At 43.6% G+C, this 125,728-nt stretch overlaps 6 protein-coding genes, 1 long non-coding RNA gene and 1 other non-coding gene across 10 annotated transcripts; 4 read left to right on the top strand and 4 right to left on the bottom strand.

Annotated features, from left to right (window-relative positions):
- Positions 1-36,775: 36,775 nt before the first annotated feature.
- TRNAR-ACG (transfer RNA arginine (anticodon ACG)) lies at positions 36,776-36,848 on the top strand. Its single transcript has one exon. It is a non-coding gene; the product is annotated as a tRNA-Arg (tRNA).
- Positions 36,849-37,297: 449 nt separating this feature from the next.
- On the bottom strand, positions 37,298-42,455 carry LOC127343882 (GDSL esterase/lipase At4g10955). Its single transcript, XM_051370078.2, has 2 exons — positions 41,408-42,455; positions 37,298-38,527 (listed from the first exon to the last, which is right to left on the bottom strand). The coding sequence occupies exons 1-2, from the start codon at positions 41,905-41,907 to the stop codon at positions 37,516-37,518; spliced, it is 1,512 nt and encodes a 503-aa protein (XP_051226038.1). The 5' UTR covers positions 41,908-42,455; the 3' UTR covers positions 37,298-37,515.
- Positions 42,456-62,281: 19,826 nt separating this feature from the next.
- Positions 62,282-65,271, top strand: LOC127343883 (uncharacterized). The gene is made up of 3 exons (XM_051370079.2): positions 62,282-63,258; positions 64,595-64,753; positions 64,822-65,271. The coding sequence occupies exons 1-3, from the start codon at positions 62,371-62,373 to the stop codon at positions 65,143-65,145; spliced, it is 1,371 nt and encodes a 456-aa protein (XP_051226039.1). The 5' UTR covers positions 62,282-62,370; the 3' UTR covers positions 65,146-65,271.
- Positions 65,272-65,653: 382 nt separating this feature from the next.
- Positions 65,654-69,265, top strand: LOC127343885 (uncharacterized). 3 transcript variants are annotated; one of them, XR_007877570.2, is made up of 3 exons: positions 65,655-66,031; positions 66,131-66,532; positions 67,136-69,265. It is a non-coding gene; the product is annotated as an uncharacterized lncRNA (long non-coding RNA). The 3 variants fall into 3 exon arrangements; XR_007877569.2 differs by having other exon boundaries at positions 65,656-66,024; XR_007877568.2 differs by having other exon boundaries at positions 65,654-66,532.
- Positions 69,266-69,430: 165 nt separating this feature from the next.
- LOC127343884 (3-hydroxyisobutyryl-CoA hydrolase-like protein 5) lies at positions 69,431-73,559 on the bottom strand. The gene is made up of 15 exons (XM_051370080.1): positions 73,377-73,559; positions 73,198-73,281; positions 73,001-73,069; positions 72,430-72,490; positions 72,204-72,277; positions 72,033-72,116; positions 71,672-71,756; positions 71,378-71,463; positions 71,108-71,229; positions 70,893-70,953; positions 70,418-70,516; positions 70,046-70,147; positions 69,915-69,956; positions 69,719-69,825; positions 69,431-69,634 (listed from the first exon to the last, which is right to left on the bottom strand). Exons 1-15 carry the CDS (start codon positions 73,404-73,406, stop codon positions 69,586-69,588), a joined length of 1,155 nt encoding a protein of 384 aa, XP_051226040.1. The 5' UTR covers positions 73,407-73,559; the 3' UTR covers positions 69,431-69,585.
- A 4,261-nt stretch (positions 73,560-77,820) lies between these two features.
- On the top strand, positions 77,821-81,998 carry LOC127343886 (probable metal-nicotianamine transporter YSL6). Its single transcript, XM_051370081.1, has 7 exons — positions 77,821-78,298; positions 78,593-78,765; positions 78,907-79,004; positions 79,629-79,766; positions 80,076-80,265; positions 80,705-80,837; positions 80,920-81,998. The coding sequence occupies exons 1-7, from the start codon at positions 77,944-77,946 to the stop codon at positions 81,855-81,857; spliced, it is 2,025 nt and encodes a 674-aa protein (XP_051226041.1). The 5' UTR covers positions 77,821-77,943; the 3' UTR covers positions 81,858-81,998.
- Positions 81,999-89,001: 7,003 nt separating this feature from the next.
- LOC127343887 (large ribosomal subunit protein eL20) lies at positions 89,002-90,507 on the bottom strand. The gene is made up of 4 exons (XM_051370082.2): positions 90,349-90,507; positions 90,133-90,248; positions 89,938-90,001; positions 89,002-89,545 (listed from the first exon to the last, which is right to left on the bottom strand). The coding sequence occupies exons 1-4, from the start codon at positions 90,361-90,363 to the stop codon at positions 89,204-89,206; spliced, it is 537 nt and encodes a 178-aa protein (XP_051226042.1). The 5' UTR covers positions 90,364-90,507; the 3' UTR covers positions 89,002-89,203.
- A 1,949-nt stretch (positions 90,508-92,456) lies between these two features.
- On the bottom strand, positions 92,457-96,143 carry LOC127343888 (glucosidase 2 subunit beta). The gene is made up of 6 exons (XM_051370083.2): positions 95,899-96,143; positions 95,710-95,823; positions 94,520-94,615; positions 94,199-94,384; positions 94,001-94,108; positions 92,457-93,049 (listed from the first exon to the last, which is right to left on the bottom strand). The coding sequence occupies exons 1-6, from the start codon at positions 96,014-96,016 to the stop codon at positions 93,045-93,047; spliced, it is 627 nt and encodes a 208-aa protein (XP_051226043.1). The 5' UTR covers positions 96,017-96,143; the 3' UTR covers positions 92,457-93,044.
- Positions 96,144-125,728: the final 29,585 nt, after the last annotated feature.

The following is a 125,728-nucleotide window of genomic DNA, read 5'->3' as shown; positions in this document are numbered from 1 at the left end:
GGCCGGTGATAAGGTTGATCGGAAGTCTACCTCCGGGGCTTGCCAATTTATTGGCCGGTCATTGGTGAGTTGGTCATCCAAGAAACAAAACTCCACCGCCCTATCCACCGCCGAAGCCGAATACATATCCGCGGCATCTTGTTGCACTCAATTGTTATGGATGAAGCAAACCTTGAAAGACTATGGTGTGTCTCTTGGTACGGTGCCTCTTCTTTGTGACAATGAAAGTGCAATAAAGATCGCTAACAACCCGGTTCAACATTGTCGCACCAAACATATTGACATTCGCCATCACTTCCTACGTGATCATGTTGCCAATAAGGATATTGATCTCACTCATGTGGGAACAACCTACCAATTGGCGGATATTTTCACTAAGCCTTTGGATGAAGCCCGCTTTGTTAACTTGAGAGGAGAACTTGGTATTCTTGATCCTAAAAACTTGGATTGATTAACTTCTTGCACTATATTCTTGCATTTATCTTGCTATCTAGCTTAGAGGCATAGCACATATGGGGATAGTCATTCTACCATATCTTGGTATGATGCATACCTATGTGTGCAACATAAATAGACCCAATGTCATTATATGGACCCAAGCATGTCTCTTCGAGGTCTCATGACATTTGCGCTTTCACATAGGGGGAGTAATCCCCCGCCCCTCATTTAGCCTTCATTACAACTTGATTTGACTATATAAGGCCAAATGATCTTATTGCCAAAACTATTTCAAAATGCTCTTATGATTCTTGATATACTTCGAATCATGCCCATTGTAGCTATTTGTATCTTGTTTGCATTTTCACTCCAATGGGTATGCCTAGAGAACTTTGTGTTTTCCAACCCCATGTCTATGCTCATCTCATCATCATCTATCTATCTATATGTACATGTCATCATATGAGCACTCACACACATTTACACAAAGAATAGGGGCAAAACGAGGCAAAATGACACATTTTTGGGAAAATTGACTCTGGCCGGTCACTGGCCCGGTCGGACCGGCCTGTGCGCCGGATCGTCCGGTCACTGGCCCGGTCGACCGGGCGCCCGACCGGCCGTGCGGGCTGTTATGTTTTGGAGAGGATACCCCTTGGGGATCTTCTTCCTCATTATCCCCCACCTCTCAAACCTCCATGGCCGCCGCCTCCACCATCTCCACCACGCCCTAGGCACTTCCCACCACTAGATTCTCCCCAAACTTCACACAACCATAGATCGGGATCTCGCAAGCATCTTCACCAAAGCATTTGGTCCCTCTCAAGCTAGTTTGGGAGATCGTGGGGATTTGGTCCTCAAGCCTTCTTCACGAGTTCTTCTTGCTCACTTGGGCAAAGAGGACGATGTCTTCGGGTAAATCTTTCTCCCTATCCCCCTCCCTCTTGCTTTCCCTCTCCCATTGCCCATTATTGAGGAAAGTTGAGAAAAGTTAGGGTTAGGGTTAGGGTGAGTAAGTCCTCATGCCACCTAGAGTGTCACACCCCACCTATGCACATTGTTCACTCTCCTGGTATAATCTATGTTCAAGTTTGTGAGTTTTTGCATGATTTTGTGTCGAATTTCTGGGCAAACATCACAACTCAGCATGACCCGGTCTACAGCCCGGTCGACCGGCCTCTCGACCGGCTGGTCCGGCGCAGCGCCCGGTCAACCGGATGGCCAACCGGCTCGTCCGGTCTGTCGTCCGGTCGGACCGGCCCCTGCGCCGGCTCGCCCAGCTTTTTCGCATGATCTCGTCGAAACACTTGAATATAGGCTATGCTTTTGGCTTCCTCACATATGCTGATGACATGTACACTTACCTCTTTGCTATCCTCGCCCTATTTTGCTGATTCACAGGTGATGAATGGACTGATGCGGACCGTGGCACTGTTGCCAAGCGAGGGAGGCGCTCCGGGGTTCCACCACGGCGCTCTACTGGTCGTGCTCCTCAGACTACGGGTGGCAGCTCAACTGGAGGCCGAACCAAGACATCTGCCAATAAGAGGAAAGATAAACATGCAGCACAGGATGGTGATGAGGTACTGCCAGATTTCCATGTTGGTGATGTACATATTGGGGCATGGAGAAGACTCAGAGAGTCCAACCCCTACCGCTTTGAGGAACCCACTTACACAGGGGGAGATCAATTTTTCTGGACCAACACACAGCAAGTCATGTGGGATGACTTCTATAACTCCCGCGAGCACATGAAGAAAGGCACCATTGTTATGCCCAAGGCCATCAAGGATGTCATTGGAATGTATGAAGCCACCAAGTTTCGCTTTGTGGTTTCGACCTTGAGGCGGATGGGGTTGTATGATCTTATGTGCTTGACACCTACTGATGGGTGCTATTGTCCAACCTTGGTGAGACAGTTTCATTGCACAGTCTTTTTCCATGATGATGCAGCTCGGACTATGACTTGGATGACTGGCAAACAGAAATACACTTGCAACTATCTTGATTTCTGTGAAGCTTTGGGGTTTGGTGGAGGGCGTGCTTCTGGTTTCAAGATATATTCTCAGCAGAAGTTCAACCGTGGGGACATTGCCGTTTGCTATCCGCCGGAACCCACACCTGGACCTCCCACCATCTCTGGGATGTACTACTCCTACCTCTTACTTGCCAAGCTATTCCGTGAGACTCTCATCAGCAAGTCCGGCGACACAAGTGAATGCCGTGCATATCATCTGAACTTGATGTACTACTGTCACCCTGAGCACCGGCAACTTATTGATGGCTGTGATCTCATCTACTGTGAGTTACGGCGCTGTGTTCGCGAGAGGTTGACTCCTAATCTTGCCCAGTACGTTCAGCTGCTCATCAACAAGGTTGTGCCCGCACCTTTCAATACTCAAGGTGAGCGGGTCAGGATGGAAGCTTTCAAAGTACCTGCCCAAGGTGATAGCCCGGATGTTCCTGAAATGATGCCTTCTGAGCGCCGGTCCAAGGCACGCCATGACCATGCTAGCTCCAGCTCCTCTAGTCGCCCACAGCATGGTGTCGCACGGTTCTTCTCTTGCTTATGGCAGATGTGCAAAAATACAAATGATGTTGCACATCAAAGTCTCTCTTTGAACCAAGAGACAAGGAGGCGCCAAAATGAGTTCATGGCTGCTAGGAATGTGCCTATCCCTCCTCCTGGCCCTGAGTTGGAGCCTGTCCACGCACCAAACTGGGAGATGCCTCTTCTTTCTGATGAGATGTTCCGTAACTTTGATCCTTCTCTGTACTTTGGTGGTCCTACTCCTAGATTTGCTCGTGCACCTCCTGCTGATGATGATGATGAAGAGGATGAAGGTAATGAGGATGATGATGAAGAGGATGACGATGAAGAGGATGACGATGGGGATGGTGATGGCAACTCTCCATCTGCGGGGCCCCACTTCTATTGATGGGACGCTAGCATCTCTCCTCTTTTCTTCGCCTTTTTGGTGTTCTGATGCCAAAGGGGGAGAAGAGAGTAGAGTCTAGAATCACGGGGTTCTTTCGTTGTCACAAGTCATGGGAGTTGCTTTATTTGGATTTTATATGGCTTGTGCGTATTTGCTTTGATTTCTCAAGAATCATTTGCTACTTTGAATAATTCATGTATGGATATGTATGGACGACTATTATGTGTGCTACTCTATGTTAGGATAATCATGCTTTATGGATAATCATGCTTTATGCTTATATATGTTGATATACTTGTCCATACCATGCTTGTTTCCTAAAGATATTGGGGGAGCTTCTCATATTCCACAAATGGTGCACTTTGCATTCAAACGCAAATTCTCCAAGTGCACACATTATGGGGGAGCTGTCGTAATATCTTATATGGAATCAAGGTTTAGAGCTTATCATAATATCTATGTGTTACTCTAGCTCGGTTTGTCATCGTATACCAAAAAGGGGGAGATTGTAAGGGTATTTTACCCTTATCCATTATTTTGGTATCTATGACACCGTGCTAGAGTATTTGGACTAATACATGCCTACAAGATGACTTTCAGGTATTAGCCAAAGAGGTATGATGGTGTAGCAATGGAACAAAAGGCAACGGGAGACCCCCCCCAATTCGACGAAAAATCAGCTAGTTTTTCAGAGCCTGGCCGGTCACAGATCCGGTCGGACCGGCCCTGGCACCGGACAGCCCGGTCACCAACCGGACCCAGAACCGGTGCCATCCGGGCAAGTTCCAGTAAAGAAGGCGAGCCCTCCAGTCTGCGTCCGGTCACCAGCCCGGTCACGGACCGGCTGCTCCGGTCCATGGCCCGGTCTGACCGGGCACCAGACCGAGCGGCCCGGTCAGCAACCGGACTCTGCGCCTGTGACATCCGGGCGCCATCCAGTAAGCTCAGAAGCCTGCCCGGTCAAGACCCGGTCCCAGCTCCGGTTGGAAACCGGCCGGCCCGGTCTGTGGCCCGGTCTGACCGGGCTGTGGACCGGCCTGTCCGGCGCCAAATCTGGTTGACCGGGTTTCTCGAAGAATCTGCTGATGTGGCAAGTGACCAACGGCCGTATTTCGAAGAACACTATAAATAGGTCTTCTCCTACCTCTGAACAGTTAGGCACTACACTACAAGCTGTTCTTGAGCTCTCTCTCTCTTACTCCATTGCTAGAAACACCAAAAGCCTCAGATCTCCCTCCTCCTCCACCCAAACTCAAATCCCTCCGGGGAATCATTAGAAGAGGACCCGATCTACCGTTCTACCAAGCCAAATCTCATTCCCCCTTGTATTCATTGAGAAGCTTGCTTCCTAGGGTTCCTTGGAAACCCTAGGTAGGCAAGAGGAGTCCGGAAGCATCCGGGCTGTGGATTTGCTCCGGGCAAGATTGTGAAGGTTTGGAGGCTACCTCAAAGTCTACCACAAGTGAGTGAGCTATTCCTTCGTGGGATAGGCTCCGGAGAATAGGGTGAGCCTTCGTGGCGCGGGGAATCCTTCGTGGGACCTCCACTCCTCCAAACGTGACGTACCTTGTTGCAAAGCAAGGGAACACGGGAATACATCCTCGTGTCCGCGTGCTATCGGTTATCTCTAACCGAACTCCTTACTTGTGATTTAACTGCCTGTGAGAGCCTTCGTGCTCGAGTTAGTTGTATCCTCATATAGGTTGCTTCACCTAGTTTGCATTAGGCTCATCTTTATATTCCGCAAAGCCTAATATTGCAAAGAAAGAATTAAAATTTGTAGAAACCTATTCACCCCCCTCTAGGTTTACCATCTCTATACTTTCAGATAGTCAAGTCTAGAATAAAAAGATGCCAAACTAGAAACTAGGCGAAATACATATCGAAACGATGAAACGTAAAACGCCTAAGATGGGGGTGGGGCTTCAATCCGTAGACTATGCTGCCACCCATGTAGGGAAAAAGTATCCCTCGCCGTAGCCTCCAATCGTGTACAGACCTCCGTAAATAGGTCTCGGTTCTCCATACGCTGAAGAGGTAACCATGAACGAAGAATCCCCGTACATCTGTAGATAACCTGCAACGAAGAGGAGTTAATGTCATTAAAAATCTTGTCATTTCTACTCAGCCAAAGCGGCCAGATAACTGCTAGCGCCCCCACCCTAAGAAGCAACTTGAACCTTGAATCTATACCATGAAGCCAATTACCAAAGACATTGGCCACACTAGTGGGAGGATACAAGGTAGACGCTACTTGGATGACAGACCAAATAGATCTCGCAAACTGGCACTAGAAGAAGAGGTGTTTAATAGTTTCATCATGATGACAAAAAACACATCTAGAGCTTCCTTGCCAATTCCGCTTAACAAGATTATCTTTGGTGAGGATGACTCCTCGACGAAGGTACCATCCAAAAAATTTGATTTTTAGTGGCATCTTCATCTTCCAAATTTTCTTATTATTATCAACTGGTAAATCAGAATGGATTATGGCAGTGTATAAGGATTTCACCGAGAAAGAGCCATCTACATGTAAATTCCACCTAAATTCATCTGGTTCAGGCGATAGATTAACATTCCCCAACCTATGAATTAAAGCATTCCATGCCTCTAGCCTTTGCCCAAGCAAAACGCGTCGAAACGTCACATTCGGTGGAGAGGTAGCCATCACTGTGGCAATGGTATCTCCCTTGCGACGAACGATACTATACAACGCAGGATACTGTTCACTTAGGGGTGTATTGTCTAACCAAGCATCCTCCCAGAACCGTATCTGTGCTCCATTCTTAATTGAGAAAGTACCATGACGAAAAAAGTCATTTTTTGACGCCATTAGACCAGCCCAGAAGTGTGAATCTCCAGGTTTCCAAACCACCTAAGATAACGTCTTGGAGCCTATATACTTTCTTCGGAGTATAGTTTGCCAAATCCCGTCCTCGGTAAGGAGCTTGAAAAGCCATTTACCTAGCAGAGCTGTGTTTTTGACTTCTAGGTCATGAACACCAAGCCCGCCTTGATCTTTAGGACTACAAACTACACTCCATTTAACCAGTCGATATTTCTTTTTCTCACTATCTCCTTTCCAAAAGAATCTGGATCGATAATAATCGAGTTTGTGCAGAACTCCTTTTGGCAAAAGGAAGAATGATAACATATACAGTACCATATTTGTCAGTACCGAATTAATGAGTACCAATCTTCCTCCCAGAGATAGCAATTTGCCTTTCCAACTACTAAGGCGCTTATGTAGTCTTTCCTCTACTATTTTCCATTCAGCGATCGTGAGTCTCCGGTAATGAATCGGAATACCCAAATAGCGAATGGGAAATTGGCCTTGCCCGCAACCGAACAATTCTGTATAAAGAGTTGTATCATTTTGGGCATCACCGAAACAGAACAATTCACTTTTATGGAAGTTAATTTTCAATCCCGACAACTGCTCAAAAGCTACCAAAATTAATTTCAGGTTCTGAGCTTTTTCGAGATCATGATCCATAAACAGAATTGTATCATCGGCATATTGAAGGATAGATAAACCACCATCAACCAGATGTGGAATCACCCCTTCAATTTGACCAACAGACTTGGCCCGCTCTATGAGTATAGCCAACATATCCGCCACAATGTTAAATAACATCGGTGAGAGCGGATCCCCTTGGCGTAACCCTTTTCGTGTTTGGAAATAATGGCCGGTGTCATCATTAACCCGGATTGCCACACTACCTCCGTACACAAAATCATTAATTAGAGCGCGCCATTCAGGAGAAAAAACTTTCATCCCGAGTGTCTGTTGTAAGAAAGACCACTTGACCTTGTCATAAGCTTTTTCAAAATCTAATTTTAAAATAACCCCATTTAATTTCTTAGTATGCATCTCATGTACCGTCTCATGTAAAACCGCCACTACATCAAGGATATTTCTTCCTTGCATGAAAGCGGTTTGAGATGGCCGAACTACATGATCCGCGACCGTATTAAGTCTAATGGTGGCCACTTTCGTGAAAATCTTGAAACTTACGTTTAAGAGGCAAATAGGTCTATATTGTTGAATCCTTTCTGCCTCATTAACTTTTGGTAACAAGATTACTTCACCAAAATTTAGACGAAATAATTCTAGTTGTCCAATATGCAAAGCACTGAACAAATCTAGAAGATCTCCTTTAATAGTATCCCAGAAGGTTTGGTAAAACTCCGCTGGAAAACCATCAGGACCCGGTGCTTTGTTGCATTCCATCTGGAAAACAGCCTTGTGCACCTCCTCCTCTGAATAAGGTGCAGTAAGTAAACCGTTTTCCTCAACAGAAACTTGGGGTATGTCGGCTGTTAAGTCCTCATGGGAAGGAAACAATCCAGTTTGGCCTCTTTTTTTACATTACTTTGCGAGTGTTGAGTAACATATTGTATAGGTATAGGTTCCCGTGTTTTCTCAGGGTTGTACCTGTAATTGTACATGTGTCCGCCTATATAAAATTATAAACATGAGCAGCCGGCCCTATTGGTGTTGTGCAATCTGCAATAACTCTTCTACATGGTGTCAGAGACCCTTCGGGTCCTGCCCTAGCCGCCGCCCTCCTCTCTCCTTGGGGCGCCGCCGGCCACCTCCTCCATAGGGCGCCACCGGCCACCAACCCTAGCCGCCGCCCCTCCTCCCTAGCCGCCACCCCCTCCTCCCTAGGGCGCCGCCGGCCACCAACCCTAGCCGCTGCCTCCTCTCCCCCGGGCACCGCCGGCTCCCCATCTCCCACCGCCGCCTCTCCCCACTCCAACCCTAACCCTAGCCGCTTCTGCCCCTACCACCACTTCCGCCATGGAGCGCTTCGACTCCTCCGGCTCCGGTTTCAACTCCTCCGGCTCCGGCAGTAGCAACCCCTTCGCCGGCCCCTCCGTCGCCGTCATCCGGGACATCCCCATCGCCGAGCGCGTGCCGCTGAAGCTCTCCACCACCGCTGCCAACTTCTTCCCGTGGAAGACGTACTTCGGGCTGCTCTTCCGCGAGTATGATCTCCTCGATCACGTTGACGGCACCATCGACCTCCTCGCCATGCCGCACGAACCCGAGTGGCTCGCCATCGACGCCACCATCATCCGCTGGTTCTACCAGACCGTCTCCAACGACATCTTTCGCACTGTCGTCCGCGACGGCGACTCCGCCCACACGGTCTGAGCTAAGATCACCGGCCTCTTCACCGACAACAAAATCCAGCGGGTCACTTCCTCCAGCAGGAGTTCTTCGGCACCCACCAGAACGACTTGTCTCTCGACGACTACGCCCTCAAGCTGAAGAGTCTCTCCGATGAGCTCCGTGACTTGGAGTTCCCGATCGATGACAAGATCATGCTCTCCACCCTGTCGGCGGGTCTCGGCGAGGATCTCAGCAACGCCGCCTTGATGTGTAGTTGTGTACGCACGCTTCTATTCCTGTAGACAGTGTTGGGCCTCCAAGAGCAGAGGTTTGTAGAACAGCAGCAAGTTTTCCCTTAAGTGGATCACCCAAGGTTTATCGAACTCAGGGAGGAAGAGGTCAAAGATATCCCTCTCAAGCAACCCTACAATTACGATACAAGAAGTCTCTTGTGTCCCCAACACACCTAATACACTTGTCAGATGTATAGGTGCACTAGTTCGGCGAAGAGATAGTAAAATGCAAGTAATATGGATGTATATGAGTGGTAATAGCAATCTGAATAAAATATGGCAGCGAGTAAACATGCAGTGGAACAGTAAACAAACAGTGACCTCCCCCGCAATGGCACCAGAAAATACTTGCTGGCGTGCAGTTGATGTGGGAGATAGGAATCTTTGTGGTGTAGCTTTTCTATTCGGAAACAAGGCCTAGGGATCATACTTTCACTAGTGGACACTCTCAACATTGATCACATAATAAAACCACTCTACACTCTATTGTTGGATGATGAACACCATTAATTATGTAGGGCTACAAGAGCACCTCAATGCCAGAGTTAACAAGCTCCACAACATTCGATATTCATATTTAAGTAACCTTAGAGTGCATGATAGACCAACGCAATTATACCAAGTACTAACATAGCATGCACACTGTCACCATCATACTATGAAAGGAGGAATAGATCACATCAATACCATCATAGTAATAGTTAACTTCATAATCTACAAGAGATCACAATCATAAACTACGCCAAGTACTACATGATGCACACACTGTCACCATTACATCATGGAGGAGGAATAGAGTACTTTAATAACATCACTAGAGTAGCACATAGATGAATAGTGATACAAAGCTCATATGAATCTCAATCATGTAAGGCAGCTCATGAGATCATTGTATTGAAGTACATGGAGAGAGATTAACCACATAGCTACCGGTACAGCCCTTAGCCTCGAGGGAGAACTACTCCCTCCTCATGGGAGACAGCAGCGGTGATGAAGATGGCGGTGGTGTCGATGGAGATGCCTTCCGGGGGCACTTCCCCGTCCCGGCGGCGTGCCGGAACAGAGACTTCTGTCCCCCAAATCTTGGCTTCGCGATGGCGGCGGCTCTGGAAGGTTTCTCGTACCGTGGCTTATTTGTATCGAAGATTTAGGTCAGGGGGCTTCTTATAGGCGAAGAGGCGGAGTCGGAAGGCTGACGGGGGCGCCACACAATAGGGGGGCGCGCCCCCCCTTGGGCCGCGCCGCCACCCTGTGTGGTGGCCCTGTGGCCCTCCTCTGGTCCCTCTCGGGTGTTCTGGAAGCTTCGTGGAATTATAAGATGCTGGGCGTTGATTTCGTCCAATTCCGAGAATATTTCCTTACTAGGATTTCTGAAACCAAAAATAGCAGAAAACAGGAACTGGCACTTTGGCATCTCGTCAATAGGTTAGTTCCGGAAAACGCATAAATATGACATAAAGTGTGAACAAAACATGTAGGTATTGTCATAAAACAAGCATGGAACATAAGAAAGTATAGATACGTTTGAGACGTATCAGCATCCCCAAGCTTAGTTCCTACTCGTCCTCGAGTAGGTAAACGATAAAAAGATAATTTCTGAAGTGACATGCTACCAACATGATCTTAATCATACTATTGTAAAGCATATGAGATGAATGCAGCGATTCAAAGCAATGGTAAAGATAATGAGTAAACAAATGAACCATATAGCAAAGACTTTTCATGAATAGTACTTTCAAGACAAGCATCAATAAGTCTTGCATAAGAGTTAACTCATAAAGCAATAGATTCAAAGTAAAGGCATTGGAACAACACAAAGGAAGATATAAGTTTCAGCGGTTGCTTTCAACTTCAACATGCATATCTCATGGATAATTGTCAACATAAAGTAAAATAATAAGTGCAATAAGCAAGCATGTAAGAATCAATGCACAGTTGACACAAGTGTTTGCTTCTAAGATAGAAGGAAGTAGGTAAACGGACTCAACATAAAAGTAGAAGAAAGGCCCTTTGAAGAGGGAAGCATTGATTGATATATTTGTGCTAGAGCTTTTATTTTGAAAACAAGAAACAATTTTGTCAACGGTAGTAATAAAGCATATGCATTATATAAATTATATCCTACAAGTTGCAAGCCTCATGCATAGATTACCAATAGTGCCCGCACCTTGTCCTAATTAGCTCGGATTTACATGGATTATCATCTCAATACATATGTTTTAACCAAGTATCACAAAGGGGTACCTCTATGCCGCCTGTACAAAGGTCTAAGGAGAAAGCTCGCATTGGATTTCTCGCTTTTGATTATTCTCAACTTAGATATCCATACCGGGACAACATAGAGAACTGATAATGGACTCCTCTTTAATGCATAAGCATTCAACAAAAAATAATATTCACATAAGAGATTGAGGATGGTTGTCCAAAACTGAAACTTCCACCATGGATCATGGCTTTAGTTAGCGGCCCAATGCTCTTCTCTAACAATATGCATACTCAAACCATTCAACTCATGATAAATCACCCTTACTTCAGACAAGACGAACATGCATAGCAACTCACATGATATTCAACAAAGGGTAGTTGATGGCGTCCCCAGGAACATGGTTATCGCACAACAAGCAACTTAATAAGAAATAAGATACATAAGTACATATTCAATACCACAATAGTTTTTAGGCTATTTGTACCATGAGCTATATATTGCAAAGACAAAGAATGGAAATTTAAAGGTAGCACTCAAGCAATTTACTTTGGAATGGCAGAGAAATACCATGTAGTAGGTAGGTATGGTGGACACAAATGGCATAGTTTTTGGCTCAAGGATTTGGATGCACGAGAAGTATCCCCTCTCAATACAAGGCTTAGGCTAGCAAGGTTGTTTGAAGCAAACACAAGTATGAACCGGTACAGCAAAACTCACATAAAAACATATTGCAAGCATTATAAGACTCTACACTATCTTCCTTGTTGTTCAAACCCCTTTACCAGAAAATATCTAGACCTTAGAGAGACCAATCATGCAAACCAAATTTTAACCAGCTCTATGTATTTCTTCACTAATAGGTGCAAAGTATATGATGCAAGAGCTTAAACATGATCTATATGAGCACAACAATTGTCTAGTATCAAGTTATTCAAGACATCATACCAATTACCACATGTAGCACTTTCTGTTTCCAACCATATAACAATTAACGAAGCAGTTTCAACCTTCGCCATGAAAATTAAAAGCTAAGAACACATGTGTTCATATGAACCAGTGGAGCGTGTCTCTCTCTGTAATATCCCAGGTAATGGGGTTACAAAAATAGAGGAAACAGATGTGTGCATTGCATTCATGCATAGAAAATCCGGGGAATTTTCGCGCTTTAAAGTAAAACAGTCACAGTAACTGAAGTTTCACTTGACCTTGGTGGAATTGAAGTAGCTCATCAAGTCAAGTGCTATAAACCTCAATGTGACTTTGTTAAAACCTTGTTTTGGAAAAATATGATTTGATCTAAGGGGTTAGATCAAATGGAATTAAAACTAACACAATAACACTTTAATCAATGATCAATTGCTTGATCTCAAAACAGATCATAACATGGTAAATCTTACCATAGCATATGAACATCTATTAAATTACAAACCAAGTAACAATAAAATGGAGAAACCATTCTTGACTATCTTCTCCATGTCTTAAAACTATCCATGATCCTACCATGAAACCTCATGGTATTCAGTCCACTTCAACATTGGAATTATAACAAGGAGATCCACTCAAGAAGTATATAATCTTCTACATTCCAAATTATTATACACCAAACCTAGAGAAGTGAGAGTTCTATATTACTTATTAGAGGATCAATGATAAACCTTGAACTGAACCTTGGATATACATCCAAGTATTCAAATCATCATCTTCCGGAGGAAACCTAGAATATTATTCAAGACAACCCCTAGAGAGAGAAACCATTTGTATTTAACATAGACATTGATGATCACATCAATCTCTATAGAGCCTAACCTCAGGTTAATATTAAAGTCCTTTCCCAAATGAGAGAGAGACCACTCATACCAATCTTAGCCTTACCTATTTAAGAATAAAGGACAACCTTTGAACTAAAGTATTAGGAGATTAACCCTTTCATCTTGGAGTGGTGAGACAACCTAATATCACATGGAATAAGATTATATCCAAGGATTGATAAGGAAAGGAGGAGATTAATTCAACCAAGATAGCCAAGTGGAGTTTTAGACTAAATACCTATTGAGATGTTGTGAATACACCATAAACCCCAGAATAACTATACCTATATAAGAGAGATCAAGCTATAGAGTTGCACTCAAGATAGTTGAGGCAACACCTGGATTTGAGGGAGAGAACTATTCTTATAACCAGATGATCATATCATCATTGTTGAGTAGAACCCTAACATGATATCTCAGGCATTTTCCTAGGATATAAACTTTAGAGGCAATCATAGTAGTCCCATTCAAGAAGGTAAATTAGAAGTACTATACCCTAGTTGATCAAGACAATGCTTGATCATGGAACTGAGAAACCTAATTAATGAGAGATACCTTAGGAAGCCAAACCTTGATCATTATAAATTGAGTGATGATCATAAACCCTAAGAACTTGAGGTAGCGAGATTAAGAACAAGTTGATTATGCCTAATCCATGATCATGCCCTTGAGCTATGTGAGGATAAGTTAAAACCTAATACGATAAGTAGATATCATTCACCACATGAAATCATAGGGAGGTAACTAGTATGAAAACCTAAGCTTATATCCCAACCTTAACTTGTGATTCACTTGGTGATCATAAGTAGAATTCTACCACATCCACACTCCACCTATTCTTCACTGAAGAACCACAAGAAAACCTTTAGAGTCAAACTCTATACTTTATATGGTAAGAAACCATACATCCATATGACCAAAGTTAACTATAAAAAGAACTATAACCAATTTAGTCACTTCAATGATGAATTAAGGATTCTAATAGAAGTCCAATGGAATAAGATAGAGCCCATTCTCAAATCCTTAGTAATTAGAGAAGCACATGAAATATTAAGCAAGTAACCACCTTATCATGGTTAGGGGAGATTAAACCCTAGCACATACAATATGGTGTCATCTCATCTCTACAACCTAGAATTAAATCTCAACCCTAGTTGAGTATCACTTGGGTGATCACAAATAAACCCTAAACCACAATTAAGATTCAACCCATGTGTAATTAGGTAAATAGCATTTGAACCCTAGATTTGCACATCAAATAAATCTTATGCTTCAATTCTAGAACATAAGAAAAACCTTGTGCTACATAATATGGTTAAAACCATATGTGGAGTAATCAACAATTTCTCTTGGTAACCAAGATCAACCATGATGGAACAATTCCTACCTTAGGTCCTTTCAAAGATAATAAAAGTGTTAACTTTACAAGGGGGGTTGTAATAGAAATCATAAAACCCTAATAGATTTAATACTCACATAAAATCATATGTGAACAACCAACTTCTCAAATAGAAACCAAATCCTAGTAACTAACTCTGAAATACCTTGAGTTGAGATTATCAACTCTATTAATTCCAAATAGATTTGATTCATATAGAAAAAGAAATTAAAATGAGAATATAAACTCATGTTTAATAAGCCCACATATGTGAAATTTAATCAACTATAAAATACTTTCCTCAATTGGGAGAGTGGTGTAATAGTCATTGCACTAAATACTCAGTAAACTCCAATTGTTAAACACCTGCAAAATAAGAAGATTCAAATTTGAATTATAAAACCAGAATTGAAAATAGAAAATTGAAAACAGAAAATAAAAGAGAGAGTGGGGTGCTTACCTGGGCAGGCCACGGCAGCCCAGCACCAACCCACCCGAGCAGCCCAGCAGCAGCCTGCCAAGCAGCCCAACACCACGGCCTGGCCCAGTGATACGTCTCCGACGTATCGATAATTTCTTATGTTCCATGCCACATTATTGATGTTATCTACATGTTTTATGCACACTTTATGTCATATTCGTGCATTTTCTGGAACTAACCTATTAACAAGATGCCGAAGTGCCGATTCTTTGTTTTTCTGCTGTTTTTGGTTTCAGAAATCCTAGTAAGGAAATATTCTCGGAATTGGACGAAATCAAAGCCCAGGGGCCTATTTTCTCATGAAGCTTCCAGAAGTCCGAAGGAGAGACGAAGAGGGGCCACGGAGGGGCCACACCATAGGGCGGCGCGGCCCCCCCCCTTGGCCGCGCCGGCCTGTAGTGTGGGGCCCCCGTGCCGCCTCTTGACCTGCCCTTCCGCCTATAAAAAGTCTCCGTGACGAAACCCCCAGTACCGAGAACCACGATACGGAAAACCTTCCAGAGACGCCGCCGCCGCCGATCCCATCTCGGGGGATCCAGGAGATCGCCTCCGGCACCCTGCCGGAGAGGGGAATCATCTCCCGGAGGACTCTACGCCGCCATGGTCGCCTCCGGTGTGATGTGTGAGTAGTCTACCCCTGGACTATGGGTCCATAGCAGTAGCTAGATGGTTGTCTTCTCCCCATTGTGCTATCATTGTCGGATCTTGTGAGCTGCCTAACATGATCAAGATCATCTATCTGTAATTCTATATGTTGCGTTTGTTGGGATCCGATGAATAGAGAATACTTGTTATGTTGATTATCAAAGTTATGTCTATGTGTTGTTTATGATCTTGCATGCTCTCCGTTATTAGTAGATGCTCTGGCCAAGTTGATGCTAGTAACTCCAAGAGGGAGTATTTATGCTCGATAGTGGGTTCATGTCTCTGTGAATCTGGAGGAGTGACAAGAACCACTAAGGTTACGGATGTGCTGTTGCCACTAGGGATAAAACATTGGTGCTATGTTCAAGGATGTAGTCACTGATTACATTACGCGCAATACTTAATGCAATTGTCTGTTGTTAGCAACTTAATACTGGAGGGGGTTCGGATGATAACCTGAAGGTGGACTTTTTAGGCATAGATGCAGTTGGATGACGGTCTATGTACTTTGTCGTAATGCCCAATTAAATCTCACTATACTCATCATGATATGTATGTGCATGGTCATGCTCTCTTTATTTGTCAATTGCCCAACTGTAATTTGTTCACCCAACATGCTGTTCGTCTTATGGGAGAGACACCTCTAGTGAACTGTGGACCCCGGTCCAATTCTCTTTACTGAAATACAATCTACTGCAATACTGTTCTACTGTTTTCTGCAAACAATCATCTTCCACACAATACGGTTAACTCTTTGTTACAGCAAGCCGGTGAGATTGACAACCTCACTGTTTCGTTGGGGCAAAGTACTTTGGTTGTGTTGTGCAGGTTCCACGTTGGCGCCGGAATCCCTGGTGTTGCGCCGCACTACATCCCGCCGCCATCAACCTTCAACGTGCTTCTTGGCTCCTACTGGTTCGATAAACCTTGGTTTCTTACTGAGGGAAACTTGCTGCTGTGCGCATCATACCTTCCTCTTGGGGTTGCCCAACGAACGTGTGAAATACACGCCATCAAGCTAAATTTCTGGCGCCGTTGCCGGGGAGATCAAGACACGCTGCAAGGGGAGTCTCCACTTCTCAATCTCTTTACTTTGTTTTTGTCTTGCTTAGTTTTATTTACTACTTTGTTTGCTGCACTAAATCAAAATACAAAAAAATTAGTTGCTAGTTTTACTTTATTTGCTATCTTGTCTGCTATATCAAAAACACAAAAAAATTAGTTACTTGTTTTACTTTACTTAATATCATGCATGTTTTTATTTCACTAGTTAAGCATAATGGAAAACAACAAAAATATGAGAGATCTTTATGAACTTTATCTTGAATTAGGACATGATGTGTTTGAAGAGAGAATTAAAAAACCCATGGAACTTTATATGCATGCTAATGGGAATGTTATTACTATGGATGCTTTGAACACCATTGTTGCTAATGCTATGGAAAATTCTAAGCTTGGGGAAGCTGGCTTTGATGAGTATGATCTTTTTAGTCCCCCAAGCATTGAGGAGAAAATTTTCTTTTATGATTACAATATGCCTCCTATATATGATGATAGCCACTTTGTTGAATTTGCTCCCACTACAACTAATAAAATTGATTATGCTTATGTGGAGAGTAATAATTTTATGCATGAGACTCATGATAAGAATGCTTTATGTGATAGTTATATTGTTGAGTTTGCTCATGATGCTACTGAAAATTATTATGAGAGAGGAAAATATGGTTGTAGAAATTTTCATGTTACTAAAATACCTCTCTATATGCTGAAATTTTTGAAGTTACACTTGTTTTGTCTTCCTATGCTATTCACTTTGTTCTTCATTGACTTGTTTATTTACAAGATTCCTTTTCATAGGAAGCATGTTAGGTTTAAATTTGTTTTGAATTTGCCTCTTGATGCTCTCTTTTGCTTCAAATACTATTTCTTGCGAGTGCATCATTAAAACTGCTGAGCCCATCTTAATGGCTATAAAGAAAGAACTTCTTGGGAGACAACCCATGTTTTTACCTACAGTACTTTGTTTTTATTTTGTGTCTTGGAAGTTGTTTACTACTGTAGCAACCTCTCCTTATCTTAGTTTTGTGTTTTGTTGTGCCAAGTTAAGCCGTTGATAGAAAAGTAAGTACTAGATTTGGATTACTGCACAGTTCCAGATTTCTTTGCTGTCACGAATCTGGGTCTACCTCCCTGTAGGTAGCTCAGAAAATTAAGCCAATTTACGTGCATGATCCTCAGATATGTACGCAACTTTCATTCAATTTGAGCATTTTCATTTGAGCAAGTCTGGTGCCATTTTAAAATTCGTCAATACGAACTGTTCTGTTTTGACAGATTCTGCCTTTTATTTCGCATTGCCTCTTTCGCTATGTTGGATGAATTTCTTTGATCCATTAATGTCCAGTAGCATTATGCAATGTCCAGAAGTGTTAAGAATGATTGTGTCACCTCTGAATATGTCAATTTATATTGTGCACTAACCCTCTAATGAGTTGTTTCGAGTTTGGTGTGGAGGAAGTTTTCAAGGATCAAGAGAGGAGTATGATGCAACATGATCAAGGAGAGTGAAAGCTCTAAGCTTGGGGATGCACCCGGTGGTTCACCCCTGCATATATCAAGAAGACTCAAGCATCTAAGCTTGGGGATGCCCAAGGCATCCCCTTCTTCATCGACAACATTATCAGGTTCCTCCCCTGAAACTATATTTTTATTCCATCACATCTTATGTGCTTTTTCTTGGAGCGTCGGTTTGTTTTTGTTTTTTGTTTTGTTTGAATAAAATGGATCCTAGCATTCACTTTATGGGAGAGAGACACGCTCCGCTGTAGCATATGGACAAGTATGTCCTTGGTTTCTACTCATAGTATTCATGGCGAAGTTTCTCCTTCGTTAAATTGTTATATGGTTGGAATTGGAAAATGATACATGTAGTAATTGCTATAAATGTCTTGGGTAATGTGATACTTGGCAATTGTTGTGCTCATGTTTAAGCTCTTGCATCATATGCTTTGCACCCATTAATGAAGAAATACATAGAGCATGCTAAAATTTGGTTTGCATATTTGGTTTCTCTAAGGTCTAGATAATTTCTAGTTTTGAGTTTGAACAACAAGGAAGACGGTGTAGAGTCTTATAATGTTTTCAATATGTCTTTTATGTGAGTTTTGCTGCACCGGTTCATCCTTGTGTTTGTTTCAAATAAGCCTTGCTAGCCTAAACCTTGTATCGAGAGGGAATACTTCTCATGCATCCAAAATACTTGAGCCAACCACTATGCCATTTGTGTCCACCATACCTACCTATACTACATGGTATTTTCCGCCATTCCAAAGTAAATTGCTTGAGTGCTACCTTTAAAATTCCATCATTCACCTTTGCAATATATAGCTCATGGGACAAATAGCTTAAAAACTATTGTGGTATTGAATATGTAATTATGCACTTTATCTCTTATTAAGTTGCTTGTTGTGCGATAACCATGTTCACTGGGGACGCCATCAACTTTTCATTGTTGAATTTCATGTGAGTTGCTATGCATGTTCGTCTTGTCTGAAGTAAGAGAGATCTACCACCATATGGTTAAGCATGCATATGTTAGAGAAGAACATCGGGCCGCTAACTAAAGCCATGCTCCATGGTGGAAGTTTCAGTTTTGGACATATATCCTCAATCTCAAATGAGAAAATTATTAATTGTTGCTACATGCTTATGCATAAAAGAGGAGTCCATTATCTGTTGTCTATGTTGTCCCGGTATGGATGTCTAAGTTGAAGAATAATCAATAGCGAGAAATCCAATGCGAGCTTTCTCCTTAGACCTTTGTACAGGCGGCATAGAGGTACCCCTTTGTGACACTTGGTAAAAACATGTGCATTGTGATGATCCGGTAGTCCAAGCTAATTAGGACAAGGTGCGGGCACTATTAGTACACTATGCATGAGGCTTGCAACTTATAAGATATAATTTACATGATGCATATGCTTTATTACTACCGTTGACAAAATTGTTTCATGTTTTCAAAATCAAAGCTCTAGCACAAATATAGCAATCGATGCTTTTCCTCTATGGAGGACCATTCTTTTACTTTCAATGTTGAGTCAGTTCACCTATTTCTCTCCACCTCAAGAAGCAAACACTTGTGTGAACTGTGCATTGACTCCTACATACTTGCTTATTGCACTTATTATATTACTCTATGTTGACAATATCCATGAGATATACATGTTATAAGTTGAAAGCAACCGCTGAAACTTAATCTTCTTTTGTGTTGCTTCAATGCCTTTACTTTGAATTATTGCTTTATGAGTTAACTCTTATGCAAGACTTATTGATGCTTGTCTTGAAGTGCTATTCATGAAAAGTCTTTGCTATATGATTCACTTGTTTACTCATGTCATATACATTGTTTCGATCGCTGCATTCACTACATATGCTTTACAAATAGTATGATCAAGATTATGATGGCATGTCACTCCAGAAATTATCTGTGTTATCGTTTTACCTGCTCGGGACGAGCAGAACTAAGCTTGGGGATGCTGATACGTCTCCGACGTATCGATAATTTCTTATGTTCCATGCCACATTATTGATGTTATCTACATGTTTTATGCACACTTTATGTCATATTCGTGCATTTTCTGAACTAACCTATTAACAAGATGCCGAAGTGCCGATTGCTGTTTCTGCTGTTTTTGGTTTCAGAAATCCTAGTAAGGAAATATTCTCGGAATTGGACGAAATCAAAGCCCAGGGGCCTATTTTCTCATGAAGCTTCCAGAAGTCCGAAGGAGAGATGAAGAGGGGCCACGGAGGGGCCACACCATAGGGCGGCGCGGCCCCCCCCCCTTGGCCGCGCCGGCCTGTAGTGTGGGGCCCCCGTGCCGCCTCTTGACCTGCCCTTCCGCCTATAAAAAGTCTCCGTGACGAAACCCCCGCATCGAGAACCACGATACGGAAAACCTTCCAGAGACGCCGCCGCCGCCGATCCCATCTCGGGGGATCCAGGAGATCGCCTCCGGCACCCTGCCGGAGAGGGGAGTCATCTCCCGGAGGACTCTACGCCGCCATGGTCGCCTCCGGTGTGATGTGTGAGTAGTCTACCCCTGGACTATGGGTCCATAGCAGTAGCTAGATGGTTGTCTTCTCCCCATTGTGCTATCATTGTCGGATCTTGTGAGCTGCCTAACATGATCAAGATCATCTATCTGTAATTCTATATGTTGCGTTTGTTGGGATCCGATGAATAGAGAATACTTGTTATGTTGATTATCAAAGTTATGTCTATGTGTTGTTTATGATCTTGCATGCTCTCCGTTATTAGTAGATGCTCTGGCCAAGTTGATGCTAGTAACTCCAAGAGGGAGTATTTATGCTCGATAGTGGGTTCATGTCTCTGTGAATCTGGAGGAGTGACAAGAACCACTAAGGTTACGGATGTGCTGTTGCCACTAGGGATAAAACATTGGTGCTATGTTCAAGGATGTAGTCACTGATTACATTACGCGCAATATTTAATGCAATTGTCTGTTGTTAGCAACTTAATACTGGAGGGGGTTCGGATGATAACCTGAAGGTGGACTTTTTAGGCATAGATGCAGTTGGATGACGGTCTATGTACTTTGTCGTAATGCCCAATTAAATCTCACTATACTCATCATGATATGTATGTGCATGGTCATGCTCTCTTTATTTGTCAATTGCCCAACTGTAATTTGTTCACCCAACATGCTGTTCGTCTTATGGGAGAGACACCTCTAGTGAACTGTGGACCCCGGTCCAATTCTCTTTACTGAAATACAATCTCTTGCAATCTTGTTCTCTTGTTTTCTCGCAAACAATCATCTTCCACACAATACGGTTAACTCTTTGTTACAGCAAGCCGGTGAGATTGACAACCTCACTGTTTCGTTGGGGCAAAGTACTTTGGTTGTGTTGTGCAGGTTCCACGTTGGCGCCGGAATCCCTGGTGTTGCGCCGCACTACATCCCGCCGCCATCAACCTTCAACGTGCTTCTTGGCTCCTACTGGTTCGATAAACCTTGGTTTCTTACTGAGGGAAACTTGCTGCTGTGCGCATCATACCTTCCTCTTGGGGTTGCCCAACGAACGTGTGAAATACACGCCATCACCCAGCCCAAAATAACCCTTCGCCAAAATATCAGAGGAGAGGCGTCGTCCTCATCCTCTTCCTCGCATGGAGGACAGCACAGAGACGTGCCTCTCTTCTCCCTCGCGCTGGCAGCCTCCCCTGGCTCGGCGTCGTGACGAGGCGTGTACCTGCGTCGTATAAAAGCTTCCGGTCGAACCCTAGCTTCGGATTTCTTCCTCCTCTGCTCATTTTCCCCAATTCCGAAACCCTAGCTCAACCCGGCCACCACCACCGCCGTCGACTGGAGCATTCCTGAGACAAGCCAAGGACGCCATCGTCATCGCCATCCTCTCCTTGCTCCTCGTGCACGAGGAATTGAGTCGAGGAGCCCCGGACCGTCTCCGTCGAGCTCGTCTCTCCAACGGCCGGCGACATGAAATCCGGCGATGCAAGCTTCCATCGGCCTCGCCGACACGTCCTACGTGCTCACGGTGAGTCGGAGACCCTCTCGAGCATCCTCGCTCCTCCTCTAGCATCCCCTAGCATGCCCAACATCGTAGGCCCGTGGGCACCGCCGCAGCACCTCGCCGTCGGACTAGTTCCGGCGATGATTTAGGGGCGGCGTTGGTACACGTGTGTTCACCTAGGCGAGCTGAATCGATTAGCATGAGTAGTTGGTTCGCTCGAGCCTTGGAACGGCGGCGCCGTCACCGGCAAACCGCCGGCAGTGAGCCTCTCTGGCCACGTCATCGCCACGTAGTTGGCCAGTGTCTGTGGGTAGCCCTGGCCGGGTAACTTTAGTAATTTTTTATTTAAATTCAATTCCAGAAATTTGCTACAACTATGAAAAATTATAGAAAATCCATTATAGCTCAGAAAAATAAATCTAAGATATCAAAATTCTTATAAAGATAAACCCTATCCAATAAAAATATAAAATGAAATTTTTATTAATAAAAATTCAATTATTCAATACTTGTTATTTAAGCCTTTAATTTTAATTCTAAATTCAATTAAAATTCAATAATTAGTAAAAATAAATAAAATAAATAAAAACCAGTAAGTAAATAAGGAAAACATTAAAATTAATTTTCCTTTACTATTAACTTATTAAATCCTTATTAGGAGGATTTAAAACCCTAAATAATAATTACCTTAATTATTAATTGTTTAAAAATAATAAAATGCCAAATTCAATATTATTTTTATTTCCAAGTTATTAATAACTTCAACTTTAAAATGAAGTTATTAATCATAGAACTATATGGTAAATAGCAAACCCTAATTCCATATGGAATGATATTACAACCCTATCATTTCATGTGAAACCCAAAACCCTAATTCAATTAGGAACCCTAGATCCATTACTTCATATGAACCCTAAATTGTTCCCAAACCTAAACCCTAAGTAACATGTGATCATGTTACTTCACCAGTAATCATAGATTCCTAACTAGCAACTATGGGAAACCCTATCACTACTAATTAGCATCCCATGTGTTCTTCCTCATCAAACCTAAATTATCAAATAGGGTCAACCAAGTGTAAACCCTAGATCCTATTACCAAAGCCATCATCATTATTTATCCCTAATTAGCATCACACCATTGTGATGAACCCTAATAGCAACCATACCTACTATTTTACATTACAGAACCCTGTTCCATTAAACCCTACTAGTGTGGGATACTTGTCAACCATCCTATTTAAGAGCCAATTACTCCTTACTTAATAGAACCAACAGTAAAACCTAGACAACCTCAACCCTAATTGCAATACTTCTTATTACTTAAGAAGTATGTTCTTCAAAAGTTATTCTTTTGAAGAAAATGAGGAATTATCATCAATCCTGCCTAATAGGACCTATAGCCAATAACCAGCTATCACCAGCAAGGTATACGAACCATGATAGCAACCATGGATAATTAATCGCTTAAGTTTCTTATGCTTAAGTAAAACCAATCAAGCCTAGTTGCTGATGAATCCAACTATGTTGTGATCCATCTTATACTTACTTCAGAAACTACTTGGAACCAGAATAAATTATAGCAACCCACAAACCCAATTGTCATACTTGTTCTTTATTAAAGAACATATTCTTCAAAAGTTATTCTTTTGAAGAATATAACAAGTAATCATCAACCATGCCAAATAATATTAAAATTGACAACTGCTCTTTACTTATTATTCAACTACTATTCCTGGGTGTGTATGATTGTTACTATTCATTTTACCACCTGCTTATGATTCTAAAACAACACAACCTTGAATAATAACCTTGTTTGTGAATCACTCTAAAATTGCAACACACCCTGAACTAATCATTACAATTCAATGATCCTAAATCATCGGGGTTAGGTCACGCTTAGAGCGATTGCATCTCATTCTTATGCATTATTGCATCCTTGCCAATCTTTTAAACATTGTCCTTACCGGACGATGATGCTATTTCAGAATTTGGAGTTATTACGTATCGAAGACCTTGCCTGCATAATCTTGCAGTCAAGAAAGGCAAGTTCATCACTTGCTCATACAATTTGAGTATTTTTATCAAATTACTTGCAAAGTACTATGTTTATCACTATTGCATAAAAACCAAAACCACTATTTTCATAACTATGAATATGACTATGTGGTGGGCAATGGAACCATGGATTGTGTTGATACGGTGGAGGTTCCATTGCAAGGGTTTATATCCATCTAGGATTAAACAACAAATGTCGCCAGTGATTCTTGTGCCGTAATACCCGTGTTAACCATAAGATCTGGAGTGGGACGGAATAGTCAATCGTATTTCCACCTCTTGTACATCAACGGATGCGCTTACCGTAGCGGTTGTATCTTGCGGAGCAATTGGTGGGTGGGGAGCCCCTTCTAATTCCCCACGGTATAGTTGTTGCTTGCCGTAGCGGTTGCTGCTTGCGGAACAATTGGTGGGTGGGGATCCCCTTCTAATTCCCCACGGTAATGTGGTCTATGATGGGTTGCAGCTACCGGCGAAGGAGTTTGGTTAACGAGTCCCAGACTGTCGTCGTGGTCGGGGTCCACCCTGAAATTACGGGAATAATGGGACCGGCGAGGACCCAGGGTCGGGGTTTGCAACAAAGGGTGGGTGTGCGAGGTAGCGAAGGAATATGATTGGCTATGACCTTATACCGGGCCTCACACCAAAGGAAGTGTGAACGGGCATGCAACCCGGTTGGCACCAAGGTTAAGATCTCTTATGGGTAAAGCAACACACCTCTGCAGAGTGTAAAGAACCGTGACCTGTCACTCCCTGTTCCGGGATATGGAACTGCGAACGCGGCCGGAAAGGAGCTCCATGAAGTTCTAGTAAACCGGTGAAGGCTGACGGACATAGTTCTTCTGAATAAAAGCAACCTTTTGAAGAAATGGTTATGAAAACTTGCATTGGTATTAGACTTTCTGGTCTAATGTTGTAGCTAGTGCATTAAACACCTCTTTCCTATAATGAACTTGTTGAGTACGCTCGTACTCATCCCACTCTTAAATCCCCTGCTTAGATATGGAGGCATCGAAGGAGTATCTACAGTGCAACTCGAAGGCCGAGGAGTCAACAACTACTTCAAGAGACAAGACCCTGTCAGAGGAGTCAGATACCACATACATCAAGGAGAAAACCTAGTTTAGCCATAGAAGGGAACTAGTTTCCTAAACCTAGCTCCTACTTAGCTAGAATCTATTCTTAGCCTCTTTAGCTAGTTAAATACTCTACAAATAGAGTTCGTGATAAGACTAGTCTATGAGTCATTCTTCTGGAGTTTATTTGCCGATTTACCTCATTGTATAGTAGGAGGCTGTGCTGATCTTATGTAACAGAGTCTGTATGTAATTCTATAGACATGCCTTGGACCCGCATATGTTTCTGTTGTACCACTCTGAGCGATATAATACTAGTGGAACGGTGTTTCATTGGTGTTATATCAGACTTGCATAGTACACCATGCAGTGGTATGCCGGGTCACCACACTCTCCCACACAAGCATGAATTTATTCAGAGAATTAAAATAACAAAAACAAAAACAAAAGCACACAGACGCTCTAAGTAAAGTACATAAGATGTGACCGAATAAAAATATAGTTTCAAGAGAAGAAACCTGATAAATTGTTGATGAAGAAGGGGATGCCTTGGGCATCCCCAAGCTTAGATGCTTGAGTCTTCTTGAAATATGCAGGGATTAACCACGGGGGCATCCCCAAGCTTAGACTTTTCACTCTTCTTAATCATATATCATCCTCCTCTCTTGACCCTTGAAAACTTCCTCCACACCAAACTCAAAACAAACTCATTAGAGGGTTAGTGCATAACCAAAAATTCACATGTTCAGAGGTGACACAATCATTCTTAACACTTCTGGACATTGCACAAAGCTACTGAAAGTTAATGGAACAAAGAAATCCATCCAACATAGCAAAAGAAGCAATGCGAAATAAAAGGCAGAATCTGTCAAAACAGAACAGTCCGTAAAGACGATTTTTTTAGAGGCACCAGACTTGCTCAGATGAAAATTCTCAAATTGAATGAAAGTTGCGTACATATCTGAGGATCACGCACGTAAATTGTAAGATTTTTCTGAGTTACCTACAGAGAACCCTGCCCAAATTCGTGACAGACAGAAATCTGTTTCTGCGCAGTAATCCAAATCTAGTATCAACCTTACTATCAAAGACTTTACTTGGAACAACAAATGCAATAAAACAAAGATAAGGAGAGGTTGCTACAGTAGTAACAACTTTCAAGACTCAAATATAAAACAAAAGTACTGTAGTAAAATAAAAACATGGGTTATCTCCCAAGAAGTGCTTTCTTTATAGCCATTAAGATGGACTCAGTGATTTTAATGATGCACTCCCTAGAAATAATAGTTGAAGCAAAAGAGAGCATCAAGAAGCAAATTCAAAACACTTTTAAGTCTAACCCACTTCCTATGAAAAGGAATCTTGTAAATAAACAAGTTATTTAAGCATAATGCAACAAGCATAGGAAAACTAGACAAGCTCAACTTCAAGATTTTAAGCATGTAGAGAGGTGTTTTAGTAACATGAAAATTTCTACAACCATAAATTCCTCTCTCATAATAATATCCAGTAGCATCATGAGCAAACTCAACAATATAACTATCACATAAAGCATTCTTATCATGAGTCGCATGCATAAAATTATTACTACTCCCAACATAAGCATAGTCATTCTTATTAATTGTAATGGGAGCAAATTCAACAAAGTAGCTATCATTATTATTCTCATCAAGTGTAGGAGGCATAGTATAATCATAATAAAATTTACTCTCCATAGTAGGTGGCACCAAAAGACTACTATCATTATAATCATCATAAATAGGAGGCAAAGTATCATCAAAGAAAATTTTCTCCTCAATGCTTGGGGGACTAAAAATATCATGCTCATCAAAACCAGCTTCCCCAAGCTTAGAATTTTCCATAGTATTAGCAACAATGGTGTTCAAAGCGTTCATACTAATATGTTCCCTAGGTTTTTTAATTTTCGCAGCAAACAATCCATGTCTTAACTCAGGAAATAGATTAAAAAGCTCATAGTTGCTTTCCATTATGCCTAACTAGTGAAATAAACACAAGAAACAAAAAGATGCAATTGCAGGATCTAAAGGAAATAGCTTCGAGCACTTACAACGGCACCAGAAAATAACTTAATTACCTGGGACCAGCGTGTGAGTGCCTTTTACCTTTCCTCCCCGGCAACGGCGCCAGAAAATAGCTTGATGTCTACGCACGCTTCTATTCCTGTAGACAGTGTTGGGCCTCCAAGAGCAGAGGTTTGTAGAACAGCAGCAAGTTTTCCCTTAAGTGGATCACCCAAGGTTTATCGAACTCAGGGAGGAAGAGGTCAAAGATATCCCTCTCAAGCAACCCTGCAATTACGATACAAGAAGTCTCTTGTGTCCCCAACACACCTAATACACTTGTCAGATGTATATGTGCACTAGTTCGGCGAAGAGATAGTAAAATGCAAGTAATATGGATGTATATGAGTGGTAATAGCAATCTGAATAAAATATGGCAGCGAGTAAACATGCAGTGGAACAGTAAAAAAACAGTGACCTCCCCCGCAATGGCACCAGAAAATACTTGCTGGCGTGCAGTTGACGTGGGAGATAGGAATCTTTGTGGTGTAGCTTTTCTATTCGGAAACAAGGCCTAGGGATCATACTTTCACTAGTGGACACTCTCAACATTGATCACATAATAAAACCACTCTACACTCTATTGTTGGATGACGAACACCATTAATTGTGTAGGGCTACAAGAGCACCTCAATGCCGGAGTTAACAAACTCCACAACATTCGATATTCATATTTAAGTAACCTTAGAGTGCATGATAGACCAACGCAATTATACCAAGTACTAACATAGCATGCACACTGTCACCATCATACTATGAAAGGAGGAATAGATCACATCAATACCATCATAGTAATAGTTAACTTCATAATCTACAAGAGATCACAATCATAAACTACGCCAAGTACTACATGATGCACACACTGTCACCATTACATCATGGAGGAGGAATAGAGTACTTTAATAACATCACTAGAGTGGCACATAGATGAATAGTGATACAAAGCTCATATGAATCTCAATCATGTAAGGCAGCTCATGAGATCATTGTATTGAAGTACATGGAGAGAGATTAACCACATAGCTACCGGTACAGCCCTTAGCCTCGAGGGAGAACTACTCCCTCCTCATGGGAGACAGCAGCGGTGATGAAGATGGCGGTGGCGTCGATGAAGATGCCTTCCGGGGGCACTTCCCCATCCCGGCGGCGTGCCGGAACAGAGACTTCTGTCCCCCAAATCTTGGCTTCGCAATGGCGGCGGCTCTGGAAGGTTTCTCGTACCGTGGCTTATTCGTATCGAAGATTTAGGTCAGGGGGCTTCTTATAGGCGAAGAGGCGGAGTCGGAAGGCTGACGGGGGCGCCACACAATAGGGGGCGCCCCCCCTTGGGCTGCGCCGCCACCCTGTGTGGTGGCCCTGTGGCCCTCCTATGGTCCCTCTCGGGTGTTCTGGAAGCTTCGTGGAATTATAAGATGCTGGGCGTGGATTTCTGAAACCAAAACAGCAGAAAACAGGAACTGGCACTTCGGCATCTCGTCAATAGGTTATTTCCGGAAAACGCATAAATATGACATAAAGTGTGAACAAAACATGTAGGAATTGTCATAAAACAAGCATGGAACATAAGAAATTATAGATACGTTGGAGACGTATCACGCCTCCAACCTCACGCTCCTCACCACGCCCACCTTCGAGCAGGTCGTGGCCTACCTGCCCCTCGAGGAGCGCCGCCTCAAGCATCTCCGGGCTCGGGCAGCCCACACGGCCTTCGCCGCTGGCTTCTCCCGTGGTGCCCAGACTCCCGCGCCCCTGCGCCTCATCCCATGGGTCCGCCGCCGGGTTTCCCCACCGCTGGCCTGCCGCCCGGTCAGACCGGACCGTGGACCGGCCAGTCCGGTCAACAGGCCGGCCAGTCCGGCCCCTGGACTGGCCACGCCGGCGCCCAGGCCGGCCAGACCGGCCCCTGGACCGGGCAGCCGGCTCCTTCTGGTGGTAGCCACCGCGGTCGTCGTCGCCGTGGCGGTGGCAATGGCGGTGGCAACGGTGGCACCAATGCCACCGCCCCCGCGCCTCGTCCCCCGCAGTACACCGCCCCTCCGCCATGGACTGCCGGTCACAACCCGTGGATCGGGGTCGTTCACGCCTACTCCATGCCCGTGCCGCGCGCCCCCTACCCCGGCATTATGGGGCTGCGTCCAGCCTCCCACTAGGCGTTCTACGCGGCGCCCCAGCCTGCCCCGGCCGACGCCGCCTCCCCGGGTGCGACCCCGTGGGATCCCGCGCTCCTGACCGCCCTCCAGAGCGCCCCCTCCGCTGGGGCGTATGGTGGCGGTGGCGACTGGTTCATGGACACCGGCGCTTCCGCGCATATGGCTGCGCACCCCGGTAACCTCTCATTTTCTACACCCGCTTCCACTTCCTCTCGCATCATCGTTGGCAACGGTCATGCTCTTCCTATTACTCACACTGGTTCTGTCTCTTTTCCTTCCACTTCCACTCCTCTCTCTCTCTCCATAATATTCTTATTTCTCCTGACTTGATCAAAACTCTTGTTTCTGTTAAGTCTTTCTGTCGTGATAACCCTGTGACTGTGGAATTTGACGCTTTTGGTTTCTCTGTCAAGGATGGTCGTACCCGGATGCTCCTCCACCGATGTGACAGCCCCGTCGATCTCTACCCCGTTGGCGCGGCCTCCACCTCCACCGTCCGCCCCCTCGCCCTCTCCGCCGGTGTCGACCTTTGGCACGCCCGTCTTGGCCATTCTAGCTCCGCCACTCTGCGTCAAATAATGCAAGGCTTCTCCTTTAATTGTAATAAAACAGATGCCCACTCTTGTGAAGCATGTCGTCTAGGCAAACATGCTCGCCTTCCATTTAGTTCATCCTCCACAGTCGCGTCTTTTCCTTTTCAACTTATTCATAGTGATGTTTGGACCTCGCCGGTTCCGAGTAACTCTGGTTATAACTATTATCTTGTGATTCTTGATGATTACTCGCATTTTGTATGGACATTTCCACTTCGCCGTAAGTCAGATGTTGCCACCACCCTCACCGCCTTCTTCGCCTTCGTCTCCACTCAGTTTGGCCGCCCCATTCACGCCTTACAAACCGACAACGGCAAGGAGTTCGACAACATCACCATTCGCTCACTTCTCGCCACCCACGGCGCCATCTTCCGCCTCACGTGTCCATACACTTCTTCACAGAACGGCCGTGCCGAACGGATGCTTCGTACCCTCAACGACTGCGTCCGCACCCTTCCGTTCCACGCCTCCATGCCCCCGCGATTCTGGCCGGATGCCCTTGCCACGGCGACTCTCCTCGTCAACATACGCCCGTGTCGTGTGCGTTGGTCCTACACGCCGCATCATCTTCTCTACGGTGCGCCGCCCGCCTATGATGACCTTCGCATCTTCGGCTACTGGTGTTATCCTAACACTGCTGCCACCGCCGCGCATAAGCTTGCGCCGCGCTCTTTGCCTTGTGTGTTTCTCGGCTACCCTGCCAACACCAAGGCCTACCGCTGTTACGACCCGGTCTCCCATCGTGTCCTCACTTCCCGGCACGTGTACTTTGACGAGTTGTTTTTTCCGTTTCAGTAGGGACTCATGGCGACACCTCCGACGACGCCCCTGGCGCCCGCTGGCCCTCTTGCGGCCGCGCGCCGACGACTGACCGCGGCGGCCCCCTCTGCGCCGGCCCCGCCTGGTCCCTCGGCGTCCCCGTCGCCCGCGGCGCCCACGGCGCCCCGGCGCCCGCACCCGCGACGCCCGAGGCGCCCGCGTCGCCCGCGTCGCCCGAGGCGCCATCGCCCGCGCCGCCCGAGGCGCCATCGCCCGCGGCGTCCCCTTCGGCCGCCTCTTCGTCGTCTGCCTCGTCGCCCGCCTCGCCACCCGTCGGCTGCGGCTCCTGCGCCCATGCTCACTCGCGCCCGCGCAGGCGTGCGGCGGCCGTCTACACGCTACCCCGCCGACCGCACGTGCGCGCGGCGTCTACGTCTACCGCGTATGCCTTCTGGGCCAGCGGCAACAGCATCTTGCCCCACGACGGCGGCGTCCCTTTCACCAGCCGACCCGGCCAGCACCCGGTCAGACCGCCCCCCGGCCGGCCTACCCGGCCGGCCGCCCGGCGCGCCGCCCGGTTCTCCGCCCGGACCTCCACCTGGCCCGCCGCCCGGTCGGACAAGCCCCCTGGACAGCCGGCCCGGCTCGCCGCCCGGCGTGCCGCCCGGTTCTACGCCCGGCCAGACCGGACCCCCGGCCGTCCGACCGGCTCCGCGACCGGCCCGGAGACCGCTCCTTCGCTGGTGCCCACCTCGGCTCGCGCTGCCTTGCGCGACCCGCATTGGCGCGCCGCCATGCAGGAGGAGTACGACGCGCTGCAGCGTAATAGGACCTGGCAGCTCGTTCCCCGGCCCCCTCGCGCCAACGTCATCACCGGCAAATGGGTCTTCAAGCACAAGCTCGGCTCCGACGGTACTCTCGAGCGCTACAAGGCGCTCTGGGTTGTGCGCGGTTTTCGGCAGCGCGCTGGCGTCGACTTCACGGATACGTTTGCCCCGGTTGTCAAACCGGGCACGATCCGCACAGTGTTGCACCTTGCCGCGTCTCGTGCGTGGCCGGTGCATCAGATGGACGTCTCCAACGCCTTCCTTCATGGCCATCTGCAGGAACCGGTGTACTGTCAGCAACCCATCGGCTTCATCGACACCGAGCGCCCCGATGACGTGTGCTTGCTCTCTCGGTCCCTGTATGGACTGAAGCAGGCGCCCCGCGCCTGGTACCAGCGCATCGCCGGCTTCCTGCATCAGCTTGGCTTCCATTCCACGCGCTCCGATGCGTCACTGTTCGTCTACCGGACCGGCAACGACATGGCATACCTGCTGCTGTACGTCGACGACATCATCGTGACAGCCTCCACCGCTGATCTTCTTCGACAGTTCACCGACCGTCTTCGCGCTGAGTTCGCGTTGAAGGATCTTGGCCCGCTCCACTACTTCCTCGGCATCGAGGTTGTCCGGCGTGCGGACGGGTTCTTCCTCCATCATCGGAAGTATGCCCACAAGCTTCTCGAGCGTGCAGGGATGCTTAACTGCAACCCTGCGCCTACTTCTGTCGACACGAAGGCCAAGCTCTCCGCCAGTGATGGGTCGCTGGCGTCCGACGCGCCGTTCTACCGCTCCATCGTCGGTGCTCTTCAGTACTTGACGCTGACGCGACCGGAGCTCCAGTACGCCGTGCAGCAGGTGTGCTTGCACATGCATGCTCCTCAGGATGCTCATTGGGCTGCGGTGAAGCGGATTCTTCGCTACGTATGTGGTACCATGGGCCACGGCTTGTCGTTGCATGCTTCGCCCTCGACGTCGACTGACCTTATCGCCTACTCGGACGCGGACTGGGCGGGTTGCCCGGATACGCGCCGCTCCACCAGCGGCTACTGCATCTACCTCGGCTCGTCGCTCGTCTCTTGGTCCTCCAAGAGGCAGCCCACCGTGTCTCGCTCCAGTGCTGAGGCCGAGTACCGCGCCGTGGCTAACGCTGTGGCTGAGTGCAAATGGCTTCGCCAGCTTCTGTCAGAGCTCTCTTGTCCTGTTGACAAGGCTATGGTGGTCTTCTGCGACAACGTGTCGGCTGTCTACATCTCCGCCAATCCCGTTCATCATCGGCGCACCAAGCACATCGAGTTGGACATCCACTTTGTTCGTGAGCAAGTTGCCCTCGATCGCGTTCGAGTTCTTCACGTACCGATGTCACAGCAGTTTGCCGATATCATGACGAAGGGATTGCCATCCACGACTTTTCCTGAGTTTCGCTCCAGTCTATGTGTCGGTGCCGACCCTTCGACTGCGGGGGGGTGTTGAGTAACATACTGTATAGGCAACGGCGAGTCCAGGAATTATTTACAGGGGAGGCTGAAAGTTGAAGACGACTAACTAAACGACTACTTCTGGTAGAAAATAAGCTAATATATAAGACATAAAATTAATTAAGACAAAATACCACAAATTTTCAGGTTAAAAGCATACAAATCACACACTAATACATCCAGACTATCCAGTACTAGAGAAGCAACAACAAAAAGACAAAGTGAACTCTAATGAAACTAGTAAACAGACATGTACCTCTAAGAAATCACATTATACTCGCGCGGTAGATGTCCTCTACGATCCCTCAATTTCTGAAACTGTATAATGATCTGATCATCATGAATGCTTCTGAATATCTCTTTCTCACAGTAGCACACCATTAAATCATTTAGCCATTCATCGGACACCTTATTGCGCAAATCTGTTTTAATAATCTTCATTGCTGAAAATATGCGTTCAACTGATGCAGTTGCCACAGGAAGAATGAGAGCCAACTCAATGAGACGATACACCAATGAGAAATATGTGTGTTTTGTTGTTTGAACCATCAACTGAGCAAGTGTGGACAGATTTTGACATCCATTAAATTCTTCACTTCTCCCAATGTTCATAAGAAATCTTGGGAGGTCAATTCTTAGCAACAACCTGTCCGCTTCTGTGAAGTCCTCAGCATAAATTTCAGCAAGCCGAATAAGTTTGTCAACATTAAACTTTGAGAAGTTGTTTGCTGGACTAAGACAGGCCATACAATCAAGTAACTCGGTGGAAACTTCATTGAATCGATGATTCATTTCAGCGAGAGTTGCATCAATGGCAACATTGAATATGCTAACCTTGTAATAGTGGAGTCGAGTCGTCGTGTTCTTGGTGGTGCGAACAGTTTGACCCAAAGATCCAACATGATCATCCATATTTGGCACTTCAATCTCATGTGTCTCACAAAAGCTCTTGGCTTGGCTGAATAAAGAATCCAACCCATTGTCCCTCATCCCTTGCAAACTTTCTTTCACATCCAAGACCAAACGCATGGCTTCAACAATATTTTGATTCTTCCTTTGCAAAGCTAGTGAGAGCTGATTTGTGGTGTTTAACATGTTTATTAAGAGCAACATGATGAACACAAATTCAAAGCATTGCATCTTAATAAGCAAACCAAAAGCCCCACCTTGACATGTATGTTCCCGAGCATCAATCACTATAATTCCTAGAACACCAACCACGGCCTTCCACATTGTGAATATGCGAAGCAAGGTTCTCAAGTGTGAGCCCCACCGAGTGTCTCCTGGTCTTGTTATGCTAGACTCTTGATGCAGCCCGGTTCCAACTGAAATCATCCCATTCTCCAACAACTCTAACAATTCATCCTGGTGTTTTGCAAGTAATGCATCTTTTCTCTTGCAAGATGAACCAACTTGAGTCACTATCAAGGGAATAATGTTGAAGAAATTAGCAATAGCAGGACTACATTGAGCAACAGTGACAACCACCAACTGCAACTGGTGAGCAAAGCAATGAACATAAAATGCATATGGAGCTTCATCTCTAACCAATTTTTGCAAACCATTGAATTCTCCTCTCATATTAGAAGCTCCATCATAGCCCTGTCCACGTAGCCTACAGATTGGCAAATCATGATAATCCAACACAGCAAGGAAAGCTTCTTTAATTCCAGCAGATGTACAATCTGTGATGTGCTTAATCATAAGAAATCTCTCTTGTAGCAACCCATGATCATCTACAAATCTACACGCATCAAGAAATTAACTAGATTAGTAAACAATGTTAGTAAAGCACTATAAAACAAGACAAAACATGGTATTTGCATTACCTCACAATCACTGCCATTTGCTCCTTTATTGAGCAATCTCTAGCCTCATCAATAAGAATTGAGAACTTTTTATCTCCAATGGCATCCTTAATAACCTTGGTCACCTCCATTGCGCAACATGCAGCAAGGTCCTTTTGGATGTCCGAACAAATCATTTGTGCATTTCCTTGCCCCTTGTCAAATGCCTCCTTCACATCATCCTTCTTGTTCTTGTACCAGTCCAATAACTCCAAGAAATTGCCCTTGTTGATGGAAGTGGAGGATTCATCATGCCCACGAAAAGCCTCCCCTTGTGCTATGAGATACCTTGCACAATCTAATGATGCAGTTAGACGGATTTTATATAATATCTCGGACTCCTTGCTGTACACACGAAATTTGGTAGCCACACTTGCTCGTTGATTGTTGAAATCATCACAATCATCCCTAGCAATGTTGTGGCGACTAGATAGACCACCAACATGCTTTTTAAAATTATCCAGACCTGTTTTCCAACGAGTGTAACCATCTTTTGTGAAAACATCATTTCCAAATCTGCAAGCATGTGATGGTTTCTTGAAAAGATAGCAATAGAAGCAAAAAGCAGCCTCCTTTGCCACACTGTATTCCAACCAATCAAATTTATCCAACCAATGTGCCTGAAATGATCTCCAAATAATACCATCTTGTGTCTTCTTGAATTTATGCCCTACAGCCTTGTTTCGCCCATTTAACAAATAAGCTCTTCTCACATCACTTCTAATTTCGGGGGCATAATCATCTATTGGTATTCTAAGTCCTGGATCATGAATAATTTGACTTGGATGAAATTCTTGAATAAGCTGACTTGGTTGGTTTGTACTCTCATCAAATGTGGTGGCATTGCTCTCAACAATTTGGAGATCAGGTTCATGTTCATATTCAGGTTCATCTTGAGGTTCAACATGCTCAGTTTCAGCTTGAGGTTCAACATGCTCAGGTTCAGATTGAGTTTCATCTTGAGGTTCAACATGCTCAGGTTTAGATTGAGTGCTACCAACAGAACTAGATGTATAATAGCTAAGGATGCTCACATGCTTTCTCTTCATTTTAACAAATCTGAAAATATATTGCACATAGATAAATTAACTGGAGCTAGAGAGATAGCAAATAATATGAGGATTGGAGAACAAATACCACCGAAGAACGACGCTGTCACGCTGGTGATCCCAAATTTCCGATGCTCACTGGCAGGTGGCAGCCTGGCAGGCCGGTGCTCCTCTCTCCGGTGCACAGAGGCCGGCGCGCTGCTCAGCCCTGCCCAAACTTCGCCGGACTCCCGCTAGGGTTTGGGCCGTCCGCGCGTCCACGCGTGTCGTGGCCGCCGGCCCCAGCTTCTGGCTTCTGGGTGCGGGCGTCGGGGCGTGCGGCGCTCAGGACCCCAGCCCCTCCTCTGCCGCCGCTCGCCGGTCGTGGCCGCCGCTCGCCGGTCCGTCGCCTCGCCTCCCTGGCTCCCTCCGTCTCTGCCTCTCCGTCGCGTGCTACGGTGCCTGGAAGATACGAAGCGTCGATACGAAGCTGCGTGCGTCTGGGAGAGTTGGGCTGAAGCCTGGAGTACCCAACTGCTAATGGGCTTGGAGATTACTAGTAGTAATTTTTTTTTTACATTTTTGGAGGGCAGGCTTCAGCCTGTTTAAGCCTGCTTGCTAGCCTCGCCTTTGTGTATAGGTATAGGTCCCCGTTTTTTCTCAGGGTTGTACCTGTAATTGTACATGTGTCCGCCTCTGAAGCATGGCCACCTGACGCCACTCAACATTGTTGCCCTTGCTTATTATTTGTGTTAATCAAGTTGCTTAAGAAAGCATGTTAAATTTCTTTACTTTTCCTTCGTTATAGCGACCATTAAAAGAAACATTCTTGTATTTTTTTAAAGAAACATTCATGTAATCTCTTATCTTAGTTTTCCACTTGCATTTGTATCCAAATTCTATTCTTATTCCTGCATTTGGAGATCTACGAATCAAAGAAGACCTATTCAATAAAAGTAGGCTGTGTTTGCAGCAGTAGTCCATCCAAAGAGTGACAACGTTGTTAAAGTCAACAACGACTCCGTGGCCCAATGGATAAGGCGCTGGTCTACGAAACCAGAGATTCTGGGTTCGATCCCCAGCGGAGTCGTTTTGTAATTTTTGTTCGTGTTTTTACCAAATCCCACCTTACAAGTACAACCCAGGTGAGTTCTACTTGTCTCCTTAACAGAACAGAATACAGTAAAAAAGCAGGGGTTCATACTGATTGCACAAGTTCTTTGTCAGAAAGAAATCAACCGATATCTTTTTGCATTTTGCGACATTGGCTCTCCACTTATCATGCTACAGACCAACAAGGTCACAACAATTCAGTTCCGTAGAGGACCGTGAGATCATGGATGTTACCCAATTGCTCAGATTTCAGTAAAAAAGCAGGGGTTCATACTGATTGCACAAGTTCTTTGTCAGAAATCAACCGATATTTTTTTGCATTTTGCGACATTGGCTCTCCACTTATCATGCTACAGACCAACAAGGTCACAACAATTCAGTTCCGTAGAGGACCGTGAGATCATGGATGTTACCCAATTGCTCAGATTTCAGCTCTGCAAGCTTCACTTGCACATTGGAGTATATTCTAGCCTTTGACTATAAAAGATATAGTACTTGAATGTGTTTATTAGCCATATCATTATTACAAATTGGTCTGATCACTACTAGACTATGAATAATTCGACCATGCCATAACGAAGGTGGTGTAAACCAATTAGAAAGAGCATTTCTAACGACCATTGAAACAGCCACTTCGGCCGTCTCTACGACTTGGCTGGTGGTGGTACTGCTGCTGTAGAAGAGTATAGAGACTTCAGCTGCCTGTGTATAAGCTTGCTGTCAGACACGGCTAGCAGCTCCATCCCATCTGACCACCATTGCTCCAGCCCATGCGCTTCCGTAAACTTCTGTGGGCCTTTCGAAGACGTGACGAAGAGCTTCGCAACCACATCGCCAGCAATCTCACTCGCCTTGCGTTGCTGCTGCTGCTCGTCTGGTGCACCGTCCGGTCCGGTGGAAGAGGGAGCGGTGGAAGAAGGAGCGTTGTAGTGACAGCAGATGTAGTCACTGTTGTTCACATACAAGTGTGGCACCCATTTCTTCTCTGCGCGTAGTCTCTTCTTGATGCTACCTTCCTCTTTTGCACTTTCAAGCGATGCTTCTTCCTTTGATGGCATACTTGCCTTTACTTTCTGCCACAGATAGCTGGCCTTCTCGCTCATGCTTCTTAGGCTCATGGCAAGTGAAACAGAAGGTGGATTGAACAGATGACAGTCGACGACGATTCCTTGCTTGGCAAGATCTTTGCATACCTGAAGGGCAAAACCAGCTCCCAACGAGTGTCCAGCAACAAAAACGTTTGTGCTCCCAAATCTATCAACTGCAGCCTTCAGTGCTTCTAAAGCGCCAGTGTATCTCACGGAACCTTTTAAGCTCTCCCAAACCAGGAAACGAAGATCGTCTTGCAGGTCTCTCTTGATTGTAGGTTTCTGCAGCAATGTTCCTCGGAGAGCTAACACTGCCCTTGGTGCGCCACTTGGTCTTAATAGAATAAATTCAGACAAAGCAGAAGCCCGATCCCACTCAAGAATGGCACCATATATTGAACCATCTCTCTCATCCACCAGTGTCTGTGTGACCTTGTACTTGAAGGACTTGCACCACTTTGGAGCAAGGCCATCCTCTTCTCCTTTCTGATCTTGCCTGTCTATTTCAAGAAGGTAGACTGCCTGAATGAAGCATGCCATCGCCGTCCTTTTGTAATTTGGATCCTTCCTGCACATGAGGCATTAGAAGAGTAAGGTCACATATACATCACATGGGTGTGTGTGTGTCAAAGTAAAGTTGGCGTTTCAGAGTTCAGAGACACATTTATTGAAGCAAAGTTACGAGAAAGGGAACATAAATCCTGTTTGAAATGGGTAATTCAACACTGGTATCAGACATTCAGGCTTCACATGAGTTACAGTTTTATGTGTTTCCCAATCCCCACAAATTTCACTTGCTAACTTCTAATATTATTTACACAAAGCTCTGCAAGCTGGTGTCCGTTTGATGCTAACATACTTGGCAGGAATAACCGATGTAGATTTCCGTAGTTTGCAATGATTATGTGTTTCCCAATTCCCACAAACTTCAGACTTGCTAATTCTAATATAATTTCCCCCAAAGCTCTGCAGAGGTGGTATCGGCTTCATGCCAACATATAAGCGATGCATATTTCCGTAGTTACATGATTATGACACCCCATGTCCACCAACTAAGTTTATGATCAAGAATATGGTGATTTTCCGATTAAGTTCTGCAAGCTGGTGTCCCCTACATGCTAACATACTCTTGGCAGGCGTATGCTATGTATATTTCCCTTGCTTACTATTTTACATGATTATGGTACCTCTTTTCCACCGATTAGGTTGATAATACAATCTAAAATAGTTCATTTTTCTAACCTTGTTTATCTGGAAACTATGACCGACAGAGACACATGATTAGACTTTTCCCACGTCGCTGAGCTATTTTACATTGCATTAGCATACTAGAATCATGCTCCTCAAATACTCAGAATTCACCAACAAACTTGGCCTGCACAACAGATAGCTTAATCTCGAAGCAAAACCAAGCAGGAAACCCAGAGCCATACTGCTAAACAAACAACGCGCGTTAACATAGCAGCAAAGTTCAGAACCAGGAAGGTACTCCGAGAATGCTATAAAATGGGAAGGTACTCCTATATGCCTACCAAGGGAGGACGAGCTGGTTCAAGGAAACTTAACTAGCTGGGTTCAAAGTTTGTCTCTAAGAGCAAGACGCTGGCCCTAAGAAAAGGTGGGGAGCATGTGCAGGTCCATCGCCCACGAAACAGGAAACAGAATGGAGGGCAATCCTTTGTTTCTAGTCTTCTAACCTTTACTTGAAGGCATAGTACAACTAGAGAAACCTTACAAAAAAAAGTAGAGAAACGTAATGACCTTCATCTAAAGTTACGAGAAAAAGGAACATAAATCCTGTTTGAAATGGGTACTACAACATGGTATCAGATATTCAGGCTTCACATGAGTTACAGTTTGCAATGATTATGTGTTTCCCAATCCCCACAAACTTCAGACTTGCTAATTTCTAGTAGTATTTCCCCAAAGCTCTGCAAGCTGGTGTCTACTTGATGCTATAACATACTTGGCAGGAATAACCGATGTATATTTCTGTAGTTTGCAGTTATTATGTGTTTCCTAATCCCCACAGACTTCAGACTTGCTAATTCTAATACTCCCTCCATCCCAAAAAAAAAAAGCAGCTCAACATTTTCTAGATATCTAGAAAAAGTTGAGCAGCTTTTTTAGGTACGCCCAAAGCTCCGCAAAGCTCGTGTCTGCTTCATGCCAACATATAAGCGATGCATACTTCTGTAGTTTACATGATTATGACACCTCATGTCCACCGATTAAGATTACAATCTAGAATATGTAGATTTCCCGACTAAGTTCTGCAAGCTGGTGTGCCCCTTTCATGCCGACATATTCTTGGCAGGAATATGCTATGTATATTTCCATTGCTTACTATTTTACATGATTATGGTACCTCTTTTCCACCGATTAGGTTTATAAAATCTAGAATAGTTCATTTTTCTACCCTTTTTTATCTGGAAACTATGACCGACAGGGAACACATGATCAAACTTTTCCCACGTCGCTGAGCTATTTTACATTGCATTAGCATACTAGAAACATGCTCCTCAAATACTCAGAATTAACCAACAAACTTGGCCTGCACAACGCATAGCTTAATCTCGAAGCAAAACCAAGCATGAAACAACGCGCCTTAACATAGCAGGAAAGTTCAGAACCAGAAAGGTACTCCGAGAATGCTATAAAATTGGAAGACACTCCTATATTCCTACCAAGGGAGGACCCGTTGATTCAAGGAACCTTAACTACTCCCTCCGTTCCCTTTTAATTGACTCAGATTTAGTATAACTGGCTTCAAAGTTTCCATCTAAGAGCAAGACGTTGTCCCTAAGAAAAGGTGGGAGCATGTGCAGGTCCATTGCCCACGAAAGAGGAAACATAATGGAGGGCAATCCTTTGTTTCTTGCCATGAAACCTTTACTCGGAGGCATAGTAGAGCTAGAGCAACCTAATAAAAAAGAAGGTAGAGAAACGTAATGAGCTTCATATCCCAGGTAACACCAGAATATCAGGAAACCACCATCCCACTATCCTTGAAGGTATCCTGAAATGTAGGAATTTTGCATAGCGCCCCTGTAAAGGGAATCAAGACTGCAGACAATTTCCATCTCCTAAAATTCGTACTACATCATACCAGTACCACGGTGCACTGCAAATTGCATCTAGTAGACCAGTAAAATGTGTGTGGCCCCGTGATTTAATAATCAACGAAAGCCGGCAAGTATCATGTCGATTCTGGACCAATAAACTGGCTTGGCAGGATGAACATTGCAATTGGACGGCAGTTCCTAAGCCACAATCTCCTTCCACTTCTCAGCAGTTACCCAAATTGGCGAATGCCCTCGGGTTCAACGCGAATCCAGAGCACGTGCCCAACTCATACGCCCCGTTCTCCATCCCATAAAGTAGTGGTACGAGGAAACTGCAAGGGCGGGATGGAATAATAGAAGAGCGGTGGGGAGGAAAGAATTACCAGCTGGATCTGATGATCTCCCTCCAGTTGGGCAGCGGCAGGTTGCGCGGGCCGGAGACGTGGAAGGCGTAGGGGTGGCCCTCGACCTCGGCGTCCGCCGCCGCCACCACCACGGCCTCGCCGCCGCACCTCCCCCCGCCCGTGCCCTCCTCCACCACCACCATCACCTCCTCCTCCTCCTCCGCATCCGACTTCACCGCCTCATCCACGACCATCGCCAGGTCCATGGCCATCGCGGCGCAGACCAACCCTCCCGTCCGGTCGTGGTCGCCGCGCGGGCGCGGAGCGCGTGAGGGAATAATCGGCAACGGTTGAGCCGGCGTGGGGGAAGAGGACGAGAATGTCGTGGGGGCGGGGGAAGGGCGGCGCCGGTGCGCGAAGGCGAGGACGATTCGTGGGGACCGGGAGGGGGAGAGCGTGGCGGTCGTGGTCCTCGTGCTCGTGTGCGGGGCAAGTATATCTGGGATCTCAACAAGGAGGAGGCAGCGCCCAACGGTCATGTTTTGGAAAGGGTATCAGCAACTGGGGGGTTTGGTGATGGGAGACGTGGCTGGGACAAGTGGGGGTTTCAAGTATGCTTTCCTTGTTGGACTTGTTGCCCCGTGGCTCCCCGAAAAGAGAGGTGAATAGATGGAAGGAATTCGGGAATTTTGGGTTCGCCCGATATTTGGGTCGGGCAATTCGAGATTTCGAGTGATGGCACCTGGAAATTTCCCGAAATTTCGGGTTCGAGCTCGGGTGATCCCGAATGTCCCGATCTAGCACGGCGACGCGCGGAGAAGCTGCGAGGCGGCGGCGGCCGGCGAGATGCGAGGGCTGAGGGTGGCGGCCGACGGGATGCGAGGGAGGTGGCCGGCGCGGTGCGCTGCCTCGCTTCTGATCCCACGACACGGCCGTGGCATGTCGCCTCCGCCGCGCGCGTCTCAGGCGGTTGCTAGGTCGGGAGAGATGCCGGCGTGCGGCTGTGCGGAGAGTTGGGTCGAGCAGCCGCGGCGAGGAACGAGGAGACGTCGTGGTCTCGGGGAGTGCTGGACTGCGGCGTGCGGCGTGCGGCGGTGCGGGACGAACTGCGTGGCGTGCGTGTTTTTTTTTTTTTGAGCATCACGTGGCGTGCGTGTGTGTGTCAGGGACTGTGTGCCGCTATGCGGCCTGGGCCTGTGCGGGCCTGCTGGCCTAGAAATTTCTTTACTAGGCTGGGCCAAAAGGGCGCAAAGTTTATTGGGCTGCTACGCTGCATTAGCGCATCTCCAACGCGGCGATCCATCCTACGCCCACGCGTCCGGATGGGTAGACCGGACGCCGGCCAGCGTGCAACCCATCCCTAAAACGGATGGCCGTAGCGTTCGGGATAACCCAAAGCCGATCCAAATCTGGCCGCGTTTGCGTGGCCGCGAACGCCGATCACTGGCCGCTCGCGTCCTCCCCTTCTTTGTCCCTCGTCCGTGTGTCATAGGGAGATAGGTACATTTTTTTATTAAAATTAGACATTACATTTTTCTTAATACAACCTGCTACTAGTCTACCTACGTATGGGGCCGGCGGCCTCACCGGCGACTCGCCGCTAGAGCCGTCGATTTCACTCGACGCCAGAACTTTCCCGCGCGTTTCTCCCGCCCACCATTGTTGTCCTGTCGAGGCCTACCATGGCGCAGCGCCGTCCAGGAAGACGAACCACATGACGGCTTTTTGGATCGCCGCGTTGGGCGCACTGTGCGATCCAAACGGACACGCGGAAGCGGGCCGCTGTCCGCGTGTCCGTGCGGTCACCTAAACGGTCCAAACGGACGGCCCAACACGCCCGTTTGGGTGATACCCTTAGAACTACTACCAGCCTAATCCCTACTTTTCAGACTAAATTTCAACTTTGGTGCCATTTTACATTTAGGCACACTAGTATAGATGTATCTAATATATTTTAGTTTTAAACACATTCATACAAGTGGCAAATATTATGAATCGGAGGGAGTAGAAAAAACAAGCCTAATTTATTGAGGTTTCGCAAAAATAATACTAACTCGCTGTATGTAAGCACGAATTGGCAATGATTCTAACAGTCCGAGCCCACCTATAACGAAGATGTGGCCAAAACATGGGGGTCCCACATGTCAACATAATTAAGAAAATCAAAACATTTGAAAAAATGAAAGAAAAGTGGAAATATAAAGAACGAACTCGGAGGTTCCTCCACACCCCCACCACGTCGCCCGCCGGCGGTTGCGTGACCTCACCCCGACCCCCTACTTGCGGCTATGGTCACCGCCGCGTCCCTGCTCGTGGCCAAGGACAACCGTCGTGCCCCCTGATCGTAGACAAGCGTCGCCTCTGTATCCCCTGCTTACCACCAAGGGAAAGCGTTGGGCCATGCTCTGTATCGCCATGCTTACGGCTATTGTCACCACCGCATCCCTGATACGTCTCAAACGTATCTATAATTTTTTATGCTCTATGCTTATTTTACACCAATTCTTATATGTTTTGCTTACACTTTGTTGCACTTTTACATGATTTTCGGTACTAACTTGTTAACAAGATGCCACAGTGTCAGTTTCATGTTTTCTGCTGTTTTTGTATTTCAGAAAAGTTGTACAGAAAATATTCTCGGAATTGGACGAAACAAAAGCCGAAGTCAATATTTTACCGAAACGAAGACAAAATCCGAAGGGGGTCGAAGAGGCGCAGCAGGTCAGCCAAACCTACCCTAGGCGCGGCCTAGACCTGGCCCGCGCCTAGGGGTGGTCTGGGCTCACCAAGCGCCCCACCGACCTAAATCGTCCGCCTATTTATACATCTTCTCGGAAAAACCCTGGATACCCGAGCCTCCATCCACGAAAAGTTCCGTCACGGCCGCCATCGTCGAACCCATCTCGGGGGTTCTGAAGCTCTTCCTGGCACCCTGCCGGAGGGGGAAATCATCGCCGGAGGCATCTACATCACCATGCCCGCCTCCGAAGTGATCCGTGAGCATACCTGGCCATGTCTCGGGCCGGGCCGGGCCTCGGGCCGGGCCGAGAAAAGCCCGACGGGCAAAAATCAGGCCCAAGCCCGGCCCGACCAAATACCCATGAAGCCCGTCGGGCGGTCGGGCCGCGGGCCGGGCCGTAGTGTTAAATGTGTTTTTCGGGCTACCCATGCCCGGCCCGACCATCGGGCCAACATTTTTGGGCCCGGGCCCGAGTTTTTTGGGCCGGGCTTCGGGCCGGGCTGCCCATGGCCAGGCATGTCCGTGAGTAGTTCATCCCTGGACTATGGGTCCATAGTAGTAGCTAGATGGTTGTCTTCTCCACTTTGTGCTACATGTATCGATCTCGTGAGCTGTCCTACATGATCAAGATCATCTTTATGTAATCCTATATGTTTGATTTGTTGGGATCCGATAAATATTGTATACTATGTTGAGATTGATTATATATTCATGACATATGTTATTTATGATTTTGCATGCTCTCCGTTGCTATTAGAAACTCTGGCCAAGTGGGCACTTGTGACTCCAAGAGGGGTATTTATGCTCGATAGTAGGTTCATGCATCTAGTTTTCTAGGAGAGTAACTTTATAACTTCTAAGGTTGTAGATGTGATGTTGCTACTATGGAGAAAACAATAATGTTTTATCCAAGTGTAATTCTATTGTTTAATTTACACACATTGTTTAATGCGATAGTCTGTTAATTGCAACTTTATACTGGAAGGGGTGCGGACGCTAACCTAAAGATAGATTACTAATCATAGACACAGTTGGATTACGGTCTATGTATTATATTGTACTGCCCAATACCAGATATCATAATAATCATCTTGTCATGCATGGTCGATATTCTGTCAATGCCTAGCTGTAATTTGTTCACCCAACATGCTATTTTTTTATGGAGAGACACCTCTAGTGAACTGTGAACACCGGTCCTATTTCCTTTACTGATAAAGTCAACTGCAATCCTGTTATGTTTACTTTCTGCAAACATCTTTTTCCATTCGATACGTCTAATCCTTTGTGTTCAGCAAACCGGTGAGATTGACAACCTCACTGTAAGTTGGGGCAAAATACTTTGGTTGTGTTGTGTGCAGGTTCCATGTTGTTGTTGACGCCGGTAGTGCACCCTGGCACTAGTTAGCCATCAACACCTTCAGAAGTCACGCCTTTGTCCTACTGGTCGATTAAACATTTGTTTCTTACCGAGGGAAAACTTGCTGTTGTGCTCATCATACCTTCCTCTTGAAGGAGATATGCCCTAGAGGCAATAATAAAGTGATTATTATTTATATCTTTATGTTTATGATAAATGTTTATATATCATGCTATAATTGTATTAACCGAAACATTAATACATGTGTGATATGTAGACAACAAAGAAGTCCCTAGTATGCCTCTTAAACTAGCTTGTTGATTAATGGATGATTAGTTTCATAATCATGAACATTGGATGTTATTAATAACAAGGTTATATCATTATATGAGTGATGTAATGGACACACCCAATTAAGCGTAGCATAAGATCTCGTCATTAAGTTATTTGCTATAAGCTTTCGATACATAGTTACTTAGTCCTTATGACCATGAGATCATGTAAATCACTTATACCGGAAAGGTACTTTGATTACATCAAACGCCACTGCGTAAATGGGTGGTTATAAAGGTAGGATTAAGTATCCGGAAAGTATGAGTTGAGGCATATGGATCAACAGTGGGATTTGTCCATCCCGATGACGGATAGATATACTCTGGGCCCTCTCGGTGGAATGTCGTCTAATGTCTTGCAAGCATATGAATAAGTTCATAAGAGACCACATACCACGGTACGAGTAAAGAGTACTTGTCAGGAGACGAGGTTGAACAAGGTATAAGAGTGATACCGAAGATCAAACCTCGGACAAGTAAAATATCGTGTGACAAAGGGAATTGGTATCGTATGTGAATGGTTCATTCGATCACTAAAGTCATCATTAAATATGTGGGAGCCATTATGGATCTCCAGATCCCGCTATTGGTTATTGGTCGGAGTGAGTACTCAACCATGTCCGCATAGTTCACGAACCGTAGGGTGACACACTTAAAGTTGGATGTTGAAATGGTAGAACTTGAATATGGAATGGAGTTCGAATATTTGTTCGGAGTCCCGGATGAGATCCCGGACATCACGAGGAGTTCCGGAATGGTCCGGAGAATAAGATTCATATATATGAAGTCATATTCCAAATTTGGAAATGATCCGGTGCATTTATGGCAGGTTCTAGAAGGTTCTAGAAAAGTCCGGAAGAAATCACCATGGAAAGTAGAGTCCCGGAGGGACTCCACCTTGCATGACCAGCCAACCCTAAAGGGGAGGAGTCCAAGATGGACTCCCCTAGGGTGGCCGGCCAACCCACCTCAAGGAAAGGTGGGAGTCCCACCTTGGGTAGGACTCCCTCCTTGAGTAGGTTTCCCACATATGGGAGGTTTTAGTGTTGGGGTCTTATTCGAAGACTTGGACTAGAACTCTTGGTGCTTCCACCTATATAATGAGGAGGAGAGGGAGGGGGGCAGCCACTCTTTGGCTCAGCCTTGGCCGCACCCCTTAGAGGGCCGGCGCCCAACCCCCTTTCTCTCCCCAAACCCTAGCGGTCTCTCTCCTCCACCACATCCCGCACGCTTAAGCGAAGCTCCGCCGGATTTCTCCACCACCACCGACACCACGCCGTCGTGCTGTCGGATTCAAGAGGAGCTACTACTTCCGCTGCCCGCTGGAACGGGGAGGTGGACGTCGTCTTCATCAACAACCGAACGTGTGACCGAGTACAGAGGTGCTGCCCGTTCGTGGCGCCGGAAGCGATCGTGATCAAGATCTTCTACGCGCTTTTGCAAGCGGCAAGTGAACGTCTACCGCAGCAACAAGAGCCTCATCTTGTAGGCTTTGGAATCTCTTCAAGGGTGAGACTCGATACCCTCTCGTTGCTACCGTCTTCTAGATTGCATCTTGGCTTGGATTGCGTGTTCGCGGTAGGAAATTTTTTGTTTTCTATGCAACGTTATCCTACAGTGGTATCAGAGCCATGTCTAAACATAGATGGTTGCACGAGTAGAACACGATGGTTTTGTGGGCGTTGATGCTCTTGTTATCTTTAGTTTGAGTACTTTGCATCTTTGTGGCATAGTGAGATGAAGCGGCTCGGACTAACTTTACATGACCGCGTTCATGAGACTTGTTCCTCGTTCGACATGCAACTTGTATTGCATAAGAGGCTTTGCGGGTGTCTGTCTCTCCTACTATAGTGAAGATTCAATTTACTCTTCTATTGACAACACTAGTATCACCGTTGTGGTTCATGTTCGTAGGTAGATTAGATCTTACTCGAAAACCCTAAACCACGTAAAATATGCAAACCAAATTAGAGACGTCTAACTTGTTTTTGCAGGGTTTGGTGATGTGATATGGCCATAATGTGATGATGAATATGTATGAGATGATCATTATTGTATTGTGGCAACCGGCAGGAGCCTTATGGTTGTCTTTAATTTTCATGTTGAGTAGTATTTCAAAGTAGTTGTAATAGTTGCTACATGAGGTGAACAACCATGAAGCCGGCGCCATGAACCTTGACGCTACGCCGACGATGATGGAGATCATGTCCGTTGATGATGGAGATCATGTCCGTGCTTTAGAGATGAAGATCGAAGGCGCAAAGACAAAAGGGCCATATCATATCACATATGAACTGCATGTGATGTTAATCCTTTTATGCATCTTATTTTGCTTAGAACGCGACGGTAGCATTATAAGATGATCCCTCACATTAATATCAAGATAATAAAGTGTTCTCCCCTCGTATGCACCGTTGTAACAGTTCGTCGTTTCAAAGCATCTCGTGATGATCGGATGTGATAGATTCAACGATTCACATACAACGGGTGTAAGCCATGTTGCACACGCGGAATACTTGGGTTTGCTTGACGAGCCTAGCATGTACAGACATGGCCTCGGGACAACGGAAACCGAAAGGTTGAACACGAGTCATATGGATGATATGATCAACATGTTGATGTTCACCATTGAAGCTACATCATCTCACGTGATGATCGGTTTTTGGTGTAGTGACTTTGGATCGTGTACCACTTAACAACTATGAGGGATGTTGTATTAAGTGGGAGTTCATTAGTAATTAGATTAAAACATGAACTAATTATCATAAACATAGTTTGAGTAGTATTTTGAATTAATTTTGTAGTATTGGCATCCGTTTACTACTATGCGCTAGTCTTGTAATTGAGATAGAAATACCGTTAAAATCTGACAAGAAACTTTACGGGTTGGTACCGTATTGTTAAAGAATCAAGAATTAATTAAGTCCTATTGCAAACTTTTAGTAAACCTCACATTGTTGATTCAAAGAGTTATGGTTTCAATTAGTACCTAAAATTATCTTGTCTCCGTAAAACTTGAAGTTCAAATTTGTTTGAAAAGTAAGGAGCTAGAAATTTAGTTTTCAGAAATAATCAAGGTATGAGATATATGTGATATCTAAGACCTTATTGCAATATGATAGAATATAATTTGGTGAGACTACATAAACTCATAAGTTTTATGGGAATGTATGAAGGTTGAAGACGCCAGACGTCACAATCCTCCAACTATTGGGGCACTAATGATATTCGCATATCCATGAAGTTATCATCCTTAGTATGCACCGTTGCTAAGACTCGTCGTTTCGAAGCATCACGTGATGATCGGGTGTTATAGATTCTACGTGTGCTTACAACGGGTGCAAGCCAGATTTGCACATGCGAATACTAAGGTTAAACTTTATGAGCCTAGCATGTACAGACATGGTCTCAGAAAGTTGTCATGAATTGATGGATAAAATTATGAGTGAAATTGTTCATCATATTACAAAGTTACTAATAGTGGAATCTAGAACACTTGTCATATGATGATCAACTTCAAAATAAGAACCTCAAGGTTATTGGTATTAGACCAACAAACCTAGAAGTTATTGATGTTGAAGTGTTTTTCTGAATAATGAGGAAAGCTAAAAGAGAAACTGCAAAAGATATTTTGGCAAAAAGAAAAGAAAAGACTAGAAGGTCTAGCTCAGGTGTATATAAATGATATACATGTTATGGTTATATTCCTAGTTAGGTCACACAATGAAATTCTTGGGTATTAGTACCATATTAGTTGGTATGAAGTGTCATACAAAACAACGCAATACAAGAATACAATGGCCTAACTGACTGACAAGGAATATGATAGGAATGCACGTCAGAAACAAAAATAAAGTGTTATTATGTTCGTCGTTGGCATTCTATCTAGCCCTTAGAATTTATAATAAAGAGCTTAATAAATTGTTATTTTGCTCTGGTCAATTAAAAACAATGAGTTGTTCAAATTATGACATTACTCCATGTACGATGGATAATTTATTATAAATCTTAATGGTGAAACACACATACATAACACTGACGCTAAAATGCCATAAGGCAAATGATTTGAATTCCACTTATTTGTGGAACCGCCATTTAGGTCATGTTTGAAAGGAACGCATGAAGGAACTCCATGCAAATGGATTTTTGGAGTCATTTGATTTTTGAATCATTTGGCGCTTGCAAGTCTTTTCTAAAGAGAATGATTAAAATACCGTTCATAGGCCAAGAGTTGAACGGGCAACAAACTTAGTGAAAAATACATGATGATGTATGTGGTTCACTAGGCATAGTTGTGTGCGGGAGATTCTTCTACTTCATGAAAACTTCAAACAATGAATTGAGTATATATATGTGGATATATTCGATAAGGAAGAAGTTTGAAACATTTGAATAGATTCAAATAAATTCAGCATGAAGTGGAAATCATCGTAATAGAAAAGTCAAATATCTATGATTGGATCATGGTGGAAATATTTGAATTACGAGTTTTAGCGAACATCTAAGAGAGTTATGAAGTTGTTCTACAACTCACGTTTCTTGGAGTATCATAGTGATGATAAAGTATCCAAAAGACGTATCCAAACCTTGTTGGATCAATGATGAGATAAAATATTGATGCCATTATATTTTGTGGATTATGCTTTAGTGACTACCGCTTTTACACTTAATAGAGCATCATCATGATCCGTTGAAATGACACCATACGAGTTATGGTATGGGTATGAATCCTAATAGTTTTTTCTTAAAATTTTGGTATGCATAGCATAAGTAAATAAGTTTACAACCAAAATCGGATGAATGTCTTTGTTGATTATCCCAGAGAATTAATTGGGAATTCTTCCCACTATGTAGACAAAGACAAAAGTGTTTGTCAATGTTTCTTATTTCTAAGAAATTGTTTCTAGCGAAGTATTTGAGTGGGAGGACAATAGAACTTGATAAGGTTTATGAACCTGAGCATAATGATCAGAGTAGCACAGCATCGGAATTGGTTTCGGAAGTGGCCACGACGATCATGGCTCCCATGACTACAAAGTGTTTTAGCCATGGAGATCGAAGTACATATTGGACCTTGTAGGTATGGTTTAATTTTTGATCAAATAAATGATTTGTGGACAAAGGATTGATTTTGAACAATGATAAACCAACTACAAACAAAGAAGTTATGATGGGCCCTGACTCCGTTAAAATGGCCATACGCCATGAAATCCATAATAGATGAATACTTTTTGAAAGTAAATGGATCTATAGACTTGGATGAAATATCCTTAAAGAAGCTCGACTTATCGAAAAATTGTTTACGACAAAGTTCAAAGAGTTGATTACGATAAGATTAGATCTTCCGTAGCAATGCTTATAGTCTATGTGGATTATTCTAGTAATCACTACATATTTCTTTTATGAGATATGCTAGTAGGATGGCAAAATACACTACTTAACAGAAGTATGTATACAAGATACAACCAATTGTTTTGCTAGTCCGTAGAATACTAGATAGGTATACGAACTTCAATTGGATGAAGTGACTATTACGGAGATGGAATCTTCACCAGATGAAATAGTCAAAGAGTTTTTGATTTCATCAGAAATGATGAAGAGGCTTGCATTTGCAAGAAATTAAGTGGGATATTTGAGACATATTTATAATACTTTATGTAGATGACATATAGTTGGTTATAAATAATGTAATTATATACTTGATTAAAATGTTTCATTGAAAATTAACTTCAATGAAAGGATATGGACTAAAATATATTTAGTGTCAAGATCTATGAAGATAGATTGAAACACATAATAAGTTTAAGTCAAAGTACATAGAATGGATATTGAAATAGTTCAATATAGAAATATTAAGAAAATGTTCTTGTCATGTGAAGGTTTAACAAGACTTGAGTGTATCTGACACTCGATGAGTAAAAACACATGAGTGATTTTAGATCACGAATAATATGTACAAAATCAGATATCTTGTGCTCTAAAATGTTATGAGCATATACCGGAATGATTCATAAGATGATCATGGGACGACAGTAAGAATATCCTTGAGTACTTTAGAAGAACTAAGGATATATATATATTTTTGTATGAAGAAATGACAAACAAATCGCTGTAAGGTGTTACACCGATATTGGTTTTGTCACATATAAAATATAATTTCAATCTCAAATTAGACTAAGTGTTGTTTAAAAAGGTAGCACAATGAGCTAGAAGTTGTCTATGCTAGATTTAGAAGAGTTCTAAATATTGTGACGGAATCTACAAAAGAAGGCAGAGTATGTCATTGTTTTGACAATGACAAAGAATGTTAAGTCAAGAGGTTCTTTGAGAACTTGATGTATTTCCGACAGAGTCAGAACTTTGAAGCTATATTGTGTGTGACAATATTAGTGACATATTTCAGACCGCGGAATTAAGGTTCCACCAGAAGACCAAACATATTTAATGCCGACTCATTTGGAAATGAGTGATGCGTTGAGACGCAAATGAATTACAAAATACATACGGTTCTGAGCATGTCAGATCCGTTGACTAAAACCTCTCCTGTGAGCAAAACATGATAAAGCACCAGAAGGCCAAGGTGTTATATCTTTACAAATGTAAACTAGATTATTGACTCTAGTGCAAGTGGGAGACTGAAGGAGATATGCCCTAGAGGCAATAATAAAGTGATTATTATTTATATCTTTATGTTTATGATAAATGTTTATATATCATGCTATAATTGTATTAACCGAAACATTAATACATGTGTGATATGTAGACAACAAAGAAGTCCCTAGTATGCCTCTTAAACTAGCTTGTTGATTAATGGATGATTAGTTTCATAATCATGAACATTGGATGTTATTAATAACAAGGTTATATCATTCTATGAGTGATGTAATGGACACACCCAATTAAGCGTAGCATAAGATCTCGTCATTAAGTTATTTGCTATAAGCTTTCGATACATAGTTACTTAGTCCTTATGACCATGAGATCATGTAAATCACTTATACCGGAAAGGTACTTTGATTACATCAAACGCCACTGCGTAAATGGGTGGTTATAAAGGTGAGATTAAGTATCCGGAAAGTATGAGTCGAGGCATATGGATCAATAGTGGGATTTGTCCATCCCGATGGCGGATAGATATACTCTGGGCCCTCTCGGTGGAATGTCGTCTAATATCTTGCAAGCATATGAATAAGTTCATAAGAGACCACATACCACGGTACGAGTAAAGAGTACTTGTCAGGAGACGAGGTTGAATAAGGTATAAGAGTGATACCGAAGATCAAACCTCGGACAAGTAAAATATCGTGTGACAAAGGGAATTGGTATCGTATGTGAATGGTTCATTCGATCACTAAAGTCATCGTTGAATATGTGGGAGCCATTATGGATCTCCAGATCCCGCTATTGGTTATTGGTCGGAGTGAGTACTCAACCATGTCCGCATAGTTCACGAATCGTAGGGTGACACACTTAAAGTTGGATGTTGAAATGGTAGAACTTGAATATGGAATGGAGTTCGAATATTTGTTCGGAGTCCCGGATGAGATCCCGGACATCACGAGGAGTTCCGGAATGGTCCGGAGAATAAGATTCATATATAGGAAGTCATATTCCAAATTTGGAAATGATCCGGTGCATTTATGGCAGGTTCTAGAAGGTTCTAGAAAAGTCCGGAAGAAATCACCATGGAAAGTAGAGTCCCGGAGGGACTCCACCTTGCATGACCAGCCAACCCTAAAGGGGAGGAGTCCAAGATGGACTCCCCTAGGGTGGCCGGCCAACCCACTGATACGTCCCCGACGTATCCATAATTTCTGTTGTTCCATGCTTGTTTTATGACAATACTTACATGTTTTGCTTGCACTTTATGATGATTTCATGCATTTTCCGGAACTAACCTATTAACAAGATGCCACAGTGCCAGTTCCTGTTTTCTGCTGTTTTTGGTTCCAGAAAGGTTGTTCGGGCAATATTCTCGAAATTGGACGAAATCAACGCCAAACCTCCTATTTTTCCCGGAAGGCTCCAGAACACCGAAGAAGAGTCGGAGAGGGGCCAGAGGGCCACCAGACCATAGGGCGGCGCGGCCTGGCCTGGGCCCGCGCCACCCTATGGTGTGGAGCCCCCAGGTGCCCCCCTGCGCCGCCTCTTCGCCTATAAAATCCCTTTCGACCTAAAAACACCGTACCAATTGACGAAACTCCAGAAAGACTCCAGGGGCGCCGCCGCCATCGCGAAACTCCAATTCGGGGACGAGAACTCTGTCCCGGCACCCTGCCGGGACGGGGAAGTGCCCCCGGAAGCCATCTCCATCAACGCCACCGCCTCCACCATGCTCCGTGAGTAGTTCCCCCATGGACTACGGGTTCTAGCAGTAGCTATGTCGGTATACTCTCCCCCATGTACTTCAATACAATGGTCTCATGAGTTGCCTTACATGATTGAGATTCATCTGATGTAATCGGTGTTGTGTTTGTTAGGATCCGATGGATGATACATTATGATTAGTCTATCTATAAAGTTTGTGAAGTTATTGTTGCTGCAATCTTGTTATGCTTAATGCTTGTCACTAGGGCCCGAGTGGCATGATCTTAGATTTGAGCTCTATATTGTTGCTTAGATTGTATCTACAAGTTGTATGCACATGTCACTGTCCGGAACCAATGGCCCCGAAGTGACAAGAATTGGGACAACCGGAGGGGATGGTAGTGATGTGAGGATCACATGTTTTCACGGAGTGTTAATGCTTTGCTCCGGTACTCTATTAAAAGGAGTACCTTAATATCCAGTAGTTTCCCTTGAGGCCCGGCTGCCACCGGCTGGTAGGACAAAAGATGTTGTGCAAGTTTCTCATTGCGAGCACGTACGACTATATACGGAAAACATGCCTACATAATTAATAAGCCTGATGTTCTTTCTTAATGCTTTGAATCCTATCAATTGCCCAACTGTAATTTGTTCACCCAACACTTGTTATTGGAGAGTTACCACTAGTGTAGATCGCTGGGAACCCCGGTCCATCTCTCATCATCATATACTTGTTCTACATGTCATTGGAAGTAGTATCAACTATCTTCTCGTGCCATTGCTCTCATATTGCTATTACTTTAGCTGTGTATTCTTTGTTACTACTGCTCTCATATTACTGCTACTTTCACATCACCCTGTTGCTAGTGCTTTTCAGTGCAGCTGAATTGACAACTCAGTTGTTAAGGCTTATAAGTATTCTTTACCTCCCCTTGTGTCGAATCAATAAATTGGGTTATACTACCCTCGAAGACTATCGCGATCCCCTATACTTGTGGGTTATCAAGACTGTTTTCTGGCGCTGTTGCCGGGGAGGCATAGCTCTACTCATAAGTTCACCTGGGGAGTACACTCTACCTCTCTCTCTGTTTTATTTTATTTTGTTTTGCTTAGTTTACTTTTGTCTGGTTTATTTGTGCTTAGTTTATTTTTGTCTAGTATTAGTTTGCGTAGTTTACTTTTGCTTAGTTTATTTTTGTCTTGTTTTATTTGTCTCATATACCCAAAAATCCATAAAAATTTGAAAAACCAAAAAAATTAAAAACTGCTGTTATGGGAGAACCTACAACCTACTTGGAGCTCATAGAATGTTATAATAATTATAGGAAATCAAGAGCTGGTGAAATAATGAGTGCTATGATAGAAAAAGTGAATACAATTGCTAAAATCTTGCTTAAACGCCATGATATAAACTGTTGCTCTCAACAGGATACTAAACATCTTAAATTTCAATGTGGCTTTAGTGAGGAATTTTTAATTAAGAACTATAATCGGAATTGCTATATTCATTATGGGTTCGAAGAGGTAGAACAATTTGTCGTGTTTATGGGAGCCTCTGAGATCGAATCCTTCATGGTTGAGAATTATGAAACTTGTGTTGTTTGTAAGGACCTTAAAGATTATGTCTCTTCTATCCTTAATTGTTGCATAGAATGCTTCGGTAATAATCCTTATATCATTGATTATAAAGAGAGACACATTAATGCACAAGAATGCACTCACAATTTGCAGGAACCGGTGGAAGAAGAAATTGATGAACCTGAAAGCTCATTGGATGAAAAAGAGGAGGAAATTGATGAACCTGAAAGCTCATTGGATGAAAAAGAAGAGGAGAGCGACGAACAAAAGGAGGAAGAATGGATTAGCTACCCATGCCAACCTTCTAATGAGAGTAACTCTTTATCCCTTACACTATTTGATTGTCCTCCATGCTTACCGAAAGAGGTTGAATGTTATGTTCCTGTGGATTCTCTTGAAATAGTACCTATGAGTAATACTTGTGAGAATAATTATGCTACTGTTATTTATGAAAATCCATGCTACTTTGATAAATCTTATGATAATGCTTTGTTTGTGCCTGAAGTCGAAATGCATGGTACTAAAGAATTTTGCTTAGCAAATGTTTATGATAAAGCTCCAGATGATGGTCCTATGTTACTTGATACTATTAATTGTACTACTAATGAAAATGGGATTGGAGAGGATTTGACTTTATCTATGTGTCCCATACCTCTTGAGATTGATCAACTACCTTGTTATATTATTAATAAAAGTAAGTTTGAAAGTTTTAAATCCACTATTCTTGAACTTGATACAAATTATATGTTTGTGGATCATGAAAAGTATGCTGCATGTGATAGATATATTGTTGAGTTTGTTCATGAAGCTACTGAAAATTATTATGAGAGAGGAAAATATGGTTGTAGAAATTTGTATGGTACTAAAACACCTCTCTATGTGCTGAAATTTTTGAAGTTACACTTGTTCTATCTTCCTATGCTTGTTACTTTGCTTTTCATGAACTTGTTTATTTACAAGATTCCTTTGCATAGGAAGCATGTTAGACTTAAATGTGTTTTGGATTTGCCTCTTGATGCTCTCTTTTGCTTCAAATACTATTTCTTGCGAGTGCATCATTAAAACTGCTTAGCCCATCTTAATGGCTATAAAGAAAGCAACTTCTTGGGAGATAACCCATGTGTTATTTTGCTACAGTACTTTGTCTTATATTTGTGTCTTGGAAGTTGTTTACTACTGTAGCAACCTCTCCTTATCTTAGTTTTGTGTTTTGTTGTGCCAAGTGAAGCCTCTAATCGAAGGTTGATACTAGATTTGGATTTCTTTGCAGAAACAGATTTCTATCTATCACGAATCTGGGCTGTTTTCTCTGTAGGAAAATCAGAAAAATACGCCAATTTACGTGCGTGTTCCTCAGATATGTACGCAACTTTCATTAGTTTTGAGTTTTCTGATTTGAGTAACGGAAGTATTTTATTAAAATTCGTCTTTACTGGCTGTTCTGTTTTGGCAGATTCTGTCTCTGTTTTTTGCATTGTCTCTTGTGGACTTTAAGCGAGCTTTTCTAGACGTAGAGAGCTGTAGCTAATGTTTTATTGAGTTCTTGCAATGTGCCACTACAGGACCAAGGTGGATTCAAATTTTTTTGAGTACTAACCCCTTAATGAAGTTTATGAGAAGTTTGGTGTGAAGGAAGTTTTCAAGGGTCAAGAGAGGAGGATGATATATGATCGAGAAGAGTGAAAAGTCTAAGCTTGGGGATGCCCCCGTGGTTCATCCCTGCATATTTCAAGAAGACTCAAGCGTCTAAGCTTGGGGATGCCCAAGGCATCCCCTTCTTCATCAACTTATCAGGTTCCTCCCCTGAAACTATATTTTTATTCAGTCACATCATATGTGTTTTACTTGGAGCATCTGTGTGTTTATTTTCATTTTGTTTTTGTTTGAATAAGATGGATCCTAGCAATCCTTGATTGGGAGAGAGACACGCTCCGCTTTTTCATATGAACACTTGTTCTTCGTTTTACTTTTAATGTTCAATGATAAAAGTTGGAAGCTACAATACTTATTGTTTGGTTGGAAGAAGAAAATGCCTCATATGTATTGGATAATTTGACACTTGGCAATTGTTTTGAGCTCTCAAGTAGATCATAAGTTTTTGCATGTAGTTTAAATCTATTAGTGGAGAACTACCGTAAAGCTTGTTAAAATTGGTTTGCATAATTGATCTCTCTTAAGGTCTAGATATTTTCTGGTAAAAGTGTTTGAGCAACAAGGAAGACAGTGTAGAGTATTATAATGCTTGCGATATGTTCTTATGTAAGTTTTGCTGTACCGGTTCATACTTGTGTTTGCTTCAAACAACCTTGCTAGCCTAAGCCTTGTATCGAGAGGGAATACTTCTCATGCATCCAAAATCCTTGAGCCAACCACTATGCCAATTGTGTCCACCATACCTACCTACTATGTGGTATTTCCTGCCATTCCAAAGTAAATTGCTTGAGTGCTACCTTTAAACAATTCAAAATTTATCACCTCTGATTTGTGTCAATGTTTTATAGCTCATGAGGAAGTATGTGGTGTTTAGCTTTCAACCTTGTCATTTACTTTTGACGGACTCTCATATGGACTAGTGGCACATCCGCTTATCCAATAATTTTGCAAAAAGAGCTGGCAATGGGATTCCCAGTCCCAAATTAATTAACCAAAATAGACACTCCTCCATGGTATGTGATTGTTGGACGGCACCCGAAGGATTCGGTTAGCCATGGCTTGTGTAAGCAAAGGATGGGAGGAGTGTCATCATAATAAAACTAAAATAAAAAGGCACTCCTTCATGGTATGAGATTGTTGGCAGGCACCCGAGGATTCGGTTAGCCATGGTTTGAGAAAGAAAGGTTGGAAGGAGTGCCACCCAAAAATAAAATAAAATGGGAGCCGCTCTTAAAAGTCCGGTTGGCGAGGTAGTTAGTGTACCCATTACCATTCGTTGACAACAACAAACACCTCTCAAAATTTTACTTTTTATGCTCTCTATATGTTTTCAAAACCAAAGCTCTAGCACAAATATAGCAATCGATGCTTTCCTCTTTGAAGGACCATTCTTTTACTTTTAATGTTGAGTCAGTTCACCTATTTCTCTCCACCTCAAGAAGCAAACACTTGTGTTAACTGTGCATTGATTCTTACATACTTGCATATTTGCATTCATCATATTACTTTGTGTTGACAATTATCCATGAGATATGCATGTTGAAAGTTGAAAGCAACCGCTGAAACTTATATCTTCCTTTGTGTTGCTTCGATGCCTTTACTTTGAATCTATTGCTTTATGAGTTAACTCTTGTGCAATCTTTTGATGCTTGTCTTGAAAGTACTATTCATGAAAAGTTTTGCTATATGTTATCTATTTGTTAGCAACTATAGATCATTGCCTTGAGTCACTTCATTCATTTCATATGCTTTGTAATAGTATGATCAAGGTTATGTAAGTAGCATGTCACTACAGAAATTATTCTTTTTATCGTTTACCTGCTCGGGACGAGCAGGAACTAAGCTTAGGGATGCTGATACGTCCCCGACGTATCCATAATTTCTGTTGTTCCATGCTTGTTTTATGACAATACTTACATGTTTTGCTTGCACTTTATGATGATTTCATGCGTTTTCCGGAACTAACCTATTAACAAGATGACACGGTGCCGTTCTGTTTCTGCTGTTTTGGTTCCGAAAGGTTGTTCGGGCAATAGTCTCGAAATTGGACGAAATCAACGCCAAACCTCCTATTTTTCCCGGAAGGCTCCAGAACACCGAAGAAGAGTCGGAGAGGGGCCAGAGGGCCACCAGACCATAGGGCGGCGCGGCCTGGCCTGGGCCCGCGCCACCCTATGGTGTGGAGCCCCCAGGTGCCCCCCTGCGCCGCCTCTTCGCCTATAAAATCCCTTTCGACCTAAAAACACCGTACCAATTGACGAAACTCCAGAAAGACTCCAGGGGCGCCGCCGCCATCGCGAAACTCCAATTCGGGGGACAGAACTCTGTCCCGGCACCCTGCCGGGACGGGGAAGTGCCCCCGGAAGCCATCTCCATCAACGCCACCGCCTCCACCATGCTCCGTGAGTAGTTCCCCCATGGACTACGGGTTCTAGCAGTAGCTATGTCGGTATACTCTCCCCCATGTACTTCAATACAATGGTCTCATGAGCTGCCTTACATGATTGAGATTCATCTGATGTAATCGGTGTTGTGTTTGTTGGGATCCGATGGATGATACATTATGATTAGTCTATCTATAAAGTTTGTGAAGTTATTGTTGCTGCAATCTTGTTATGCTTAATGCTTGTCACTAGGGCCCGAGTGGCATGATCTTAGATTTGAGCTCTATATTGTTGCTTAGATTGTATCTACAAGTTGTATGCACATGTCACTGTCCGGAACCAATGGCCCCGAAGTGACAAGAATTGGGACAACCGGAGGGGATGGTAGTGATGTGAGGATCACATGTTTTCACGGAGTGTTAATGCTTTGCTCCGGTACTCTATTAAAAGGAGTACCTTAATATCCAGTAGTTTCCCTTGAGGCCCGGCTGCCACCGGCTGGTAGGACAAAAGATGTTGTGCAAGTTTCTCATTGCGAGCACGTACGACTATATACGGAAAACATGCCTACATAATTAATAAGCCTGATGTTCTTTCTTAATGCTTTGAATCCTATCAATTGCCCAACTGTAATTTGTTCACCCAACACTTGTTATTGGAGAGTTACCACTAGTGTAGATCGCTGGGAACCCCGGTCCATCTCTCATCATCATATACTTGTTCTACATGTCATTGGAAGTAGTATCAACTATCTTCTCGTGCCATTGCTCTCATATTGCTATTACTGCTGTGTATTCTTTGTTACTACACGCTCTCATATTACTGCTACTTTCACATCACCCCTGTTGCTAGTGCTTTTCCAGTGCGATGAATTGACAACTCAGTTGTTAAGGCTTATAAGTATTCTTTACCTCCCCTTGTGTCGAATCAATAAATTGGGTTATACTACCCTCGAAGACTATCGCGATCCCCTATACTTGTGGGTTATCACCCACCTCAAGGAAAGGTGGGAGTCCCACCTTGGGTAGGACTCCCTCCTTGAGTAGGTTTCCCACATATGGGAGGTTTTAGTGTTGGGGTCTTATTCGAAGACTTGGACTAGAACTCTTGGTGCTTCCACCTATATAATGAGGAGGAGAGGGAGGGGGGCAGCCACTCTTTGGCTCAGCCTTGGCTGCACCCCTTAGAGGGCCGGCGCCCAACCCCCTTTCTCTCCCCAAACCCTAGCGGTCTCTCTCCTCCACCACATCCCGCACGCTTAAGCGAAGCTCCGCCGGATTTCTCCACCACCACCGACACCACGCCGTCGTGCTGTCGGATTCAAGAGGAGCTACTACTTCCGCCGCTGCTGGAACGGGGAGGTGGACGTCGTCTTCATCAACAACCGAACGTGTGACCGAGTACGGAGGTGCTGCCCGTTCGTGGCGCCGGAAGCGATCGTGATCAAGATCTTCTACGCGCTTTTGCAAGCGGCAAGTGAACGTCTACCACAGCAACAAGAGCCTCATCTTGTAGGCTTTGGAATCTCTTCAAGGGTGAGACTCGATACCCTCTCGTTGCTACCGTCTTCTAGATTGCATCTTGGCTTGGATTGCGTGTTCGCGGTAGGAAATTTTTTGTTTTCTATGCAACGTTATCCTACACCTCTTGGGGTTCGCCAACAGTGTGAAGTCGGCGTTACGACGAGCACTTGACTCTGTCGAACGTTTCTGCTCCCTCGCACCGGCTCTACACGCTCCACTGCTCCATCATCTTCCTCCTCGATGAAAGAATCGAGCCGGGGTGCGGTGAATCGACGACCATGGCCTCATCTTCTCGAGCACCGCTTGCCGCTCGTTGTCACCGTTTTCGATGCTTCCGTGCCTCCCTACCCTCATCGATGAAGCTCGAGGTGGATTTCCCGGGTCAAAAGGAACTCCTGGCGTCCTCCTCGGCGTTCCATAGCTCCCGGATGTCGAGCGTCGTCTTCCGCCTCCACTCCGGTTGGTCATCTGTGTCGAGTAGGAGGGAGGAGGGGGGCTACCTCGCTGGAGTACGGCGGCGGCGGTGACAGATAGGCCGGTGGTGGTGCCATGGAGTGATGGAGGTGTTAGGGGAATGGCTGATGGGAACCTCCTAGTTACCTTTGATTAGATTTTTTCTTCAAATATTTTGATTTTTTTAATCGGGGCGATCAAGTGGGTCCTAGTATGTCAGGAAATTGGCACTGACAGGTGGGTCCTACCTATCATTTTTGGTGTCAATTCAAGCAATGTGCGACTGCGATTAATGTTTTTTGCGAAAACCTCGACCAAACGTGGTTTTTTTTTGCTACCGAAAAATAAAGTTATACTAGTACTAGAATTGAAATTTAGCCTAAAAAGTAGTGGTTTTATGCTATTAACTCCCATGTTTTCCATTTAATTCGGGCTACACAGGCTGTTCGCGTTCGATCGTGGTATGGAAGGAGATGGCGGGCCGAGTCGAGCCCGGCCCACCTGAGTCATGTGTCAATCTCTTTGTGACTTTGTCTGCATTGTATTCAGATTGTAAATAAAAGGAAGGAGTTCAGAAACTTGCGGCGTACACAGTCGAGCCCGGGGGCCTCCAAGATCCGCCGTCTTCCTGACCCAGCCCGGATCCATCCAGAACCCTCCTTCCTCCCCTCCGAGATGCCACGCGCACCGAAGAACCGCGCCCCCGCCAAGCGCAAGCGCCGCCGCCGCCCCCGCCGCGGCAAGGGCGCGGCCGCCGACGCGCCCGACTGCTTCTCCAGCCTCCCCGACGACGTCCTGCTCGCCATCACCAGCCGCCTCCCGACCCGCCTCGTCGTCTCGCTCTCCGTCCTCTCCCACCGCTACCGCAACCTCCCCGCCATGCTGCCCCGCCTCGACTCCCTCCTCCTCTCCGCGCCCCCCTTCCCGATCCCGCTGCCCGCCACCCCGCCGCGCCTCCTCCGCCGCCTCGACATCGCCCCGACCAAGCGCGTCAAGCCCTCCGACTTCCGCCGCGCCATCGACAGCGCCGCCGACCACGGCGTCTCCGAGCTCGCCGTCCGCCTGCGCCGCCGCGTCTGCCTGCCCAAGCGCGTCTTCGCCATCCGCTCCCTCACCGTGCTCTCCCTCAACACCTGCGCCGTGCCGCGCCTCTCCGCCGTCGCCTGCGCCGGCCTCCGCACCCTCAAGCTCCACCGCGTCTTCGTCAACCAGGACATCGTCACCGCCATCCTCTCCGCCGCCACCAGGCTCGACACGCTCGAGATGGTCTTCTGCACGGGCTTGATCGGCGGATGCACGGTGGAGTCGTCCTCGGTGAGGACCTTCTTGTTTAGGCCAGCTCTCGAGCAGAAGGCGGTCACGCTGACCGCCACGGGGCTGAGGACAATCACGGTCTACACGCGGCCCAAGACGCAGAAGGTGCAGCTGGCGCCTTCGCCCGATGTCAGGAAGGCATACCTGCACGTCGCCAAGTTCCGGGAGATGATCTCCTTCAGGATGCGGCCCTTCTTGGATGCTGCCGCGCGCCTAGCTTGCCTCACTCTCAGAGGCTTTTCCATGCTGGTGAGCTCTCTCCTGCATTGCATCCATCATACGATCTACTACTTACTTTATTACCTGCTGCATTGTGTTTCTCGCAATGTTAATCTGTCTAGATCTGGACTTGGTTGCTATCCATGATTAAATCACTGGTCACAATATGCTTAGTCATTAGATTGATGCCATCTGATGAATGAAAGCCACAGCAAGGCTACAGGTTACTTGGTACTGATGTAGTATTGCAGTTGTGCCCTTGCCTTGCCAGAAGCCAGTGATCCATGTAGGTCAAGCACTCAAACTGCAAAATCAGTCGAACACTATTAATTAGTATAAACTTGAGTAATGAACTTAATTCATGGTTGTTATGCAGTAGGATTGTGACATCTTATAATTTGTAGATGCAGTGGAGGTACTTGTGATACTTGGTATGATGCATTGAATTCTTATGTTTAACTGCTTCTGGTAAAGAGGATTCACTGATTCATGTAAATGTAACAAATAGAACTAAATTTATTGCTTGCTGCTGCATTGTGTTTCTTGCAATGTTAATTTGTCTAGATCTGTACTTGGTTGCTATCCATGATTAAATCACTGGTCACAATATGCTTAGTCATTAGATTGATGCCATCTGATGAACGAAAGCCACAGCAAGGCTATCTCATCAATATCAGCTGCTGCAGTTTATGATGATTGCTCAATCTTATGGAGTGGTTTTGGTAGAGTTACGATTGAGGATTGTGATAGGGAGGCCAACAAGGTTGCACATGAACTAGCTAGGAGTGCTTTTATTTCAAATTCTTCATGTATTTGGGTGGAGGAACCCCCTAGTTTTATACTGAACGCTCTTGTAAACAATGGCATTCCTTCAAAAAAAAAAAGGCTACCGGTTCCTTGCTGATGTATTGCAGATGTGTCCTTGCCAGAAGCCAGTGATAAAATAGGTCAAGCACTCAAACTGAGAAATCAGTCGAACACTATTAATTAGTATAAACTTGAGTAATGAACTTGGTTCTTGGTTGTTATGCAGTAGGATTGTGACATCTGATAATTTGTAGATGCAGTGGAGGTACTTGTGATACTTGGTATGATGCATTGATTCTTATGTTTAACTGCTTCTGGTAAAGATGATTCACTGATTCATGTAAGTATAATAAATAGAACTTAAGTATATTAAGCTTATGTAGCAATTTGTAGATGTCAGAAAATAATAAGTGGCTGAAGTCACTACTTAACACTAATTTTTCGACTTGGATCTGGGTCTAACCTAAGCAATAAACATGCATAACTCTATTTTATCTGATCTGCAGATTTGCTATCTCGTTGTTTTGATCTCATATGTATTGTTGTGCCCACTTTTTAGCTGTTAGCTGGTGAATATGAAGATACTGCCAAGTTGCCAGTTACATTTCAAGACTTGAGGACACTATCAGTGAGCTTGGATTTCTCGAGCGAATCAGAAGTTGTTCTCCTGGCGAAGCTGCTTGAGAGCTGTCCTAACCTACAACAGTTGACTGTTTCGGTATGCATCTTTACCACTTCTGGGTTTCATCGAGAGGTTCATTATTAACGCACCTTCTTCCATGCTAGGCTGCTGAAAATAAGAAGAAAGATGCGTGCCGTGAGAAAGATGTGTGCCTTGAGGCTAATCTCAAGGGGATGCTGGCAAATGTATCATGCATCACTGGGAGCCTGGCGCAGATCACCTTTCTTGGATTCAAGTCTGAACAATATCAGAAGGACCTCCTCTTTTGCCTATTAAATCGAACAGCTAATCTGAAGAAGATTGGAGTGCAGTTTCCAGAGAGCGAGGAAGCTGTTGTGAGGTGGGCTTTGCAAAATAGGAAAGCCCCAATCGAGAGAAAATCTACTCTGTATAACCTCCGCTTCTTGGAGTTGGAGTATGGCTCGTAGTTTACACATAGGTAGCTAGGTTTGTGCGACATCACATGTACCCTTTCCATGTACATACATTAGTTTTAACTTTCTTGTGGACATGACATGGCATCATTGCAGTCTTGAGTGGTTGCATTCTTTAAATATTTAGGTGAAAGTTAGAACACAGCAGAGATTTGAGACAAAGTACACTAAAGATTAGATCTGTAAGAAAAATGCAGAATAGATGAAAATCTGGGGTGTGGATTCCATTGCATAAGGATAAAGGATTCACTCCTCGGATGAGCCAGCAGAATAGATGAAAATCTGGGGCGTGTTTTCCATTGCATAAGGATAGAGGATTCACTCCTCGGATGAGCCAGCAGAATTGAGAACAAGCAAGTGCGTGGGTACTAGGCCTATGCGAGAGCGCTCCACGATGTCAATCGCTGTGCGGGCGAGGTGAGAATCCAACGTGAACCGTACGATCTCAAGACAAACCCCGCGTCCATCTTGACCATTGGTTTGCCACTGCGTGAAACAAAACCGCACGATAGAAACCCTAGCCGCCACACTCGCGCACTCGACCTGCCCATTTGCGTCGCTCCGCCGCCGCCCCCGCCTCCGTGCCCTCGCCCCGCTTGCGGCCGATGGCCTCCAGATCCCCTCTCCCTTCGATGTGCTTGCGCCGCCCTTCTCTCCCCTACTTGCCTGCCTCTCCAGCGCGAGCTACTGCCGGCGGTAACAGGGCTGAGCACATGCTGGGAAGCGTAGCACTAACGCCGGCCAAGCACTCCCTCTCGGCACCCTTGCCTGCGCGTCCCTTCAATCGTCGGCTTAATCCAGACCAAGAAACGGGGAGAGGGTGTGGATAGTGCGGCAGTTCCCTTGCCGGCGGCGCGTGGTGGTGGAGTGGTGGTCGGTGGTGCTTCCTCCCCCTTCCCCTGTACCTCAAAAAATATACCTCCTCCCTGTACTGATTTTCCCCTCCTTCTTGGTGACTTGCAAATGATGCTGGAGCCAGTGAAATCTTGCCTCACGAATCAGGTTTTGCGAGCGCCGCCAATGGTTCCGTGGCGAGGAAGATGATGCTCGAGGACGGGTTGGTGGCCGGCGACGATCGAGGCGAGAGCTACGGCTACGATATGTTCGTCATTGGAGCTTCCTCCTCAACATTACTTGACATGCAGTCAATCATAAAGGGGACATGCCCTATGTTACATGTAGATTGCTTGTTCACAATCAGATAATTAAGGATACACTGCCGAAAATCTTCCCAGCAATTTGATGCTTTTGTGCATTCAGAGTTATCTACCTGTCTATTGACCTAGGTGTGTGATACTTGGCTGCATCACCAAGAAGATACTGGCCTATGAGGCATCGTTCTGGGGGATTTGAGGCAAGTGGTCTTAGTGTCTTATGCAAGGTAACTGTTGTTGCTGCCAAAAATGGTTTGGAAGCATCCATGGTTAGTCTGCCTACTGTTGCTACATAACCTGTATCCTTGGGCCAGTGAAAATGCACACAATTTATGGTCCTTTACCAAAGTAATATACTGCACAAGTTCAGAAGAATATTCATGTAGTTTGTGCGGTTGGAGGTCGCTACCATACTTGAAGTTGCTAGCATCCTTGTTTTACTTAATTGCTACATGGTTCTTACTTAATTAGTTCCGTTGACTATCATGATCACCACAACAATGTATTTAGGTGTTTTCGCGGTATACTGGAAAATGGATGGTATGGTTTTTACATCTCTACGCTTAGATCAAATACACTAAATGTGCTTTATCAGGCACATGTGTGCTCCAGATCTCATAATTTCAGTAACTTGCATGCCTCTTATCTGACACCCTAAACCCTAAGAGTGCATCAACTGTCTCTGTTTTGGCTTAAATTGTAATAAGAATCCTGGTTGATCAACCCAGTTTTAAATCCCAGTACAATCCTGATTGAGCAACCCATCTTTAAATTGTACGGTTGTGTGGGTTCAGAACTTTATCTTACGCTGCCTCTATTTTTGTTTTCAGGTAGCTAATACTACTCAGGCTATGTTGGCATGCTATGTTGGTGTGGCTGAAAATTTGGTTGTTTCATACCCGAGTATCAAGAAGTAAGTTCCTAATGCAGGGCCCTGTATCCTATGGTCTAATAATGTATAATCATCATACGCAGCTCAGGGAAAATCATGATGCTCCATTTACGACTAATGAAACATTTTTTTCTAATGAAGAATTAACAATTACGGATGGTTCGTCTATGCCTAGCGTAGATTTTATTGAAGTTTATGGTCGAGCTAAAAATGTGTTCGGGTGGAAAAAGAAAATGAATGTTGTACTTCATATGGAAGCCTGTGACATGGGTAGTACTGCTGACGCAAAATCATTGAAGAGACCCCAAACAATGCAAATTGGCTGCTACTAACACGGTTGATGAATACAATGAACTTACAATCTAAAAGCTTTGTTGGAAACCATCTTTCAAAGTGACAGGGAGACTCTTCTACATTTTGGTGCATGCAGCTTCAGGTTGTGTTTCTAAAGGACATATACCATCATATAAATTCCAAGTATCTTTGTGCAGTATTTGTAATATTCATGGTCTGCCATTCCATGTTTTTTGCCATTATTCTTTTAATTTATTCTTAATCATTGCAGAGGTTAAAGACACTATACGCCTTCTATGAGTAATAAAGTCTGGTGCTGCATCTAGCTGGGTGATTAAAGAATTTACTGTCCAGATCCATAATGTCTAAATTTGCTTTGCGCATGAAATTAAACTTGGCCTCTTTTCTTGATAATCATGATAAGAATCTCGCTTATTGTACCTTCGTATATGTGTTTTAGACTTTTAGTATGCTGATTACTTTGATGCTTTGACTAAGAGGACTATGTTTGATTAAGATGATATGTTTTAAGAGTTTTTTGAATGATCGTGTTCTAATCCCCCTTAGTATAGCGTGGGAAGACCTTTTAGTATACTATCAGTTTAATAGGCATATAAGCCGCGAGTTCCTCAGTTTATGTGTTTTCCAGATCATTCTAAGAACATGTGTTCAATAATTTTTTTCTGCAATTCCTACTGTAGAGAAATCCAAAAGCCACTTTCATAAGTATATTGCAGACCAAATGATGACTTCCATTGAACTCAATCTTCGAGCTTCTCATACATAACAAGTTGTGCTTTTCGTACACATGCTAAGTTTTTACATGACAATAGTATGTTATTATGAATACAGGTTAGAGTAATTAATTGTTGTACGAGTAAGATATTAGATGGAAAAAGCTGTGCTTTAAGTGTGTTTGTATTGATCCTATGGCTTTTCAAGAAATTTCTACAGCTCTTGGCTCTTGCAATCTTTTCAATGCAGGTTTGAAGTATCTTTGGCTAGAGGTCATTTTGCATGATTTGATCTTTGTTAGAGAAGGTGATTGTTCCCTCAGCTTCAATGTGTTATATTGATACATGCATGATGCCCATTCCCAAGCTTGCGGTCGACACAAATCCAAATTAGGCCATGATTAGGATGAGATTGTGCTTTCTTTGTCTCTATATATGATTTATGATTTTGATGTTGTTTCTTGGGTCATGGTCTGAAATAAATTTTGGTTCAGTTCTCATTTTTTGCATTGTGGTAAGATAGAAAAAGTACAAATACTTGTCGAGCTCTCAATCAGGATTTTTGTTTTGGGTCTCTTTGGTACAGTAGAATAGATACAAAACAGGTTTTCGAATAAGGTTTTCTTTTGTTTTTTCGGAAATTTCAGGTTTCTTCCTTCATAGAATTATTCTATTCCTGCCTAGCATACACTGACTATGGCTCATGCTGGAACACAAGATTAGTCACTCGCCTAAGCGGCTTGGAGGAGATTCACCGGTGCAGGGTGCGCTTCCATCTGGTGGCAATCTGAGCAGATATTGAGGCGCATCTGATTTTTGTTTACTGCCCTTTTTCACACTATAAGTAATTAAATTTAGTAGTAGTAGTAGTTAATTGGTAGAGCTGTGCATAGCTTTAGACTTTTTCTCACACTGCAAATCCGTTGCTGACAGAACGATTGTATTGATTTGTTCTTATTCTTTGTGTTGTCACTATTATGTAAGAAAAACATGACTCAAACCATATAAAATCATCAGGTGAACAATCCTCGAATGTGTCATGTCATCCTTGTTTCACTGAACAAGAGCTGACATCAAGTCTTCAAATTGGGGCGCACATACCCGGCCAGGAGGCGCCCCAAGGGGCGCCCCAACCACTAGTAGATTTAAATCTTGGGCGTGGATAAGGATAGAGGATTCACTCCTCCATGAGCCCTTCCTTGTGGTAACAAAACATAAGTTGCTTTATTACTTCTTGTATAGTTTTCAACAGCTCGGTATAATGTTACACACGGGTAGTACACGAACAATCAAACAAGCATGCCACGCACCAAAACCATTATGTCGTGCATGGTCAGGGTGCTGCTGTGTTATGTGGTGATCACTGTGAAGATTTTGCATAGACCGTCTGCTCGTATTTGCCATTCCACCTGCATATGGGTGACGTTGAAGGAGTAAATTATCTAGGCTAGATATGTAAAATTTGATTGTGGGAAAATTTTGGATTCAGTCACCTGTTTGAATCATCAGATGGGACTTGGAGCTCATGTTCTGAGCTGAATTGTTTGAAAACACGTTCAATGTGTTCACTCTTCACCTCTTCAATGGTGGTTGGACTCCACTATATTGAGATAATAAAGTAATTCAGAAGAACAAATGTGTGACAAAAATATGCTGGATGTCAGAGAGAGGGAGAGAGATACTACTGACCTTAGGGGCATTATCTTTGTCGATGCTCAGAGCTCTAATACCCTGTCACGAGATCAAATGAAATTGGCAAGATGCAGTCAGAAGGTTCATTCAAGTCGAGATAATTCTTATTCGCTGTACAGTCGCAATACCTCATAGACATCACCAGTAACGACAGATCGTAGGATGTTAATTGTTAGTCTGAATTCCTTCTTCAAACATTCAGAAAGACTCTGCTTCCGACCTTCTCTAACCTACAGAGTTCAGAAGAAATCATAAAACAATGGCTTGCCTTCTGCGAGCAAGCGAATCACAACAATGATATCGTATAAATATATTCCATACAACATTATTTTGCACTACAGTAAATCAATCTTGAACCAAAATAAATATTGATGTGATTATCAATGAGACGTCAATTCTACAATAAGCAAAGGCTGGCAGTGTAAGCACAAATGTACATAAAAAATCAAATATGAAACCAACAAACATTAACAAATCATGGATGGTGCAAGAATTGTTACCGATCGCAGTGTGATCTTCAATGCAGTAGGAGATGATCTTCTCATACTCTTCAGAACTGGAGCTATCCATTGGTTTCCATCGATGCTGACTTCTGATTCCTACATCAAATAAAATACTGATTTAAGTTATGCTGATAAAAAGCCATTCATCTCATTATGCAACTGTGGTTTGTACATGACTTCAGAAGGGTGATTTGAGATGATTTTATCTTAGAGGAACGAAGAATAGTGAGTGTATCGTAGAGCTAAAAGGCTAGGTGAATAAATCAAACTTTTTTATTTTTCAAAAATTTCAGTATCATATGAAGATGTGAAAATTTAGTGCTCCAAAAGGGATATTCTGATATGTAATAGAATGTAGAACAAGTAATACCCGATTGATTGTGCTGAACAACATATCAAGAAAATTGACAGATTACATTTTCCAGAGAAGCAATAATGTGAAGATTTTGCATCATAAGTGCTGAAGCCTTACAAGTGATTTCAAGATCTCCTCAACAGTCTCGGCTGAGAAACATTTGTCGATAGTCGGAAGCCTATCAACGATCGACATCCCGTGTTAGATTGGTTCCAATTAAATTGAATAATTTCTACACTATATTGACTAAGGAAACATGTTTCAAATGAGTAAACCCTGATTTCAACAAATAACAGAATTGTTATATTTCGGAAGAAATAATCATCCTTAACTTGTTCAAAATGCTCTCTTGATCAATTTGAACATCCGTGGAGAATTCCTCAATGACAGCCCGGATAGCAGACTCATCACCTGTGTTTACATTCAGTAGTCGTCTTTCTAGCTCTTCCAATTTCTGCCACACATATCATAATCTAGTCAAACTACGAACAGCCCAATATCAGCAAGTAACATTGATTAGTCAAGCTACAGGTAGAGAATATCAGCTATTTTTGCTCGCAATCAAGTACAAAATAATGTAAACTAGCAATTTAGAGTCTTACTTCAGAAAGGACAAAATGAGTAGCAAGACCAGCAGCAATCATTTCTTTTGCATTCAGTCTAGCACCAGTCAGAGCCAGGTACTCCCCTAAAAGTGAAACAAAAAAGATAATAAGCTGATTGAAACTGATATTGCTATGTGCTAAGTTGTGCATCATATCGCCATATTGCCCTAATTTATGTTTAATATGTCATGACCTACTTTATCATGCCTAAATTTATTCGTACGATTGTCCCAAAATATGCCATAAAAATTACTAGGGACCTGTGAATGGAAAATTCAATTCAATGCTTACCTAAATATCCAGGGAGCCGAGAATGGATATAAGAAAAACTACAATCTGTGTGTAGTCCAACACTTGCCTCGGGAGTAGCAAAAACCTAGGCGAACAGAGATGATCCTTAGAGAAATTCCAGCAAGAATATTTTAACACACTCTATTTATACTAATAATCAATTGGATAATTTGGTCTTGTTCAAGAAATGCACAAGTATTAATTTCCAATATTCACATGCTTTTATACGATAATCACTAGACTATTAAGAAAGTAATAGATGTAGACAAACATTTGTAAAATCTATAACCCAATTTATATTAAAAAAATAGACCATAAGTGTAGCATAAAAGCATAAAAAAGTTGGGATAGTGTCTCGCACTGTTTTCTCTGTGACAACTGCAAATTTCAGAGGAGCAACCAAGGCTGCCCCTCCACCCATCGCAAGTCCATTAACAAGAGCCACCTGCGTGAATGTACAACCGTATATTTTCAGAATAGAGCTTTCCAGCAGTGCAAACAATGTTCCTCCAACAGGTTACGAGTGCATCACCGTGGTTTTCTTATATGTATGAATGTGATAGCAGAGCCAGTACATCCTATACACAACCTCGAGGCAGGAATCATCTGCAAAGGAGTCATATTGAAAATTCCAAAGGGACATGCTTTCTTACAAGCAAATGCAGAAAGTTGATGATTGCAATCAAACTATACAGCATGACAGAAGTAATGAATTTGAGAGTGCATGTTGTATAACTGCTATACCCTGACAACCGCACCTGATCTCCCTTCATAGAACATCTTTAGGTCCCCACCGGCAGAAAATGCGCGTCCAGCTCCCTGTTCATGATCAAAATCACATTCAGAGTTTCAGACAATTGCTGAATATTGAAACAGTCAATACATTTCAGCATCATATTATTGCTAATCATTAAAACTTGTTGGATATACCATTTTCCATGTGTTACGATTAGCGGATATATACTCTATGCAGAGTGAAGTGCAAATTTTTTTTTTGGTTGCACCAAATATCCTTAAAATCCTCCTCCTACAGGAAACAAGATACTGTCGACATGTCCTATTCCTAAATACCAGCATGGTTACCATCCTCCTAGGGCAAAACATTTTTGGGTGAAAACACAAAAAGCATTGCATTTCGATGCATTGATAAAAAAAGAGTTTTACAAAACATGCTATATACTGCTAACCACCAGTCCTCGTTACCATCCTAGAGCATTATGGAAGGTTAAAGACCGGCCCTGTGGCTGTACCATGTATGATACATGCATGCTGTGCGAAATGCAAGAGCTACTATAACTGAATGTTTACAAGCCTTCTTAGGATACACACCTTGAAGATGACCAGCTTGGCATCATCATCTTTCTCCCATTTCTCCAACAATTGGGCTAGAATATAGACCTACAAGCAGAAAACCCAACACGGACAAACAATCGCAACTCATTCTTAGCAATCCACGGGCTGCAAAACCATTTCAAACCAAACAGCTCCCGAGCCAAAGATGACTTCAGGAACGGAAGAGAGCGCACCACTCTATCGGAGATTCCGTTCAGCTGGCGCGGGCGGTTGAGGGTGACCACCCTCACGCCGTTGATCTCCTGCCCGAGCACGACCTGCGCAAAGGGTCGGGTTCCCGCGTCCGCTCCTTCAGTCAGCTGATCAAATCGCGACGGGAAAAGAGAAGCCAAGAATCGTACTGGAGCATTACCTCGTCGGGGTTCGCTTGTTCCTGGGCCATGAGGAGTCGGGAGGTGGAGATCTCTCAGGTGCGTACCGGCTCGCGAGGTGAGGTTGATGAATTGCGGTTGGTGAAGGGACCATGGGTGTGGGAGAGAAGAAGGCTAGCAGAGTGGGTAGGTGACGGTAGTGGAACTGAAAGGTGAGTCGTAGATTGGGGTAGGTGCGTGCGACGGGTTTAGACTACGGGTTTGACTACTATCATTTCTAAACATTTACCGTGGGATCCGTAAGACACTAGTTCACACCACTCAACTTATGTTTATCGGTCGAGAAACAGCTGACGCTGAACAGACCCTGCAAATCGAACATGTAACTGGTATGGGTTTGATTTGCGAGCTTCTGTTTCGCGCTAGCAGCATCCGAATCCGTAAAATCAGGTGTTTTCACGGATTTTGTATGCAAGTTCAAGATCATAAATTTTCAAATGGAAACAATCGATGCATTGTTCATGGTTCTACATCAAATCACCATGACAAGTTCAAAGCAATCAAGCATAGTTCATAGCAAATAGTTGGTGCACCTCGTCACCCAAATCAAACACAGACACCTTCATTGCCACCACCTTAATGAGTAGCTGATGCACCACCGCTTGCCACTTGACGAGCTAGCCTTATTCTCTCCATCATCTCCGTAGTGGTATCCTTCCACCACTCCAATTGGTGTTCATGCATGTCCTTTGTGGACATCATCATGATCGGAGGTTAATTTCCGCGCACAAACTCAACGGACTCGAGGATAGAATTTTCTTACCTTGTAGACCCATCGTCGAGCACGTTGGGGGCACCGTTCACGTTGTCGACATTGGACGGCGGAGAGGCAGTGGACGACGGCAGGAGGGCGCTGTGCTGCATCGTCTTCTTCGACTTTGCCTCCCTCGGCCCGACTGACTGAATTTTGGGGCCGGCCGCCCTATTCGGCTTGGCTACCGCCGACGCCCGGTCGGGGACCGCTAGAAGAGCACCGGTGCCCGCATCACCTGCTTGCGGGTGTTGGAGATATGCCCAAGAGTCAATAATAAATTGGTTATTATAATATATCTTTGTGTTTATGATAAATGTTTGCATACCATGCTATAATTGTATTAACCGAAACATTGATACATGTGTGTTATGTAAACAACAAGGAGTCCCTAGTAAGCCTCTTGTATAACTAGCTTGTTGATTAATAGATGATCATGGTTTCGTGATCATGAACATTAGATGTTATTAATAACAAGGGTATGTCATTGGATGAATGATATAATGGACACACACCCAATTAAGCATAGCATAAGATCACGTCATTAAGTTCAATTTGCTATTTGCTCCGATACATAGTTACCTAGTCCTTCGACCATGAGATCATGTAAATCACTTATACCGGAAGGGTACTTTGATTACACCAAACGCCACTGCGTAAATGGGTGGTTACAAAGGTGGGATTACGTATTCGGAAAGTATGAGTTGAGGCATATGGATCAAGAGTGGGATATTGTCCATCCCGATGACGGATAGATATACTCTGGGCCCTCTCGGTGGAATATCGTCTGATTAGCTTGCAAGCATATGAATGATTCATAAGAGATGACATGCCACGGTACGAGTAAAGAGTACTTGTCGGAGACGAGGTTGAACAAGGGTATGGAGATACCGATGATCAAACCTCGGACAAGTAAAATATCGCGTGACAAAGGGAATTGGTATCGTATGTAAATGGTTCAATTGATAACTAAGTTATCGTTGAATATGTGTGAGCCATTATGGATCTCCAGATCCCGCTATTGGTTATTGGTCGGAGAAGAGTCTCGACCATGTCTATAGTTCACGAACCGTAGGGTGACACACTTAAGGTTTGATGTCGTTTTAAGTAGATATGGAATATGGAATGGAGTTCGAATATTTGTTCGGAGTCTCGGATGGGATCCAGGACATCACGAGGAGGTCCGAAATGGTCCGGAGAATAAGATTCATATATAGGAAGTCACTTTTCAAGTTTGGAAATGATTCGGTGCATTTATGGAAGGCGCTAGAATGTTCTAGAACTTTCCGGAAGAAATCACCATGGAAGGTGGAGTCCCGGTTGGACTCCACCAACCCTAACCAGCCAACCAAGTGAGAGGGTGGAGTCCATGGTGTACCCCACCTCCTTGGCCGGCCAAGCAAGGGGGGAAGGGGAGAGTCCCTGCCCCCCTAGGTTTCGTCCATATGGCAGTTTTTGAATTGGGGTCTTATTCGAAGACTTTGGGCAAACCTTTGTGGTTCCACCTATATAATGAGGAGGAGAGGGATGGGGGCAAGCCAGCCTTGGCCGCACCACCTAGGGCACCCTTGGCCGGCGCCCTAGCCACCCCCTCTCTCCAAACCCTAGCACACCTCCCTCCTCCACCTCTCTCCCGTAGTGCTTACGGCGAAGTCCTGCCGGAGATCTCCACCGCCACCGACACCACGTCATCGTGCTGTCGGGATTCCGAGGAGGATCTACTACTTCCGCTGCCCGCTGGAACGGGGAGAAGGACATCGTCATCAACACCGAACGTATGACCGAGTATGGAGGTGCTTCCCGATTGTGGCACCGTCAAGATCTTCTACGCGTTTCTGAAAGCGGCAAGTGATCGACTACAGCAATAGCAAGATCTAATCTCGTAGGCTTTGGAAATCTTCGAGGGTTAGTCTCATGATCTTCTCGTTGCTACCATCTTCTAGATTGCATCTTGGCTTGTTATTCGTTCTTGCGGTAGGAAATTTTTTGTTTTCTATGCTACGAATCCCATCAGCGGGATCACGTGCATACTAGAGCGCCTCCGTTTCTTGATGCTCGTTGCCGCGACCATGTTCGCAATGTTGGCGGAGCTCGGCAGACCTCCGCCCAACCCGGGAGACACGGTCAACACGGGAGAGGGTGGCGGAAGCTGCGTTCTAGACCCGGCGGCCGACTCTTTTCCTTTTTGTTGCTCATGATAAATAGCCGGCGAGGCACGGGTACATCATCATCAACTACTCTGACGACGGATTTGCCCTATCTGATGGCAGCACCAACGACGCTCCGCCGTCATTGCCTTCACCCCCAAGTCCCCGTGCAGTTTAGTTACTAGTACCCGGGCTAGCTAATCTAGTGTTTTAGTAACTTGTTATATTAATCCCTCTTTTGGATCGTTACAAAAACTATGTAAATTAAGGTAGAATAGAAGAACTCGTTCAAAAATCTAGCGCCAAAATTTTCGATCGAATTCAACATTCTTTGATGCATAAACCGCAAAAAGCTCATGTGGTAAACCACAACCAAGCTTTATGTATTGATTGGTTGCGGTATCTGCTAGAGATGCAACCAAACTGGTGTAGCAAGCTGCGCATGAATCAATTGTGTCGTGCAGCTTCAAAATTATGGGAAAACACGTAGGGCTCCTTTGGTTCATAGAATTTGTGTAGGATTTGGCTCCTGTGGGAAATTTTCTACATATGTTGTTTAATTTATAGGAATATTTTTCATAGTAAGTAATTCTTTGAAAATCTTGCAGTGTAACCATCAAGGAGTAGGAAAGGATCATTAGGCATATCTTATGGAAAATTTCTTTGGTACAATCAAATACACTTCCATGTTCACTAGACATGACATCTTAATTCTATGTTTTTTTATTTCTATATTTTTCTTATTCTATGAATCAAAAAGGCCCATAGAGTTTGTTTTATTTTGTCCTGCACGGCCCTAGGTTCGGGCTGGTTCAAACCAGTAGATTTGTAGTTGTGGTTAGCATTAAACCTGGCCCCACGAGATGTAATAGACGCCACCTGTTGGTTCAAGCGGCTGTACATGTGAGGCTACACTTACATCCGGACCCACAAAATCATAATCAAGCCATCTGCATGGCTGATTAGCATAGTAGCAACAGACGCAAGCGGTAGAACTGTGTGGCCAGCATTAGCTCGGCGAGGCCCCACCGGACAGCGAGACGCCGGCTAGCAGCGCCTGCATGCAGTTAAACCGTATGGCCTCCATTGCAACGCCAGGCGCAGAACCATCGCCTCGCCGTTCTCCCGCTGAGGCGTGGGCCCACTCGACCCACGAGCCAATGCAGAGTGAAACCGCACGCTTGCCGCTTTTCACTGTGCCGCAGGAGATCTTGACACCCTCGAGCCCCAGCCCCGAGCACGATTCACGGCGGCCCCTTGTATCCCGCTCCTTGAGAAGATAATGACAGGTGGGGCCGGAAACCTTTACCGTGGTGGGCTCGCCCAGCTTTAACACTTTTTAAACTAAGCTCTCTGGCTACCGTGGCACAGACGAACGAAGCCCAGCCCAGAACGTCTCGAAGGCCGAAAGAACAATCCAACTCGGTTCTGACAGGTGGGCCCCGCATGGCATTGACCCTGGTACGTCTACACGGGAACTAACCGTAAACAGAGGAGAGTCCCGAAAACTTGGCAGTTCAGCAGCAAGATCAGCTTAAATACACCCCGTCCCCGCCGCCTCCTCTCATCAGTCCCGGCCTCCTCCTCGCCGCCGCCGTCTCCTACGCAAAACCAACTAGCTCCCGACGAATCCATACGGCCCGCGGGAAGATGGGATCCGAGGCGGACGCGGCGGACCTGACGGGCCCCCTCCTCGCCGGCGCGCCCCCGGCGACGGCGGCGGCGGGGGAGGCGGTGCCGCCGTGGCGGGAGCAGATTACGGTGCGGGGGATCGTGGTCAGCGCCATCCTCGGGGTGCTCTTCTGCCTCATCACGCACAAGCTCAACCTCACGGTGGGGATCATCCCCTCCCTCAACGTCGCCGCGGGCCTGCTCGGCTACTTCCTCGTGCGCGCCTGGACGGCCGCGCTCGCCAGGTTCGGCATCGTGTCCAAGCCCTTCACCAAGCAGGAGAACACCGTCATCCAGACCTGCGTCGTCGCCTGCTACGGACTCGCATTCAGCGGTATGTGTTTGCGTGCGTCTTCTTCTCGATCCCCAATTTCGGTCGGGGAACGTTACATATAGTGTCACTGGTTTCGAAAGCGTCGGATTTGTTTTCAGAGTTTTGGGGCAAGTTGTTGGTACGCTGGCTGAACCCCTGATTACACGACTGCCGTATGGGGATACTACAGATCTTGATACACATAATGCTAAATTTAACTTCTGATTTTGGTGTGCATTGCGAGTTAACGATAGCTTCTCCCTTCTTATATATCGAGCTCACATTATCAGCTAACGTTTCTGCTCACGCATGCAGGTGGCTTCGGAACGTATATGCTTGCGATGGATCAGAAAACCTACGAGCTTATCGGGACTGATTATCCTGGTAACAGGGCGGTGGATGTTATAAATCCTTCGCTGAGTTGGATGATCGGCTTCATGTTTGTTGTTAGCTTCCTCGGTCTATTCAGTCTTGTTGCGCTGCGCAAGGTACTTGTTCATATCTTCCTACCATGCTAATGCATATGCTATGTTTGTCTCGTTGCATCTTTGTTTTTTGGATGAAGTGGGTACCTTGGTCCTGTCTTAAGATGAATCTGGTAAACTTACATATGTTTTCGTGTTTGCTAGGTCATGGTGATTGATTACAAGCTCACCTATCCCAGTGGAACTGCTACCGCTATGTTGATAAATAGCTTCCACACTACTACTGGAGCTGAGCTTGCAGAGTAAGAAACGGATCAGAGTTTCTCCTTAATTTATACTCCCAGTTCAATCTGCATCGTTTATTCTGGTTCTTTTGTATGACAGTATGCTGTAAAAAAAATCTAAAATGATTCTTCTTGTTATGTTAGACCAATGGCGTTTTTTCTTTGAATAGAACATCAATAGTTGCCTCAGTAGTCTGGTGAAGTTGCAGTTGAGCTCTCAGCCAATTACATGTATTTCATCTATCGAGTATTTAGGGATATGGTAGCCTATTTCGACTGAACTTTATTGAGGAAATGAATGCGTGGCAGGCAATTTCATCATATTTTATCTTTACAATGCTCATATAGAAACTACTGACCTTAAGGTTGTATTGATTTATTTATGACAATTTGGTTCAATTGGATTGAGACTAGGAATGCTGCTATATATTCTCTCTGATAGCTTATTATTCATGGGAAATTAGTATTTAATGAAATGTTTAGACAGTGCAGCAGAGTGTATCTCAAGATAGAAAATACCAGTTTCCTCTGTTTATTCATGCAGCATATACTTGTTAAATTGCAATGTCCTTTGATGCCTTTGTTGTGATTTTCTATGTTTCTCGAGTTTTTACACAACTAACTTCTATTTTATCGTTGCAGGAAACAAGTTAGCTGTCTTGGGAAGTATTTAAGCATTAGTTTTATCTGGAACTTGTTTAAGTGGTTCTTCAGTGGGGTTGGGGATTCTTGTGGCTTCGATAATTTCCCTTCTCTGGGGCTTGCGGCATTTAAGAACACGTAAGTTTCCTTTAATTAGTTTTTTTTGTTACTTAAATGTTCGAAAGTCAGAACTAATATGTAGTGCATTTAGTTTTGTGGGTTGAAAGAAATTTTGCCTTCTGTTGCCCCTTAGGGGCCCTAACCTGCTTTGACCATGCCTCCTGTGTGACTGCTATAACTTGTATTGTCCTATGAAACTAATCATCCTTTAAGATGGACTATCCAACATTCTCGAAAAAAAAGATGGACCATCATACATTCTCGAAAAAAAAAGATGGATCATCCTACACATGCTCACCAAAAGTTCAACTGTTCCATGCTTTGCAGGTTTTATTTTGACTTTAGTCCAACCTATATTGGATGTGGTCTTATATGCCCACACATTGTTAACTGCTCGGCACTTCTTGGAGCCATTATATCTTGGGGTTTCCTGTGGCCATATATATCCACAAAAGCTGGAGAGTGGTATCCAGCTGACCTAGGAAGCAACGATTTCAAAGGACTCTATGGATACAAGGTATGGTGATTAAAGATTCATTTGTTTCTGACATGAAATAACTTCCAATTTCGTACTTGATAAAACCTTGATGTTTCTTTTATAGATCTAGAATTGGATCACGAATCGCAGTTCTTGATTAAAATATTGTTGCTGTTTTACTCCCCGTAATAAATTAACCAAGTAAATCTGAACTAAATGTATGCTGTTGAAGTCAACATGGTGTAGTACTAGTAACTCACTTACTATTACATCAGTGGACATTGTGATTGTCAGAACCGTTAAACTGAGTTCAAGATCAGAACTGTTATACATTTTGTTACTTTACTTTCTTAGCAAAGAACATACAGATGGCACATCTAGTTTGTTTATTTTTTATGTTTTTTGGGTTCACAGACTGACCAGTCTTTTAGAGTCTTGTGTTCGGCAAAAACTAAATTGTCTCTATCCTGCCTTCCAGGTTTTCATATCTGTATCTGTGATACTCGGTGATGGTATCTATAACCTCATTAAGATCATTTATGCAACAATCAAGGAAATAATGAATGCACGATTAAAGCAAGGAAGACTTCCTCTTGTCCGGGTTCAGGATGGTAATGTTCTTGTCATATTGTGTTTACCTACCAGAATATCATAAATCATGCACCTCATCTTGTTTCTCTTCTGTTATTGTAGATAATGGAACTTCTAAATTATCATCCGAGGAAAAACTTCTGAATGAGGTATTTGTAAAAGACAGTATTCCTCCCTGGTTGGCGGGATCTGGGTATGTGTGCCTTGCAGCAATATCAACTGCAACTGTGCCAATGCTGTTCCCTCAACTCAAGTGGTACCTTGTCCTATGTGCTTATGTTGTTGCTCCCCTACTTGCCTTCTGCAACTCTTATGGCACGGGCCTGACAGATTGGAGCCTTGCATCCACATATGGAAAGATTGGCCTATTCATTTTTGCCTCATGGGTTGGCCAGAATGGTGGTGTGATTGCCGGCTTAGCAGTTTGTGGTGTTATGATGTCCATTGTATCCACAGCTGCCGATCTCATGCAGGACTTCAAGACTGGTTACCTGACCCTCTCTTCACCAAGGTCCATGTTTGTGTCACAGTTGATTGGGACTGCCCTTGGCTGTGTAATTGCTCCTCTCACCTTTTGGCTTTACTGGACGGCCTTCGACATTGGCAATCCTGATGGCATGTTCAAAGCTCCATACGCAGTCATATTCCGTGAGATGTCAATCCTGGGTGTTGAAGGATTCTCAGCGCTGCCGCAGCACTGCCTAGCAATCTGCTCTTTCTTCTTTTTTGCGGCCATAGCAATCAACCTCCTGAGGGACGTCACTCCAAACAGCGTGTCCAAATTCATCCCACTCCCGATGGCCATGGCTGTCCCCTTCTACATCGGAGCATATTTTGCGATTGACATGTTCGTTGGGACGGTTATCTTGTTTGTCTGGGAGAGGGTGAATCGCAAGGAGTCTGAGGACTTTGCAGGCGCCGTTGCTTCTGGTTTGATCTGTGGTGACGGGATCTGGAGTGTCCCTTCTGCGATACTGTCCATCATGAGGATTGACCCACCGATGTGCATGTACTTTAAACCATCTGTTGCGTACGGCTGAAAATAGAGCGAGGTTGTCCGTTTACTGGGATGCATAAATAGAAAAGCATTACACTGTACATATCTTACACAATTGAAATTTACAATGCCGCAAAACAGCAGCAGTTCTCTCATTGTGTTAATATATCTTATTCTCCTCTGATTTCTTGCGTTTCAATGTTGCTGATGCTGCTCTTGTCACCCGGATATCTGTTTTGCTTGCTTAGACTTTGTGTTTTAACGACACACTCTTGGGAATGATAGGCCAGCATGGTATGGCTGGTTTGTGTTGACAGAAAATAACTCAACAATGATTTCTTTGCATCTGATTTTGAAGGAGATTTTTCATCCCCTCAAGCCTCTTCCTGTAATTGTTTTTCTTATGGTGTGTGAAAGAATCATGCTAATTTCTGGTTTTAAATATATAAGTTTCAAAAGGTATAGCACTCACTATCTTTTCCCATTCCTACTTGTTTAGTTCACCTATCTTGGATGCGAATAACTAGCTAATACGAGTATCAGTTGCCTCCACAGAATCAGTTACGTAGCACTTTCCTCAGTTCTCACTTTTCTTTTGAAAGCTAGCTAGAGAATATTTTCAAAAAGAGTTCAGTAGGTCTAATTTGATTTGGTTATTGAAGGGGGGTGAATTTTGTGATACATTTGCCACAACACACTGCATGACCCAAAATGGTAAGTTCGACGTTTTTGCTTGGGATGACCATCCTACAGCCGGTTTTAAACATTTTTTCATGTTAGGCATCGAGGACAAGCTTCAGGCCATGAACGCTGACAGCGAAGTTGTCTAGCACGAGGGTGCCGGTGAGCGCAACCAACAATTATAGGGGAGGCAATGCGAGACAGGGACGAAGAGAATAGGTGTTGAGGGCGGCATCGGCAAAACAGACAGAGATGGAAGACGGCGCCCGCTAGGCTTCGAAATTAGACTTAAAAAATCTAGGCACATTTGCCAAAGGGTACGACGATAATTTCATTTGAGAGAAGTCAAATAATCCATTTTAAACACCGGTAAATAACAGTATCCTCTAGCAAAATTTTCCAAATAGTAAAGTTTTTATCCAGCACATAATCTCAACCAAGAGAAGCAAGGAAAAGGTGAAGTCAGGAACGGATAGATAGGTCTTTAGATAAGAGGAGAAAGATCTTAGGCGGTCAGCAGCCACCATGGTAGCATCTACTCCCTCCGGGCTGAAAAAATCGACGCGGTGGGAAGGCAGCCGTAGTGTATTGGTAGACACACTCCGGTCATCAGCCATCATGGTAACATTAAAATTTAGCATGGTTTCGTAAGCATAGGGAAAAAAGAAAAGCACAAGGTTGGAGAAACCGTACTGTCAAATATAGACATTTCTAGTTGCGCAAGGAATTGTAGGGATCGTTTGACCAATAGCAAACGGTAGCATTTGTTGTGAGGTAGTTAGAGCATCTCTAACAGAGCCCGTAAAAATGCAAACCGAAAAACTCGAGTTCAGTCTTCCGAAAACGTATTTACGGGTCACAAAATGGATGGCGCAGAACAGACCCTGTAAACTAAAACTGAAAAACGAAATATTTGAAAAGTAATCGAAAATGCTGATCTGAACGCGGGCACAGATGCTCCTGTATTCGCTGCATTTATTTGCTATTTTTTAATTCAGCTGGCCAGAGAGCAAGGTCCATGTGTGGGTCCTATGTAATAATGGTTGCCCCTAAACAGTCTTTGCATCTTGACGGGGATGACTCCGTGTCGCACGTTTTCTTCACCTTGAACTTGCATCAGGTTTGGTCTGTAGTGAGCTGGACCTAGACACAGGTTAAAACCTGACAATACTAGATGCACAAGATGCACACCACGTCTCCCATTTAATGCATTTGTGTCTGATACCGGGTACATCACATACGATAGACTGTAGCCCTGTAGAAACTGTATCCAGCACATATCTCCATACTCATGAACGACAAGGATATCGTGTGCAGCTATGCCCGGGAGCAGAAATGCCCTTCCCAAAAGTAATCATCTTCTTCACAAGAACTATCTGCGCGCTGCCTAGATCTTCCCGCGCCGCCGCTGGCCAAGCAGCAAAGCATCTAATAAACAGGTACGGCAAGCAGCTAGTACATGCGCCTTAAGCAGCAAAGCATCTAGCGCCTAAGCAGCAATGCATTTAGCAGGCACGCGCAAGCAGCAAAGCCAGATTCATCCAGCGAGCTAGCTCGGCCATGTCCACGCAGCTCGGCCTCGCGCAAGCAGGAAAGCCAGATTCCTCCAGCGAGCTAGCTCGGCCTTGTCCAGCGAACTGATTCGACGGGATTCGTCGGAAATTCGTGGCCACGCACCATTCCAGCGAATCGCTCCGTCGATCTCCTCAAGGACACCACCTAGCTAGCAAGATTCGTCGAAAATTGATATAGACATGGTTGGAATTAGAGTGGGGTGACAGAATGTTTGATCGGCGATGCATAATTGTAGCAAAGCAGCTAGAAATCGGCGGCTGGAGGCGGTTGTACGGCGGCGCTCGAGGAGTGGTGACAAATCCGTTCAGTTTTGGTCCTGTAAACCACCATTTGGTCTGTATTAGTAGGGGTCGAGTCTAAAAATTTTCGGGCCCCTGAAAAAGTTTTCCGGGCCGAACGGCGAGTTCAGTCTCTGTTCTGCGCCACTTTCGACCCGAACCCGTAAATCGGCCGAAAAAATACGGTTCCGGTGTGGTTTACGGGCTCTGTTAGAGTTGCTCTTAGTTAGGCCTCTTTTTTTGGGCTTTTAGGACAGCTTCACTGTCCCCCACAGTAAAATCCCAAAGAAGGGTACATCTGCTAGCCTACTATTTCCCACCGCGAATCCTAAATCGTGTGTAAAGCGAGAATCGGCCTCGGGAGGTACTTATGGCAGATTCCCGAGCTTCTCCCGATGGAAACGAAGGGGTATCTAGATCTGACCCTCTCCATTGTATTTACATAGAATGCCACCACAGTGGATGGGTTGAGGAGTGAAAAAAACGAAAATAAAAAAAATATCACAGACACACCACTCACCCTGCATCCATCAGCGGAACCCAACCCGCACTAGGGCTCCCCAGCCGCATCCGCCGCCGCGACCACCCACCGACCCCGTTATTGAGCGCCGCCGTGACCCTAACCTTAGAGGGTGCCATTCTCTCTGTAATCGCCATGTATTGAGTAATGAAATTGGACTCTGCTCTCCCATCCCTGTTTCTCATTCCTCTTCTTGACTATGATCTCTCCTAGCCATCTTCGTAGCAGCCACTTAGATCGGATAACCTTTGTGTTTAATTTTGTCCACACTGTCCGCAGGCACCCATTTGGACACGGACATGTCCATTTTCATTCTTTTTATTTTTTCTTTATTCCTATTCCCTTTTACTTTGTGCAACTGAGTCAAAAGAAATGGGGCGAAACTTGCCAGAAATCGCCCGCTGGAGATGATAATCTCCAAGAAAAATAGATAGATGAGGTAGCACGGCTTGCTACGGCCGCAATCAAATCCAGCTAGCCATCAGCAGAGATCCTTGAGGGCAGCGTACAGACCTGGTTAGAGCATCTCCACTCGTCTCCCCACAGAGCCCCCACGGCCACTTTTTTTCATCCGGACGGCGAAAAATGGCCCAGTCAGGCCCCCGGTTCCTCGTTTTGATCCGGATTTGAGCCTATTTTCGTCCGGACTCCCCATGCCATCCCCGGCCCCCCGGGGAGCGCTCGGGGACTCCGGATGAAGCTAAACCAACCGCCCATGCCCATGTGTCTCCTCTTTCGTCCGGATTCCCCGAGCCGTCCTCTTTTTCCCCGAGAAACGCCGCTTGGGGAGCACACGACTGGAAATATACTGCCCCCCACGCCAAATCTTCCTCCAATCCGGACAAAAATTTCGCCGGATTTGGGCGTGGGGAGCGCCAACGAGTGGGGATGCTCTTAGGTCCTGGCTTCTACACGCGCAATGAGCAGAGTCAGCATGCAAGAACTGACCTAGATCAGAGAAAAGGGTGGCGCCCCTTGCCGCCATCGTGTGGCCCTCAACAACCCATAGACACGCGCCAGCTCCTTACCCACCGCCTCTGCATGTGCCTTGAAATGGCGCTCCCGCTACAGTAGCAGATCCTCCCACGATCTTCCTCCAACAGTTAGCGCTCCTGCTGTGGTGGCGCACGAACTTCTCCCAACCGATGTTGAGGTACATCTTGCCACGCGCGTCGTAAATTACGTTGACGATCCACCGGTAGTAGCCGCACGCAGTCTTCCGCAGATGCATCGTGCGCGGGCGGTCATCGCCGGCGACTATAGATGGGCATGTGTCGGGCCGGGCCGGCCCGAGGTAAGCCCGACGCAAAAAATCCGGCCCAAACCCGGCCCGACCAAACACCCACCAAGCCCATCAAGCCGCGAAATGGGCCGTAGTGTTAAACGCTGTTTTTGGGCTACCCAGGCCCGGCCCGGCAGTCGGGCCAACATTTCTCGGCCCAGGCCCGAGTTTTTCAGGCCGGGCTTCGGGCCGGGCTGCCCATGGCCAGGTATGCCGGCGACGTACTCGACGAAGGAGTCTCTGGATGCCGCGTGGGTCACCCTTGAGGACAAGGACAAACTCGAACAGCACGCCCGGCTCCACGTCCATCTCCGACGGTGAAGACGACGGAGTGGCAGGCGACAGCGAGCGTGACGCTCTGCCGCGGCCACGACCGCGAGCTCAGTCTCCGCCTCTACCAGACATGGCGTCGTCTGTTGTTGAGATGGTGGCGGCTAGGGTTGGGGAGAGAGGTGCTAGGGTTTGTGTGTGAGAAGGACGACGAGAGGCGGCCCTTTTTATAGGCCAGAGGGAGGCGGGGGAGCGGTGGCGCTCATTAACGCCGGCACGCAGAGCTAGGCGCGACGGGACACGTCGCTGCAACTCTGCGGGAACTGCACCGTCGCTGTGACTTCCATCGCGAGGTAGGCGACGGTTAGGTTAAAATTTATTGTGCCGCTGATCGGCCCCGCCACTCCCCGCTCGCTTTTCGGTATGTCCGGCGTCCCCGGTGTGTCCCCTATGGGTGGGGACGGACTCAGGACACCGGACACCTTATCGGGGGGCGCCGGACAAAAATGGGCTTTGGGGGCGCGGCTGGAACCTTTTTTTTGTCCGGCACGCCACAAATTGCTTTGGGGGACGCGACTGGAGATGCTCTAAGGATGTGAAAGAAAATACCCACTTCTCCTTAAGAAGAGCCGGAGCAATGGATGCCCCACCGCATGTAGAACAAGACGGCGCTACGATCCATGCCCTCAACAGGTTGGTCTGTTTAGGTCGCCCCACTAAAGCATGCACAACCAGTCTCTCGGCGCTGAACGATTTGGACAGGCCAAGACCCGATGGATCAGCCCACTGATGCCCTTAGAGGAGAGGGGGAAATAGAGTAGAGGAAATGCAGTTAGTGGTGGAGAGGGAGGCTGCCATATGGGGTTTGGGGCGGACACAACAGAACAGGTCCGGCTCACCCCAAAGCCAGCCCAGTTTAGGCCAGTTTTGAGTTAAAACAGACAAGCAGACAGATTAACAAATGGGTTGCCAGTTTTTTCGTCCACCAAGAAACAAACATACACGCACGGACCAAATTGGTCGCAAGGTTGGAGAGCACAATTAGCAAGTAGGAGACTGCCTTATTACAGAGATGGAATATCACAATTAGATACGGGCCACAAATTTCATAACTTTGCAACTAATATTGTAAAAGCATAGGTAATCAAGATGATAAGACTATGCTTCTTTGCTCCATCCATAAAAGGATGTAAGATTTGTCTAAATTCAGAAATATCAAAACAATAAAAGGTCTCTACATACATCTAAATTTAGACAAACTTGCAACATCCTTTATGGGCAGAGGAAGTATTACAAAATCACCATATGAACTACCAATGCATCTTTTACAGCCCAAGTTAATCAGCTCTCCAATGCAAGGATGGCAGCAACTTACTTAATTGTACCTAATTAAAATGGTAATTTACATAAAATCAGATACCCCATTCCAAGTAATCTAACAGAGCAATCACCACTCTGGTATAGTATGCCAAGCCAAAAAGGATATCAGCAAATGATCTTGGCAGATTGATTTCAGACAAACTTCAGTATTTAGAAGACCCAAAAACAAGTCAACCCCAAAAAATATTTCGGCAGCATGAATAGGAGAAGGATATTGAAAACAGAAATGGATATGACTAATAAATTCCAGTAAGTAAGATGTTGGCTAGGATGCCCACCATAACCTAAAGAAGGTCAAAGAACTCGAGCATCTTGGCAACTAATGATATAGGCAACAGGGAAAAAGAGGAAACCAAACTATGTGTTGGAAACCTCGGCAAAGTTGCCTCAACCTCCCACAAATGTAACACACGATATACTCTGCTCAAAGCTTGAAATTCCAAAGGATATAGATGCTGGCGAGGATGCCTTCATTAACCAAATAAGATCAATGAACTCAAGCAAACTCGACTCATGATATAGGCAACAGGGAAAAAGAGGAAACCAAAGTAAATATTGGTAACCTCGGCAAAGTTGCCTCCAAAAATAAGAATGATGAGATCTAGTGACAAACGACAGGAGAAAAAATCAATACTGGTAAGTAAATATATGTTGGCAAGTATGCATACCATGAAACCTAGGAAGGTCAATGAGCTTGCGCAAATAATCGTCATATGATATAGGCAACAGGGAAAAAGAGGAAACCAAATCATATCTTGGTAGCCTCGGCAAAGTTGCCCCACAAGACCAATAGATTATGAGCAATAAAAAAGGATCTGTAATTTGTCAGACAAATAAAACAGTGTAATATGAAGTTATGTTGGCAAGGATGCCTATCCATTGAACCATCAGGTGAATGAAATTGTTTAAACATCCAACAGCAAGCACGATATTGGCAACAGGGAAAAAGAGGGAACCAAATTAACTGTTGGTAACCTCGGCAAAGTTGCCCTCCTAACTACAGATCCTTAGTAATGATGTCCAAAAGCCAAGCAACTTTTACAGTGAAAAAATCGAAAATATTTCTACATTAGGGTATGATATAAAGAAAACTAGATAAACAAAATAGAAACGAAGTCAAATTGCAAAAATTAATGAAACTAGCACATTGGTTGGCAAATAGCTATCCGAATAAACAATAGACATTTAAATCACCAATAAATAGAAGCTAAAAAACATGTTGGTATACTCATATCAGGCATTCAGGTGACAACAAAAGGAACAAAGATAAACAAGGGTTGTCGGGCCTTAAAAGGCTACTGCATTGATCAACTATCTAGAATTAAGAAAAATATCTTTCTTATAGATAATATTAATCTGAACTAGCAATAGTTCATACTGGACACTCTTACGATTTGCTTAGATCACATGAACAAGTTTGGCCTTGTAGCCTTGAAGGTCGTCTTCAGCTTCCTGGTTGGTGGCCGGACCTTCTGGTAGACCAGCGGGAACCTGATGTCCGACTTGTGAAACTGCTTAGTGTTCTCACGCTTGCATATGCTAAAGTGGACAGTGGCAGTCTTGATGATCTGGATGCAGGGGGATCTGACACGGTGGCGGGAAGCCATCTCTGTGTACATCTGCTCAACTGCACCATTGAGGGTAGTGTCACGGTACTCCTTGTACATGTTGTGGTATCCGGTCCTGCTTTGGTAACGCAACCAGATACCAAAGTTCTTGATAGTGGTAGGGTTCTTCTCAAAAATCTACAGACCAAACAAAGGTAACTAAAAACCATCCCATTAAATATCTGCAATCCTAACCTAAAATGTAATTCAACAAACATACATAGAACTGGGTATATCTAAGTATAGAACACATAGATGCAGATAGGTCCTCACGTCCATACCAACAAAAATCTAATGGTCCAAATCATAAACACATGGCAAATTACTAACTGATAAAGGCATAAAACACATAGAAGTTGAATGTGTTTTCATCTCCCAACCATGTTCATGTTTCCAACAATCATTGGTGTTATTGTATTATCCGAACTAAACCAACCCTCATAGTACGATTCCGCCTTCTCGGTGGCATTGCCAGGGTTAACACGATTCAACAGCATAGCAAACTAAAATGAACGAGAAGAAGAGCTCACCTCGTTGAAGGCGAGGATCTGACCGTTGCTCTTCTTAACCTTCTTCAGCTTTCGGAGGAAGTACCTGCACAGCAAAACAAACAAGCTCCAATCAGCCACCGCAGGAACTAGCGCAAACATCTGAAGAAAAAGCAAGCTGGATTCGTGGCTTTGGGCCAATCTCGAGCAGCTTGCAAATTTGAATCCAATGCTCACCAGAACTTGGACTTGGCTCGGACCTCGTTGGTCGCCCATAGCTTCATGCGGTAGATCTTGGGCTGCTCCTCGGTCGGCGTCGGCAGGCCCCTCCCGACCACCTGGTACTGGTGGAACTGCACGAGCGCGAGGACCAAATGAAGCAAGCGTCAGTTCAGATCCCGCAGTGAGATACAACACCGGTGGTAGCAGTGCACAAGAGAAACATGAGCTCACCCTGAACGCTACCATCTTCGCCTGAGGGAGGTGTCGACGGGATCGCTGCGGTGCTCTTCTTCGAGATGGTGGCGGCGGCGGCAAGGAAAGGATTAATGGGTAAGGGGATTTTATAGATTGAGCAGACTGTGATGAGGCCGAAGAGGAGGTGTAAAACCCTAGAGTGCCGAGAACAGCGTGGGCTTGGTTTATCAACAAAAGCCTAGAGTGCCGGGAACAACGTGGGCTTGGCAATGGGCTTGGTTTATCTTGGGAAGCCCAAGGCCACCATGTGAGTTTCTGTTCTATTTTTATTTAGACTAGCAGAAATGCCCATGCGTTGCTACGGGGTGATGACCGGCCTTGGCCTGTACAATGCTTCCACGACGCTTGTTGGCCGACGTCCTTCCATAGCAGAGCCGGTTGTTGTACATGTACGCGCTCTTGCGGAGCTGGCGCAGCTCGGCCATGCCGGCAGCCTAAACAACCAAAAAAAATCTTCTAGCATATCTTGATTTCAGTGTCGCGAGCGATGTGAGGGTCCAGGCAGCCCAGCCGGAGGTACACCGATCGATCAATGATTGATCGATTTGTGCAACAGACCAACCGGTCAATGATCGATCGATTTGTCGCCGCTACACAACACTGACAAATGGGCAGTGAATCAACGAAATCGAGTTGTTCTAAGGATTCGGCAGTCGAGACATCTATATCTATGAAATTTCGTCGACCGAATAGCATGTTGCAAATTACCCTAGAACACGCTGCATATTTTCCTCCATTTGCTATTATTTTAAAATAAAACACTAATAATGATGTTTTGAATATTTTTTTGGCAAAGCTTGTTTTTTTGGTGTGAAATATTTTTAAATTTAAACCGTTCTTCTTTTCTATGAATGATTTTTTTTGTAATAATGCAGCTGCATTAGCTCGGTGGCCATATGGCCATATTATGTGTAAATTTTTTGTAATGCAGCTGCATTTACTATGTAGCTTGTTGGCCATATGGCCATATTATGTGTACAAATCCAAAGTCAGAATGGTAGTTCCATATTATAAGCTGTTTGATCGACCCTCCCCCTTTGCTTCTCGTTCACTAAACCGGGATTCTCCGCTCGGGAAACCTGCGGCCCACCCTTTGCTTTTCCTTGCCTTCCCTCATATGCCAGCAGCGTGCAAATTTACTGCAATTCCTCCCTTTATTTAATTCACTTTCCTTCCACCAGCGTGCACTTGCTTCTGATGAGATCTCACATTTGATCTTGCTCGTTGTTCCTTGTTGTTTCCAAGACGGTTTGTTACAATCGAGGAAACTTTGGCATATAAATTGGTGGTAGACGGTATAGGATAGCGAGGTGGGACAATTGACACAAAAAGTCGGTGGGTTATCATGTTGGGCTACAGTGATACCAATGATCGGCCCAGACATAAGTGATGGCTAATGAATAGATTGACCCAAGCTCAGCCATAGGAAGTAATGGGGCCGAAGCGATTAGTTCAGGAACGTCCACCCGTAAAAAAGCTTGAGCGAATCGGTCGATCAGAACTAAGCGAACTGTTTCACTTTACCGGTAGCAAATCGTGTAATATTTTCTAACTCAACCTACCGACTCAGGGGTAATTTTGGAAAAATAAATGTTGGACCAAGGAAACAATCTCCCTTTATTAATAGGTATAGATATAGAAATCGTGCGTATCATCCTGCATCCTGGCTAAAATGATAAACAGGTTTCAGAAATCAGAACAGCTCCGCCCCGGCTTTATTTGAGCTACAAATAGAGTTTCCGCTGAACCTGAAGCGCAGCAATCTTGCTAGCGACCAAATGAGAGGAACTAAATTCATAAGAATCGAAATGCATAATACCAGAGCTTCTAGCTTCTCGGAGAAAGGACGCCAAGATCTGAAAGACCATATTCCTCTGGGGTTGAGAGCTTGCACCAGAGTCGAGAAATTAGAATCCACAATTACTCGGTTTGCTCCCAGGTCTGCTGCTCCCTCCATGGCGGCCAGCCACGCAGTTGCTTTAGCATGCAGAGTGCTCCCTAAATAATCAAACTTGCCCGCTCACCCAGGAAGAAAATTCTACTCCCTACCTGATCAGATCGAACCACAAAGCCCAAAGGGCCAGTTCCAACGAAAGCCAACAGCCTCAGCTTTGATTGTATTTTATTACAGTACCGCCAACATTACATCCATGGCCAGCATCATGTTAGATAATAGATACACAGATAGAAGGTACTAGATACAGCAACCAAAGTAAAGAGAGGCTTCAGAGTCTCCAGCTTGCCAGTTCAGTCACTTCCTCCCTAGCAGGGTCATCCTCCCACAACAAGAACATATACAACAAGCAGCAATTTCTCCCCTGTGTCAAGATGCGATTACTACACCAGGCTATGATTGCGAAAAACACTGCCTCCACCCTCAGCACGTCACCACCAAAAAAACACAAACAAAGTAGGAGCTTAATCTACACCCCAAGCATTGATCTGGAGTTCTTCGCCCGTAAACCGGCAGAAAGGTAGCAACAGTACGTGCTAGGAAGGGCAACAAATTGCAGCTTTCGTAGCCTAGTTTTCTAAAACAGCAGATGTGCCGTCTAATTATGCATGGAGACCTTGGTAAATGCCTTATTCCCATCTCCGCGTTCTCAATCATCCTTAGTAGCTTAAAGCTTACACATGCACATCCAATCTCCCGTCTTTAATTAACTGCTTAGCTAACCTGAAAATAACACAATCTACTTGGTGAGTTTATTCCATTACCAAGAACGTCATAATAAATTGCATACAGAATTATTGCTCTGTGCTTGCAAGTTGCAACAGCTTCTAACAAGATCAAGCAAAGGGTTGCTACCGCTGAACCATATACAAGTAGAAAGTAGTTAATTGATCCTACAAGGGTGTTTGGATGAGGGGTACATTTTTCAAGGACTTTCAGTATTTAGTTGAAATTGAAACTAAATACCAAAGCTCCTTCAAACAATACCCACATCCAGATATCCCCTGAATCTTGAAATATAGCTTGATCCGAAACGAGCAGAATATCATATGATGTATGATCACTTCCTAACAATTTGGAGTTACAAATTAGACCTCCTTCACAAAGCTCATTGGCCATGCCATTTAACTTGCATAAAAAAATACTGTCGGTTCTCATATTTCTGCAATTACTTCTGGAAAATTATGAAAACCCGAATGAACATTTTGGATAGGTTTAACATTCCATAGTTCTGAATGACAGCAGAGTTTCTACTAAGAAAAGTTGTCACTCAAATGGCAGGACATAACCAACATACCTGAATAACAACTCAGTTAGTATATTAATTTTGTTAGCCCAGCTCACTTGGCTGGGAGTGAAAATGCAGTCCAAGTACTAGGGTTCAAATCCTCGTTGACAGTTTTTTCTCTTGCTTTGGTCTTAGTTTAGATTATTTTTCATAGGCTTTTTGGCCGTGGTTCATGACACCAGTGTAGTGGCATGGTATGCACTGCTTTGCGCCTTCTTGGCATTCTTCTTCTAATATACAATGACAGACAATTATATGTGCATCTGCTCGAGAAAAATAGAAGATGCAGTTCATTCGACATATTCCTTAATTTGTTCTACAAACATTAAGAAGGTTACACTTATGTTATTTCACAAGATACTTCTAGAGAAAGAACAGATACTTACGTTTCAAAATATGCTGTCTCCTCCTTGTACGAGTGTTCCGTCGAGCAAAGCAGAAAACAAAAATACCTACAACAAGACCCAGTTCAATGACTGCAGCCATTCTTAATCCTGCAAACAGCGCAATTGAAATCACATCAAAATACATATCCTGTTCTAGAAACAGCTAAATACAAATATGTCATTCTGAAGAGAGAGTACCTCTTAGCTTCTGGATAAGATCTTCTATGTCCAGTATATGTTTACTAGTAATTACATTTGTACCATCTAAATGTGCTACTGACAGCTCGCTAACACCATTGTCCACCTCAGCAGTGGCATGGCTATTTTTACATGTGTTCGGACAATGGACACCACTTTCATACTCATCACTTCCATCACAACAATCTACGAACACAGAAACATGGTCACGTTTCTGCTGTTAACAAATTGAGTCCATTTAATACAAACAAGTAACTAGCATTTAAAGATATGAAAACTCCTGAAATTAACTTCATATAGTCTACAGAATCAGTAGCATACCGCATATGTTATCATTCACAAACGAAGAAAACAGGAGACGAGGATCATCTCCAATATTTGCACAGTAAAATTTGCCTTCCGGGCAAGCCGAAGTACCTGCATAACGCAAATAATGTGAATGAAAACATTGCATTAGTGAATATCTTGGGCATTGCTGTTAGCATCAAGTGAAAGGACAAAAAATGCTTGTCGAAAGTGAGCATTAAAACCGAAATTATGCCACTATTGGAACTAATCTCCGGCTAAACAGACCGAGCAGATAAAGCAGAGGGGCCACGATCTATAACAAACGCCCTGATCGAGGGAACAAACGACCTGATCGCAAATATAAACTTCATAAGCCCATTCCTAGTAGAAATATCATACAAAAGTAAAGTGGTGGGAAGATAATTCTAACGTTAGTTTCTGTCCCCCATCAGGCTGCAATTATTTATTTATTTAACGCTGGTTTTGATCCCCCCATCTCTTGTGAAGATAAGCCTGACTGCAAAACACCCTAAATTCTACCGATCTAGTGGAGCGCTGAAGTGGTGGGAAGACCGAGACCACTGCAACAATGATGCTGCCCATGCGACAGTGCCGATGGCGCCCTGAAGGATGTTGGTACCTACGACGGCCATCTTCTTCAACACTGCACCTCGCCTGCACCAAACAGGCACGGGATTCCGGTGATGGCTGCTCCCATCGCTCTTAAGCCCCTGAACCCCTCTGTGAATGATCAATTAGGTGTTCAAATTGCCTATCGTTATGGTCTAATGAAGTTAATGTGCAACAACACCAACAGTTGCTGTTAGCACAAAAACACCATGTGCCGAGAAAATAGTTCTCCTATGATTAAATGTGGCGCTAGTTTAATGCATAAACTCTGCGGTAGTGAAGACGCTTATTAGCTCATTTTGAGCGTTGCCCAAAATTGCCTGGAGGCGACTGTTGAACTCGCACATTTCTCTCCTTCACCTAGTTTGGTGAACTACAGAGCTTCGGCTGGTGTAAATAAATCCACAAGGCAAAAGGTGATCTTCTTTAATCTTTTTTTTTAACAAAAGGTGATCTTCTTTAATCAATTATAGTATCCAACCGCGACAATTTTTCCATCAGATCTAATCAGAGTAATTAAAGAGACCGGATCTACACAGTTCAGCAATCCACAGTTTAGTTCGGGTACATATCCAGGACAGATATGGGAAAACCTGGCTCGTCGGTTCCATCGGCGCAATCGCAGTACCCGTCGTTGAGCCGGCTCTTGGGGAATGAGCCTGAGCCGTCCCTGCAGGCGATCACCTGCGGCGCGAAGTACGCCTCGTCTGCAGTAACGACTTGGTCATGAAGAGAGGAGGAAAGACATGTGGGGTGGAGGCGCACGCACGATTCTCAGTTACCATGGGGAGAAACGCCGACAAGCGGTGGCGAGGCGGCGCCGGCGCCGGCAAGGAGGAGAAGGAGGAGAGTGCCGTGAGCGACCGCGCTGACCAGGAGACGACTTTGGTGTGGAGGCATCTTCTGCCGTTGGATGAGACCGCCGGTGCGTTCGTTGGTCCGGATCTCGAGTTCGATCCGGGTGCCGTTCAGTTCAGGCGTTCAGCTTCATCTTCTCTCCTTTTTCTGTTTCTCACCGAATCCACTCTGCACGGCAGTGGAAAATTCAGACGCAGAAAGTTCCGCCGGAGACTTACGGAAATTTACGAAAAAAAAAACATATTTTAAAATGTGAAAGAAAACTGAAAAATATTTCCAGCGGTACATATCCACATCCTATGGGTGCACATAAAGTCTCAGGAAAAACCACAATTTATACGTTTTGTGTTAAAAAAAATAAAACATCTCACATGCAAACAAATCGTTATTTTACCATCAAAATTTATCGTTTTTACATAAGCCACACAATAAATCAGTTTCCCGTGAAACGACTTGGTACGTACATAGACTGTAAAGGTTCACAGAAAAATGTTGTTAACATTTTGAAATACGTTTTAAAATATTTTTTGAATAAAGGGTGTATATGCCCGTGAGGTACTTAGAGCAAGTCTAATACATTATTGGATCGGAGAAAGTATTAGGAACACAGAGGTACTAAGTGGGCCAAGACCCGGGCTGTAGCTCGGACTATCCGGAGCCTAGATCCGCCCCTGAGTATCTTTACTATTATATTGCAGTTGGTACGTCGTCAAAAATGTTTGATGTCAAAGATCAGGAGCATCAGGACCGTCCAATATTGTGTTGACGTCCCGCTCAATATCCAGCCCCGCTCAATATCCAGCCGTCCCTGCCTTCTACTCTCCACAATATCTGGCCAGCGCCAATCACTTACCAAAAAGTCTCAGCATTACCATAAACACTTTCTAAAACTCATCCTGTGGTCACTTATTGCTTGCCAAAAGCATCAAGCCTCACTGTTACCATAAACACTCCCCAAAATTATCGTTGTCACTTATTACTTGCCAAAAGCATCAAATTGCTGAATCTGATTCGGCGGCGATGCCACATTTTTCCTTTGTGTATTTCTCGTAACAATTGCTAAATTTTCTGATCCCTTGACCTCTTGCTCGCGTGCTGCCACCGCGGGCCTCCACCGCTCCACCCGTGGAGCTGGCGCATCCATGCTCCTCAAGGGTGGCTGCCGCCTGTTTCCATTCACCTCGCGTGGCCGAAAGCCCCTGCTCCCGTTCGCAGCTCCTGCTAAAATGCTAGCTAGCTATCCCCGCCTTGGTCCCTTCCGCCAAGATCCATCGCCAACATGGGCCCCTGCGAGATCCAGGTATTCCTTGCATGGTCGAGCTCGCGCCGCCTAGAGGTGGAGGAGGATAAAAACCGAGATCGAGGCCTTACTCCCTGAAGCTGCGAGGGGAGGTGGATGAGGAGCAGAATATGATGAAGATTTGGCTGTGTAAGTACTACTACAAGATATTGTGACGATTTTCTACGCTGGATCACCGCCTCTAATGCCACCTTCCTCAACTTCCCCGTCCAACGACCGCAACGACGACGCTCACCAGGTCGAGTACATAGTCCTTGGTGGCGACCTGAGCACTTGAGCGCGCCCGTGGTGCAGCAGCGCTACCTGGTAGGGTCGACCCGAGCGGCCCGTCCCTCGCAGAACCCCTAATCACACAGGTACAACCGTACAAGAAGTCTTACTTTTGTTAGCTGCACATACTGAATTAACAAACGGGTGATACGTTGTTGCATTTTTTTTTGCCATCAGATGAAACTGAAAGATATCAACAACTTCCAATGGTTTCCTTTTCACATCTATGAATTAAAAGTGTGATTACACGTGGCACTTTCATAACAATTACAGAAAAATGTTTTCTATATATAGAACAAAAGCTCCGGGTACTATGCAGTTTTCACCTTTGATGATCATTGTTTGAGATGCAGTTTTCACCTTGTTGTCTTGTTATCATGGGGGCATGGTTATAATTACTTCTTCAAGTATATGACTCTATATATGTCCCAATTCAGCAGATATGCGGAGTTTGATTGTGTGGTTGGACTGCGCCCGTCATTTCGTGAGGTTTGCTTGCCCTACACATTTCGTTGCTGTAAAAATGACTACCATATAATCAACAGTTTGTGACTATTCGTTTTTACACTATTTTTTTGAGTGTTCACGGGGGAGAGCAAGGCTCCCACCTGAATTATTTCTCATTGCGTCACAGGGACAGGGGTGAAAAACGACCCCAGGGTTTTGGCAGCAGATGTACAGGGGGAGGGGAGACACATCCAACGCATGGGGATGGACTCAAGTTGTTACAATCGAACGGGTGGTAAGTAGGTGAGCCACAGATCGACGTCGGCGCGGTGATCAAGAGGTAGTCGAGCGCGCCAAAGAATTGCATCATCACGGCAGCGTTTGCGAACCAAGAAGATCAGGAGCATCAGGAGCATCAGGACCGTCCAATATTGTGTTGACGTCCCGCTCAATATCCAGCCCCGCTCAATATCCAGCCGTCCCTGCCTTCTACTCTCCACAATATCTGGCCAGCGCCAATCACTTACCAAAAAGTCTCAGCATTACCATAAACACTTCCTAAAAATCATCCTGTGGTCACTTATTGCTTGCCAAAAGCATCAAGCCTCACTGTTACCATAAACACTCCCCAAAATTATCGTTGTCACTTATTACTTGCCAAAAGCATCAAATTGCTGAATCTGATTCGGCGGCGATTCCACATTTTTCCTTTGTGTATTTCTCGTAACAATTGCTAAATTTTCTGATCCCTTGACCTCTTGCTCGCGTGCTGCCGCCGCGGGCCTCCACCGCTCCACCCGTGGAGCTGGCGCATCCATGCTCCTCAAGGGTGGCTGCCGCCTGTTCCCATTCACCTCGTGTGGCCGAAAGCCCCTGCTCCCGTTCGCAGCTCCTGCTAAAATGCTAGCTAGCTATCCCCGCCTTGGTCCCTTCCGCCAAGATCCATCGCCAACATGGGCCCCTGCGAGATCCAGGTATTCCTTGCATGGTCGAGCTCGCGCCGCCTAGAGGTGGAGGAGGACAAAAACCGAGATCGAGGCCTTACTCCCTGAAGCTGCGAGGGGAGGTGGATGAGGAGCAGAATATGATGAAGATTTGGCTGTGTAAGTACTACTACAAGATATTGTGACGATTTTCTACGCTGGATCACCGCCTCTAATGCCACCTTCCTCAACTTCCCTGTCCAACGACCGCAACGACGACGCTCACCAGGTCGAGTACATAGTCCTTGGTGGCGACCTGAGCACTTGAGCGCGCCCGTGGTGCAGCAGCGCTACCTGGTAGGGTTGACCCGAGCGGCCCGTCCCTCGCAGAACCCCTAATCACACAGGTACAACCGTACAAGAAGTCTTACTTTTGTTAGCTGCACATACTGAATTAACAAACGGGTGATACGTTGTTGCATTTTTTTTGCCATCAGATGAAACTGAAAGATATCAACAACTTCCAATGGTTTCCTTTTCACATCTATGAATTAAAAGTGTGATTACACGTGGCACTTTCATAACAATTACAGAAAAATGTTTTCTATATATAGAACAAAAGCTCCGGGTACTATGCAGTTTTCACCTTTGATGATCATTGTTTGAGATGCAGTTTTCACCTTGTTGTCTTGTTATCATGGGGGCATGGTTATAATTACTTCTTCAAGTATATGACTCTATATATGTCCCAATTCAGCAGATATGCGGAGTTTGATTGTGTGGTTGGACTGCGCCCGTCATTTCGTGAGGTTTGCTTGCCCTACACATTTCGTTGCTGTAAAAATGACTACCATATAATCAACAGTTTGTGACTATTCGTTTTTACACTATTTTTTTGAGTGTTCACGGGGGAGAGCAAGGCTCCCACCTGAATATATTTCTCATTGCGTCACAGGGACAGGGGTGAAAAACGACCCCAGGGTTTTGGCAGCAGATGTACAGGGGGAGGGGAGACACATCCAACGCATGGGGATGGACTCAAGTTGTTACAATCGAACGGGTGGTAAGTAGGTGAGCCACAGATCGACGTCGGCGCGGTGATCAAGAGGTAGTCGAGCGCGCCAAAGAATTGCATCATCACGGCAGCGTTTGCGAACCAAGGAGAGCGAGGGGGAGCCCTTCGAAGACGACGCCGTTCCGGTGTTTCCATAGGTGCCAGAAGCACAACAGGCGAAGAGTCGAAGCCGAGCGAGTAGGAGTAGAGGCTGGCAAGGGGCAGACCGAAGCCGTGGCAAGCGTGGCATCATCAGCGATGGAAGGAGAGCCGAGAGCAGCCCAGAATTGGCGGACGAAGCTGCAGTGAAACATGATGTGAGCAGGCGTTTCGAGGTGGGCGTCGCAGATGGGGCAACGACTGCCGTCCGCCTCAAGGATCCCTTTCCGAAGCAGGTTTGAGCGGCATTGGATGCGCCCTTTCACCAGCAGCCAGGCGAAGAACTTGACACGGGGCGGGGCGGAGTTGTGCCAAACAAAGTCGGCGTTCCCGCCGTGCACGCCACCGTGATGTATCAATTTAAATGGCAGTTATAGTGCAAAATGGGATGTTACCCTGGGATTTTCCATGTAAATTTAGTACTCCCTCCGTCCCATGAAAATTATCTTGGATTTGTCTCAGTTGTGATGTATCAGTACAATAGATAGTGTCTAGATACATCTAAATTTAGACAAATCTGAGACATGTTTCATGGAACAGAGGGACTAGAAGATTGGATATTGGTTACACACTATTTTATCCCTTCGATTGCGCATCCCCGCATCGCATGCGCACTCCCGGACGCCACCACGCCTCTGTCCTCCTCGCTTACCTTCCATTTGTTTGCGATTTAGTTGTAAATTTGTATTTAATGGATACCTAAATGTGGCTCTACGTTAATCCTACGAGGACAATTGGTTGCAGGTTCCGTGGCTCTACGTTAATCCTACGAGGATGATTGTCTGGGGAAAAATCAGAGCTAACCATGATGAATTTTCAGGCAGACCGCATCTCCAATTGATTCGTGTTATGCCGGCACAAGGTTGACATTTTATTGAAGCACTGTTTCATTCTACATTTGACCGTATGAAATCCAGTTAGCACGGCGTCCATATTACTTTATGTACCATGATTTTAATCTGAAAGGAAGCAAAGTTGCAACTAACAGAAGACTATAAATAATTAATTAGAACCATCAGACAACTAAGAAAATGCAATGGTTGCCAATCCACGAAGTATTTCAACTTACCTATGGAACTACATACCCCTGAATTTCTACAAAATAGAAACAACAAATGAATCTGAAAGATGTATACGTTCATGATTTACGACAGAGGTATATAAGTACAAATAAGGATTAACAGTTAAAGTAAATTCATATTGGGACAGAGATGAAAAAATAAGCATGATAGCAGACGTAATGCGATCAGCCGATCATCGGAATGTAGTCATGGAGAAACAGAGAAAACAAATTCTCAAACATATGCTTGGCTCGAGAGGATCATTTGATTGATGGTTAGCTGGTTGGACATGAGCTTAGATTTTATTTGTGGTCTGTACTTTGTAACTCATCAATGTACTTCAGATACAGGGAAATAATAAAATAAAGCAGCTGCAGAAAAGTATCAACAAATCAACAAACAGTAGAGGATGAATAGACATCAATTTTCTATTATTAGTCGATATGTGTGTCAGGCGTGCATACATAGGATTAGCCAAATTAGCGTAATGAATATTTGTGCAGATGTGTTCATGTGATTTTCTTATATCATGCATTTTTAACTCATAAAATTATTTATTAGAAGGATATATGGGAATCTATATGAGAAGAAGGACACATTATATATATTCACAAGCAAGACCTATATTTGTCTGATGTAGTAAAATAAAAGGGATGGACATTAAGATCGCAATTGGCACAAACTAAGCAGATATCTAATTTTTATGTGCATTATGTTAAATATGTGAAGCGAAAAAAATGAAAAACAAGTGAGATTCATCGAGAGGATGTAGATGTAAGATGATAATTGTTGCAACACAGTCATAATGCAAATACTGTAATTAAAAATATTTTTACCAAAGCATTAGACCGTAGCAACGCACAGGCATTCAACTACTGGATATGATATTGCTCTACTCTGCTCGTACCGTAGTTAGCTCTTGCAGAAGAATCCACTCTTTTTTTTTCCTTTGTTTCTCTCCTCCGGGCATAAGCAAAAAATGTCATGTAAATCAGCTTATAGCCCTAGAAATTCACTAAGGAGGAGCGCCAAACAAGAGCTACCCCAGAAGCTCACTCGAGTATTTCAGAGTTTTTTAAAAAGAATACTTGTGCAAACCACAATCTTAGTAGTATAATCCAAATGTTACCTCTAAACAATATGCTTATTCATTTTTTTACCCAAACACTTGCAAATTTGCTTCTAATTGAGTTAGTAATAATTGTAACCCCTTACACACATTTATTATTGTGAGATACATACACGAAATAATTCTATTTGCGTAGGCTCATATGGGTATGTCAATATTTATGTATTTGATTGTGTGTGGCGTGTGTGCAAGACTCAGTGATCGTGTTTTCTTAAAGAGTTCAAGACGACTTTAGACATATGTTTCAAAGCTTGCCTTGTTGTATTCCAAACAACACAAATATAAGAAAAATATAGGAATAATATGCCATGTTATGTAAATCCTAAGGAGGAAAACCCTAGAAAGATTATATAAAAATTAAGTGCATGTCAAAGTTGTTATATAGGTTTTTTAAAGAGATCTAACATCTTGCTAGAAATCCTATGAAGTTTTAGTGTAGGAAAACAGTCTCTAGGAAGTTTGGAGATTAATTCCTTAAAACCAAATGGCTTATATAGGAAAAAAAATATGGATCGGAATCCTACTAAACTCTTTCCAAAAGCCTTTGAACAAAAGAGGCCCTAAAAGCCAGAACAAATTGTGAATTTACATGCAGCAATAAAAATCCCATTTCTTTGTGTCTGAGAGGGTTGGTGGTTTCAACAGTTGGACGTTCAAAATACCTTGCTTCTTGCCATCCTTGAGGAAGATTTGTATATGACACTACAGGAATGGGCCGAAACGCCGACGGTCTAGTCATACGCCGATGGCCAAAAGTCGGGGCCGTCGGCGTATGGGCCATCTAGGCCAGCCCCCCAACAAGGTCATCGGCGTAGCAATGCCCTCAGTGTAGGCGATGTTACGCCGACGGTTAACCTCGGCGCACCGCGGGCCATCGGCATAGGCCTAGGATGCTCCCCACCAACTCTGGACCGTGTCGGCGTTGTGACGTCACAGATACACCGAGGGCTGCCCTCGGCATAGCCTCACCCAATTTTTTTACTCCAAGTTTTATATCTTTCCTAGAAACTATGTAACATAAGATAATGTAGTGTGAAGGTTTCACAATTTTTTGATTTTTTTTGAATTAGTTGTGCTCGATTCAAAATGTGGCCAAAACAGCGAACATGAACTTTCTAACCTAGATGCATAATTTTTTAAAACTCTTTGTAGATCTATGATAAAATATATAGTTGTGAACCTAAAAAAAATTCAAAAAATTAAGGGCAAACAATCATGCAGTTGTAGTTCAAATTTTGTCCGCTTCCGGCTGAATCGGCAGCAATTTATCTTTTTGGTGAGAGGTGCCTAGAAATATTTTGAGGTGCAAGAAGTTGGTGATTTGTACATACAATATAGTCTTGCATTCTTGAAAATTTAGGTGGTGCAATTTTGGAATGGTTTCTTGGTAGGTGCTTCACAAAAAACCCTGCTTTTCACGCTCGGTAATTAAAAATGGATTTTTTATGCAAAGACCACAAAATCCCCCAACAACAACATTGCTTCCCATATGAATACACACGCGTGTGCGCAATATGGGCTCAGTTCGACAAATTATGTCATGGTTTAGGTCATGACCTAGCTCATATGACCTAAAAGTCATAAAACTTTGGACATCGTAGGTCATTTCTGAGAAGGTTTTTCTAAAAAAATTGCGATACGCCAAGTTTCATATTTTTCCTAGAAACTAAGTAACATAAGATGATGTAGTGCGAAGGATTCACATTTTTTTTAATTTTCTTTTGAATTAGTTGTGCTCGATTCAAAATGCGGCCAAAACAACGGGCATGAACTTTCTAACCTAGATGCATAATTTTTTGAAACTCTTTGTAGATCTATGATAAAATATATAGTTGTGAACCTAAAAAAAATCAAAAAATTAAGGGCAAACAATCATGTAGCTGTAGTTCAAATTTTATCGGCTTCCAACTTAATCGGCAGCAATTTGTCTTTTTGGTGAGAGGTGCCTAGAAATATTTTGAGGTGCAAGAAGTCGGTGATTTGTACATACAATATAGTCTAGCATTATTGAAAATTTAGGTGGTGCAATTTTGGAATGGTTTCTTGGTAGGTGCTTCACAAAAAACCCCGCTTTTCGCGCTAGGTAATTAAAAATGGATTTTTTTATGCAAAGACCACAAAATCACCCAACAACAACATTGCTTCCCATATCATTATCTTCTCCTCTCCTCCCTATCTCTCTCCTCCGACGACCGAACCGCGCAGGAGCACGCCACGGCCGCACCACGCCGCTCAGGACCTCGCCGCCTTCTCCTCCGACGGCCGCGCCCAGGTCTTCCCCGCCTTCCTTCTTCTGCCTCCGACGGTCCGGCCCAAGTCCTCGCCACCTTCCTCCTCCTACGGCCGCATCACGCAGGACCACGCCGCCTAGGACCTCGCCGCCTTCTCCTCCGACGGTTGCGCCAGGTCTTCCCCGCTTTCCTCCTCCAGTGGCTCCGCCTTGGACCTCGCTGCCTTCCTCCTTCTGCCTCCGATGGTCCGGCCCAAGTCTTCGTGCCTTCCTCCTCCAACGGCCACGCCTTCGACATCGCCGCCTTCTACCTCCACGGCCATGCGCCCTAGGTGCCTGCACGCGCACTGTAGGGATTCGTAGCATAGAAAACAAAAAAATTCCTACCGCAAGAACGAATAACAAGCCAAGATCTATTCTAGTAGATGGTAGCAACGAGGTGAAGATAAACATACCCTCGAAGATCGCCAAGCGTTAACGAGATAAATCTTGTGGTGGATGTAGTCGATCACTTGCCACTTTCAAAAGCGCGTAAAAGATCTTGACGGTGCCACAATCGGGCAGCACCTCTGCACTCGGTCACACGTACGGTGTTGATGACGACGCACTTCTCCCTGTTCCAGCAGGCAGCGGATGTAGTAGATCCTCCTCGGAATCCCGCCAGCATGACGGCGTGGTGACGGTGGTGGTGGAGATCTCCGGCAGCGCTTCGCCGTAAGCACCGCGGGAGAAGAAGGAGGAGGGAGTAGCTAGGGTTTTGGGAGAGAGGAGGGGCACTTGGGCGCCGGCCTTGGGTGCCCTTGGTGGTGCGGCTCAAGAGGTGTTCAGCCCTCTCCCTCTCCCTCTCTTTATATAGGTGGAACCCCCTAGGGTTTGCCCAAAATTCAAATAAGAGTCCAACTCAAGAACCTTCCATATGGGTGAAACTAAGGGAAGTGGGACTCCTCCCTTTCCTTCTCCCTTGGCCGGCCAAGGTGGTGGAGTCCACCATGGACTCCACCTTCTCTCTTGGTTGGATGGTTAGGGTTGGTGGAGTCCTTCCTTCCATGATGATTTCTTCCGGAAGGTTCTAGAACATTTTAGCGCCTTCCATAAATGCACCGGATCATTTCCAAACTTGGAAAGTGACTTCCTATATATGAATCTTATTCTCCGGACCATTCCGGAACTCCTCGTGATGTCCTGGATCCCATCCGAGACTCCGAACAACATCTGAACTCCATTCCATATTCCATATCTACTTAAAATGACATCAAACGTTAAGTGTGTCACCCTACGGTTCGAGAACTATGCGGACATGATCGAGACTACTATCCGATCAATAACTAATAGTGGGACCTGGAGATCCATAATAGCTCCCACATATTCAACGATGACTTCGTGATCGAAAGAACCATTCACATAAAATAACAATTCCCTTTGTCTCGCGATATTTTACTTATCTGAAGTTTGATCGTCGGTATTTCCATACCTAGTTCAACCTCATTACCGATAAGTACTCTTTACTCGTACCGTGATATGATATCCCTTGTGAACCAGTCACATGCTTGCAAGCTAATTAGATATCATTCCACCGAGAGGGCCCAGAGAATATCTATCCGTTATTTGGATGGACAAATCCCACTATTGATACAAGTGTCTCAACCCTATACTTTCCGAACACTTAATACCACCTTTAGAACAACCCATTTACGCAGTAGTGTTTGGTGTCATCAAAGCATCCATACGGTGTTGGTGATTAACAAGATCTCATGGTCGAAGGATTAAGTTACTATGCAAATTAAAGCTTGAAGCACAAAGAACTAAATGACTTGATCATATGCTACGCTTACTATGGGTATATGTCCATCACATCATTCACCTAATGATATGATCTCGTTATTAATAACATCCAATGTTCATGATCAGGAAACCATGATCATCTATTAATCAACAAGCTAGTTTAACAAGAGGCTTACTAGGGACTCCTTTATGTTTACAAAACACACAAGTATTAATGTTTCCATTTAATACAATTATAGCATGGGATGTAAACATTTATCATGAACACTAAGATATAACAATAAACACTTTTATTATTGACTCTTGGGCATATCTCCAACACTCTCCCACTTGCACTAGAGTCAATAATCTAGTTTACATTTGTAAAGATATAACACCTTGGCCTTCTGGTGCTTATCATGTTTGCTTATGGGAGATATTTCAGTCAACGAATCTGACATACTTAGAAACGTATGTATTTTGCAATTCATTTGTGTCTCTACGCATTACTCAGTTTTTCAAAATGAGTCGGCATTAATCCTATATGTTTGGTCTTCTAGTGGAACCTTAATTCCGCGGTCTGAAATATGTTACCAATATTGTCACATACAATATAGTTTCATCGTTCTGACACTACCGGAACTACACCAAGTTCTCAAAGAACTCATCAACTCAAACACCCTTGGTCATTGTCAAAACAATGAGATACTCTGCCTTCATTTGTAGAATCTGTCACAATATTTAGAACTCATCTAAATATAGCATAAACTTTTTCTTGCTCATTGTGCTACCTTTTAATGAACACATTAGCTTAATTGAGATTGAAATTCATTTTTATATGTGACCAAACTAATATCAGTGTAACACCTTACAGCGATTTGTTTGTCATTACCCCATATAAAACTTACATATTTATATCATCGGCTCTGACAAAGCACTCATGGATATTCTTACTGTTGTCCGATGATCATCATATGAATCATTCTAATATATGCTCGTAATACCTTAGAGCATAGGACATTTGATTGTGTACATATTATTCGTGATCTAAAATCACTCATGTGTTTTTACTCATTGAGTGTCAAATACACTCAAATCTTGTTTAAATCTCCACATGGAAAAAGAACACCTTCTTAACGTTTTCATATTGAACTACTTCAATATTCATTCTATGTACTTTGACTTAAACTTATTATGCGTTTCAATCTATCTTCATAGATCTTGACGCTAAATATGTTTTTAGTCCATATCCTTTCATTGAAGTTGATTTTCAATGAAACCTTCTAATCATATCAAGTACATGATTACATTATTTATAATAAATGATATGTCATCTACATAAAGTATTATAAATATATCTCAGCGCTCCCACTTAATTTCTTGCAAATGCAAGCTTCTTCATCGTTTCTGATGAAATCACAACTCTTTGATTATTTCATCCGGTGAAGATTCCAACTCCGTGATACTCACTTCATCCAGTGAAGTTTGCGTACATTTCTAGTATTCTACGGACTAGCAAAACTCTCAGATGTATCTTGTATACACCTTTAATACATACTTCTGTTAAGGAATGTATTTTGCCATCCTACTAACATATCTCATAAAACAAATATGTAGCGATTACTAGAACAATCTGCATAGACTATAAGCATCGCTGCTGAAGATCTAATCTTATTGCAGTCAACTCTTTGAACTTTGTCATAAACAATCTTTTGACAAGTCGAGCTTCTTCAAGGATATTATATCCAAGTCTATTAAATTTATAGATCTATTTACTTTCAAAAAGTATTTATTCCTTCGAAAGGTTTACCAAGCTCCAAGCTTGATTATAGATACTATCTTGGATTTCATGGCTCTTAGCAATTTTAACGGAGTCAGGGCCCATCATAGCTTTTTTGTATGTAGTTAGTTTATCATTGTTCAAAATCAATCCTTTGTCCACAAATCATTTATTTGATCACAAAGTAAACCATAACAACAAGGTTCAATAGGTACTTCGATCTCCATGACTATAGCACTTTGTAGACATGGGAGCCATAATTGCCATGGCCGCTTCCGGAACCATTTCTGATGCTGCGCTACTCTGATCATCATGCTCAGGTTCATCAACCTTATCAAGTAACATTGTCCTCCCACTCAAATACTTCGCTAGAAACAATTTCTTGGAAATAAGCAAGAAACATCGACAAACACTTTTGTCGTTGACTTCATAGTGGAAAGAATTCCCATTTTGTTCTTTGGGATAACCAACAAAGACATTCATCCGATTTTGGTTTAAACTCATTTACTTATGTTATGCATACCAAAATTTTAAGAAAGGACTATTAGGGTTTATACCCATGCCATAACTCATATGGTGTCATTTCAACGGATTATGATGGCGCTCTATTTAGTGTAAAGCGGTAGTCTCTAAAGCATAATCTACAAAAAATATAATGGCATCATTTTATTTTATATCATCATTAATCCAACAAGGTTTGGATACGCCTCTCGAATACTCCATCATAACTATGGTGTTCTGATACGTCTCAAACGTATCTATAATTTCTTATGTTCCATGCTTGTTTTATGACAATAACTACATGTTTTATACATACTTTATGTTATATTTATGCATTTTCCGACACTAACCTATTAACAAGATGCCGAAGAGCTAGTTGTTGTTTTCTGCTGTTTTTGGTTTCAGAAATCCTAGTAAGGATATATTCTCGGAATTGGACGAAATCAACGCCCAGGGGCTTATTTTTCCACGAAGCTTCCAGAACACCGAAAGGGAAACGAAGTGGGGCGACGAGGCGCCCACACAACAGGGCGGCGCGGCCAACGCTTGGGCCACGCGGCCCTAGCGTGTGGGGCCCTCGTGGCGCCCCCTGACCTACCCTTCCGCCTATTTAAGCCTTCATCGATAATAACTCCAGTACCGAGAGCCATGATACGGAAAACCTTCTAGAGACGCCGCCGCCGCCAATCCCATCTCGGGGGATTCAGGAGATCGCCTCCGGCACCCTGCCGGAGAGGGGAATCATCTCCCGGAGGACTCTTCACCGCCATGGTCGCCTCCGGAGTGATGTGTGAGTAGTTCACCCATGGACTATGGGTCCATAGCAGTAGCTAGATGGTCGTCTTCTCCTAATTGTGCTATCATTGTTGGATCTTGTGAGCTGCCTAACATGATCAAGATCATCTATTTGTAATGCTACATGTTGCGTTTGTTGGGATCCGATGAATATTGAATGCTATGTTATGTTGATTATCAATCTATCATCTATGTGTTGTTTATGATCTTGCATGCTCTCCGTTATTAGTAGAGGCTCTGGCCAAGTCGTTACTTGTAACTCCAAGAGGGAGTATTTATGATCGATAGTGGGTTCATGCCTCCATTAAATCTGGGACAGTGACAGAAAGTTCTAAGGTTGTGGATGTGCTGTTGCCACTAGGGATAAAACATCAATGTTATGTCTAAGGATGTATTTGTTGATTACATTACGCACCATACTTAATGCAATTGTCTGTTGTTTGCAACTTAATACTGGAAGGGGTTCGGATGATAACCTGAAGGTGGACTTTTTAGGCATAGATGCATGCTGGATAGCGGTCTATGTACTTTTTCGTAATGCCCAATTAAATCTCACACTACTCATCATAACATGTATGTGCATTGTCATGCCATCTTTATTTGTCAATTGCCAAACTGTAATTTGTTCACCCAACATGCTATTTCTTATGGGAGAGACACCACTAGTGAACTGTGGACCCCGGTTCATTCTTTTACATCGAATACAATCTACTGCAATACTCGTTCTACTGTTCTCTGCAAACATCATCATCCACACTATACATCTAATCCTTTGTTACAGCAAGCCGGTGAGATTGACAACCTCACTGTTAAGTTAGGGCAAAGTACTTTGGTTGTGTTGTGCAGGTTCCACGTTGGCGCCGGAATCCCTGGTGTTGCACCGCACTACACTCCGCCGCCATCAACCTTCAACGTGCTTCTTGGCTCCTACTGGTTCGATGAACCTTGGTTTCTTACTGAGGGAAAACTTGCCGCTGTACGCATCACACCTTCCTCTTGGGGTTCCCAACGGACGAGTGCTTTACCGTCACAAGCAGCAAAACTTTTTCTGGCGCCGTTGCCGGGGAGATCAAGACACGCTGCAAGGGGAGTCTCCACTTCCAATCTCTTTACCTTGTTTATTGTCTTGCTTTACTTTATTTTATTTTCTGTCTTGTTTGCTTTCTTTATATCAAAAACACAAAAAAATTAGTTACTTGTTTTACTTTACTTAATTCCATGTATGTTTTTATTTCACTAGTTAGGCTTAATGGAAAACAACAAAAATATTAGAGATCTTTATAGTATTTATCTTGAGTTAGGACATGAGGTGTTTGAAGAGAAAATTAAAAAACCTATGGAACTTTATATGCGTGCTAATGGCAATGTTATTAGTATAAATGCTTTGAACACCATTGTTGCTAATGCTATGGAAAATTCTAAGCTTGGGGAAGCTGGTTTTGATGAGCATGATATTTCTAGTCCCCCAAGCATGGAGGGGAAAATTTACTTTGATGATACTTTACCTCCTATATATGATGATTACAATGATGACTATCATCCACCTACTGATGAGGAGAAAATTAATTATGATTATACTATGCCTCCTATATTTTATGATTATGGTGATAATGATAGCTACTTTGTTGAATTTGCTCCCACTATTACTAATAAAATTGCTTATGTTGGGAGTAGTAATTATTTTATGCATGAGACTCATGATAAGAATGATTTATGCGATAGTTATATTATTGAGTTTGTTCATGATGCTGCTGGAAATTATTATGGGAGAGGAAAATATGGTTGTAGAAATTTTCATGTTACTAAAACACCTCTCTATATGCTTAAGATTTTGAAGTTACTCTTGTTTTATCTTCCAATGCTTGTCACTTGGTTCTTCATAAATTTATTTGTGTACAAGATTCCTTTTCATAGAAAGTGGGTTAGACTTAAATGTGTTTTAAATTTTCTTTTTGATGCTCTCTTTTGCTTCAACTCTTATTTCTTGCGAGTGCATCATCAAAATTGCTGAGCCCATCTTAATGGCTATAAAGAAAGCACTTCTTGGGAGATAACCCATGTTTTTATTTTACTACAGTAATTTTGTTTTATATTTGAGTCTTGGAAGTTGTTACTACTGTAGCAACCTCTCCTTATCTTTATTTTGTTGCATTGTTGTGCCAAGTAAAGTCTTTGATAGTAAGGTTCATACTAGATTTGGATTACTGCGCAGAAACAGATTTCTTGCTGTCACGAATTTGAGCAGTAGTCTCTGTAGGTAACTCAGAAAAATCTGCCAATTTACATGGGTAATCCTCATATATGTACGCAACTTTCATTCAATTTGAGCATTTTCATTTGAGCAAGTCTGGTGCACCTAAAAAATTTGTCTTTACGGACTGTTCTGTTTTGACAGATTCTGCCTTTTATTTCGCATTGCCTGTTTTGCTATGCTTGATGGATTTCTTTATTCCATTAACTTTCAGTGGCTTTGTGCAATGTCCAGAAGTGTTAAGAATGATTATGTCACCTCTGAACATGTGAATTCTGATTATGCACTAACCCTCTAATGAGTTGTTTTGAGTTTGGTGTGGAGGAAGTTTTCAAGGATCAAGAGAGGAGGATGATACAATATGATCAAGGAGAGTGAAAGCTATAAGCTTGGGGATGCCCCGGTGGTTCATCCCTGCATATTTCAAGAAGACTCAAGCATCTAAGCTTGGGGATGCCCAAGGCATCCCCTTCTTCATCGACAACATTATCAGGTTCCTCTAGTGAAACTACATTTTTATTCCATCACATCTTATGTGCTTTACTTGGAGCGTCTGTATGTTTTTGTTTTTGTTTTGTTCGAATAAAGTTGGATCCTAGCATTCATTGTGTGGGAGAGAGACACGCTCCACTGTTGCATATGGACAAATATGTCCTTAGCTTTACTCATAATGTTCATGGCGAAGGTTGAAACTGCTTCGTTAATTGTTATATGGTTGGAAACGGGAAATGCTACATGTAGTAATTGGTAGAATGTCTTGAATAATTTGATACTTGGCAATTGTTGTGCTCATAAGGATCATGTTTAAGCTCTTGCATCATATACTTTGCACCTATTAGTGAAGAAATACATAGAGCTTGCTAAAATTTGGTTTGCATGATTGGTCTCTCTAAGGTCTAGATATTTTCTAGTAAGGGTTTGAACAACAAGGAAGACAGTGTAGAGTCTTATAATGCTTGCAATATGTTTTTATGTGAGTTTTGCTGTACTGGTTCATACTTGTGTTTGCTTCAAATAACCTTGCTGGCCTAAGCCTTGTATTGAGAGGGATTACTTCTCGTGCATCCAAATCCTTGAGCCAAAAACTATGCCATTTGTGTCCACCATACCTACCTACTACATGGTATTTCTCTGCCATTCCAAAGTAAATTGCTTGAGTGCTATCTTTAAACACTTCAAAAGTTATTACCTCTTATTTGTGTCAATGTTTTATAGCTCATGAGGAAGTATGTGGTGTTTATCTTTCAATCTTGTTGGGCAACTTTCACCAATGGACTAGTGGCTTCATCCGCTTATCCAATAATTTTGCAAAAAGAGCTGGCAATGGGATTCCCAGTCCCAAATTAATTAACCTTCATAATTTTATGAAAATAGACACTCCTCCATGGTATGTGATTGTTGGATGGCACCCGAGGATTCGGTTAGCCATAGCTTGAGAAAGCAAAGGTGGGGAGGAGTGTCATCTAAATAAAACTAAAATAAAAAGGCACTCCTTCATGGTATGAGATTGTTGGCAGGCACCCGAGGATTCGGTTAGCCATGGTTTGTGAAAGCAAGGTTGGAAGGAGTGCCACCCAAAAATAAAAATGTTTCATGGGAGCCGCTCTTCGAAGGTTTGTCTGGCAAGGGGGTTAGAGTGCCCATTACCATTCGTTGACAACAACATACACCTCTCAAAACTTTACTTTTATGCTCTCTCTATGTTTTCAAAATGAAAGCTCTAGCACAAATATAGCAATCAATGCTTCCCTCTGCGAAGGGCCATTCTTCTACTTTTATGTTGAGTCAGTTTACCTACTTCTTCCATCTTAGAAGCAAACACTTGTGTTAACTGTGCATTGATTCCTACATGCTTGCATATTTGCATTCATCATATTACTTTGCATTGACAATTATCCATGAGATATACATGTTACAAGTTGAAAGCAACCGCTAAAACTTATATCTTCCTTTGTGTTGCTTCAATGCCTTTACTATGAATTTATTGCTTTATGAGTTAACTCTTATGCTAGACTTATTGATGCTTGTCTTGAAAGTACTATTCATGAAAAGTCTTTGCTATATGATTCAATTGTTTAACCATTGCCTTTACCATTGCTTTGAATCGCTGCATTCATTACATCGGGACGAGTAGGAACTAAACTTGGGGATGCTTGATACGTCTCAAACGTATCTATAATTTCTTATGTTCCATTCTTGTTTTATGACAATACCTACATGTTTTATACATACTTTATGTCATATTTATGCATTTTCCGGCACTAACCTATTAACAAGATGCCGAAGAGCCAGTTGCTGTTTTCTGCTATTTTTGGTTTCAGAAATCCTAGTAAGGAAATATTCTCGGAATTGGACGAAATCAACGCCCAGGGGCTTATTTTTCCACGAAGCTTCCAGAACACCGAAAGGGAAACGAAGTGGGGCGACGAGGCGCCCACACAACAGGGCGGCACGGCCAAGGCTTGGGCCGCGCGGCCCTAGCGTGTGGGGCCCTCGTGGCGCCCCTGACCTACCCTTCCGCCTATTTAAGCCTTCGTCGATAATAACTCCAGTACCGAGAGCCACGATACGGAAAACCTTCCAAAGACGCCGCCGCCGCCAATCCCATATTGGGGGATTCAGGAGATCGCCTCCGGCACCCTGCCGGAGAGGGGAATCATCTCCCGGAGGACTCTTCACCGCCATGGTCGCCTCCGGAGTGATGTGTGAGTAGTTTACCCCTGGACTATGGGTCCATAGCAGTAGCTAGATGGTCGTCTTCTCCTAATTGTGCTATCATTGTTGGATCTTGTGAGCTGCCTAACATGATCAAGATCATTTATTTGCAATGCTACATGTTGCGTTTGTTGGGATCCGATGAATATTGAATGCTATGTTATGTTGATTATCAATCTATCATCTATGTGTTGTTTATGATCTTGCATGCTCTCCGTTATTAGTAGAGGCTCTGGCCAAGTCGTTACTTGTAACTCCAAGAGGGAGTATTTATGCTCGATAGTGGGTTCATGCCTCCATTAAATCTGGGACAGTGATAGAAAGTTCTAAGTTTGTGGATGTGCTATTGCCACTAGGGATAAAACATCAATGCTATGTCTAAGGATGTATTTGTTGATTACATTACGCACCATACTTAATGCAATTGTCTGTTGTTTGCAACTTAATACTGGAAGGGGTTCGGATGATAACCTGAAGGTGGACTTTTTAGGCATAGATGCATGCTGGATAGCGGTCTATGTACTTTGTCGTAATGCCCAATTAAATCTCACACTACTCATCATAACATGTATGTGCATTGTCATGCCATCTTTATTTGTCAATTTCCCAACTGTAATTTGTTCACCCAACATGCTATTTCTTATGGGAGAGACACCACTAGTGAACTGTGGACCCCGGCCCATTCTTTTACATCGAATACAATCTACTGCAATACTCGTTCTACTGTTCTCTGCAAACATCATCATCCACACTATACATCTAATTCTTTGTTACAGCAAGCCAGTGAGATTGACAACCTCACTGTTAAGTTGGGGCAAAGTACTTTGATTGTGTTGTGCAGGTTCCACGTTGGCGCCGAAATCCCTGGTGTTGCGCCGCACTACACTCCGCCGCCATCAACCTTCAACGTGCTTCTTGGCTCCTACTGGTTCGATAAACCTTGGTTTCTTACTGAGGGAAAACTTGCCGCTGTACACATCACACCTTCCTCTTGGGGTTCCCAACGGACGAGTGCTTTACCGTCACAAGCAGCATGTTCCGAGAAACGTGAGTTGTGGAACAATTTCATAACTCTCTTAGATGTTCGCTAAAACTCGTAATTCAAATATTTCCACCATGATCCAATCATAGATATTGACTTTTCTATTACGATGATTTCCTCTTCATGATGAAATTTATTTGAATCTATTCAAATGTTTCAGACTTCTTCCTCATTGAATAAATATATCCATATATATACACTCAATTCATTGTTGGAAGCTTTCATGAAGTAGAAGAATCTTCCGCACACAACTATGCCCAATGAAACACATACATCATCATGTATGTTTCCACTACGTTAGTTTCCCGTTCAACTCTTGGCCTATGAACGGTATTTCAGTCATTTTCTTTAGAAAAGATTTGCAAGTGCCAAACGATACAAAAATCAAATGACTCCAAAAATCCATTTGCATGGAGTTTCTTCATGCGTTCCTTTCTAACATGACCTAAATGGCGGTTCCACAAATAAGTGGAATTCAAATCATTTTCCTTATGATATTTTAGCGTCAGTGTTATGCATGTGTGTTTCACCATTAAGATTTATAATAACTTATCCATCGTACATGGAGTACGGTCATAATTTGAACAACTCATTGTTTTTATTTGACCAGAGGTAAATAACAATTATTAAGTTCTTTATTATATATCTGAAGGGCTAGGTAGAATGCCAACGACGAACATAATAACACTTTATTTTTGTCCAGATGTGCATTATTACCACATTCCTTATCAGTCACTTAGGCCATTGTATTCTTGTATTGCGTTGTGTTGTATGACATCCCATACCAACCAATATGGTATAAATACCCAAGAACTTCATTGTGTGACCAATCAAATAATACATTCATAACATTTATATCATCTATATACACCTGAGCTGGATTTTCTAGTCTTTTCTTTCTTTTGTCAAAATATTTTTGTAGTTTCTCTTATGACTTTCCTCATATTTCTGAAAACATTTCAACATCAATAACTTCTAGGCTTGTTGGTCAAATACCAATAACCTTGAGGTTCGCACTTTGAAATTGATCATCACATGACAAGTGTTCCAGATTTCGCTATTAGTAACTTTTTAATGTGATGAACAATTTCACTCATAATTTTATCCATCAAATCATGACAACTTCATGATGAAGCTATGGCTTACATGGATATGCGAATAACATTAGTGCCCAACTAGTTGGAGGATCGGGACGCCTAGCATCTTCAACCTTCGTACATTTCCATAAAACTTATGAGTTTATGTAGTCTCACTAAATTAAATTCTATTATCTTGTAATAAGGTCTTAGATATCACATATATCTCACACCTTGCTTATTTCTGAAAATAAACTTTTCAGCTCCTTACTTTTCAAACGGATTTGAACATCAAGTTTCACGGAGACAAGATAATTTCAGATACTAATTGAAACCATTGATTTTCGAATCAACAATTTGAGGATTACCAAAAGTTTGCTATAGGACTTAATGATTTCTTGATTCTTTAACAATACGGCACCAGTCCTTAAAGTTACTTGTCTGACTTAACAATATTTCTATCTCAATTACAAGCCTAGCGTAAAGTAGAAAACAGATGCCAATTCTACAAAATTTAATTCAAATACAATTTAGACTTTGTTCATGATAAATTTGAGTTTACTATTAATTCTTAAATTAACTAGGTGAACTCCCACTCAAAACAATATCCCTCGCATTCTCTTAGTGATTACACGAACCAAATCCACTACACCAAGTCCGATCATCACGTGAGATGATGTAGTTTCAGTGGCGAACATCAACATGTTCATCATATCATCTATATGATTCATGCTTAACCTTTCGGTCTTCTGTGTTCCAAGGCCATGTATGTACATGCTAGGCTCGTCAAGTCAAACCCTAGTTTCCGCATGTGCAAATCTGGCTTGCACCAGTTGTATGCACACATTGAGTCTATCATACCCGATCATCACGTGATGCTTCGAAACAATGAGTCTTAGCAATGGTGCTAACTAAGGAAGAACACTTTATTATCTTGATTTTTAGTGAGAGGGATCATCTTATAATGCTACCATCGCGATCTAAGCAATGTAAGATGCATAAAAGGATTAACATCACATGCAATTCATAATGTGATATGATATGGCCCTTTAGTCTTTGCGCTTTTGATCTTCATCTCCAAAGCACGGACATGATCTCCATCATCAACGGGCATGATCTCCATCATCATCGGCGTAGCGTCAAGGTCCATGGCGCCGTCTTCATGGTTGTTCACCACGTGTAGCAACTATTACAACTACTTTGAAATAATACTACAACATGAAATATAAAGACAACCATAAGGCTCCTACCGGTTGCCACAATACAATAATGATCATCTCATACATATTCATCATCACATCATGGCCATATCACATCACCAAACCCTGCAAAAACAAGTTAGACGCCTCTAAATTGGTTTGCATATTTTACGTGGTTTAGGGTTTTCCAGTAAGATCCAATCTACCTACGAACATGAACCACAACGCTGATACTAGTGTTGTCAATTGAAATAGTAAATTGAATCTTAACTATGGTGAGACAGACAAACACCCGCAAAGCTACTTATGCAATACAAGTTGCATGTCAAGCGTGGAGCAAATCTCATGAACGCGGTCATGTAAAGTTAGTCCGGGCCACTTCATCACACCATACCGCAAGATGCAAAGTACACATAACCAGAGACAACAAAAGCATCAACGCCCACAAAACCATTGTGTTCTACTCGTGCAACCAATCTATGCATAGATACGGCTCTGATACCACTGTAGGGATTCGTAGCATAGAAAACAAAAAATTCCTACCGCAAGAACGAATAACAAGCCAAGATCTATTATAGTAGATGGTAGCAACGAGGTGAAGATAAACATGCCCTCGAAGATTGCTAAGTGTTAACGAGATAAATCTCATGGTCGATGTAGTCGATCACTTGCCTCTTTCAAAAGCCCGTAAAAGATCTTGACGGTGCCACAATCGGGCAGCACCTCCGCACTCGGTCACACGTACGGTGTTGATGATGACATCCTTCTCCCAGTTCCAGTGGGTAGCGGATGTAGTAGATCCTCCTCGGAATCCCTCCAGCACGACGGTGTGCTGACAGTGGTGGTGGAGATCTCCGGCAGCGCTTCGCCGTAAGTACCACGGGAGAAGAAGGAGGAGGGAGTAGCTAGGGTTTGGGAGAGAGGAGGGGCACTTGGGTGCCGGCCTTGGGTGCCCTTGGTGGTGCGGCTCAAGAGGTGTTCAGCCCTCTCCCTCTCCATCTCTTTATATAGGTGTGATACGCGTACAGCACGCGTCCGTTGGGAACCCCAAGAGGAAGGTGTGATGCGTACAGCGGCAAGTTTTCCCTCAGTAAGAAACCAAGGTTTATCGAACCAGTAGGAGCCAAGAAGCACGTTGAAGGTTGATGGCGGCGAAGTGTAGTGCGGCGCAACACCAGGGATTCCGGCGCCAATGTGGAACCTGCACAACACAACCAAATTACTTTGCCCCAACGTGACAGTGAGCTTGTCAATCTCACCGGCTTGCTGTAACAAAGGATTAGATGTATAGCGTGGATGATGATGTTTGCAGAAAACAGTAGAACGAGCATTGCAGTAGATTGTATTCGATGTAAAAGAATGGACCGGGGTCCACAGTTCACTAGTGGTGTCTCTCCGATAAGAATAAGCATGTTGGGTGAACAAATTACAGTTGGGCAATTGACAAATAAAGAGGGCATGACCATGCACATACATGTTATGATGAGTATTGTGAGATTTAATTGGGCATTACGACAAAGTACATAGACCGCTATCCAGCATGCATCTATGCCTAAAAAGTCCACCTTCAGGTTATCATCCGAACCCCCTCCAGTATTAAGTTGCAAACAACAGACAATTGCATTAAGTATGGTGCGTAATGTAATCAATAAATATATCCTTAGACATAGCATTGATGTTTTATCCCTAGTGGCAACATCACATCCACAACCTTAGAGGTTGCTGTCACTCCCCCAGATTTAATGGAGGCATGAACCCACTATCGAGCATAAATACTCCCTCTTGGAGTTACAAGCAAAAACTTGGCCAGAGCCTCTACTAGCAACGGAGAGCATGCAAGATCATAAACAACACATAGATGATAGATTGATAATCAACATAACATAGCATTCATTATTCATCGGATCCCAACAAACGCAACATGTAGCATTACAGATAGATGATCTTGATCATGTTAGGCAGCTCACAAGATCCAACAATGATAGCACAATTAGGAGAAGACGACCATCTAGCTACTGCTATGGACCCATAGTCCAGGGGTGAACTACTCACTCATCACTCCGGAGGCGACCATGGCGGTGAAGAGTCCTCCGGAGATGATTCCCCTCTCCGGCGAGGTGCCGGAGGCGATCTCCTGAATCCCCCGAGATGGGATTGGCGGCGGCGGCGTCTCTGGAAGGTTTTCCGTATCGTGGCTCTCGGTACTGGAGTTATTCTCGACGAAGGCTTAAGTAGGCGGAAGGGTAGGTCAGGGGGCGCCACGAGGGGCCCACACCACAGGCCGACGCGGCCAGGGCCTGGGCCGCCCTGGTGTGTGGCCGCCTCGTCGCTCCACTTTGTTTCCTCTCCGGACTTCTGGAAGCTTCGTGGAAAAATAAGATCCTGGGCGTTGATTTCGTCCAATTCCGAGAATATTTCCTTACTAGGATTTCTGAAACCAGAAATAGCAGAAAACAGCAACTGGCTCTTCGGCATCTTGTTAATAGGTTAGTGCCGGAAAATGCATAAATATGACATAAAGTATGTATAAAACATGTGAGTATCATCATAAAAGTAGCATGGAACATAAGAAATTATCGATACGTTGGAGACGTATCAGCATCCCCGAGCTTAGTTCCTACTCATCCCGAGTAGGTGAACGATAACAAAGATAATTTCTGAAGTGACATGCCATCATAATCTTGATCATACTATTGTAAGCACATGTAATGAATGCAGCGATTCGAAGTAATGTAGATGCAATGAGTAAACAATTGAATCATATAGCAAATACTTTTCATGAATAGTACTTTCAAGACAAGCATCAATAAGTCTTGCATAAGAGTTAACTCATAAAGCAATAAATTCATAGTAGAGGCATTGAAGCAACACAAAGGAAGATTAAGTTTCAGCGGTTGCTTTCAACTTGTAACATGTTTATCTCATGGATATTGTCAACATAAAGTAATATAATAAGTGCAATATGCAAGTATGTAGGAATCAATGCACAGTTCACACAAGTGTTTGCTTTTTGAGATGGAGAGAAACAGGTGAACTGACTCAACATAAAAGTAGAAGAAAGGCCCTTCGCAGAGGGAAGCATCGATTGCTATATTTGTGCTAGAGCTTTTATTTTGAAAACAAGAAACAATTTTGTCAACGGTAGTAATAAAGCATATGTATCATGTAAATTATATCCTACAAGTTGCAAGCCTCATGCATAGTATACTAATAGTGCCCGCACCTTGTCCTAATTAGCTCGGATTACCTGGATTATCACCGCAATACATATGTTTTAACCAAGTATCACAAAGGGGTACCTCTATGCCGCCTGTACAAAGGTCTAAGGAGAAAGCTCGCATTGGATTTCTCTCTTTTGATTATTCTCAACTTAGACATCCATACCAGGACAACATAGACAACAGATAATGGACTCCTCTTTAATGCATAAGCATTCAACAACAAATAATTTTCTCATAAGAGATTGAGGTTTGTTGTCCAAAACTGAAACTTCCACCATGGATCATGGCTTTAGTTAGCGGCCCAATGTTCTTCTCTAACAATATGCATGCTCAAACCATTCAACTCATGGTAAATCACCCTTACTTCAGACAAGACGAACATGCATAGCAACTCACATGATATTCAAAAAAGAGTAGTTGATGGCGTCCCCAGGAACATGGTTATCGCACAACAAGCAACTTATAAGAGATAAAATGCATAAGTACATATTCAATACCACAATAGTTTTTAGGCTATTTGTCCCATGAGCTATATATTGCAAAGATGAAGTATAGAAATTTAAAGGTAGCACTCAAGCAATTTACTTTGGAATGGCGGAGAAATACCATGTAGTAGGTAGGTATGGTGGACACAAATGGCATAGTGTTTGGCTCAAGGATTTTGGATGTATGAGAAGTATTCCCTCTCAATACAAGGCTTAGGCTAGCAAGGTTATTTGAAACAAACACAAGTATGAACCGGTACATCAAAACTCACATAAAAGACATATTGTAAGCATTATAAGACTCTACACCGTCTTCCTTGTTGTTCAAACCCTTACTAGAAAATATCTAGACTCTAGAGAGACCAATCATGCAAACCAAATTTTAGCAAGCTCTATGTATTTCTTCATTAATAGGTGCAAAGTATATGATGCAAGAGCTTAAACATGAGCACAACAATTGCCAAGTATCACATTATTCAAGTTATTCTACCAATTACCACATGTAGCATTTCCTGTTTCCAACCATATAACAATTTAACGAAGCAGTTTCAACCTTCGCCATGAACATTATGAGTAAAGCCTAAGGACATATTTATCCATATGCAACAGCGGAGCGTGTCTCTCTCCCACACAATGAATGCTAGGATCTAACTTTATTCAAACAAAACAAAAACAAAAACAAACAGACGCTCCAAGCAAAGTACATAAGATGTGATGGAATAAAAATATAGTTTCACTAGAGGAACCTGATAATGTTGTCGATGAAGAAGGGGATGCCTTGGGCATCCCCAAGCTTAGATGCTTGAGTCTTCTTGAAATATGCAGGGGTGAACCACCGGGGCATCCCCAAGCTTAGAGCTTTCACTCTCCTTGATCATATTGTATCATCCTCCTCTCTTGATCCTTGAAAACTTCCTCCACACCAAACTCAAAACAACTCATTAGAGGGTTAGTGCATAATCAAAATTCACATGTTCAGAGGTGACATAATCATTCTTAACACTTCTGGACATTGCACAAAGCTACTGAAAGTTAATGGAACAAAGAAATCCATCAAGCATAGCAAAACAGGCAATGTGAAATAAAAGGCAGAATCTGTCAAAACGGAACAGTCAGTAAAGACGAATTTCTAAGAGGCACCAGACTTGCTCAAATGAAAATTCTCAAATTGAATGAAAGTTGCGTACATATCTGAGGATCACTCACATAAATTTACAGAATTTTCTGAGTTACCTACAGAGAATTCAGGCCAGATTCGTGACAACAAGAAATCTGTTTCTGCGCAGTAATCCAAATCTAGTATGAACTTTACTATCAAAGACTTTACTTGGCACAACAATGCAACAAAATTAAGATAAGGAGAGGTTGCTACAGTAGTAACAACTTCCAAGACTCAAATATAAAACAAAAGTGCAGTAGTAAAATCATGGGTTGTCTCCCATAAGCGCTTTTCTTTAACGCCTTTCAGCTAGGCGCAGAAAGTGTGTATCAATTAATATCAAGAGACGAAGCATCAACATCATAATTTGTTCTAATGATAGAATCAAAAGGTAACTTCATTCTCTTTCTAGGGAAGTGTTCCATACCTTTCTTGAGAGTAAATTGATATTTGATATTACCTTCCTTCATATCAATAATAGCACCAACAGTTCGAAGAAAAGGTCTTCCCAATATAATGGGACAAGATGCATTGCATTCAATATCCAAGACAACAAAATCAATGGGGACAAGGTTATTGTTAACCGCAATGCGAACATTATCAACTCTCCCCAAAGGTTTCTTTGTAGAATTATCAGCAAGATTAACATCCAAATAATAATTTTTCAATGGTGGCAAGTCAAGCATATTATAAATTTTTCTAGGCATAACAGAAATACTTGCACCAAGATCACATAAAGCATTACAATCAAAGTCATTGACCTTCATCTTAATGATGGGCTCCCAACCATCCTCTAACTTCATAGGAATAGAACTTTCAAGTTTTAATTTCTCTTCTCTAGCTTTTATGAGAGCATTTGTAATATGTTTCGTAAAGGCCAAATTTATAGCACTAGCATTAGGACTCTTAGCAAGTTTTTGTAAGAACTGTATAACTTCAGAGATGTGACAATCATTAAAATCTAAACCATTACGATTTAAAGCAATGGGATCATTATCCCCAATGTTGGAAAAAAATTCAGCAGTTTTATCATAGGCAGTTTCAACAGTTTTAGCAGTTTCAGGCAGTTTTTCACGCTTTGCATTAGAAGTGGAAACATTGCCAACACCAATTATTTTACCATTGATAGTAGGAGGTGCAGCAACATGTGGAGCATTAGCATTACTAGTGTTGGTAATAGTCCAAACTTTAGCTATATTATCTTCTTTAGCATTTTCTTCTTTTTCCCACCTAGCACGCAATTCGGCCATCAATCTTATATTCTCATTGGTTCTAACTTGGATGGCGTTTGCTGTAGCAAATGACTTAATATCATTATTTTCATTAGGCATAACTTTCGATTTCAAAAGATCAACATCATCAGCAAGACTATCGACTTTAGAAGCAAGTATATCAATTTTCCCAAGCTTTTCTTCAATAGATTTGTTAAAAGCAGTTTGTGTACTAATAAATTCTTTAAGCATGGCTTAAAGTCCAGGGGGTGTATTCCTATTATTGTTGTAAGAATTCCCATAAGAATTACCATAGCCGTTGCCATTATTATAAGGATATGGCCTATAGTTGTTACTATAATTGTTCCGATAAGCATTGTTGTTGGAATTATTATTTTTAATGAAGTTTACATCAACATGTTCTTCTTGGGCAACCAATGAAGCTAACGGAACATTATTAGGATCAACATTTGTCCTACCATACACAAGCATAGACATAATAGCATCAATCTTATCACTCAAGGAGGAGGTTTCTTCGACAGAATTTACCTTCTTACCTTGTGGAGCTCTTTCCGTGTGCCATTCAGAGTAATTAATCATCATATTATCAAGAAGCTTTGTTGCGTCGCCTAGAGTGATGGACATAAAGGTACCTCCAGCAGCTGAATCCAATAGGTTCCGCGAAGAAAAATTCAGTCCTGCATAAAAGGTTTGGATGATCATCCAAGTAGTCAGTCCATGGGTTGGGCAATTTTTAACCAAAGATTTCATTCTTTCCCAAGCTTGGGCAACATGCTCATTATCCAATTGTTTAAAATTCATTATGCTACTTCTCAAAGATATAATTTTAGCAGGAGGATAATATCTACCAATAAAAGCATCCTTGCATTTAGTCCATGAATCAATACTATTCTTAGGCAGAGATAGCAACCAATCTTTAGCTCTTCCTCTTAATGAGAAAGGAAACAATTTTAACTTTATAATGTCACCATCTACATCCTTATACTTTTGCATTTCACATAATTCAACAAAATTATTAAGATGGGCAGCAGCATCATCAGAACTAACACCAGAAAATTGCTCTCTCATAACCAGATTCAGTAAAGCAGGTTTAATTTCAAAGAATTCTGCTGTAGTAGCAGGTGGAGCAATAGGTGTGCATAAGAAATCATTATTATTTGTGGTTGTGAAGTCACACAACTTAGTATTTTCAGGAGTACCCATTTTAGCAATAGTAAATAAAGTAAACTAGATAAAGTAAATGCAAGTAACTAATTTTTTTGTGTTTTCAATATGGAGAACAAGACAGTAAATAAAGTAAAACTAGCAACTAATTTTTTTGTGTTTTGTTTTAGTGCAGCAAACAAAGTACTAAATAAAATAAAGCAAGACAAAAACAAAGTAAAGAGATTGGAGGTGGAGACTCCCCTTGCAGCGTGTCTTGATCTCCCCGGCAACGGCGCCAGAAAAAGAGCTTGATACATGTACAACACGCGTCCGTTGGGAACCCCAAGAGGAAGGTGTGATGCGTACAGCAGCAAGTTTTCCCTCAGTAAGAAACCAAAGTTTATCGAACCAGTAGGAGCCAAGAAGCACGTTGAAGGTTGATGGCAGCGGAGTGTAGTGCGGCGCAACACCAGGGATTCCGGCGCCAACGTGGAACCTGCACAACACAACCAAATTACTTTGCCCCAACGTGACAGTGAGGTTGTCAATCTCACCGGCTTTCTGTAACAAAGGATTAGATGTATAGTGTGGATGATGATGTTTGCAGAAAACAGTAGAACGAGTATTGCAGTAGATTGTATTCGATGTAAAAGAATGGACCGGGGTCCACAGTTCACTAGTGGTGTCTCTACGATAAGAATAAGCATGTTGGGTGAACAAATTACAGTTGGGCAATTGACAAATAAAGAGGGCATGACCATGCACATACATGTTATGATGAGTATTGTGAGATTTAATTGGGCATTACGACAAAGTAC

The sequence above is a fragment of the Lolium perenne genome, chromosome 3 (genome assembly GCF_019359855.2).
Source record: "Lolium perenne isolate Kyuss_39 chromosome 3, Kyuss_2.0, whole genome shotgun sequence".
NCBI lineage: Eukaryota > Viridiplantae > Streptophyta > Magnoliopsida > Poales > Poaceae > Lolium > Lolium perenne.
This window is presented reverse-complemented; position numbering and strand designations above follow the sequence as displayed.

Bases quoted from the DNA above. Each gene is read 5' to 3' on its own strand.
- LOC127343887 (XM_051370082.2), bottom strand. The intron at 90,002-90,132 runs GTGAGCATTGGA...TTTGCTGTGCAG, and splicing joins CGAGCCAAGTCCAAGTTCTG to GTACTTCCTCCGAAAGCTGA. The intron at 89,546-89,937 runs GTGAGCTCTTCT...TTTGGTCTGTAG, and splicing joins AGATCCTCGCCTTCAACGAG to ATTTTTGAGAAGAACCCTAC.
- LOC127343882 (XM_051370078.2), bottom strand. From the start codon at position 41,907: ATGACCGTTGGGCGCTGCCTCCTCCTTGTTGAGATCCCAGATATACTT. The intron at 38,528-41,407 runs GTAATTCTTTCC...CCTCATGTGCAG, and splicing joins GAGATCATCAGATCCAGCTG to GAAGGATCCAAATTACAAAA.
- LOC127343886 (XM_051370081.1), top strand. From the start codon at position 77,944: ATGGGATCCGAGGCGGACGCGGCGGACCTGACGGGCCCCCTCCTCGCC. The intron at 79,005-79,628 runs GTAAGAAACGGA...TTATCGTTGCAG, and splicing joins ACTGGAGCTGAGCTTGCAGA to GAAACAAGTTAGCTGTCTTG. The intron at 80,266-80,704 runs GTATGGTGATTA...CCTGCCTTCCAG, and splicing joins AAGGACTCTATGGATACAAG to GTTTTCATATCTGTATCTGT.
- LOC127343883 (XM_051370079.2), top strand. From the start codon at position 62,371: ATGCCACGCGCACCGAAGAACCGCGCCCCCGCCAAGCGCAAGCGCCGC. The intron at 63,259-64,594 runs GTGAGCTCTCTC...CCCACTTTTTAG, and splicing joins TCAGAGGCTTTTCCATGCTG to CTGTTAGCTGGTGAATATGA. The intron at 64,754-64,821 runs GTATGCATCTTT...CTTCCATGCTAG, and splicing joins TACAACAGTTGACTGTTTCG to GCTGCTGAAAATAAGAAGAA.
- LOC127343888 (XM_051370083.2), bottom strand. From the start codon at position 96,016: ATGCCTCCACACCAAAGTCGTCTCCTGGTCAGCGCGGTCGCTCACGGC. The intron at 95,824-95,898 runs GTAACTGAGAAT...TCGTTACTGCAG, and splicing joins TGTCGGCGTTTCTCCCCATG to ACGAGGCGTACTTCGCGCCG. The intron at 94,109-94,198 runs GTACTCTCTCTT...CGCTGTTTGCAG, and splicing joins TCTTATCCAGAAGCTAAGAG to GATTAAGAATGGCTGCAGTC.
- LOC127343884 (XM_051370080.1), bottom strand. From the start codon at position 73,406: ATGGCCCAGGAACAAGCGAACCCCGACGAG. The intron at 73,282-73,376 runs GTAATGCTCCAG...CCCTTTGCGCAG, and splicing joins AACAAGCGAACCCCGACGAG to GTCGTGCTCGGGCAGGAGAT. The intron at 70,148-70,417 runs GTAACAATTCTT...TGAACTCTGTAG, and splicing joins TGAAGATCACACTGCGATCG to GTTAGAGAAGGTCGGAAGCA.